The following is a 144,179-nucleotide window of genomic DNA, read 5'->3' on the forward strand; positions in this document are numbered from 1 at the left end:
ATTGATTAGGTCCAGACAGTGTAATAAGCCTTAAGCCCCCAAGGTGTGTAAAATTGGTCAAAGGCCTTGTATGATAATTTTATATGTACCTTTGATTTTTAGGGGTCTAAAATGTGTGGTATGTTCATTCTTGACCTTTGGTATGAAGGCAAGACCAAATTGTAGAAAGTTGACAAAAGTTGCAAAGTTGCATTATTGTCTTAAGCAACTTTTCTTGGAAGATTTTGAAATGTTGTTATCCCAATGGTTAGTTGGTTGATTGTATTCATTGGAGGTATTTGGAGGAGTTCCTTGGCATGATATAATCCTAGAGTAACAATGGCTACTAGTTAGAGATTATATTGAATGAATTTCTTATCTTCAAAGCAAACAGTTATTTTGATTTCCTACATTTTTCTTGAGTTTTATGTTCTTGCATATGTCATTGTGAATGGTGGGAATGAATTAAACATTTGATAAGTTTTAGAAGAGTTTCACTATCCATTTGGAATTTATTTGAGGTCTTTAAGCCTTCGGGTTTGGAAGAAACTGAATTTTCTATCCCACTAGCCTGACAAAATCCTGAAAACCAGGGTTTGGATGCAAATAGTGACACAAATCAACATCTCTCTATGGGATCAATTTGAAACCTGGGAGGATGTTGATTTTACATGTATACTATATTCTCCTAGTGGTTTTGGAGATATTAATTCTCATGTGTCTTTCCTAAGATGATGCCCTAGGCTTGACATCGCTCATGTGGCAAGCCTGTGTAGTAGGAAATGAGGGTGGAAACCTTGAACAATAGATTGAAGGATGGTCAAATTTGGCATTAGAAGGACCCTTGGAAAGTGTTATCCTTTCATTCCTTTGTGACTATTGAATCTCTTGAGAGCTTAAACCCCAATACCTGACGAGAAGAGGCTAAACAGGGTCAGTAGGGCTTGACCATCTGTACTCAAAACCCAGATGCAAAATTTTGGAATCTTCTAGAATGCTCAAAATTTTATTATAATATCCGGTTTCCCATCTATTCGAGCATCAATAGTGGTAGTGATATTTTTCTCAAAAATTTATTTAGGGGGTTGTTCAAGTATTTTGTGAGACAAATCAGTAAAATTCCAAATGGAGGGATAATTGCTTGTACTAGCCTTATTTCCTAGGTCCAAAAGAGGAAAAGATACAAAGGGCTAGTAAACACTCATCTAAGGGGTCAAGATCAGTGAAACTTCCATATAACACATGTAAACACTCACATAGGTTATATTCCACCTTTTGAGTAAAGATCTTATTGCTTGGGGTTTGGGGTTGTTAGGTGTCCTTGGTTGAAGGGTTGGAACCTTAGGGGAAGGAGACTCCTTGTCAGTTGTGAGTTGTCCTGACTGAAGATATCCTTGGGAAGGATATAGGGAAAGCTCTAGAAACCTTGAGAATGTTAAAGACATTGGTCCATTGGATGGTACCAACTGGAGACCCTTTTTGAGTAAAAACCAAGAAAGTGATATAACATCCCAAACCCTCTGCATCACATTTGTCCAACCTTCATCTAACCCTAGGGAGGAAGTTCAACCTAAATCACGAAGATTAAAAATTCTTAAAATAAATGATGGTTCATACTCTTTTCATATTAGAGATCCTATTTTTATTAATCTAGATGATGAAATGGATGATGATTTTGTAGCTCCTAGTGACAAACAAAGTGACTCATTATTGGAGTATGGGGCTTGTTTGAAACTTGTGGTAGCTCCATATACCATGCTCAAAGTAGCTCCTATTGCGTCTTGTCCACCTTCCCAAAATAATTTTCAACAAGATTGGGAGGCAGATGATTTTCTTGATTATCTTCATTCATGCCATAGATCTTCACTTGTATGTTTGCTTGTTTGTAATTTTCTTCCCCTGTGATGTATTTTTGTGTTATGTTAGGTTACTTTTAGATGATCCTTATTACTCTGTTTGTGAAAATTAATGAAAAGGTTGAATTTGTTGTGACATTCTTCTATTTGTACCTAAATTATATTATATGGTGTCCCTTGTGTTGTGTACTTTGGATGAAATTCCCCACCAGGTAACCCCAGAGAAATCACAACTAATAAACGTAATTGCATAGAATTTAAAAAAAAAAAAAGGAAACATAATACATCAACCATCTTTTAACTCAATGCAACACCAATAAAATTTATGACATAATATGAATCATAACAATGTTTAGTAGAAGACTTAATCACATCTTATAACAATCCTCTATGGGTTCCCTAACATCTCTACTAAGAAACACTTACTAACATGCATCAAACATAATTAAAGTTAATCACATGAGGATAACTTAATTCCATTATATTATTCCAAATCACATAAACATATTTAATAGGATACATTGACTTACTCAAATAAAAATCCTAATCATTAATCATTTAAGTCATCACATAAAGACCTATGCTAAGTTTATTTTAAAGCACCAAATGAAATATTCCTCTGGTAATCTTCATCAAGAATAAGAACATACATATAATCCACATGAGTACATTCACTTATAAGTTATCCATTAATAAAAATGCATCTATCATAATAGTTTTATTACAATCTTTCCACTTCGAGTATCCAATTACAAATATCCTTTCAATTACAAGTATAAATATACTATTACATATTCTTTTACATCACTTTTGGAAGATACATAATAAGTACATTACAATGGTAGAACAATATGCATCTAAATGTGAAAAAACTGGAATACAAGGTAAGATCAATCCAACTTCTCATCAACAAGAACTCCAATATACCAATGGATGGTAAACCCTACCACCCAACAATGTAGAACGTGGAGTCCACCTCTCGTGCTGGAGATAGACACAAGGCTCCAAACAATAATCAAGAAGGCTAGGGTTAAAAGAACAGAACATACACCACAACCAATATACACAAGACACCATTGCACAAGATAAGAAAGTAAAGATAACAACGAAATAAACACCAAATAACTTCAAATTTTTAGAGACTTCCACATATAAAGCTAGCACAATATTATACTAGGATACATGGAGGAGACAGTGTCATCACATAGCCTCAACATAGGTTTTCCTAGAAGCCTCTCTATACCTCGAACCCTATTTGATGACATCTGTGGAACTGTACAATCCTTTCATGAAGACAAGGTATTGTACAATCATGCCAGTTTCAAACATCTCTCCAGACAAATAGGCCTTCTCAATCTCATCCTCTATCTATACGAGCACACAATATCATGAGTTGTGCACAAAAAAATATCTTATTAGTGTGTAAACCCAACCCAAATGTTTATTAATGTTGTCACTTATTAATCTACTCTTCTACATGGGTTATCTTGGCAGCCACTTTGGGCCCTAGCCCCCATAGAGATCCACTCCCTCTTAATGCACCCCGGATAGCCTATCTTTTATGGATCAAAATAAGAATCATGCAATATATGATATACAAATAGGAACATCAAGAATCCATATCCATGAATAGATTGCGCAATCTGGAAATAGAACTTCCAAACAAAGACCAATCACAAGGTCAAGTTCTAAAATTGAATCATAACCTTAAAATCACCATTCCTTTTCACAAGCCAATTTAGAGAATTGAATATGAAAACCAATCTAGATAAATTAAGTTCAATCAGACACAAAAATCCAAAATTGACAGGATACATAGTCACCTATAGCATCTGGAACTGACTGGGAGTCCACATTGACCAAAATTGCAAACCAAATCAAAACCTAGAAGATCTATGTAATTTCTCATTGTACCTACATATTTGGGCTCAAAATATACATAATTGAAGCCCAAATCTACACAATTGATGTCTTGTAGTAGTGCAGTTGCTCGAAAATGCATAAAAATAAAGAAAAACATAAAATAAGGACTCCAATCTGAATTCTGACAAAACTTATTTGAACATGGCCTGATAAAATCCTAAAAACTTAGAAAAACTAGACATAGGGATTAATACAAGGTTTTTCAATCAACATAAAGAAAAAATGATCAATTGAAACAATCAATCCCCATACCTGATTTAAGCATAATATTGCAATCTCTTCAAAACATGAATAAATAATTGATTATAGATAATATAAATAATCAAAATAACATTCTTGAATCCCCCTTATAATCAATTTTAATCAAAACTACAAATAAAACTAGGAAATAGAAACCTACATGGAAACTTGTGAAGAAAGATAGGAGAAAAAGAAAGAATTTGTAGACCTAACTCTAAATGTGAATCCTCTTCAAATCAACACTTAAATTCTAGAAAACAAGGCCCAAGAAATCCAATCCAAGCTCCAAATAAACTCAAAAAATAATCCTTCAATCAACATAGAAAAATTGCAAACCCTTCTCCACAATTCACAATCCAAAATTCTCCTTCAAAATTCTCCACAATTTTCAATAAAAATTCTTCTATCCAAACTTTGTGAAAATAATCATGCATAATAAAACTCTCATAAAGAATTATAAATAAAATTCAATTAAAACCTTAATAAAGCTTCACAAAATCACACACAATAGAAAAGCAAAACCCTAATTAGAAAATCATAAAAATATCACCTATAAAACATTAAACCAATAATATTAAATTAATTTCTAAATTTCCCCATTAAACAATTAAACAATAATATTTAAATATTAAAACACCAATTAAAATTCCCCTAAAAATAATTAACTATCACAAAAAAAGAGTGCAAAGAGATTTTCAACTAAAAATATAATTATTCACCAAAAAAAAATTAAGATAGAACAATTAGTTCCACAATAAACATATAATTTCCACTATAAAATAATTCCCATAATAAAAAAATTAACTTGTACAATAATAAATCACTTAAGAAATAATATCCAATAATAGGAATATAATAGTTAAATCAAAAGCACAATTAAATCAACAATAAACAATAATTAATTATTAATTAATTAATATCAATATTAAGATAACATAAAATTCCACACAATCAAGTAAATCATAAAATAATACCAATACAAAAACAAGACTCGCCACTAACAACAAGGTGATCAGATATTGTCCATATGATAAATTTGACAGGATAAAAATAAAGACTAGATAATTGTCCCTAGGTTAGGACAATGGCAAGGGCTAGATACATTATAGGTCTTGTACTATCTCTTTACCACCATAGGGATTTAAAGGCACACTTAGACCTATGGGACTAGGTGGAGTCGATGCCTGGTACCTGCAACCTGCACAAAACATTTTCACACACACACACACACACACACACACAGATATATATGTATATATATATATATATGTATATGTATATATATATATATGTATATATATATATATATGTATATGTATATGTATATGTATATGTATATGTATATGTATATGTATACGTATATACGTATATGTATATGTATATATACATATGTATATATATGTATATACATACATACATACATACATACATATACATATACACAAACTCCCATCTAATGAAAATAAATCGTGATGTTGTATGGAGCTCATGAATGAGTAATATGAAACAATTACTTTCACCCTAATCCCTAAACAAACAATACAATAAAGATCTATTCTACACATAAAATCCATAGGCATAAATATAATCAATAATCAGCCATTAAATCCAAATAATAACATCTAATCATAGATTAACATCTCATAAAGCATCATAATAAATCACCAATATATAATCCAAGTCATAAATATACCATCACTAACATCAATATGTCCATCTAAAATAAAGTATAATAGTAATCATATCTTATTGGTGGATCTCTTCGAAGTATATTTGCAAAGATGGGCGGGAACGAGCGAGCTTCTAGGAATAGACGATCTAGGGTTTATGTGGGTGAAGACTTAGGTGAAGAGGATAAGGACAATGATGCAGATGGGCTAGGAGGGGGTCTTTTCATCCTATGCTTGCTATTTTTCCCTGTGTGCTAGTTTTTCTTTTGGTTGCAATTTTCAGAAGATATGGGCTAACTACAGTGGGGAAGGAGGTGATATTTTCCTCGAGTTTTACCCTAATCTCCTTGGCAAGGGTTGGGGACTGCAATCTTTTTTTGGGTGCTGGAGGCAGGGCTATGTCTGGTTATAGGAAGGTGCGATGGTGTTGGTGGGTGCTCTTGGCTTTAGGAGTGAGAAAAATGCTTTGCAACTTTGGAGATGGAAGCCACAATATTTTGGGGTTGGGGTTTTTTGTTTCTATGGTTGGTATGCTATGGGTTTTTCTCTTCTCAGGTTTTGTGGGGCTTCCACTCTTTTGGATGGTCTGCTGCATCTATTCATTGGTTTTTAGTGTGGACCCTCTGTTCTCTCTTGGTTTATTCCTTGGTGAGGGTTTTTTATGCTCTTGTCCATTCTCATGGATATCTGTATGAAATATTTTTCTCTCCTATGGAAGTGGAGTAGTGGCATGGATTCTGGGTTGTGTTTGAGCTGTCAGGGAAGTTGGGATGCACTCTTTCTTGTCTTATTGAGGTGGAGAGTAGGTTTGGTAGAGTTTCTCGGCTACTGTTGTTCATGTTATTGGTTGAGGAAATAGGTCAAAACCCTCATGGTTTTCTTCACAGATAGTTCTAGGTTTATAGTTTTTTCCCTATTTTCCAGAATGGTTTGTTGGTTGTGGGAGCCTGTAAAAACCCTCTTGGCCAGATTGTGCTTTCAATACAAGAATTTATTTACTGGGTCTTAGTAGGTTGTGGGAACCTTGTAAAGCCCACTGTCATATTGACTTGTGTTCCTTCTTGTCCTATTGAGGTGGACCTTTCTCCTATTGAGGTGGAGAGTAGGTGTGGAGGAGCATGCTGGTTGTTGCAGTTCGTGCTACTAGTTGAGGGAGCTTATCTGATCCCTCATGGTGGTTTTTGCAGATGGTTCTGGGTTCGTAATCTTATCACTGCGTCCCATAGTGGTTTTCTGGTTGTGGGAGCCTGTAAAAACCCTCTTGGCTAGATTGTGGATACAATTAGTGTTACTATTTTTAGGGCCTTAGAAGGTTGTGGGAGCCTTGTAAAATCCACTTTCAAGGTTGAGGGAGCCTAGAAAAACCCTATGTTTTTAGTTCTTTTATGGAATGACTGGTTTCTAGCAGTTTTTAAGGGCCCAGTCTATCCATTGTTTTTTTTTGGTTAGGTATTGATTGTGTGGTCTTTTGTGGCCAAGAGCTTCTGTTACAAGTTATGGGATCCTTGGAAAATCCTTCTTGTTGGTTGAGGGTGCCTGTTAAAACCCTTGCTCCTTCTATTTTGTGACTTAGTGTATGTTGACTTAGACCATATGTTTGTGTCAGCCTGTGTTGTAATGTCTAATGTGTAAGGTTTGGCTGGTGTTCGGCTGCATGTGGATGTTCTAGGTTGTTGATTTTCATTTGTGCAATCTTTGGGTTTGGGCTTTGGATGACCATAAGTCCAAAAGGATTCAGGTCCTTTTAAAACCTATTGTTCGCTATTGAGTAGTCTAGCTCATTTCTTGTTGGCAACTTTATGGTTGTATGGGTTTTGAGGTCCCATCAAAACTTGTTTTATCCTAATAAAAAACAATAATCATATCTTGAAACACATAAACATCATAAAATAATCCAATAACATTGGTCACATGAATCTATCCACACACACACACACCAATGAAATAAATCACACATAGTGAGTCAAATATAGTCTAACAAGTCAAAGTAATAAGTATCTAAAGAAAAGAATGGAGGGGTACTACATGGGGATGACGAAAAGTGTTGAGATTTCTTTTGGTATCTTCCATGTTGACTCAAAAGACACATGTTCCCTTCTTCCATTGTGTTTATAGTTCCACTACCTTTGGGGGATGAGGTCAATTCCATACATATATTCATGATGTACATTATTTATCATAAGAGTATAATGACCCTAGAGTTAGTGGATCCCTTGTGTGATTTCTTTTATGACCATTATTCTTTGATTTTTCCTTTCTTGGGGACATCTCATTGTGGTAACATGCTTGTCTTTTGGATGCATGCTACCTTAAATAAATTGCTCCCGATAATGTGTACACAATCGCTTTAATGTGGGGGAATACACTCCACTCAATGTTACAATTTATGCACCCTATAACATGTTTTATACTTAAGTTACTTTGCAAACTGATCTTTTTGCTTTGTAATTTGGTATTTTTCTTTTTCATGACTCACCAGTAAGAAAATATTACTAGGCTAGAAGTCATGTTCTCTCTCTCTTTCCTCTTTCTTATGATGTTCCTTTTATCTTGATATTAGAGTCATAAAAACCTAAAGCCCTTGAGGGCTTAGTGTGTCTTGTCTCTTTCATATTTTGATGAAATTTTTCAACACAAACCTTTTTACTTTACCGTGAGTAAGATTAGTCTCATACTACTGCTAAAGTGGGGGCTAAATGTAGCATCTTAAATTGTACTCATGTACAATTTTGTCCTCAATTTGGTGTTTTGGTTTCCAAGGCTTGACTAAAGTCCTGATTCTACTCACATAACCTATCAAACATGCTTTTCCACCATCTTCATAGACCCCCCAAACTCAGAGCCCTAATTTATAGGACAACGGCATTGGCAAACCTAGTCATAAATGGTCCTCTTAAAAAGGGCCCAATTTGGGGCCTCATAATGGTCACATAATTTAAGCAAGGACCTAGATCCTAGGTCAACATGTGTCATAAATTAAATCTATTTTTTGACAAGCAAGTATAAAAGGAGGTCTATCCCTCTCATTTTAAACCTAACCTCATTTAAGATCTCAATTACACTTTAGAAAATTCAAGTGAGCAAGAAATCAATATTTCATCAAGTATTGGAGTAGAAGTGAAGTCAAGCTTTAGACATTGAATGCAATCAGTCTTTCATTAGGTATTGGAGTAGAAGTTTCAACCGTTTTCAGTCTTTTCCTCAAAAGGAAAGTATTTTGGCAATTTTTTGGGGAATGAATGTAATTTAAAATAATTTGATGATTTGGAAAATGATTGATGGAAATGATGAGATGAAAAGGAAATTTGGAGAATGTGTGAATTTTAGAAATGTGAGTTAAAAATGAAATATTTTTTTGAAATGATCTATGGAGAATGTTTAGAAAATGGAATATGGAAGATGTAAACCATTGAATCTCTAATAGGTGATTGTAGGTTGTGGAATGTATGATGGATGAATGTGTTGACCATGATTGTGTTGATAGGATAAAGCTCATCTTTGAAAGAAATCTTTGGATGTGAGTGGTTCTAGTTCAAAATCATTAGGAAAACCGTGGCTAAAATTGTGATATCGATGGATGAAGGTGCGGTGTTTTAGCAATAAATTTTGGTTTTTGTGCAAGAAACATATTTTCTTTTGGATTTTCTTTTCACTTTTCTTCTTTTTGGTTTTTTGATAAATTGACTTCTTGGCATATTTGAGAGATTTCCAAAAACGAAGCATTGATGGCTTTTGTAAGAATTTTTCTTTATTTTTTGGGGGGATGTAAGTTGTTTCAAATGGTGGATGATTTATTTGACAAGAAGACGCAACAAGCAGACAAGAAAATAGAAACACTTCTTTTCTCTTGATAACTGTTGATGTTTGTTTAGGATCTTTTCAAATCCTCTTTGTTTTCACAGGTTTTCCACAAGCAAATGATGAATCAGATAGATTCCACTATTGTTAAAAAGGTCATTCACAATATCAATAGCCCATACTTGATACTCCATTAGCTCAAACAACCCTATCACACCCTAAGGTGCACCCATTTTTTGCCTTTGTCTAGAATTTCAACCAAATGGAATTGCTCCTTAATTGGATCATTTTCTTGGGAGATATATGGTGAGTGTCTTGGGGGTGGATTATTCCCCACCCTTGCCCTATGATATTACAAATGTCCAGCTAACTGACTTGGTGAGGTTTTTACTTCTAAAGTTCATAATTAGGTTTTCATTCGGTCTTCAGTGATAAACTCCCTCGGGAGGCTTGCCAACCTTTAGAACTAAGGCTTTACATATCTCAAGGATATTGGGGGAAGGGTAATCACTGAACAAAATTGTTGGAGGGGATTTTCATCAGCCTCCACATTTGACTATAGTGGTTTGGAATACTTGGCTAAAATTCCTTCCCCACTTAGGTCATTCCCTTCACATTGGCCTTATAGGCACCTTGGGAGGGAAGGCCTGCTAAAGGATTTTTTGGGATGTTTTTTGTGTTTTTGAATGTTTTATGAATGTTTTTGGTATTATTTCAGGACATTTTCAGAATGAGTAAGTTGTTGAATTACTAGTATTGAGAATCTACTCCCAACATTAGGCTAAGAATGTTGCACCCAGTTAGGTGTTTATGTGAAAGCATGATGCAAGACACGTGAGGTAATAACTCTTATTTCATATCAATAACAAACCATGGGAGATATGATGTATGCGTAGACGTAATGAATGTAATCGCAACAAGTCTGAGAGACAGTGGAGCTACAACCTTTATGAATGATGCCTATTTGCCAAGTTTTCACCATTGTACTTATCCAAGGCACCACCAGAGTGGTTTTCACCATTTGGATGAATTATTTTTTTTCTTTACTATTTTCTTGGCTTTTTCATTTTTTTATATTTTGTTCAAGACTTTTTCTGAATGTTTTTAGTATTTTCGGATATTTGATGAGTCTTATGCTCTATATAGCTTACGTATGAAACATTTTGGGATGCATGTTGTTGATGGGATCTGCTAGTGGTTCTCCTTCTAAAGTTGCTAACTAATATTCCCTAGACCCGAAGACTGCAGGAATGACATATGGACCCAACCAATTGGATTAAATTTTCCCCAGTGTTCTCTATTTGGTTGATTGCAAGGATTCTCTCTGAGAACAAGATCTCCTACCTCAAATGTGCAAGGTTTGACCCTATGATTGTAACTTCTACTCATGTGCCGCTGATATGCTTTTAGGTGATTGTAGGCATCTTGTCGCTTCTCATCAAGCAATTCCAAGTCTTGAAGATGGGAGACTCGGTACTCTTCATCTGTAATCAAATTGCACAAGGAAACCCATAGGGATGGTAATTCAACCTCAATAGGCAAGATAGCTTCTGCTCCATATACAAGTGAGTATGGGGTTGTGCCTGTAGGGGTTCAAATGCTAGTTTGATATGCTCATAGTGATAGATTCAAATGAATGTGCCAATCACGACCGACATCATTGACTGTCTTCTTGAGGATCCTCAATATGTTTTTGTTTGAGGCTTCTACTTGACCATTTCCTTGTGGGTAATAGGAGGTGGAGAAGTGGTTTTGGATATGAAACTTCTCATAGAGCTCACAAACATCCTAATTTTTGAAAGGAAACCCATTATTTTTTATGATGGAAATGGGTACACCATACCGATAAATGATGTAATTGAGAATGAATGAGGTGATTTGATTGCCAGTGACTTGGGTGAGTATAATAGCTTTGATCCACTCGGTGAAGTATTATGTGGTGGTAATGATGAAGTTGTGACCATTGGATGATGATGGATGTATTTTACACACAAGGTCTAGTCCCCACTGACAAAAGGGTCATAGTGTTGTGATGGGTTGCAATTCTTGCACTTGTGCATGTATCAGATCTCCGTGAACTTAGAACTTCTATCACTTTCTGACAAAGTAGTAGGAATCTTTTTCCATAGAGGGCCAACAGTATCCTTCCCACATGATCTTTTTAGCTAATGAATGGCCATTGGAGTGAGCCCCACAGATACCTTCATGTACTTCTTATAAAGTTGTGGTCACCTCACCTTGCTCTAAACATTGAAGGAGAGTACTATCAAGACCTCATCGATATAGGCTTTCAATAATGATGGTGTATCAAGTGGATTAGCATATGAAGGTTTTACATTGGTTGTTTGATTGGATTGGTGGAAGGATTTGATCGCTAAGGTAAGTGTAAAACTCACCATACCATGGGGAATCAAGACTAATGAGTTGACTATTGGCATTCTACACTCAGATGAGAATAGTTGATGTTGTCATTGATGGCAACCAACTGGTAATATGGTTCACAACATACACCAGCAACTAACATCATCTATTGGCACCAATAGGCACAACAAGATTATTCTCACCAGCACCCAGTCTACACCGACAGAAGATCTTACCGACACTCCAATCGACATGGAAATTATATTGTTTTGTATTGTAATCATATTGTATAGATGACATGATGTATTGTAAAGACTCATATATGTATGAGATCTTATAGGTCATTTTTAAAGTGACATAGGTAAGTAAAAAGTGTGATAGGTATGAATAGGTAATCAATGCAAGTGAATTATGAGAGCGAATATCTGTATATGCATTTTGATATAATAATTTTGATGAGAGAATAAGAGTAGAGTAGAGAGAAGAAAGGTTTGTGGTAGAGGTATTTGATCTAGCTTAAAGCGGTACTAAATCAAGCATTGTAGATGCTATTTTGAGCAGTACATTGTCATTGGATTTAATCATCCAATTTTGTAGTTAGTGTGACTCCTTGTTGTGATTGAGCAGTGAGCTCTAGGCTATTGGCCTTCTTGCATGTATAGGCCCCTATTGTATCAGTAATATTTATTCATATTGTCCAGTGAGTAAATATTGTGGGTCACAAATCCCACCGAGGTTTTTCCCCTACCGGGTTTCCTCGCCAAAATATCTTGTGTTATAGTGTGCATTGATGTTGTCTCTCTTATTTCTCTTTATTGATTTATTTATTTTTTACTGGTACATTAATTTGGGTTGTAAAGTTGCAAACAAGTTTAAATATTTCATAAACTGGTAAGACACTGATTCACCCCCCCCCTCTCAGTGTCTTTGGGACTAATCAAGTATCTAACAATTGGTATTAGAGCCTAGTCCTCTATATGCAAAAGCCTAACATATTGAGTAAGATTTTGAAATCGGTATCAATGGAAATCTTGAGACAACAATTGGAAGGAGCTCTTGAAGATTTTGATGTAGAGAAATTGAAGGATATCAAACTGGAAGATGAACTCAGAACTGCTCGGGAATTTGTCAAAACACTTCAAGATAACCTGGTTCTAGAAACGAATAAGAGAAAAGAATTACATGTGTAATTGCAAAATCAAGATGATGAAGAAAAAGAAACTCTTAGAGATATTGTAGATAAATTGAGACAAGAGAATAGTAAAATGAAGAATGAGATGCAAGATTTAACGATGAGACTATGCAAAGATATTGGAGATAGAAAGAGGAATGAGGAAGATTTGGCTAAAAGACTAAATGAAAGATCAGATGACTCTCAAAGGCTTAGTTATGAAAATGATATGCTCAAAACTGATTTGATTTACATGCAACATGGCAAAGATGAAATTTTGAGACAAGTTAGCACTTTAGAAAGTGGGCTGATCACTGTAAATGAATACAAAGACAAATTCAAGAAAAGTTCAGATAATCTTTGATGATATGTTGAAAAGTCAGAAACCTGATGGAGAAACAATTGGACTTGGAGAAAGCTCAAGGATTGCAAACAATCATGATCACATAAACCGGTAAGGCAACCTAATGCTTATAAATTTAATGGGAAATGTTTTAATTGCAATAAATTTGGTCATAAAGCAAATTAGTGCAGATTTAGGAATAATCAGGATACAAACTTTCCCACTGGTCAATGTTCCAAATGTAATAAAAATGGTCATAACTTATACAATTGCATAATGAATGTTAAATGCTATATTTGTGGTAGATTTAGACATTTATCTAATCAATCCAAAACTCAAACCGGTCAAGGTTATGGAAAGGCTATTTAGAGAAGCAATGTAACTTGTTATGCATGTAACAAGATTGGGAATATTACAAAGTTTTGTACAAGCAACAATTCACTAGTGAATAATAAAGGATCTAACAACAAACGCAAAGAGAAGGTGACTGAAATCAAGCAAGAATTTTCAAAACAATGGATTAGGAAGAGAGATCAGAAAGGTGATGAATCTGTCACTGCATAGACAAAACAGGGTAATCCTGCACCAACAATAGATTCTTCATCCAACTAAGGAATGATCCTTAGGGGTGAGGAAATAAAATGAAAACCATGCATTTACCCTCAGTTGATGGTAAGAAGTTATATTTCTTCTTTATTGACAGATATGTGGAGTTTTTCACTTCACCAATGAGCATTTATTATGGTTGTAAGTCAAAAATTTTGTTATAAAGGCATTGTAACCTTTCATTTCAACTCACCAAGCATCCAAGCATTCAAAGAGAGCAAAATTGAGCAAATGAATTCTAAAGGTGAAGCAACAAAGATATTTTTTACGGTATCCAAGGATTTCATAGTTAAGAGGTATTTATCTTTCACAATGGCATCTTCATCTTCTGTTCCTGAATTCATCGCAAGCCCTACTATTATGGAAAACATTAAGCAACCTAGACCAGTTTTCAAGATTATTCCCAACATAGAAAAATAAGATGATTCTATTGGTGCATTTTCCAAAATCCTGAAGGGAGTCGTGTTCACTGAAGACCCTAGGGCATACATACACCGCAACATAGAAAGTTTAGGATCTGAAGATTTGATGAACATGTACATGAATAAAATTACTAACAAGGATGGGATAGTGAACCAGAACATAAGGTAGTTGAGGATTTAGGTTTCATAGACATCCTCCATATGCCATAATTCTTAGATGAAGCCATCTACTATGTCCTTAGCAAAGTTCATAAATAATTTATGTGGTTGGACTCAATATTCAAGATAACCATGGAAGCTATTTAAGCTATTATTGGTTTACCCTCCACTAGTTCTAGACCTGACAAGAAGAAGAAAATCCCTAACAAGGAAGTTATGAGCTTAACCAGAGATACATATGACAACCGGTCACTTAGGGTTAATGACATAAACGATAAAAATGTAAAATTTTCTAGCATGATAATTGGATATAAAGCTGGTCACACAAATAGATTGAATTTTGTATCTAGTTCATGCATTCATAGTGCACATGAGATGATTGTAAACAATGCAAAGATTGATATTTGTGAATGGTTGAAGGATGAATTACTAGAAAATTTGGATAAGCTAAAAGGCGGCGAGAAAGGAACATTCAAATTTGGAAATCTATTGGTATGTTTAATGCTTTACTTTTCTAAGGAGATCCCTAATATAGGTCATAAGGATTTTTCCTATGATATTTCTATTGGAAAATAGATAAAGGAGGCAATCACTGGTATGGGAGATAACAGTGATGAGTTGGGCAAATATTACTTCAAAAATTTCCAAACCAGAATGAGACAGAGAGAAAGGATTTCCCAAAGCATCGTAGACAAATATGATAAACAAATATGCTTTGTAATAAAGAGAGATGGAATCTGGATGGAAGCAGTCAGAACCAGAATGATTTGGATTACTGAAATGGGATATGAGGTGGAATCTCACATCTTGGAATCATATGCAAAATAATCCTAGATGCTCCACCAGAACCATGAGAGAAAATATTTGGTAGTGCTGAAACAATTGAAAGTGATGTAGTCATGATGAAGGAAAGAAAGAAAATAGAAAAAATCATGAAAGATTCTTCTAAAATAGTAAAATAAGTTACAGAAGGTTTGATGAGTCTTGGTGGTATTGCCACTAAAGTAAAAATTCAGTCAAAGCAGACACTAGTAGCTCATGTTTCCCCGGTTGTTACTTCTTCTGAGACAAAAAGTGATAAAGCAACTGAATTTAAAAGAGTTGAAAGGGAGAAAAGGAAACATTCACTGACACCTACCCCATCTCTAAAGAAGTCAAGGACACAAAGAAAGAGGCAACATGTTGTAAGAGAGCCTAGTGGTCCGAAAAAGAAGGAAACTCCTAAGAAGAAATCAAAACCTAAGGCACCAGACACTCTGACACCAGAGGAACTGATAAATGAAATCACACAAGAAGGTAATCTTAGCAATGTAAATAAACTCTATCATTCTTTCAAGGATGCAGATAAAAATATTATAGAGGAAAGAATTATATTACATCTTGATATCTACAAGAAAGTTTTCATTGAGGTTGTAGATGATCTGCCCAATGATTTGTATTTAAGGTTAGAGGATAAAAGGATGTCAATTATGGAATTAGATAAGAAATTAAAAGTTGAAACATTGTTGGCGGTTCACCCTGTCAATTCCTGACAAGATATTGATGAATTAATTGCAGAAGTCAACCGATCAGTTTTTGTAAGTGGTCACCGATAGGTTAGCCTTATGGCAAGCCGAGTTAAGGACATTGCAGATGAAACAACAAACAAGTGGGATATATTCTTTGTTGAAAGAGAAAAAAAAGAAGAAAAGGATAGATAGAAAATGGATAAGTCTTTTACAAAGGTATATCAAAAGAATAAAGGTAAAGGTAAAATTTGTAGTGTACCTAATATAACGGTCAAGGATAACCTTCCTCCACCAGCACAGGACACCCCACCAATAACTACAGAGGCACTGGTACAAAGTGACAGTCAACCGGAAGAGAAGGAAGAGGAAATAACAAGAGATGACACCAATCCAGAATTTGAAGTTCTTTTTAACATGAATGTGGACACACAAGACTTCAATATTGTCATGGAAAAAGAGACTATAGAGGTAAAACAAACTGATGCTGCAAATATTGAGATCTCTGAGTCACCGGTCAACACTGTTGACTCTCATAACATTGAGATACCAACACAAGTTGAGAAACCTGATACCATCCAAGATGCGACTCAGTCTAACATTGAGAAACCAACAGAAGCACAAGCAAAAGCAGAGGTAAAAACACAAACTGAACCTACAAATGATGACACTCAGCAAAAGGTAGAGAAACCGATAGAGAAAGAACCTGAACAGAGCATAGTTGAACTGACAATTAGCAAGACAAAGAATAAGGATGACAGTAAGATTGAAAGAAAAATTAAAACACAAAGTGAACAAAAGGAAGAAAAAATGGATAAACAAGAGGTCAATGATGAAAATAAGGAAGAAGTGGTTAAGGCAATTGGACAAGTATCCGAAGAAAAGAAAGTTATTGCTGAGCCTAGCACTTACACCATGAATTTCAGGCCTACAAATGTGACTGATGTACTTTTGGATTAATGAGAAGACTATTAAGGAAAGGGTGAATAAGGAGAAAAATGAATTCTTTAATAAAACTGTAGTCACATAAATCTGTCCAGTTTAATTAAATGAATATTTGCTATTTATTTGATTAAAAATCCACTAGCCATTAGTTAATTAAATTAATATTTAATTAATTCATCTTCAAACATTCTCCTATTAATTAAATAAATTATTTTAATTTATTTTAATTAATTCATTATACCAAATTCACAATCAATTAATTGAATAAATTCTATTTATTTAATTAAATCCCCCTTTTCCTCTTTCAAATAAATTAAATAAAACATTTATTTAAATCATTTATACCCCCACTTGAATTTTCCTACAAATGCAACTTGCACACATTTATTGAAATAAATTAATTTTACTTTAAATAAAATCCTATTTTCTCTCACCCACCATCTCCCACTTGCCCTTCCTAAATTCTTCTAGAACCTATCTAATCCTAATCAATTAACCTAAAAAATCCCCTAATTATTGTCACATTCCTAAGCAACTTGAAGTAACTTCTCAAAGACTTCAAAGTCTTTGAAAACCATTTAATGCTTTGTGTGTTCAACAATCTAACCTCTAAAGTCTTCCAAAACCACTAATGGCTCTTACATGACCATTAATGGCTCTTACATAACCATTTATGGTTAATTCAACTTGCGCTCATGTGTCTCTTCAAGCATTTATTGTTTTGACCATGGTTGTCTCTTTTGCCTTTGCACAAGAGTTTATCCATTGGATAAAAGCTTTATTCTTTGAATAAAGAATTTATTCACTCAACCCAACCTTGACCTTGACTCCCAAGTTAACTCTCAGGTCATGTCAAACATTTAATACTTATTCCCTCTCCTCTCAACTTATCTCACATTGTCACTTGTCATCTTCAGATTGGGTTGAAAGCCCTCACATGGATTGAATATCATTCAATCCTGACCCTTGTTGAGATTACTCAATCTCAACCATCCATTGCTCCATTTTACCTATAAATAGAGCTCACATTCCCCATTTTCAAATCCTCAAGCATTCAACATTCATAGTCATAATCCTGAAAACTTGTATGCATCTAAGTTATAGAGAATTTTAGAGAGCATTTAACATAAACCACTAATATCTTGTTATTTTGGCCTAAAATAAATCATTTTAGCATCATAGCATCTAATATTAGCTTTTATTCACATTTGCATAGTATTTTAGAGTAAACATTTCAATCTTGAACCTCCATAAGCATCCATAGTGCAAAAAGCTACTGAGAGCTACACTAGTTTGGAACTTGGAGAGGAGAGGAACAAAGAAGAAAGAGCTAAGAGCATGTTAGGAGGCATTTGGAGATGTCTCATTATATTTACTTTCCTAGTTAAATATTCTTTCATGTTTTTGGTGTCTCTTTTGATATGCCTGCTTAGATTAGTTTTTGGTTGATTAACATTAACGGTTTCTTGGTTTTTTGTGTGTTATCCCACCACAGGTTCTAGTCTAACCTTCCCCTATTTTGCAGTGCATCAAAAACTATTAAGGATTGTACTGAGAACATTGATTCCTTATTACCGATACTTAATTCCACCATTCTGGAATATAACAAACTATGTAAGGAAGCATGCAAGCTTCACAACTTGACAGAAAATATTGAGGAAGAGATAAAGAAAACACAAAAAGAGATTGATGATATAGTAGACAATATGATAAGTTCTTCAGAACTTACTTTAGTTTTTGATCAAGAAATGACAATTTTTGAGAAAAAGATTGAGAAACTAGAAAAAGAAAAAGAAAGGATAAGAATGAAGGCATGTGAGCTGAAAAAAAACTTGGTCCTAGATTGGACAACTTTATAACTCGGTGGACTAAGTTGTCTAAAGAAACAATTCAAGGAGAAAGATCACTGGAGCAACAGATGCATTATTTGACCAGTATAATCCACCAAACTGAAATCATTATCTCTGACAACACCAAATTCATGCAGAGTCTTAATCTGATTTTGGTGGATATCAATCAAATTGTACATAACTAGATACAGTCTATGAGGTAGAATTTTGAATTTTTTGATTCTTTTTGACATCCTTTGTCATTGATATCAAAGGGGGAGTAGCAGTATGGAGAAAAATAGATGAGATCATTTTCTCAGGGGGAGCACTCCTATTTTTGGATCAGTTTTCGACTTCATTTTTGGATATCAGTTTTTGGATTTTTCTCATGAGTGTTGCCATCAATGCAAAGGGGGAGATTGTTGGCATTCTACACTCAGATGAGAATATTTGATGTTGTCATTGATGGCAACCAATTGGTAATATGGTTCACAACATACACCAACAACTAGCATAATCTACCGGTACCGACAGGCACAATAAGATTATTCTCACCGACACCCAGTCTACACCAACAAAAGATCTTACCAGCACCCCAACCAACATGGAAATTATATTGTTTTATATTGTGATCATATTTTATAGCCGACATGATGTATTGTAAAGACTCATATATGTATGAGATCTTATAGGTCATTTTGTAAGTGACATAGGTATGTAAAAAGTGTGACAAGTATGCATAGGTAATCAATGCAAGTGGATTATGAGAGTGAATATATGTATATGCATTTTGATGTAATAATTTTGATGAGCGAATAAGAGCAGAGAAAAGAGAAGAAAGGTTTGTGGGAGACGTATTTGACAGAGCTTAAACCGATATGAAATCAAGAATTGTAGATGCTAATTTGAGCAGTACATTGTCATTGGATTTAATCATCCAATTTTGTAGTCAATGTGACTCCTTGTTGTGATTGAGGAGTGAACTCTAGGCTGTTGGCCTTCCTGCATGTGCAGGCCCCTATTGTATCAGTAATATTTATTCATATTGGCCAGTGAGTAAATATTGTGGGTCACAAATCCCACCGAGTTTTTTCCCCTACCGGGTTTCCTCGCCAAAATATCTTGTTTTATAGTGTGCATTGATGTTGTCTCTCTTATTTCTCTTTATTGCTTGATTGCTTGTTTAATATTACATTAATTTGGGTTGTAAATTTGCAAACAAGTTTAAATATTTCATAAACTGGTATGACACTTCTTCACCCCCCCCCTCTCAGTGTCTTTGGGACCGATCAAGTATCTAACATTGACAAATCGTCTTGGATTTCAGGATATCATAAGCAGGGATCCAAATTTGTTCAAGTAAGAACTCATAGCGTCTTGAGCTATGTGGAAGATTGATGGGAGAAGCTATGGTAGCCATTACATCGACAACTCTGTTATGATCTCGAGGAATCTACTCAAAAGTGATAGCTGGAAATAATTCTTTGAAGCTATCAACCATTTTCTTGTAAGGCATGAGCTTATAATCCTTAGTTTGGTATTCATCATTGACCTATTAGATTACCAATTGTGAATCACCAAAGACCTGTAGCTCCTTTAAGTTCCACTACATGACCATGCCTAGTCTTGTGATCAAGGCTTTAGATTCTGCTATGTTATTTGTGCATGGGAATGTGAGCCGATATGATTTTGGAATGCTATCACCTTGAGGTGTGATAAAAGTAATGCCGGCTCCAGAACCATGTCTAGTGTATGAGCCATCAAAATATAACACCCATTGCCATGATGGTAGTACTATCAATATTTCTTCATTTGGGAAATTTGAGATGAGCAGATGGTCTCCTATGAGTGGTACTTCGACCAACTGATCTGCAATGACTTTCCCTTTGATTGCTTTGTAGTCGACATACTCTATGTCAAATTCACTGAGGAGCATAGCCCAGTTTGCCAAACAACCTGATAGTGTTGCTTTACTGAGTAGGTACTTGAGTGGATCTATCTTGGCAATGAGTTGTATCTTATGTGTTAGCATGTAGTGCCTGATGGTATGATGAAAGAATAAGTATCCACTAGAATACTTAGAGGGAGGGGGGGGTGAATCAGTATACTAAAAAACTGATACAAAGTTCCCAAACTCAAATTCAGTCACTCAAAGTAAACATATCACAGTCAAGATCAATATTCATAAGAATACTTGACATTAATCGGTTTGACTGTTATAACAACTTAATAGTAAACAACTCCAATCTTGTAAACATCAACAATGCTTAACCATATCTCAACATATTCATCTCTCAATGCTTCTAGTTATCATGCCTTATCAGAAGTTAATCAAATCAACAAATAAGATCATAACCACAAAAATATTCACCACTTGACACAAATGTTTATATGTCAAAAACCCAAATAGGTAAAAACCACAATGAGATGAGACTCACAAGGATAGCTATCTGAAATCTTCTAAACTTTGCCCTGTTAGGAGCCAAGCCTATTAAAGCTTTACAATAAGTCCTATTAAGAACTAGTTCTAGTTAGGAATCACCCGGTTAAGGGATTTACAAATATTCCTTGATGAAAAAGAACAATACCCTATTAGGAGTAACCTTGCTGGAGGATTTAAGAAACCAAGCTAATGGACCACCTTGTTAGAGGATTTAATAAGTAACGAAGCTTCTTAGAGCTTACCCAGTTAAGGGATTTCACTTCTGTTGTAATTGTTAGAAAACAATAGGTTTTCTTGATTTGTCTAAATAGCACTACATTTGCTTGACTAGATCATTTTAAGCTTCAATCTTCCTTTACTCAAAGTGCAGATCCATTCACCGGTTAGGCAACTACACACTCAATAGGTTCTCACCAATCTTGCCAACAAATTTTACAAACAACTTCATCGATCTTAAATACAAATCAATTAGGTTGGTAACACAACAAAAACCTAATTCTCATCATTGATATTACAAACAAGTCGGTACAATCTTGACTGTTAGAAATCATAACAATCTCTTCACATTCTTCAAGAAAATTCCAACAACTCTATGATCACCACTTCATTGGACTTTGTAACTTATCATGCACTATGCATTAGATGCAATCCACTTTTCTCCTTCCCTAGACATCAAACAAACGCACCAAAACAATCTGAACTTATCCTCATACAATGATCACATGTGTCTCCATCATTACCGTTCATCAGATAACAAACCAATAAACTTGATCCGTTAGGGTTTAACAACTGATAGGGTTTACCAATTATATTGCATAGAAAGGTTTAACCCTTTACACCAGTTTACCGGTTCAACTCACAAACTTAACATACCAGTTTACAACATCTTCCATAAAGCTCTTCTTACTGATTACTAGCCAATATCAAAAACAACAATATCAACAATAACATGAATACCATTACCGGTTCAATTGACATCAATGACAACATATCATTAATGCAATTATATGCAAAATGCCAACAAACTAAAAATGCCAGCAATCTCCCCCTTTGGCATTTATGGCAATACAAATATCAACGCTTCTGGTTGCTGCTGAGATTGGTGAATAGGAATCTTGGTTTACATTACCAAGTATTCACCTTGCTCTGTCTGTCTTCAGCCTGCCGCTGGTTCACCTAATCAGACACATAATTCTTCTCCTCAATCACATAATTCTTCTCTCCCTTTGACAACAATGACAAAGTGAAAGTAAAAACATGTAATTTTGCTCCCATTGTGCATCAACAACATACTGCAACTTGATGCTCCCGCTATGGAATATATCCACTTCTTCATCAATCCATGTAAGATTCTACAATTAATTCGGGGACAGATGCAATCAAATTCATGCTCAATTAACTTCATGAAGAGGAACAACCCCCAATTAACTTCTAAGATACTCAAAAGTGGTCTTAGGCAGAGGTTTGATAAAGATATCCGCAAGCTGCTCCTTGGTAGAAACTTTCTCCAAGATAACATATTTACTTTGAACTTTTTCCCTCAAGAAGTGATACTTCAATTCAATGTGCTTAGTCCTTGCGTGCAAAATAGGATTTTTAGAAATGTTTATTGCACTTGTATTACCACACAAAATCTTTATTGGTTTTGAGATTTTCATCTTAAAACCTTCCAAAATGTGTAGCTTGTGTGCAATTCATATAAGCTAATACATACTCATCTTTATTGCTTTACTAAGTAGGTACTTGAGTGGATCTATCTTGGAAATGAGTTGTATCTTATGTGTTAGCATGTAGTGCTTCAGTTTGGTTGTTGCTAAAATGATGGCTAGACAAGCTCATTCAATAGGGGTATAATTGAGTCCATACCCCACCAGTTTTTTGGATATGTAGTATACTGCACATTCTTTGCCTTCTGCATTATATTATGCAAGTAGGATGCCTAAGGTCGTAGTTGTAGCTGATATGTATAACAATAATGGCCTATCTGGAGATGATGGTGTCAGTAATGATGGCATCATTAGGTAGTCCTTTAGCTGTTGGAATGCTTGTTGACAATTATATTCCCATTTGAAATGGACATTTTTGCGAAGCAAATGTGTGAAGGGATGACATTTGTCAACCAATTGTGCAATGAACCATCGAATTTATTGTAGCCTTCCTTGTAATGTTCTTAATTGACTGATGTTCCTAGGAGGTGGCATTTCCATAGTTGCTTTGACCTTTGTGAGATCCACCTCAATTCCTTTATTTAAAACAATGTATCTTAGGAGCTTCCTGGAGGTTACTCCAAAGACACACTTCTTTAGATCAAGGCATAGATTATATTGCTCCATTCTATTTTAGATTTTGTCGAGTACAATGAGGTGACCCTCTCTTTTTAATGATTTGGATAGTAAATCATCCACATAGTCTTCCATTAGTATATGCATCATGTCATGGAAGATAGTAGTCATTTCCCTTTCATATGTGGCACTGGCATTCTTGAGACTGAATGACATTAAATTCCAATAGTAGGTACCCCATGGGCATGTAAAACTTATTTTGTGTTGATCCTCTAGAGCAATATTTATCTAGTTGTATCCTAAAAATCCATCCATGAGTGATAGCATTGCATGTCCTGTTGTGAGGTCCATGATCATATCAATGTTTGGAAGAGGGAAGTTGTCCTTAGGACATGCTTTGTTGAGATCTATAAAATCTATATAGATACGGATTTCCCCAATTGGTTTTGTCACTGTTACAAGGTTGGAGATCCATTTTGCATAGTCAATGGGTCTTATGAAACCCACATCTAATAGCTTTTTGAGTTCAGCTTTGACTAATAGTGCGATATGAAGATTCATCTTTCTGAGCTTTTGTTTTACTGGTAGTGTTAAGTGATGCATTACTAGTTCTGAATCAAGGCCTGACATGTCTACATATGACCATGCAAAATTCATTTGTTTCTTGTGAAAGAACTCTATAAAATCAGGATCTTCTGCTAGAGTCAGTGATTCTTGCTAAATGTAGTATGTGCGGATTTTATGGTGCCCCCAGATTGACTTCCTCTATTTCTTCTATGAGAATAGAAGATATCTCCTAATTAATTCTAAAGGGGATAATGTCAAACCTTCCATCCTCAGGCACCTCAGAGAGGTTTACACCATTGGATACATCCTTTTTTTTTACTTTTTTTGTTTCCATAAGTGCCATAGTGTGGTTTTCACTTGAGGATCCTAATTTGATTGTAATATTTTTGTGACTAAAAGGTTTGACATTCTCTCCAAAGCAAGTCGTGCTATTAAGTTCAATGGCATACCCAGCTTTGTGATCCCCGCTTGGTATATCATCCTGTAATTAAGGAAAGTCTATGATTACATCATCATTTTAGAAGGTGTCAAAGTGTGGGGGATCTTTCTAGTCCCAATCAATGAGATCAAGGTGAATAATTGGCATTGTTTTATTGATCAGGTTAAGTTCATAGGATGCATTGATAGGGTAAGTGTCATGCCCAAACTTTTGAGCAAAAACACAAGCAACAATTTTTTTTTTTGAATTCTTAATTATATGCATCCTATGCTTAATTAGTTGTGACAACTTAACAAGTTGTTCTAACGAAACCTTAATTGGTATCAAAATGGGTTTCTAAAGAGAGTGATGAAATAAAATTTAGCTAGAAGCCTTAGGTTTCGATATAACTCCTAGATGATAGAATTAAATTATTACTTACGTAACAATTACGATAACTCCTATTACCAAACGGAACAAATTAATTTTATAAGGACAATAATAAATTCACTCAAATGTCCCTTTTATTTCAGTTGCGTTTTATAATATTTAATTAGATCAACTTCTACTAAATAGACATAATAAAATTACTTGATTCAATATCAATTATTTATCTAATAACAAGTTTCCTCCATCATCGTTATTACATCCTTCCTTTATAACTTAATTAAATCTTGCATCTATTAATTAATTATTAATATGAATTAACTTAATAGTATTAATTAATTGAGAAAATAAAATTGGAGTGTCAAACGTTAATATGTTAATCAATTTATTTAATATAAGGTTTCACCTGGGTTAAATAAGTTCGCAAGACCAAGTTCATTGACTTATTTTAGGAATATATATAATTCCACTACAATATCCCCTTTCAAATAAACTTTTAATAACCTATATTAAATTCTTCCATTTAATTATAAATACCATTAAATTTTTTTTAAAAGTATCTACACCACTTAAATCAAGTTGTAATATGTTAATCCTCCAAACATTAATATAAATATTTAATATTCAAGATATACCTTACCTCTAGGCTTAAAGTTAAATCATTAAACTTAATAAAAATTTCCATCAATAAACCTTTTTAATAAATTTACTCAAAAGGAGTAAATTATTTCTCTAAAATAAATAATCCCAAATTTAATAAATATTGACATTCAAAATACTTTTAAACTTAATTTAAATCAACATACTATTTAAACTGTTTCCTTAATAACTTCTTCTATAAAATCTACCCTTAAAATGAGAATAATATGATTATAAATAATCATATTCCTAAAACAAAAGCCAACCCCAAGTTAAAAATATAATTTAACAAATGGGGATAACTCAATTCAAATTTTGAGAAGCTATCTTTCCCCCCCCCTTATTATTTATTTTATTATTATTCTCTTTTATAACCCTAACTAGGGTTTTTTTTATTCCTTTGCTTTTTAAAACTATAAACTCAACCTTTATTTCATTTCTATCTATTTGCCTCTACCCTAACCCGAAAATAGGGTTAGGGTTTATTTTTCTTGCATGTGTGTGTGTACGCAGGGTCTATGGAGGTGGAGGAGGTGGCCATGGCGGAGAGCGAGGCGAGACAACCATGGCGGGGCGAAGGGGCCAAAAGGCACCACTGTGGATACCATAGTGGCGGCCTCATGCCGCTCACTATGGTTATCCACAATGGCGACCTCGACATGACCCACTGTGGATACCCACAGTGGTGGCGCCGACACCGCCCACTGTGGATGTCCACAGTGGCGGACGCGACTCCGCCCACTGTGGTGGGCACAACGCCGCCCACTTGGCTATCCAAAGTGGCGGAAGCTGCCCGCTATGGAAGTCCACAGTGGCCGCAAAATCCTTGTTGCTCGTTATTTATTTATTTATTTATTTTAACATTTTTAAATATATATATATATCTCAAAGGGATATTTAGGGTTAGATTTTTTTTTTATATATACTTTTTAAAACATGCAGGAATTAATAAAATATAGACATCATTTTCTTTCTTAAGTATGATTTATTTTAATATGTATACATTAGATTTTATCCTTGTTTTATTCTTAATATAAAGCATTTAAACTAACTATTTTCTTTTCAATAGTTTCAAAGTATAAGTCATGTAAATAGGTTAAAAAATATCGTGATATTAAATGACTGCTAGAAATGATAAAATAAAACATAGCTTTCTCTTTCATGTTTAAGCCTATCTTTTCTAAACGCAGAAGGCAAATTAACACATGTTGGAATCTATGTATTTCTTTTCATTTTTAATGTTACATAGTTAACTATAGGAAAATATTAATTCATCTACTTTTATTTTCTGCATTTTTTTTTGAATAAATGATAGCAGTAAATAAAATTACAGCGGCATTAAAATAGTCTAGAAAACACTTTAAAACATGACCATTACGTACAATGCAAAACTGTTATACTTCTAATGTCTATTTAACCATATTTGCATTTGTAATAATTAAATAAGAGTAAGGGAATTATTTTCTTTCCACTAATATTCATGCTATAGTATTCATTCATTTCCATCATATTCAATATGCATAAAGGGGAGAGAAAAGACTTTTATTTTCAAAAAACATAAATACAACATATATTATTTCGAGAACTATAGAAAGCTTAATCCATAAATATATATTTCATTTTGCAATAACAATCAAAATAGTGCATTTCTTTTCTTTTTAAAACAAACATGAAATAGAGAATACTTTCATTTTCAACATAGTAGTTTTTACAAAAGGGTGAAAACCCCACTTAGCCTCTCATTTCTATTAAATGAGGACTCAAATAAATAAATACATTTTCATTTGCAACTCAAATAAATAATATTGTAGCATCTCCTAGCTTTCCTTTTTCTTCTTCTCCAAGCAAACCTACATTACAAAATCTTAAGGTTGTGACCATGGAGGGCTCACCTCCTAACCTAGGCTTACTAGAAGCCACCCCAGAGCTTGGAGAACCAAGACATAGATGGGTTACAATCAAGCAATACACATATAAGCATGGAAAACACATGACAAACATATTCCCATCCCAAGGACTAATATCATCACATAATGTGATTTTTACAAGCGTGGAAGTGGACTAAGTACCTTGAGGAGAAACTGCAACATAGTAGATCATAAGCCATCTCATGGCAACCAAGAACACATCACAAGTCCAACTTGACCCCACATCCTTATAACCCCCAAGGCAAACATGCCATAATATCTCCCCTTATGACCCCCAAATGCATAAACAAAACTATGCAGCAAGGGTCACATAAACAAACCCTTGAGATCACTCTCTTAAAGAGAGCCTCTCACTCTAAGGCTGTCAAACAAACTTCCACCCCCAAGACCACTCTATCCTCCCAAGGGTAAGATGGCCTTGTATACTCCCAAAACAAAAGTAAATGCATAGCCAAAAAAATAAGTGAAATATCACATACATATCTTCACAAATAAAACACAAGGGAAGAAAAAAACTACATCCGAGCAATCTTTCAAAACAAAGTTTCAACATAGAAAGTAAGAGATTGAACCAACCTTGAATCTACCAAGGGTTTACAAGGGATAGTTTGGAGAAGAGCAGCCCAAATCCACACTTCTTTCCTTCAACACTTAGCCAAAAATTCTCCCCTAAACTTGTTTCAAAACTGCAAGATCTAGTCTCCAAAGATGGAGAGTGGGTGATTGGCTTCCTAAGTCTCAATCCCTTGCTTAAGAAGGCTTCACTCACTCTTTCCAACCTCTTGGATAGAGTGAGAGCTCTCACTGGTTGGTCTTCCCAAAGCCTTACACACTCCCTAACCAAGGCACCTCAAAAAGGGAAATGGAATGGGGAAAATGATTGACACATACGAAGAAGGTTATCTAACCAAGGAAGAATCCTCCAAGTTAGATTTTCGCTTATCTTGGGAAAACTAATTTTTGAAGGGTCAAATCAGTCACATGGGAGTGGTTACATGCTTAAAAATACCCCTAACCCATAGGTATACCCTATGGACCTTTGGAAAAACCCCTAAACTAACCCTAGGAGTCCATTTGACCCCTTAGAAACCCAATTGAAGTTAACCTACGGGTCAAAATTGAGTTGACCACCCCAAAGACTCTTTACCCAAGGCAAATTTGGGACCACACTCAGATATTTGAAAAAGGCTTGGGTTGAAACAATTTCCCTCCAAGAGACATGTCAAATCAAAACACTATTTAGCACATGTGTCAAGTGACACAATAAAATACATTACTTAATTTACACATGGAAATTGTCTCTTGTTGGTTTTAAACAATTTAATAAATACAATTTAACACACATGCAAACATTTACATTTACAAATACAATACGGTACATACGGGGTGTTGTCTCTCCAAATAGACAACCCCTAGTTTTATGAACGTACAAAGGTCTAGGCTTGATTCTCCATAATGTTTCCATGGTCACATGGATAATTTTCCTGTGCATCTCAATTACACATTAGTAATTCCCAAATAGCCTCATATAATATTAAACACATAAATAAGAATACAAATCAATCACTTTGCATACAATTGATATCGTACAAATCAATTTACCATAAAACAATGCAATCCATATAAAGCAATTATCATAATCCTCATAAATTCCAACCATTCATAAGGCATGCATCATAATTTCTAACATTGTAATAAAGCCCTGGAAATTCAGATATAGTTGACATACGTCAGATCAATATTATCAAATCAATGGATTATATAGGATTTCAAATCTATAACACATCAAAATGTACACCACAAGGAGAAAAGATTATGTAACTTGATTCAATTACTTTTCTCACCAATCTATCCATCTAACATAACCCATCCTATTGAATTATAGAATTTATAAATAAGGTCAACCATGGTCAACTAAGTTAACCAGAGCTTGATCGGGGAGGGCTCTACATCCTCCTCCCCTAGAATTCGACTTACTCCTAGAAGTCGCATGAGTAGAATACGTAATAGGGACATAACATTTCCCACAATTTCAATAAGTTACTCTAAGTCTTATCTTGTTGACTAGAAAAATGCAATACCAAAACCAACTTATTATTGTAATTAGCTTACTATCTTCATAAGGTTAAATTCTTAGTATGTTTATTACACTTCCCTTCAATCTCAGGTAGGTGTTTACAAAATTTTATCTTTCAACAATTTACATTAATGCACCATCCAAATCATATCAATAACACTCAACTCCCTTATTCAAAGTTACACATATTAAATTTTCTAGGAGTCATACTTTGTTTAGGATTCATTTTAAAATATGTTTATACCACTGCAATTCTTGTCCATGCATGTTACTTAAAAAATTTGACATCACACTTAAACCAAAATGAATCTACTCATTCTACATTAAGGCGCCTCATTAGGGTGTTAATAAAATATTTGTTAAACCATCCTAGGTGCATGATTTCTTCCCACATCCAAAGGCAACAAGGGATAATCAAGTTTAAGTTCTTCAAATCCACCCCTATATAGGGTAGTTTTCTACCACTAGGGCTTACAATGTTTATATTTCTAGACACCAAGGTTTAAGTTACATAGGGTACATTATTCGCAAACCTCAAACATTAAGGTATATAACCATCCCGTTTGAAAGGGAGTGATGAAAAATAATAATACTAAATTTAGATATCATCCACGCAAACATCTCCATACACATGCCAAACTCACAAGTCTACAATTATCATCACTTTCACAATTCATTAGGTCTAGATCACATTTTTTTTTTGTTATAAATTTTCTCGCTTAGATTACTCGCAAATAATTTTATTTAGGAGGATATTCCTTCCTTTATCTTAATTTGATATAACATCCTTTGTTAATTCTTTGTGCCTAATTTCACTCCTTGCAGTATTCTCCCTTGACACACTATCAGTGGTTCAATGAACATGATAGACATTACACAAATCACATCACTAGGGATAGCTATATCAACCGTCAAAATGGCCACTTGACACTTTAGAAGAAAAATAAAAGTTACTTTTTCCAAGTCCAATAAAAAGAGGAAAAAAATGCTGGCAATTGAAAGATATTAAAACTAGCAACATGGCAAGTGCCATAGCTCCAATAAAGAAACATAAATTTAGTGGTCCTTCATTATATATATATATATATATATATAAAGTACTAGACCCTAGGTGACAATATACTATTCAAAGAAAGTTGAAAACAATGATGAATCAAAACTCAAACAAGATGACCATACTAGTCATACTATAGGGAGTAACCGCAACATATCACCCAAGATCACACTTCCTGAGTGTGTTAGGAAGTGATTATTAGACTCATAAGGTTCTTAGATTATCTATATTCCTTTATTATTTACAAAATAAAATCTTATACACAAGAGATCCAATCGTTTTATAGATCATGTTTAATATTAACCTTCATGTGAGTTCTATTACAAGCAACACTTTCCGTACAATCCGCTATCCATTTAGGGTTATTAGCATCCACAATTAAAATCTAATAGGTGATTGCACTAACTCTACCATTCTCTGTCCATTCTTCTTGGGCTTCCATTAATTATCTTAATATGCTAAACCTTGGTTCAATATTACGTGGTAACTCATGCATCGACACTTTCATGTCTTACTTACACACACAGTTGATAATTCAGTACAAAATTGTCACTCGTATACTTAGAACCACTTAGGGTTTGTAAAATGTAATCATATAATTTTACTAGGGACATCAATGATTTTCTTAGCACTTTATGCTAGCTCCTTGTATTCTCACCTCTAACATTCACTTGTCCTCATTAAGTAGGAGCATGTTGCCAAAATTACTAACACTTATGGTTAAGAACCATTGGGGGTGGAATAATTGACAAGTAAAATCAATAGGCTTGACAACTAATTCCTACCCTCACACTTCATGACATATTTCAAACAACATAGAGAGTTGACTTATTCTCTCCTACATCACTTATGCAACTTATGAAATCAAGGGGGTGTGCACTCGAGAAGTGACCAACACCCACCCTTTTAATTAAGATTTGGTAAAAAGAAGTTATCTCTTTCCATATTAATTATTTATATTTACTTACTAGCCAATTCTGACATATCACAACTTACGATTTCCTTCAATCCACATAAACCACCTTATCATCATAATATCAAGTTACCCAATTACGGCATAACATAAAGGTGTCCAATAATTACCAACGTCTTAAGATTCTTATAATTTCCAAGTTCTCCCTTAGCTAACCACATAATTCGACTCCTTATCATTGTTCTCGCAAAATATTTTATACTACCAATTAATTTTCATTAAAACTTTGGTATTATAATACTGCTATACTATCTTTCCATAAGCTCTTTCCAACTGCATGTTGCTTCATCCATACTTAATGTTTCACATACTTTCACACTTGAGTGCCATAATCTACAAACCTACTTCGGTTGCACCAAGCAGTTAAATTGTGTTCCAAACTGTCTTGTACCTGGCAACTAGCCATGATTGGGTTGCACTTTTTCCCTTAGGTTCTGAACGGATATAAGTTAACCATTCGTAGATTATAGGACCATGATTCTTCTACACTCCTTGTAATTCAATAGGGATTTTTCATGATTCCCAAATTCTCTCTACTTGTTTCACCATTTACTTAGTCCTTTCAAGACTATCTTCCCATAAGGGAACTAGTAGTGGGTTTATTGTGCTTGTTTCCCCAATTATATAACTACGGAAGAACTTAGGGTTTATTGCAATTACATGTTTTAACCCAAGAAGTTCATGTCTCCTTTTGTTCTTATTTTAATCCATCTATAGTTTTACTAGGGTTCACTTATCAAGGAGATTTCCATTCATCATTTTAGTCCATATCTTTCGGGTTATCCAACACTAGCTTTTCTGCATTGCTACGAGAATTGTCTAACAAATATCCTTAATAAGCAACCTAGCATGACCACACACTTAAGGTACCTATTTATTAGGATAGGTTAATTCTTCTTTCTGAGATTCACAAGAGTACTTCTTATCTTTTCTTCATTGGTGCCTCAAATGGCGGTCCTGGTTCTCGAACCACCAAAATTTTCATATAGCTTAAAAGGTTAACTCAGACTGTCTCTATCTTAATTATCTTGTTTATAGTGCCTTCATCTCATGTTTAACTCTCTTTCTTGACTTGCCACGTCTAGAACATACCTCGATGGATGGTATTCTCTTAGTTACCATCAGAGGTATTTTATTGAAGAATTAACTCCTCATACTTGATTTGCTTAGGGCAATTATTGTGTTTAGGTTCCAATTGAATGGGAACCTCATAAGCACTAAGGATCTAATTTCCGTTATTAAACACCAAAAATATTCTTAATTTATATATATAATTCAAAAATTTTGTAGCCTTTGGGGTCTTATTGTGCCATAAACATTATGACTAATAAGTTTCAAATTTCAGGGCTTTTAGTGACCCTTGGAACCCCTAGAATTGATATACGTTGATATGTTGGTTTAAAAGAACTTTCACTTATGTTTCACTTTGTTATTTCACAAGTTTCCACCTAGGTGTTATACTTCAAAGCCATAGTTTGGTTCAACTAAGTTATGAATGTAGCCCATGTTCACCAGTGTATGAACCTAGGGCTCTGATACCAAAATGTCGTGCCCAAATTTTTGGGCAAAAACACAAACAACAATTTTTTTTTTGAACACTTAATTATATGCATCCTATGCTTAATTAGTTGTGACAACTTAACAAGTTGTTCTAATGAAACCTTAATTGGTATTAAAATGGGTTTCTAAATAGAGCGACGAAATAAAATTTAGCTAGAAGCCTTAGGTTTTGATATAACTCCTAGATGATAGAATTAGATTATTACTTACGTAACTATTACGATAACTCCTATTACCAAGAGGAACAAATTAATTTTATAAGGACAATAATAAATTCACTCAAATGTCCCTTTTATTTTAGTTGCATTTTATAATATTTAATTAGATCAACTTCTACTAAATAGACATAATATAATTACTTGATTCAATATCAATTATTTATCTAATAACAAGTTTCCTCCATCATCGTTAGTACATCCTTCCTTTATAACTTAATTAAATCTTGATTCTATTAATTAATTATTAATACGAATTAGCGTAATAGTATTAATTAATTGGGCAAATAAAATTGGAGTGCCAAACGTTAATATGTTAATCAATTTATTTAATATAAGGTTTCACCTGGGTTAAATAAGTTCGCAAGACCAAGTTCATTGACTTATTTTAGGAATATATATAATTTCACTACAATATCCCCTTTCAAATAAACTTTTAATAACCTATATTAAATTCTTCTATTTAATTATAAATACCATTAAAATTTCTACAAAAGTATCTATACCACTTAAATCAAGTTGTAATATGTTAATCCTCCAAACATTAATATAAATATTTAATATTCAAGATATACCTTACCTCTAGGTTTAAAGTTAAATCATTAAACTTAATAAAAATTTCCATCAATAAACCTTTTTAATAAATTTACTCAAAAGGAGTAAATTATTTCTCTAAAATAAATAATCCCCAAATTTAATAAATATTGACATTCAAAATACTTTTAAACTTAATTTAAATCAATGTTGGCATATGCACACTCCAATGAGACATTGTAGGTGATTGAAGGTTTTGTCATTGATGGCAACCTTACAATCCTATGACACCAACAAGGCATTCCACTAGCACTAGCAAGATCAAACTCTACACCGGCACTCAGATCATCGGCACTGGCAGTGAAAGGTAGCATACTAGCACAAAGGCCGACATGATTTTTGTTGTAATATATTTTGTTTATTATTTTTAAAATCATTGTAAGCCGACTTGGCAAGTTATAAAATGACTCTTATATAAGAGAGATCATTGTAGAACATTTGTAAGTAAGTAAGAGGAATGTAATTAGGCGAAATAAGGTAGACCTATTATCTAAATTATAGGTTAAGGGTTTATGTAAGAAGTAGAGCAAAAATCGGTACTGGATCTGGCATTATAGATGCTATTTGGAAGCAATACAAGACACTGGATTTATATAATCCATTTTGTAAGCTAGTGAGAGTTCCTATTTTGTATTTGAGCAGTGAGCTCTAGGCAGTTGACCTTCCTACATGTGCAGGCCCCTCTTGTAGCAGTAATATTCTCTTATTGGCCAGTAAGTGAATATTGTGGGTCACAAATCCCACCAAGGTTTTTCCCACACCGGGTTTCCTCGTTAAATCCTTGTGTTATGGTGTGTTTTTCATGTGGTTGTTTTATCTCTGTTTATTGCGTTACTTGCTTACCGGTACACAGTATTAATATTCTCTACATGTTTTAAGTTAAGAAAATCTATTAACCGGTTAGATACTTTTAAACATAATTTAAATCAACATACTATTTAAACTGTTTCCTTAATAAATTATTCAATAAAATCTACCCTTAAAATGAGAATAATATGACTATAAATAATCATATTCCTAAAACAAAAGCCAACCCCAAGTTAAAAATATAATTTAACAAATGGGGATAACTCAATTCAAATTTTGAGAAGCTATCTTTCCCCTCCCTTATTATTTATTTTATTATTATTCTCTTTTATAACCCTAACTAGGGTTTGTTTTATTCCTTTGCTTTTTAAAACTATAAACTCAGCCTTTATTTCCTTTCTATCTATTTGCCTCTACCCTAACTCGAAAATAAGGTTAGGGTTTATTTTTCTTGCATGTGTGTGTGTATACAAGGTCTATGGAGGTGGAGGAGGTGGCCATGACAGAGAGCGAGGTGAGACAACCATGGTGAGGTGAAGGGGCCACAAGGAACCATTATGGATACCACAGTGGTGGCCCTGTGCCGCTCACTATGGTTATCCATAGTGGTGACCCCAATGCCGCCCACTATGGATACCCACAGTGGTGGCACCGACGCCGCCCACTAGGGATGTCCACAGTGGCGGATGCAGCTCCGCCCACTGTGAATACCCACAGTGGTGGGCACGACACTGCCCACTGTGGCTATCCATAGTGGTGGAAGCCGCCCACTATGGAAGTCCACAATGGCCACGATAACCTTGCTGCTCGTTATTTATTTATTTATTTTTTTTATAGAGATGTTTGTTGATGTGAAAAGGTTTGTCGACAACTATTACAGGGGTTGTATCTGATGGGGTGTAGTTGATGTTACTTGGGTGTTTGAAGTGGCAAAGAGTTTTATCTCGAGAGTTATAGTTTGGTGGGCAACATAACTCCTTTGTTTACTTGCTATAAATTGAGGAGTGTTTTCGTAACTTGAAAATTTGGACCCGGTAGGTTGATTTGCAATAGATATTGTCGTGCCTCTAGAAGGGGTGATATTAGAAGTGGTCCACTTCTATTTTCTTGGAATCCTGAGCTTAGAGGATCTGCTTGAACTAGGGTTGAATCCAAGTCTAGTTGTATCCCATGGTTGTAACAATGGTTGCAATGGCTCTTGTACACCTTTCTTGTGGGATCCCAATGCACTATGACCATCATAGCCCATCTTTTGCATTAGGGTAAAACCTTTACCATACCTCTCTGTAGGGATCTTGACCTTTTTCTAGATATATTGGAAGAGTATTTGTAGATCCATCCTACCAAATATTTATCAATAGTTTCTTGTTCATGTGATCTGCTTGGGATGAATCTATCAAGTGTAGTGGTGTTGGTTGCAATAAGTGGCTTGAGTGACTATTGTAGTTTTCCATGAGTTCGAGGTGAGAGGGGTAGCTGGCCAACACAAAAAGTTGACTAATATTATACTCTCTTAGGTCCTAATCATTCACTTTCATTTTCAGATTTTCTTATTTGGGTGTAGGGATTGATGTACTAGTAAGAGAAGTTGGGTGGATGTATAATGCTAATGCGGTGGCTTCTCTATTGCTAGGCACTGTGATATCTGGTCGATGCTATATATTGTGACAATAAGCAAATGGGTTAGCATCACCCAAGATAATAATTTCTATGTCATGATATGGGAATTTTATGCATTGATGGTAGGTGGATGGTACTACTATTGGCATATGTGCAGAGTTGGATGACATGATGATAATGTATGTTGTCATTGATGTCAATATGCTAAAGTATGAACCGGTATATTGAAGTAAGTGATCTAGCAAGTGAACCAGTATGATGGTACAAGTGGAGCGGTATGATGAAGTGTGAACCAGTATGATGGAACGAACCGGTATATGCAAAAAGTGAACCGGTATGTTGGAATGTGAATCAGTATATGCAAAGTTTTTATCGGGGTTTCATTTGATATGACTATCGGTTGTTAGTCTTAGCTTTAGGGTTTCCAATTGATGCATTTCAAGTCTGTGTGATTCAACTGACTACATTCTGTGACAAGTTAGCATTGAAATGAAGATTAGATTGTGTTTCCATGCCAAATTTGTGCACATGAAGAATCTCCTTGAGGATCTTGCATGAAGAAGATTGATTCTATCTACCTCAGGAATGTGCAAAATCTCAGTAGATGGTGGAGAGCACGTGATGGGTTATCAGCTTGCAGAAGTGGTGAAGAATGAATGATGGAGAACGTCTTGAGATTTGTTCAAGATTGTTTTACCCTATGCAATGTGATTGAACAGTCAGGATTGGACTAACTGTATTGATAACCTAGATGCTTAGGGTTTTAGGTTTTGGCTACCGACCTAATTGTTGTCTATAAGGTTGATGATGATTTGCATTCTGAAGTTGTTGGCAAATTTTATGTGTGTATCCAAGTGAAGAGATACTTGATTCTTGCCAGACCAGTGCAGTGAGTAGAGATCTGCAGAGTGTGATTGTAGATGTAAAGGAACTAAAGTGGATCTTCCTTCGCATTGAGTGTGTTAGGATTCCCATAGATACTGAGAGGGGGGGGGGTGAATCAATGTCTAATGAGTTAAATGATTTTCATAACTTAAAACATGTAAAGCATATCAATACTATATACTGGTTAACAGAAAATAATGCAATAAATAGAGATAACAATAACCACATGAGAAACACACCATAACACAGTAGTTTAATGAGGAAACCCAGTGTGGGAAAAACCTCAGTGGGATTTGTGACCCACAATATTCACTTACTGGCCAATAAGAGAATATTACTACTATAATAGGGGCCTGCACATGCAGGAAGGCCAAGTGCCTAGAGCTCACTGCTCAATTACAAAATTGAAAGTCTCACTAACTTACAAAATGGATTATATAAATCCAATGTCTTGTACTGCTTCAAAATAGCATCTACTATGCTAGATCTAGTACCGTTTTATAGCTCTACTTTATACATAAACCCTTAACCTATAATTTGCAGAATAGGTCTACCTTATTTCTCCTAATAATCTCCTTCCATCTTCTCTCCTTTTTTCTACAATGTTCTACAATGAACTCTTATATATATATGAGTCATTTTACAACTTGCCAAGTTGGCTTACAATGATTTTACAATAATTAACAAAATATATTATAAACAAAATTCCTGTCGGCTTCTGTGCCGGTATGCTTCCTTTCACTACTGGTGCTAGTGGTCTATGTGCCGGTGTAGAGTCTGACTTTGCTGGTGCTGGTAAATTGTCTTGCCGGTGTCATAGGATTGCAAGATTTCCATCAATGACAAAACCTTCAATCACCTACAATATCTCATTGGAGTGTGCATTTGCCAACAATCTCCCCCTTTGGCATTGATGGCAACACTCATGAGAAAAATCCAAAAACTGTCATCCAAAGGAATCTGCCAGAATTGTCTTACCAAAAATGTGGACCAAAAGAGTATGTGCTCCCCCTGAGTTGATGAGTCATTTACTGATTATTTTTCTCTTCCACTACTCCCCCTTTGGCATCAATGACAAAAGTTGTCAAAGTGTCAATTGAGTGTGGTTTCCAGTTTCACCCTAGTAACTGGTTGGTTACAATCTGAAATAGATCTACCAAAACCAGATTCAGGCTTTCAATGAACTTTTTGATGTCTTTTATTGTGGCCTTTGTCCTCTGAATTGTACCGGTGAGGTGTTGCATTTGCTCTGCCGGTGTTTTCTGTCCTTGAATCAAAGCATTAGATATTTCTTTTCTTAAGGAGGTGAGGTAGTCCAATTTTGGACTAAGTCTCCATTTTATATCTTTAGCCTTTCCTTTTATTCTCTCCTTCTCTCTTTCCAACTTTAGTAGTTCTTCCTCAAAACCTGTTATTTTCTGCTCAAAAACTGATTATGAACCAGATGAATCAATGAAATTCTCAGCTAGTTGATTTATTTCTTCTTGTATCTTGCTGATCTTCCAGTCTATATCAACTGTCAAAAAGTTAGTTTTACATGTATCCCTATACAAAGTTTTAACTTCCTTCAATGTTCTGCACAGTTCCGGTAAAAGTGTGTCAAATTGCCTTGTACACTTCTTTATTTCCTCCTCAAAGAATTTGTGTTTTTCCTTCTCTAATCTCTCCTTGAATGCTTCCTCTTTTATTTGTTCAACTATCATAGTGTTGTCAGTGATATATTTAGACAAAGTGTCAAGTTGACTCAAAGAATCTTTATTATCTACATTACATTTAGGTGCTATCATTTCCAAAATTGGAATGGTATCATCTATTGCCTTGTATGCTTGTGAGCTACAATCTGTTATCTTCTTTATGGAATCCAAAAGAACTTCTCTTACATTAGTTGATTTGAATTCTACATTTGATGAACCAACAATCTATATTCCACTAGTGGGAGTAATTTCCTTGCTTGTGGTGACCTTTGGTAGGTCAGTTTGTGTTTCCATTTCTTTAAGAAAAGGTTTGGATTGCTCAGTTGATGCCGATGGCACTGTCTCTGTATGAACCTGTTGTTGAGAGGGAGCCTGTTGCTTAATGTTGTCATCTGTCGGTTTACCTTTTGTACTATATGTTACCATTGGCTCATTAGCCATATCTATTTTCCCAGTTGTATCCTTATCTACCAAAATATTGACTTTTTGTGTGTCAATGTCAACTATATATAGCATCTCAGAATTGGGATTTGTGTCCTCTTGTGGTATGTCCATAGTCTCACTAGCTGGTTGATTGTCAGTGGTAACTATCAGTGGAGTATCCAGAGGCAGTGGGGATAAGTTATCTGTTATTTTTATGCTAAGTGGTCCACCAACCTTGCCTTTTCCCTTATCCTTATCCTTCTGATATACTTTGATGGGTTAAGGGTTTCTATATTCTTCCTGCTTTTCCTTCTCTACAAGGAATATGTCCCATGCATTAGCAGTTTCCTCTGCTACCTCATTCACTCTACCAACCATAAGTGCTACATGCTGGTGTACAATTGAAAATACTAATCGGTTAGCCTCAAAGATCAGATCATCTATCTCTTTTGGTGAGTTGACAGGATAAACAACAAGTAGTTTTTCAACTTTTATTTTCTATCAAGCTCTTTAATAGCTTGCCTTCTAGCTTCAAGTCTTTTAAATAGTTTTGTCAGTAATTCATCTACAACTTGCATTAAAAATTTCTTGTAAATGTCCAAGTGTAGAATTACACTGTTTTCAACTTTTTCTTTCTCATCAGTTGATAATGAATCATACAATTTATTGATGTTCTTCAGCTTTCCATCCTCTGTTATTTCAACTAGAAGTTTGTCAATTGGAGCAATGGTTTGTTGAGTCTTCTTCTTGGGTGTTAACTTCTTCTTTGGAGTTACTTTTCTAGCCGGGGGCCTTACTGCTTGTTTTTTCTATCTGGTTCTTCTAGGAGAAGGTGTAGATAGCGGTGAAGGTTCCTTTTTTCTCACAACTCTTTAAAATGCAGCTAGCATATCACTTTCTGAAGAAGCTGCAACTGGTGAAAGGTGAGTTTCTCGCTGTAGTGCTTCTAACTCATCTTTAGTAATACCAGTTTGTTTAAATACATCTTCTTTGATAGATATAGCTTGTCTAGATCCTCTTCTAACTATTGCTTCCACCTTCTTTACCCTTTTCTTTGATAGGATTTTATTCTCAATAGTCTCAGCACTGCCAAATACCTCTTCGTTAGGTTCCTTGGATTCTTCCAGGAGGGCTTTTGCATATGTTTCAATTATGTGGTCATCACTTTCATAACTCATTTCAGTAACCCAAATGGTTCTTGGGATAATTGCCTCCATCCAAATCTCATCCTTCTTAATAACAAAGCATATTTCATCCTTATACTTATTTACAATTGTTTGTGATAATCTGACTCTAGTATTCATTCGGGCCTTGAATGCCTAAAATTACTCATTTATATTCTTTTCTCTATTTTCACCCATGTTATTTAGTAAATCAGGCAATTGTTTGCCTACCGGTATATCAAAACCAAGATTTTTGTTACCGATACCGAGCACTTGTTTTGTTATGTGTAGCATTAAACAGACAAGTAGGTTTCCAAATCTAAATGTCCCCTTTTTGTCTTTCTTTATCTTTCCAAGATTGTCAATAAGTTCATCTTTCAACCATTCACACACATCTATTTTTGCATTATCTTTAATCATATCATAGGCACTCTTTATGCATAGGCTAGAGACTGAATTTAACCTATTTGCATGTGTGGTTTTGTAGCCTAAAATCATGCTAATGAATCTGATATTGATGTCGGTTACATCATTTACTCTTAAGTATCTCTTATCAGATGTTGCACCTGTTAAAGTATCTCTTATCAGATGTTGCACCTGTTAGGTTAATCACTAGGTCATTTGAAACCTTCTTTGTTTTGTCAGGCCTATTATAGGTGGAAGGTAACCCTGTCACAACTTTTACTACCTCTTTTGTAATTTTGTGAACTGAGACCAATCAGAAGAATTCACTATGGACCCTGCTTAAAACTATCCTTATAACATCCTTAGGAAAATCCAGAATACTGAGAATTTCAGTGAAACCTAGGGTTTCCACTATCTTGTGCTCAGGTTTAACATTACTGGTTTCATCACAAATTATAGTCTTATACATGCTCTTGATTTCCTCATCACCTAATTCTTATATGTGACAATGAATGTACATTCTAGGGTCTTCAGCAAAAACTACTCCTTTGGGGATTTGAGAAAATGCACCAACATTATCATCTTTCTTGGCAATCTCGTGAACTAACTGGAATATAGGTCTAGGGCGTTTGATCACTTTGACTACAGTAGGGTTTGCTATGAATTTAGGAATAGATGAAGAAGCCATGGATATAAATACCTTTATCTACCTTAAGGATGATTGCTTGATGAATTTATTCTCTTCTTTTCTTGGAATACCTTCACTCAGGAATTTTCAAGCTCTTCAAATGTTTTAATGCTTGGTGAAATGAAATTGGAGCCAAAACACTGATTTATAATGTTGTTTCTGTCAACCACCACATTTAATGCTTGTCGGTTAAGTAATCACTTAACTTATCTTCCGGTATAGAAGTAATTTCAACTTCTTACCATCAACCGAGGGAATAATAGCATGTTTCATATTTGATTGCCAAACCCTCAAAGAATTTTCTTCAGTTAGATGAAGAGTCCCCTACCGGTGGAGTGTTACTCTGTTATGTCGATGGAGGAGTATTCCTATCGACATTTAGTTTTGATTTCCTAATCCATTGTTTTGAGAATTCCTGCTTAACTTCTTCAACCTTTTCTTTACCTTTCAAACTAAGACCTTTGTTATTTACCGGTGAGGAATTGCTTCTACAAAATTTAGCAATATGTCCAATCTTGTTACAGGCATAACAAGTCACATTATTTTTCTGAATAGCTTTCCCATATCCTATGTCAGTTTGTGTTCTACATTGATTAGATAGATGTCCAAATCTTCCACAAACACAACATCTTACATTCATTTTACAATTTTCTGCATTATGACCAACTTTGTTGCATTTTGAACATTGATTGGTGGGTTTATTGGTATTCTGATAATTTCTAGATCTACATTGATTTTCTATATGACCATACTTGTTACAGTTAAAGAATTTGCCATTAAATTTATAAGCAATAGGTTGTCTTACCGTTTTGCCATGATCCTGTGTGTTTGTAGTACCGAAGCTTTCACCACCTTCAAAGCCAAGGCCATTAGTGTCACCATTTGGTTTCCGATTCTTTAGCAAGTCACCAAGTTCTTCTAAGCTTTTCTTGAATTTTTCTTTATGTTGATTTGCAGCAGCTAGTTCTCCTTCCAAGATATTTTTTTGTCTCATAAGTTCATTTGAGTCATTCTGTGCATGCATTAGATCTGTCTTCAACATATCATTTTCATAACTAAGTCTTGTATTTTCATTTTTAGCATCACTTAGTCTTCTAGTCAAATCTTCTTCATTCTTCTTTCTATCTTCAATTTCTTTACAAAATCTCATAGTCATATCCTGCATCTCATTCTTTGTTGTCATGTTTTCTTGTTTCAACTTATTCATTAGATCACTAAGAGTTTCCTTTTCATCATTCTCATTTTGCATCTTTTCAAAAAGTTCTCTTCTCTTGTTTTTTGCAATGGTAAGATTTTCTTGAAGTGCTTGAATAATATCCTATGCAGCCTTTAGGTCATCTTCAAGTTTGATATTTTTCAACTTTTCTGCATCATAGTCTGAGAGAGCTGCTTCTAACTGCTTCATCAAGTTTTCCATCTCTACCAGTGTCAAGATCTTCCTCAAGCTATTAGGCTTCTAAAAATAGAGGACCAAGCTCTGATACCAATTGTTAGGATTCCTACAGATATTGAGAGGCGGGGGTGAATTGTTAAATGATTTTCTTAACTTAAAACATGTAAAACATATCAATAATGTATACGGGTAAACATAAAGTAATGCAATAAACAGATATAACAGCAACCACATGAGAAACACACCATAACATAGTAGTTTAATGAGGAAACCCAATGTGGGAAAAACCTCAGTGGGATTTGTGACCCACAATATTCACTTACTGGCCAATAAGAGAATATTACTGCTACAATAGGGGCCTGAACATGTAGGAAGGCCAAGTGCCTAGAGATCACTACTTAATTACAAAATGGGGAGTCTCACTGACTTACAAAATGGATTATATAAATCCAATGTCTTGTACTGCTTCAAAATATCATCTACTATGCTAGATCCAGTACCAGTTTATAGCTCTGCTTTATACATAAACCCTTAACCTATAATTCGCATAATAGGTCTGCCTTATTTTTCCTAATAATCTCCTTCCATCTTCTCTCCTTTTTTCTACAATGTTCTACAATGAACTCTTATATATATGAGTCATTTTACAACTTGCCAAGTCAGCTTACAATGGTTTTACAATAATTGACAAAATATATTATAAACAAAATTCCTGTCGGCTTTTGTGCCGGTATGCTTCCTTTCACTACCAGTGCCGGTGGTCTATGTGCCGATGTAGAGTCTGACTTTGCTGGTGTTGGTAAATTGTCTTGCCGATGTCATAGGATTGCAAGGTTGCCATCAATGACAAAACCTTCAATCACCTACAATATCTCATTAGGGTGTGCATTTTCCAATAGAGTGTTGTTATCAAATTAGTGTATTACCTGTTGACTTCTAATCATTTTAGCAGTTGGAAAATCCCTTTATCGGGTAGCTTTAATAGGATTTTTGTAAATCCTTTAGCAGGGTCACTCAAAATCATTGAGTTCTTTAAATCCTCTGACAAGGTAACCTTTAATAGGGTTTTAACCTCTAACATGGTATTTAGCCATCCCTTAACCGAGTGATACCTAGCAGGATCAGTTCCTAGCAGAACCTATTGTAAAGTCTTTAACTGGACTAGGCTCCTAACATAGCTGACTTTGGAAGAGTTCAAGAACAACTTGTGGGTATTCATCCCCACCATGGTTTTTCCCAGTTGGTTTTCTACGTGAAAAATCAGTGTGCTATGTGTGATGCTTTTTCATGTGATGTTTTAGTGTTTTCTGTCAAGCGGTAATGCATACTGATCCAATGGTCATTATATTTTTTATGTATTACTTGTTTAAGCATATGGGTGAAGTGGAAATGAGATATTAGGATTTGTGAAGATCTAAATGTTACCGGTTTGTGTCTTTCATAGTTTCACTATGTTTTACCAGTAGTGCCCTGATTTAGATCAGTGATGTTGTTTACCAGTTAGTGTAGTCTTTGCAATTTAAGTTGTTAAAGAAGTTTTTGTCTATATTGATTTAGCCCCCCTCTCAGTATTTGTTGAGTATTTACGACTCATCATTACTCATCAACTACTTGCATGGCATGGATCCATGGTCTACCTAGTAGGAGATTGTATGGAAGAGGTAACTCTAGGACTTGGCAAACCACATCTTTTTACCATAGGTCCCACCCGTACTGGTAAAGTGGCGCACTCTTTTGAGGAATTCTCTGCATCATCATAGGCTTTAATAATTATCTTCTTTCTGGCATCTACTTCTTATCCTGAATATCCCAATGTTGTGATCATTTGTAGGGTGTAAATGTTAAGGCCTGCTCCATTGGAAATCAATACTTGCTTGATTCTATGTTGGTGTATGAATCCCTCAATGTGTAGAGGGGAATTGTGCGGTTGTTGACATGATACATCATCATTTTTAGTTAAAGTGAGACAAGGGGATGATTTGAGATTTCCAACCATGGCTTGAAATTGATCTGTATTTAGGTTGGGTAGAACTAACACTATTTGGAGAGCTTGGTCTAAGATGGTTTTATATGAGGGTGATAAGCACAAAATCTCTAGTATGGAGATAAAAGTTGGCGTCTTATCTAATTGGTCCACAAGGTCATGATGTTTGGGAAAATATGCCACTCTTGATGGTGCCCCTTGTATGGTAATCTTACTACGATGAGTAACAACGTTGCATGCATGATCTTTACCTTTGATTGTGATGGTTGCAACTTGTTCATTGGAATTATAAAGGTTATTTATAGTTTAAGTATATGGTGCACGGGTATAATTTTTCGTGTTATCTTGGTTCTTACCTTGATGGGAGGGACCTCCTTTATCATATGATGGGAGTGGATTCTTGAACATGGTATGATCAGTATTAGAAATTTTTGCATTGTGACCATCCACTTCTATGTCACCTTGATCAATGAGGTCTTGAATGATATCATTTAACCGATGGTAGCTGTTTGTTTTGTGCCCCTATCCCTTATGAAATTTAAAATACTCATTATCTCTCCACCATGAAGGTTTGACCTATGGTTCATAGTTTGATGTTTTACGTAATGTGATAAGATCAGAAGAGATGAGCTGGCATAAAATCTTTTGAAGAGAATCTCCCAAGGGTGTCTAGGTGCAATTGGGTTTATAGGTCAGGTACCTATTTTTAGGTTCTTCTTGTTGTGTATTTGAAGGTTGATTTCTTGGATTGTTTTTAGAATTACCTTGATTGGTAGTGGGGTTATTGTGATTATCAACAACCCTTGCAATTTTGACTATGGGTTTGGCGATTTTGATAGTTCGTGCATCCACAACACCATCGTTAATAAAGTTTTTGTTCTTTGCCCAAAAAATTGGTTTGTCACTATTGTAGGCTGGTCTTGGACCTTCCTTGTTGTTGTTGTTGTTGTATATTTTGACAAGTCCCTTTTTGATAAGGGCTTTCTTGATTTTAAGTCATTGATATATTACATCTTTGAAATTGTCTGAACATTTTATGTCTACGTAGAATTCCATTTCCTCATTTAATTTTGAAATAAAAATTTCAACTAATTGCTCTTCAAGAATGGGAAAGGAATGTCTATTAGAAATGTGTCTCCATCTTTGTAAGAATATTGAGAATAACTCACCAATATTTTGTTTTGTATTGCATAGATCAGCTATGAAGATATCTTGTTCTATGTTATGCGCATGATGAGGGATAAATTTTTGTACCAGGTCCTCAAAGGTCCTAATCCCACTAGGTAGGCGTGAGAACCATTACATGACTGAGCCTTCCAAAATTTGGGGAAAGAGGTGCATTAAACATGTTTCCTCATATGCAACCTCTAAGAAGGAAAAGAAAAATTCTCACACATGATCTCTAGGGTCTTCCTTGCCTTTATATTTATCAAACTCTAGAGTTTTGAAGGTGCATGGGAAAGGAGACATGTATATGTTTCTATCAAATGGATAGGATGTATATCCTTGAGAGCATATTTCTTTTGTGACCTTCCTGAGTGCACTTGTTGGGCAAGGTCTTGCATATGTTGTCTCAACATATCCATTTTTATAAAATGAGGGGGGATGTTGCCGTGTTGATAGCTATCATCATAGTTATGTGTATTCCTTTCTCCCCTATCACCTTGACTTTTTTCTTTTTGATGGATATGTTGGGCTTGTTCTAGGATATCCCTAAGTTGTGATACATCAAAGTTTGTAGGAAGCTTTGCTCCTTCTTGAGCTAATTTTAGAAAATGGGCATCAACACTTCCCTTGAGGAATTCTTCACAAAGTTTGTTAAATATGGGGTTGCTAAGTAAATATTCTATTTGTGCTTGTGTATGGGTACCTATGTCTCCTCTTTCGGAAAAGGGGTTAACAATCTCTTCTTCTTCTTCCCACATTTTATTTTGAGCTTGTCTATGACTCTGAGATCTAGTCCTAGTGATGCAGCCATAACCGGTAAAAACCCTTAAAGGGTCAACCGACTTATGTAGTAAGAGAGACGCAATGAGAGAAACAAGAAAACATAACAAGTTCTCCAAAGAGGATCATATTTAAGCCTTATAACTTCCGGCAATCATTCGACAATCATCATATTATCATCAAAGAACATCTGGTAATTAACTAGTTACATACAGGCTTCAAGCCAGATACAATCCAACTAGGACTCTAAGAATCAACCAGATCATAATATGTGAATCTCAATCCTTATTCTAATTTCTACTTCCTTTTCCCCTACAATGATTACATAATATCATATTTATACCCACCGGAACATATCCGGGTCGGCCTCATAAGATTACATTCACCAATGCAGGAAAATGATACGTGTAATTAGGTTGGCGCTAAGAATTAAATAAATCTTTCTGGAAAATAACAACAAAGTGATGTGATTCAATAGGAAGGTTGGCCACATGCCAAAGAAAATTAGACAAGACCTAAGATGGATCCACACACCAAGAATTACATTGGTAATGAAGTAAAACCAACCGGCAAGCACAAGAACTATCCCAAAACCCAGAAATAGTCAACCGAAAGTGATAATTGACCGGAAAAGAACCCAAATGAACTAGAAATCTAGAATCAAGCACATGAAACAGTCTGGAAACCAAAAATAAGAACTGCCATGAAGAACAAGGAACTACCAGTACCAACCGATAAGAACATAGAAAACTACACAAAGAACTAAACAAGAATAAAACTGAAAGGAAATTTTTTTGGTTGATGCAAGATTGCTCATCAACCAGGGATGCTCCTACATCACCTAGCCATGTTTGAAGTATGCATTTGTGGGTGAAATTTTTTGTGTTTGGTGATCTTTGATAGTTCCAAGATTTGATGATGATGAAGATGTTTTGAAATTTATATGTATGAGTGATCTCTTTTTACCAAGGGTTGGATATCAACAAAGTTCTCTTTGAGATTGCTTTCTTGGGTTTTAACTAATTGTAAGATAAGGCGTAGTAAGGCTTTGAAAGCAAAATCTACCTAGTTTTGAGAGGATGCACTAAAAATCTAGTTTTAACCTATCTAGATGCTTAGTAATGCCTCTTAGGATGATTGATCTTAGATGTAGAGACACACTAGAAAGTATGTTTTGTTTGTGATTTAGCAATATCCTAAAAGAACTAAGGAGAAAACCTTGGCATGTTGAGAGTGGAATGGATTTGTGATGTGTTTGGAATGAATGTGTGAATTTGGAAGAATATGAAAAGTATTTATGGTCAATGAATGATTTATGAAAGATATGTGAATTTGGAATGTGATTTGGAATAGGTTTATGGAAGATAAATGATTTTATCAAAGTTATGTGAATTTGGAATGTGATTTTGAAATGAGATTTGGAATGATAATTTAGAATGATATGTGAATTTTGAAATGTGAATGGGAATGATATGTGAATTTGGAAATGATTTGGAATATGTACGACTTTTGGGGGATGTTTTGACTTTGATTTATGAAATATGTGATTGTGAAGTGTGAATATGGAAGTTATGTAAATTTGAAGTATGATTTTTGGGATGAATGTAATTTGAAAGAATTTTATGATTTGGAAAATAATTGATGGAAATGATGAGATGAAAAGGAAATTTGGAGAATGTGTGAATTTTTGAAATGCAAGTTGAAAATGAAATATGTTTTCGAAATGATCTATCAAGAATGCTAGGATAATGGAATATGGAAGATGTAAACCATTGAATATCTAATAGGTAATTTCAAGTTGTAGAATGTATGATGGATGAATGCGTTGACCATGATTGTGTTGATATGATAAAGCTCATCTTTGAAAGAAAGCTTGGGATGTGAGTGGTTCTAGTTCAAAATCGTCGGTGAAACCGTCGCTAAAATTGTGATATCAATGGATGAAGGTGTGATGTTTTAGTAATAAATTTTGGTTTTTTTAAACAAGAAAATTATTCTCTTTTGGATTTTCTTTTCACTTTGTTTCTTTTTGGTTTTTCGATAAATTGACTTCTTGGCGTATTTGAGAGATTTCCAAACATGAAGCATTAATGGATTTTTCAAGAATTTTCCTTTCTTTTTTTTTTGGGGGGGGGGGATGTAACTTGTTTCAAATGGTGGATGATTTATTTGACAAGAAGACATGGCAAGCACATAGAAATACTTGTTTTCTCTTGATAATAGTTGATGTTTGTTTAGGATGTTTTCAAATCCGCTCAAGGATATTTTCAAATCCTTTGTTGTTTTCATAGGTTTTCAACAAGCAAAAGACAAATTAGATAGACTCCACTATTGTCAAAAAGGTCATTCCCAATATTAATAGCCCACACTTGATACTCCGTTAGCTCAAACAAACCTGTCACACCCTAAGGTGCACCCATTTTTTTGCCTTTGTCTAGAATTTCAACCAAATGGAATTGCTCCTCAATTGGATCATTTTCTTGGGAGATATATGGTGAGTGTCTTTGGGGTGTATTATTCCCCACCCTTGAACTATGATATTACAAATGTCCAGCTAACTGACTCGGTGAGGTTTTTACTTCTAAAGTTCATAATTAGGTTTTCATTTGGTCTTCAGTGATAAACTCCCTCAGGAGGCTTCCCAACCTTTAGAACTAGGGCTTTACATATCTCATGGATATTGGGGGGAGGCTAATCGCTGAGCAAAATTGTTGGAGGGGATTTTCATCAACCTCCACATTTGACTATAGTGGTTTGGAATACTTGGCTAAAATTCTTTCCCCACTTAGGTCGGTCCCCTCACACTAGCCTTATAGGCACCTCGGGAGGGCAGGCCCGCTAAAGGATTTATTTTAATGCTAAATTGAAATAAAGCTTTGAAAATGGTGTGTTTGGATTTTTCATCACCCAATTAAGGGGAGCACATCTACCTAACACCTTTGAAACACGGAATACATGCTTTCCTTTTATCCAATACCGCAATTGTTTTCTAAAAGCTACCTTGGATATATTGCTCCAAAAGACATGTGGTTCTTTTTAACCCAGGATAGCAATATGTATGTGATAGCAAAATATTTTGAACAAATAAAATCCTGGTCAACCAAATTAAATTTTCCAAAATGAACAACAACGATCTTGAATTCGAAAGCTTTGAAATAGTAAAGTGAAGGTTCTTTTAAAGCTTCCAAAAAAAATGTGAGGTTCGTTTTAATGAGCACCAAAGGAAAGTGATGTTCAATTTTAACCCTTTTGCAAAAATTGGAAAGTTTTGTGTTGTTCTTTTTAGAGCCCAAAGAAATGTGATCCTAACTTGCATAAAAGGAAAGATTTGAGTTTGTTGTTCTTTCTACCTATGCAAGCAAGAAAAATTGAGTCTTGTTTTAAGCACCAAAAGAAATTATGAGGTTCATTTGAAATACCCAAAAGAAATCATCAAGTTTATTTTAAGCCTTTGCAAGAAAAGGAAAGATGAGTTCTTTTTAAAATCATTTTGTTAAAAAAAAAAAATTAAATCAAAATTTACTCTAACTCCTTAGAACTTGCAACAAACTGCTAGCCCTGCAAAAACCTCTCAACAAGTTAGTTGATTTGGTAATTTGATTTTTTTAAATTAATGTTAAATTTATTTAAATAGGAAGAAGGATGATGAATTAAATAGATTAGATTTATTTAATAATTTGGATTATAGTTTAATAATTAAATAATTGATTAAATTTGTTTAACTAAAATAGAAGAATAGGCTAAGGTGAATTAATTAAATGACAATTTAATTAATAGAGGAATATTTAATCATTAAAGAAATATTTAATATTCATTTAATTAATAGACAAATTTATGTGTCTACAGGTTCCTTAAGAGGTCTGCCTTCCATATCTACTATCTGGTAAGCACCTGATCCATAGGCATCAATAATGATGTATGGTCCAGTCCAATTCAGGCTAAACTTTCTTTTTTCACCTGGTAAAGCATTCATGTTATGTTGATTCTCATAGAGTACCAAATCACCCACAAAGAAAGAACATTGAATGACCTTATCATTATAGCTTCCTTGTAGAGTTTTTTGATAGGCTTGAATATGCTTGAGAGAATGTATACAATGTTCATCAAGCAACTCAAGTTATGGAAGATGTTTTTTTCTATAAGAATTATCATCAATTATTTCATTAAGAGAAATTCATAGTGAAGAAATTTCTAACTCAAATGGCCTAATTGCATCAGCACCATAAACAAGATTGTAAGGAGTTATATCGGTAGCTATATGAACAATTGTTCGATTGGCCCATAGAGAATAGGTTAACCGAGTATGCTAATCCTTAGCATGCTTATTTATAGTCGTATAGAGGATTTTTTCAATAATTCAATTAGAAGTCTCAACTTTACCATTTGATTGAGGGTAATACGTAGTAGAAAATCGGTGTTGGATATGGTATTTCTCAAGGAAATTCTTCATATCTTTGTTCTTGAATTAAGTACCATTGTTATAAATCAAAGTGCAAGGTTAACCAAAATTAAAAATTATGTTATCTAGAATGAATTGGAAGATCACATCAACGGTAGTGGAGCAAAGAGGATTAACCTCTACTCACTTCATAAATTAATCTTTGAAAATGATAATAAAAGTATATCCTTGTGAGGAAGGAGGGGAAATTTTACCGATAAGATCTAATCCCCATAATGAAAAGGGCCATGAAGCAACTTGGGACCTAAGTTTATGAGCAGGAGCATGGATCAATTTGTTATGTTGCTGACACTAATGAGAATTTTTGACAAAGGAAAATGAATCTTTTTCCATAGCTTGTGAATAGTATCCCATTTGAAGTAACCATTGCACTAAAGATTTTCCACCAAAATGATTGCTACAAGAACCTGAATGTGCTTCCTTAAGAGAAATGGGGATCTCAGTCTTGTTGAGATAACAAAAAAGAAGACCATAATAACCCCTTATATAAAACAAATTTGAAAGAATGATGTATTGCATGGCGAGCTTATGAATGTGAGCTCTAGTGTTCTTTCTCATAAAATCCGAAAAGATACCATTAGTCAAGTATTGGAAGATATGGGAATACCATTCATTAAGATCTAAGGCATAACAACAAGACACATCATTAGGACTATCAGTAATAGCAAGTGAAGAAATATTGTGAATTATGAATTGATAATCCACAGAAGGATCTTTAAGGGATATAAGGGAAGTTGCACTTGCCATAGCATCTGCATGTCAATTGTCCCTTTGAGGGATAGGATATCTGGTATACGAAGAAAAATTCTTTAACAATAATAAGGCCAAGTTATGGTATTGTGAAAGTTTATTTTGTTTATCTTGATAAGTTCCAATAACTTATCTTATAATCAATTATGAATCACCATAATACACAAATCATGAATTTTAAAAGATAAAGCCACTTTTAAACCAACTATAAGGGCTTCATACTTAGCAATATTTTTAGTATATAGGAAAAGAGACTATAAGATAAAGAGATTGGTTTTCTTGAGGGTGGTGTCAAAATAACACCTATTCCTGAACCAGTTCAACACTTAGATCCTGTAAAGCGGAAAAATCACGATCGAACCCTTGTTGTTCTCCCCTCTTCCAACTCCGAGGAGAGAGAAGGGAGGTTCGCTAGGATTCGATGGTTTTTCACTTAGGGGAGAGACTTTACATTCAAAAGAGGGGTTGAAACTCATAAGATCCAATCCCACGCAATGCAAGATTGGATGCTAAATGAATTTCAAGGGTTAGGAAAGCAAGGCTACCCTCTTTTGTAAAGAATGTTGTTAAGGAAATTAAGCTAAGCATGCATAGAAAGTCATAAAGATTCACTTATAAACTGAGTTCAGGTTATAAGATGAAGCTACGGACCTGGAATTAGCAGTAAAATGTCGATACGGTGCTGTCCTGCAAATTTGAGCAAAAGTTGTCGGGACGATGGTGCCCGGCGCCACGGTCCTCCGAAAAATCCGTGAAACGAAGGGGGATTTGTTCGTCTCTGCACAAGGATTCCAGATCTTCAATTTCAGCCGCGTACCTGCAACCTACACACAGAAAAGCGAAGACGATTGGGGGGTTAGGGATTGGGGGTTTGCCTTTAGGTCAAACCCCGATTTTGGAATTAACCAAGAAATGAGCAAGAGCTGTAAATGTAAATGATTGTAAAACAAGTACTAATACCTTGTTCTAAGGATGTTGGTATCCTTATGTGTGAAGGTTTAGATGTTGTATGTTGTATGTTGTAGTAATATGTTGTATGTGATCTCTTCTTCAATGGTTGAATCCTTGTCTTGAATGCAACACTTAGCCTTGAATGGAGACTTGAAATGATCAATTGCTTGAAAGAATGCTTGAATGCTTGAATGCTTGAGTATAATTTCCACACTTTGTACACATATCCTCTTCATATATCCCAAATGAGAGAGAAAAATGTAGTTTATATACTTGTCATTTAGGGCTGATAGACTGATTTTCCCGACCTTAGGCCGACCAGGGAAAGTAAATTTCCAAATTGCAAACAAAAAGACCCGAGCCCCTTAGGAGACCGGGCCCAAAATAGGACCCAGGGACCAGGGCGCTGGGCGCCCTGGTCCTGAGGGACTAGGGCGCTAGGCGCTCTGGTCCCACCTCCCAGGACAGCAGGGTGCAAGGAGGTTCAGGCCAGGGTGCTTGAAAAATGCAGTTTTCAATGTCGTGAGCAAGTTTCAGGGTCTCCATTCAGGTTGCGTGTTGCGTCACCATCGTGAAGACCGAAATGCAGTCAAAATTGCAAGTGTCGCAATTTTAGGATGCTACAGATCCATCAACGTATAATTCCCAATTGTTGTCAATATCTAGGGGAAGAATAAAGTAATAAAGAAATGAATCCTAATTAGGTAAATTAAGAGGAAAAGGAGCATTAGCCAAATGGTCAGTTTAAGATTGTCCTTTACTTTCTTTTTGAGAAACAAACTAAGGTCAAATTTAGTTAATGACGTAACCCATTTTGCTGAGCATTTGGAAAGATCAATTTTAGAGAAGAGATGTTTTAAAGGGTCAGATTTTATGATGACACGTGTCTTAGAGTTCAAAAGATAATGTCTTAGCTTCTAAGTTGCAAAAACAAGAGTAATACATTGCCTTTCTATCATAGTATATCGGACCTCATAATCAATTAAAGTGCATCTTAAATAATAAACTAGACATTCTTTACCATCACTATTACGGTATGCCAATAAATTTGTAATAGCATGAGAAGAAGCAGTAGTATAAAGAAGGATAGTTTGATTAGGAATAGAAAGTTGTAAAATAGGAGGATTGGCCAAATAAAGTTTCAAATCTTCAAACACTTTTTGACAAATCCATATTCCATTGAAAAGTAGTATCTTTCTTAAGCAATTGAATAAAAGGGAAAGTTCAATCCACAAGATATGAAACAAACCTACAAATAGCCTAAAATTTTCCTTATAGACTTCATAATTGAGAGATATTTTGATGAGGTCAAATGCTCACAATGACATCTATTTTCTTTGTATCCACCTCAATTACACAATGCAAAACTGTGAATCCTAATAGCTTTCCACTATCCACATCAAAAACACATTTTTGGGGATTCAAGCACATATTGTATTTACAATTCCTTTCAAAAAATTGGCAAGCAATCCTAACATGATTGTGGTGAGAGACAAACTTAGCTAAGATATCATAAATATAATATTCAAATGTTTTATGCATATAATCATGAAATATAAGGGTTATAGCACATCTATAGGTGGCACCAGTGTTTTTCAACCCAAAAGGAATCACAAGCCAAAAAAATGTACCCCAAGGAGTTGTGAAGGTAGTTTTATATTGATCTTGAGGATTAACAAAGATTTGATTGTATCCAAAAAAAATCCATAAAAGATAACAAAGCATGACCAATAGTATAATAAACTATCATATCAATGTTTGGAAGTGGAAAACCATCCTTCAAAGAAGCCTTATTGAGATCTTGAAAGTCAATGAACATTCAAATCTTATTATTTGGTTTAGCAACGACAACAATAGTCAAAATCAAAGGAGAGTAATCAATAGAGTGAATAAAACCAACTTATAGAAGTTTTTCTATTTCAGCTTTAATAAGCAAACGTATCTTGGTGTTCATTTTTCTAATCTTCTACTTTACAAGTTTAATATCAGGAATATATACATTGTTATGAGCCACAATCTTAGGATCAATGCCAAACATATTTGAAGAAATCCAAGAAAATATGTTAGGGAATTCATGTAATAGAGAAGAATATTCATCTTGTTCATCATCACTTAAACACTTCCAGTTCTTTATGATTTTCTCCTCATTGTTAGGATCCATTTTAACATCAATAATATCACTCACACAAAGATTACTTTGTTGTGGAACATCCATTGGTTGAGAAAATTCATGAATCATTTATTTATTATCAGTTCCTAAGTTAGTGTCTTTCCTAGACTAAGCCTCATCATTGAAACAATAAGGAAATCCATGATTATTATGATAACCAGGAAGATTATCATAGACTCCTAAAAAATTAGGCAAGAAATCATCAGTAAAAAAGATATTAAGGGATGGTGGATGAGAGTTAGAATTAATTGATTGAGGATGTATTAAAGAAAGAGAATTAGAGTAAAATATGACATTCTCAGTGAGGGATGGTCTCTTAGATGCTTTGGTGGGTTTAGAGGATTATATCCAAGTCCAAAATATGCCTCACAAATATGATTCTCTAAAGGAACTTTTCTCCTTTGTACATTTGCGCCACAACCATTATCATTATATCCACTTTTACCTAAGATGTGGAAACTAAGACCATAAAGAGAATCCATTTCAATAAGGGATGACAAGGCCTCATATGTCTTGATGTTATAAGTAGATGGAGTAGAAGAAGTGTTTGATTTTGAAGCAACCATAAATTTTTTACCAAGTTGATTAGACAAAGAAGAATGATTTTTAGGTTCCACCATATCATCATCCTTTTCAATCTTAGGCTCGATTGGGGGGATGTTATATTCTTCTATCTAAGAAGGTGTAAAAGATAAAGAGATCTAATGATCATCTAAGATTACCTCTTCAAATGAAGAAGTATCTTAGGAGGAGATGGTGCTTCATCCTAAGTGGTAGAAGAAATAGGAGTATGTGAGGAAGATTTGGAATTAGATGAAGTTTGCAAACAATCTTGTAAATTGGTATTAGCATGAAAATTATACATCTTATTTTTATAAATGAATTTAACTTGATGATGACGAGTAGAAGGGACATCTTGCATACTATGAATCCAAGGTCATCCTAACAAAAGATTGCAAGTAAGAATATCATGCATGACTTGAATAGGTTTTGTTTAAATAAAAACTCCTACCTTAATAGGCAAGGTTAAAGTACCTAAAGATTCTCTAGAAACATTATCAAAACCATAAATATAAATAAATATAGGTTGAATAATAGAATTATCCACATTAATCTTATGTAATAAATCAATGCTACAAATATTAAGGCCAGATCTATTGTCCACTAGGGTTGAACTTATAGCATTACCATTAATAAGAACAACAATCATAAGAGGATCATATTGATTTTGAATCTCCTTAGAAGGTAACTCATCTTTTGAGAACACAATTTGAGATTTAGGCATTTTCATAGAGTCAATTAAAGAAACCATATTATTAGGTGTCACTACAGGTGATACATCTAAGTTCTATAAAGTGTCTTATAACATTCCATGATGTGTGGATGAAGTTTGAATCAAATTACAAAGGGATATCTTGGTAGGAGTATATTTAAGTTGTTTGTTAAGAACATATTCCTTACCAAGATGTTGTGATAAATGGTGTTGGTGGAAGTATCAGTTGAGAACAAGGAAGAGAAGGAGGAATAACGAGAGGTTGCCTATTATTCCTTGTATTATAAGTGTAGGCAACCAAATAATAACTCTCTTGGGTAATCTTTTTGGCATACTCACAAGGACTTTTAGTGGGCTAACCTCCTTTCGTAGTGATAGATGGCTTGTTAGGAGTGCAAAAAGAATCATTACTATAACCACCTTTAACTAGAAAGAGAAGCTTGTTGAGAGGTTGATAATTTTGAGGAGAACTATCAACTTGAACAATAAAAAGAGGCTTATTAGGTGTTTGGAAATTATAATCATGACAATTCACATTTATCATGTTAATTAATCTCTTAGACATTGATGTTGTAGGTTTGTAGGTGAACCCACAATAGTGGGTTACACTTTTTTGGATGAGTAAATTGCACTCATTTGTCCAAAACATAATTTTTACCACTTTTGATCAAATCTCATGTTCAATCGGACCAAAACACCTTTCGATCAAATGTATTATATTAAGTACGTTTGATCGAATATAATTTTATTATTAAAAGGGGTTTGATCGAAACCCCTTTTTAGAGGTTTTTTTTTTTCTAAAGAACATGGTCACTTAAAATATGTAATGTAGCTTAATTAGTTATACTTTAAATTAACCTAAATTTACCCAAATATAAAATAGGCAATTAAGTTTATGGGAACACCTTTTTATATTGTTTTCTTGCAACACAAAATTAGAGAACATATATGAAGTTATACTTATAAATTGAAACATATGCTAATGAATTAGATTGAGTGATAAATTTTTAATGTATTAATTAGCGTTAGTATTATATTTGTTAGATAAAATCAGATTGTAGGTTAGTTTCCATTCTTTATTATCTAATTTCTTAGTACACTAGGTTAGGCTGGTAGGATAAGGTGTCCAAGAGACCCTCTGCCCTAAGACCAAGAGAAGATGCTACTTCCCTTTTGGCTCCATGTGGGAGGTGTTAAGCATCCATCATGGAGTGGCATTCCCAGTGAGGCATCCTATTGTTGTTCCCCCTTATCTCAATCACCTACTCTCTGAAGTCCAAGAGAAGATGGTACATCTTCCTTGGCTCCATGTTGCAGAGGTTAGGCATCCATTATGTAGTGGCGTACTTGAGAGAGGGTCCCTCATATGTAATGAACCATTTATGTTATCCAATTATATTCATTATTTGATTTTATTATGATAATTATCGTTGTCACAAATCCCATTACATTATATTGTCATTAATTCTTCATGTTAGTATTAATTTGTATTAATCATTATCTACCATTATTCCATGACAATATGAGAACAAAATGTGCAAATGGAATTTGGCTGCCTCATTCATCCTTGGGCTCATTGAGAGAGATGTAAATATATAGTGTTAAAATAGTGATATTATATGAAATAGTATTTAAATTGCTTCTTCATTTTTTATGTTATTATTGCCATCAATTTAATTAACATTATATTCAGTAGTTCAGATTCAGCGATACACAAATATGATTATGATATGAAAGATGTTGTTTTATCATACTATAATATTAGATTAGAAAGTACCAAATATGTACCTGTCACTGCTTACTCCTATTTCCTATCCCTACTGGAAACCTTGATAATATCCTCTATTGTTATTGCTTAGTCATTCCAATCATTATTGGTTGTTTGTTTAAGGATCCTATCACTAATTTAACTAATCATTCTTTGACCTAATTGTTCTTCCTTAAGGTAGAGATACCCTTAATTGTAATCATTATTAGTTTCTCATAATAAAATATGAATATATTCAAATTCCACTAACCAAAATACTAAGGGGGGAAATAGTACAGTATGAACATTATAAGGTTTCGTATTAAACATACATATTAGACACATTCCTATGCATACCACCAAGATGTTACTGCTTGTAACTTAATAACAGTTTCGATCTAACTAATTGATGGTAATTTTACTGGATGCTTTGATTCATTTCCTTTATATCTCTCAATGTGAGGGAGAGGTCACACCTCCTCATCATATATTTCCCGTGGCAAGGGATACACTCTTTCACCATTAGCACTCTTTGAAAGAGTGCAACTCTTCATTATTTCTGCCCTTTGAAAGGGACACACCTTTTCACAAAAAGATCTGCACTTCTTTTGTAAGTCATTTTTGCACTTCTGATTCCCCAAATTATCCCCTCTCAAATGAGGCTCTCTTCTCCCTTTTATACCTAATATTTGGGAGAGTCACAACTTATCATTTCATATTTTAAGGAAGTTTTGGTAGAAATGAAATCATCAAGAACATCATCTAGCATAGCATATTCATCACTACTAAATGGTTGAGTATTGGATTGGATTGGAGATAAATCATCATAAAGCGGGTTCTCATATATCACCATGTTACTAGATTTAGAGGATGGTTTGATAGGGATGACTTTATGAGAAGATTCATCCAACATATCTACAACATCACTATGAAATGGCATAGTAACTATGTTGATGAGTCTTTGAGAAAATATTTGTTTAGAAGGTTTAGGATAAAGGGATTCATCAAGAGCCTCATCAATTTTTTTATATGGAGCCTAATAAGACTCAGAGGTTAAATTTTACCTACTTCTATCAGTGCGGTTTCCCCTCATATTTTTTATGGGGGTTTGGGGGCAGCACCCCTTGCAGGGTCCAGGGGTAGTGGTATTGAGTTGCAAGGGATTTTTGTTTGTAATTAGTTTGATTTACTAGATAATGATATTGGATTCTGTTTTTGGTGGACGTAGCCCGATTTTGGTTGAACCACGTTAAAATTGTCTCCTCTTTGTTACTATTTTTGTGTTTTTCATTCCTTAGTTTAATCTTTATTTGCATATAATCGATATTTTCTGCATGCAATTCCTAACAATCAATTATTATTTACTAAAATAATAATCAACATTAGAAAAAGGATAATCATATGTATGAAAATCTTGCAAATAAATATGTAAAATTGTTGAAATCTCACTTTTTAAATGAAAAGTGCATATAAATCTAAACACAGACAATGCATACAACAATATTTTTGAATTATTTAGGGTTTTGAAATGAAATAAACACGCAATGATAAGATCCAAATGGAAAATACAATGCAAAAGAGTTAGGTTCACCAAAATGTTTTGGATGAAAATGGAATCAGGTATAATTAGGACCAAAAACCACTTTCACACAAACATTGGAATACAAAAGTACCTAGATGAGTGATCATCCTTAAATAACTCTTGTGAAAGAGAGTCAAGGAATACTTCTAGGGTTTCTATTCCTTTGTTGCCATGGAAATGGATATGCAAAGTATAGGAGAATGTAAAAATATGATGAAAGTACATAGAAAAGTGAATGTTAAGGTATTGTAATAGACTAACAGCTAAAATATTGAGACAAGTATATATTTTAAGGAGGACTTGAGAGTGCACCTCTAATAGAAATATGGATCATAATTGATAGGATTAGGGCATTGGATGCTCTAGCTTGTTGACCTATGTACTAGAAATCTAAATTCTGATGTAGACTGAGCTAAAACCCTAAAATCTAAGACTAAACTGGGAGGATTAGGTTATTGCACACCTTGGTCCCTAAAAACTAAGCTAAACTTTTGATAGTAAAGCTACACCTATTTCCCGAGATTCTTCAGAATCTTCCCACTCTACCCGATATTTGTAATTGCACCTGTAGACAAAAAATGGTATGATTGTGGCTATATAGGGGTTTTCCTTAGTCAACCCCTTTTTTTCATGATTTCAACCTCCACAAATAGCTAGTATTGTAATTGAAAATGTGTGTGTGCTCTTGAATCTTATGTGTATATAATATTTCTATGAGATAAATGTAAACTTGAGTTCTAGCCATGTGTATTAGAGGAAACCCTAAATTACTGTAGTGAAAATGCTTTAAACCACAATTAGGATGCAATTCTAAAGAAATGATGTAAGTATGAAAACTAATGTGTTGTAGATCTGAATCTCAATATAGAGGTATAGGAGCAACATGAAATCATACCAAATTCGTAGGAAGAGGTGCAAACCAATAAATGGTAGGTGATTCCCTTATAATCCTTCAATGTCTCTTGAAACTTCCATGGTGGATGAAGACTTGATAATATATGAATTTGTAGGTCTAAAAATTCACCTAAAAGTATTACTTTCACTCCACAAGGATCTTAGGGAAAAAGTGTTGGACTAGGTGGTATACTACCTAGCCTTGACAATATTTTTCTAACTTTCAAGGAATGAAAGATAATGGGGTTCTAATGCTAAATCCAACTTGATGGCTCAAACCATAATGTGTAGATATGTGGTATATTCTTTGAAGATTTAAATTAGGGTAGGATCAAAATTAAATTAAGATTAAATAAAAAGGAGTACACCTAGGATCAAGGGCCCAATTTTATGATATGTGGATTCATAAGGGAGGACTTAGGTTTAATTAAATTATTAATTAAATGACTAAAGAAGTCCTATAGTGTCTTTGGACATATAGTGTCACGGTTAAAACACTTCATTGGTGAAGCGACCACCAAGGTTCAAATCCTTGTTGGGCCATTGTGCTTGCAGGCCTTAAGTCTTCATTGGGCCATTGTTCTCGCGAGTTTGAACAAGTGAAGTGTGGGGATGAGGTCCCCCAGTTGTGGCCTCACTAGTTCTTAGCTATGGGTCAAGAGAATTTCACATGGAGCCAGAGGGCGTGCCATGCCAGCGTCACCAGTCATGTTAAAAATTTTACCAGGCATTATTTAAAAAAAAAAAAAAGTCCTATAGTGAAATATGTAATGGGACACACTAAGGTGAGTTCTAACTAAACATGGAATTGGACAACCTAATTAAAGGTGTACAATTTACAATGCTATATCTCCATAATGCTTGCAGGATAAAATATTGCCTTGAATCTCTAAAAATTCTTGATGATGAATACTTAAACATGTGAGTGCATGATATGGATTCTTAGATATAAAATAAATTTATAAGATTTCTTTAAATAGGGTTTCATAGGCAAATTACCAATTACGTCAATCTCTAATGATCAAGTGTAGCCACGGGGACCAAATTCCATGGGGAAGAGGGAGTTCTTATCCATATTCAAATTGGGTCCTCTTTAAGGGGGACCATGGTGTTTTATGGCACCCTAGTATAGGACCAAGGATTGCCTTGGTGCTCAAAAAAATAGGACCAAAAAATGGGAAATCAGGAATAGGCAACTCCAAGATGGGGCCCACTCAAAGGTGTCAATAGGTTATATCAAGGTTGTTGTAAAAGCAACTAAAACGGACCTAAGAGGAATGAAAATAAGACATGATAAAGTAGGAGCACAAACATTAGGTGTAAATTATACCAGTTACAATTTACAATGGTACATTTAGCCCCCACTTTAACAAGAGTATGAGCCTACACAAATACTCATGGTAAAATAGAAATATGAGAGAGAGGAGCAACTAGGAGCAAGATCAAAAAGAGATATTGCATCACTAATTTTGAGGAATCAAGCCCCAAAATTTAGGATCTTAACTCACACAATCACATGCAAGGACAGACAAAACAAGAGAAATACAAAAATCCAAACAAAGACAAAAGACACAACACAAGTGGTTAGTAGTAAAAAAAGGCTCCAAGTCAACTAGTTGAAGAGACCTCAATTGTCAAAATGTCTCAGATACTAATATCATTTTCAGAATGCTATCACAAAAATACAAGTGGTCACTAGAAAAGAGAGAGTATGCATCAAGTGGTGAACCATGATCCACAAATCAAAAAGGTATGAGCTCATTAGAAAGAGAAAAGAGAGAACATGGATGCCACAAGATAGAAAGTTGCATTATGCTAGGTTATCCATGAGAACAAAAGAAAATGAGGCTATGGAATCAATACACTAGCAAGTTGTGTTATGATAGGTGACTCATGAGAACTTAAATACTCACGTGACAACAAGTTGTGTTATGTTGTGTGATTCATGTAAAGAAGGAGAGTCAAAATAGTCTAGCAAGCTATGTTACTAGTTCCACTCACTTGAAAAATGAAGAGTTCAATGATCTGGCAAGTTATGTTATGCTAGTCAACTCACCCTATTGCATATGTCATCATCTGGTTTCAGTAGTTAAGAATATCATCTAAGAGTTAGGTATGCTTTGAAGCATGTGCCCCAACAACCTATATAAGACCTACAATTAAAAAATGATGCGTCTAGTTTTGAGAATGAAAACATCTCATATAAGAGTTAGGTCTGGCTTCAAGAATGTACACCCCATATAAGACAAATTATGCATATAATGAAGATGAAGCATGAAGATGCAATAAATCCTATAAATGATAGATAAGATGAAGATTAAGAATGAGGATGTAATAATCCCTAATTAATAATCGATAGTTGAAATGTAACTAGGAGACCATATTTATGCCCCCCCTTAAGATGTCAACATAGTCCAATGTTTATGTCTTAATGTAGATATAATCAAGGATACCCACCTTCAACACAAAGGAGATATCCATTGAGCAATAATACATGCATTCTAAGATAGGAAGGAAGATTCCTAAATAGGTTTTTTTTCATTAAGAAAGGAAGATATAATTGTAAAAGAGAAATCTTATAACTAATGTAAAGGGATCCTTTTGAGGGATGTATGATTGACAAAGGAGGAAGATATCCTTAATAAAGATGACATCTTGAAAAGACAAGGGGACAAAGAATACACACCTTCTCCAATGTTTAGGAAAAAGTGTATTCCTAGTGAAGGGTTGCACACTTTCACTAAGGAGAGATTATTCATAAAAGATAAACCATTTCAAGGAAGAATAAGTCCTAAACAAGGAACACACATGTACTTGCATGAAGGATAATTTTATGCAAGAAATGACATCAAATTATGAAAATATGCAACTCAACAAATGAAATGTAAATAATAATGATTGAAAGGCTATTATTTCCCCCCAAGCATGGAGACAAGAGTAAAAATTCTATTATGTTGCTACCTAAGCATGATTGCACTTGAAATTGTACCACCATGAATGACAATGAGCCCCCTAAGAAATAAGCTAGCAATGCCACAGAGTGAGGAGAAACATAAAAGGAACTTAAATGTTATGTAGAAGGAATAAGATGAGATTCCAATTTATTATTATGAAATATTCAATAATGATACCAATTGCAATAAGTTGCTGAAATTTATCTGCTAAATCATGACATTGATTAGTGAAATGACAATTGATTTGATGATACTTGCAAAAATAAGCATTGTGTTTATGTTTCTTATGATTATTTCTTTGATTTTTTAGAGGGAGAGTAATCAAGTTGGCTTTAAGAATATCATACAAAATACTCCCATATTGTGATGAGAAGTTGTAAGAAGACATAGATGTAGTAGACAATGGGGGAGGGGATTCCAACAAAAGAGGACTTTGGAAACCTAGACCTTCTTTGGAAAAGTGTGATGTAGATTTCATTTGATCATCAAAAATTTGTTGTACACATCCTAATTCATGTCCACTGTATCCGTGTGTATAATTAGATATATGTGTAGACACCTAAAATTGTCAAGTCTAATTAAATAAATATTTATTTATTTAATTAATTCATTTATCCTCTTCTAACCTTATTTCTCATTTAAATAAATACACTTATTTATTTAAATTATCCTTTTCCTCAATTAAATAAATATCTTATTTATTTAATTGGTCCCACTTCTTCTATTAATTAAATAAATCTTTATTTATTTAATTAATTCATTAGCCTTTTCTACCCATGACACATGTCATTCATCTCTTAATTCATACACTACCTACCCCTTTCGTTATTTTATTATTTCTTTTACCTACCCTCTAATCATAGCCGACCTCCTTTTACACCTCTCAATCTTATCTCTCCATTTCATATAGTGTCTTCTATATAAGGAGATGCTTCCTTCATTATCATACCCTAACTACCTAACTACTTGATCAATTTGACTACTTAGCATATGCGATCCTACTTACAACCACATTCCATTCTTTGTTGAGCTCTTGTGCACATAAAATCTGAGAGCAATTATATCAAGCAAGATCAATGGAGATAGGAAGAATGGAGATCCAAACCCTATTGGACATGTGATGGTATAATCTTTGTGATTTCATTTGATTTGCATTGTCTTAGGTAATCTTCATATGTTATGGTGGATCTTTGTTGTTGTTAGGCTAGGGTTTTGTGATTTAATTCATTTAGCCTTTCATTATCATTATTATTGTTATCCATTTTCACCGTATACATTTTGGCATGCCTGGTGGGACACTTGTCCCTTTTTTGCATTTAACATCCTTGTTGCAGATTTTGTGTTTTGAAGTTGCAGATATGACATTTTTGACAGCATTTTGATATTTTCGCGTCTACGTACTTTCGGATCACGTTTTTTATTTTCTGGCATGTCTGTGACATCTGGAATCGCGTCTATATCCTTGATAGTATTTTATTTTGCAAATTCTGGAAACTGCATCTGTGTTCCTCAGTCATGTCTGCGGTGTTTTTAGATGCTTCTATGTCTAGAAGTCGCGTTTGGGTTCTGGAGCCGTGTCTATGTCTCATAGAAGCACATCTACGTCAGAGAGTCGCGTCTGTGTCGAAGGTAACCGCGTCTGTGTGCATTGGTTTCATTTTTTTTTAATTTTTTTTGAGTTTATTGATTTAGTTTTGGGTCTTGCATTTAAGGTTTTAGATCCGGTTTATTTTGAGCTAACATTTTTAGATCTAGCTAACAAAATTGGTGCAGCTTGTCTAGAAAGCAAAATCATTTTGTTGAAGGCCCCTATTTTCACAAAGTTTTTTGGATTTAAAATTTACCTAACTTGTGTGCTTGCAGGAAGGGGTGATTATTTGAAACAATCCAAACTACTAACAACTCTTTGGTGTAGGTCCTTGGCAAAGGTTTTTTGGATTTTTATTGTGTGCTTTATTTTCATAGACTAGCAAACACTTCAATTGGTGCACTAAAATTGAATCATTGTCTTTTGTGTCTTGAGCAATAGGCTCTTTTTGTTTAATCTTTAGAGGGCCTATCTTCCCGTGTGGTCATTAGGACTACTAGTGAGAAGAGAATGACCCAAGTGGTAGCAAAAGAAAAGCCATCTTCTTCCAAATCACTATAAATAACTGTATTCATGGTGAAAACTATGAATAACGTGTGTTGATTAGTTCATACTGACACTATGTCTCCCCATAAACCCATTTGATCAAATTTATTTGATCATTTGTAGGGCGTAACCCCTATTGACTGGGAGCCTTCTGTATTTATAGAGCTGAAAGTGTCGCATGTATGGCCACATGAGCGGATGCCCTTACTAGCACCTTTTTGTTTTAGAAGCCCAAATCCTTCTAGTTGTTGAGGCAGGAGGTCGGACCTCTAGTAGCGACCCACACACATACGGTTCTTAGTAGAGATACAAAGTTCACCACAGGGAGTTTTCATGGGGACTGATGCTTGGCTGACCTGAGAAGTGAGTGTCGAGGGTGGAACCAGTGAGGTCAAGCATCTAAGTATTTGCTCTAAATAGCATAGCCTCCGGGGTAAAACCCCATGTGGGATCAACAACTATTGTCTTGGCCAGCCATAAGAATTGTGCTTGACTTATTTTAAACATTCAAAACATTCAAGACCAAACAGCAAAACATTGTGTCTTTTGTGTCTTCAAGTGTATGCAAAACAATTTTACATCAAACAACACACTTTTCTTGGAGTCATTTTGAGTCTAGACACTTGCAAACATTAGGTCTTCATCAACACTGTGTCTTCTTGTCATGAAAAATAGTCAAACAGTCAAATTTGGTCACAACAAAAATGACTTCACAGATTGGAAAAAATTGCACAAATTTTGCAAAAACGTGTCTGTGTCTGATATAATAGCGTCTGTGTTTTATAACCACATTTGTGAAGGGCAGAAACATGTATGTGTTTCTAGAATCAACAGTGCATTTTACAAAAATCTCAGAAACGCGTCTGTGTTAAACAGAACCACGTCTATGTCAGGAAATCGCGTCTATGCAGTATACAGGCACGTCTGTGTTCAGAATTGAAAAAAAAAACTTTTACAGTCCAGCAAACAAACACAGCGAGTTTCGGAATTCTTGAGCTTCCTAGGTCATTTCTCCAAGGTTCATTTAGCATTCAACCTATCTTTGAGTCTCACAAAGTCCATCATTTCTTTACACCTCACATTACATTCACATTTGTCTAAACTTGAGTCAAAAGGTCACTTGCTTGTCCTCATCATACTTTGTCAACACACTACATACAACAACACTTTGCTAAGTGGTCCCTCATCAAGGTCTATCACCTTTGGGTCTCATTTGGTCTTACTTAGAGTCAAAAGGTCAACTTACCTCATCAAGAGAAACTATCCTCTCTTTGGAAGTCACACCTACTCTACTACATACATACTTGGTCTTACACTTTGGACATTGCAAGTACACCTTAGATTCATTTACATTCCATCCATTTCTTGGTCTTCCATTCTTTTTCCATTTTCATCTAGTCTAACACATCTCGGTCAATACCTAGTTCATGGTTGAAACTCGTCTTCAAAAATCTAAGAGAGAAACTAAAGAGGCTCAAGAGTCCGCAAACATGAGTGTCTACGAGTATGACAATGATGTCTTTTTCAATACTAATCATAACACATTACGTGACATGGATGCCTATAGAAACATTCCAAATGTTGAGAACATGGACACTACAAACAACAATGATACACACAATGACAATATGGACAACTTTTCCGTACATTTAGCAGATGTAGAAGAATCCATTATGGACCCCCGCTTCAATCGATTGATTGAGGAAATAATGAGGAGAGATAGATAATACTTCTTACAAATGATGGCACAAAGTGGAGCCAAGATACCTCATGATTTTGACATGTCTCAAATAATGGAAAATCGACCTTTGCAACAAACTCACGCCAACATGGATCAAAGGAGACCTAATAGTGGAGGCAATAGAGGACCACATATGGTACCTGAATCACCATCATCTTTGTTTCAAAAACTAGAGGTCCCACATACACAGGGTCAAGCATATGATACTCACCTTTGCAGACCATTATGGAAGTCTTATGCAGAAAGATATGCTCAATCACATACCAATGCTAAGGATCAACCACCAAAGAAATTGGATATTCAAAGGCATGCTCAAAATTTGGACACAAGGAAACCCCGTGTCAAATTTGGGGGTAACACATTAGAACATGACATACCTATAGAGTAAGGTATACATGCACAAAATAGATAAGGCGTTCCTCAACATGAATCTATACCAAGTGATCCATATATGCAGCATCATTATAGACCTCCTCCATATGAACATGTGTATGATCAATATCATCCATATATGCAACATGCTTCTCCTCCAATTGGTGCCTCAAGCATGGGGTATGGTCCAAGAAGTTGATCTACACCTAAGAGCAATTTGGAATAACAAATCAGGGACTTACAAAAGAAAATGGAGGACATAAATACACCAAAGCCAACATACACAATGAGAGACATATGTCCTTATCCATTTGACAAGAGCATTCCAATGCCTCCTTTTCCTACACACTTTGTGACACCTAAATTTGATAAGTATAGAGGAAAAGGGGATCCTAAGGCACACATAAGACAGTTTTTCACAACTTGCATTGGGGTAGCAGTAGAAGAGACATATTTGATGAGATTATTCCCACAAAGAAGAGGTGATCAAGCTATGGAATGGTTCTCCCAACTCCCACCTAGTACTAAGTCATGGGGTGACTTAGCAAAGGCATTTATCCAACATTTCTCCTACAACATAGAGACAGACATATCAATCACTACTTTGTGCAACACCAAGCAAAAAGAGGGAGAATCTTTTTCATCATTTTTACAAAGATGGAGAAATCTAGCCAGCAAATGCTCTTATGAAATTCCACAAAAACAAATGGTAGAGATGTTCACCCAAAATGTTAACAAAGACATTGGATATGATCTAAGGAAATATTTTTTGTCCACCTTCAAGGACGTCATTGAAAAAGGCTTAGCGATAGAAAAGGTCCTAACTGAACAAGGAGTCATTAAGATATTCAAGGAAAGGAAAAGCCAAGATTTTGGAATAAAAACAAGAACACAGTCAATGATGGTTTTGTTGATGCCAACACAGTGTGACCCAAATTCATTTTTTCAGGATCAAGTTCTACAAACAATCAAGTGAATACTCAAACAACTTCTAGATCACGAAGGAAGTACACTCCATTGGGAGAACCACTTGAGTTAGTTTTCAAGAAGCTAGTGGCAAACAAGGTAATCACTATTCCAGATTTTCCTCCATATGAACCAAAGGTTAAACCAAATTGGTGGAATGATGATGAGTATTGTGAATTTCATAAGAGCAAGGGTCATAAGATAGGAAATTGTCATCGACTGAAGAACATCATACAAGATCTCATTGATAGAGGTGACATTGAGATTGAGGGACACTCATCCAATCAAGAACATGAGATGTTTAAGGAACCATTCCCAAAAAATGACAAGGGAAAAGCTAAAGCCACAAATGACCAAACCAACTATACCAGAGCAACCTATAACTATGATTCAACTATCAATCACATTTCAATGGACAATTATGTCTCTACCATTATCATCAAGGACAAAAACCCTGAGAATTATACCCGGAGACCCAAGATTGTCCTAAAAGGTGTTGGATCTTCTTCCGAACCTACCTCTGAATGTCATGTTACAACCCATCAAGGTAAATTCACTTTGCAAGGTGCTCTAGCCAAAAACACCCCTTCTTCATAAACCAAGCCTGAGTATGACCTTGTAGAACAATTAGGGAAAACACCCACGCTCATCTCCATTCTTGAGCTCCTACACATATCCCCCACACATAAGGCTATCTTGACAAAATCTTGAGAGACACTGTCACTCCTACTAATTTGAACATGGACCAGTTTCAAGCCATGGTGGGATACCTTTCTATTCTACATTCCCTTACATTCATAGAAGTTGACGACACCTCCATAAGTCAGCCACATAATGCACCGCTACACATTGAAGCCTTCATACACAAACATCGAATAAAACGAGTCCTAATAGATGGAGGAGCTGGTCTAAACATTTGTACATTGAGCACAATTAAACAATTGGGATATTCTGACAAAGCTATGAATTCTACAAACAAAATCACCATCAAGGCATATGATGATGAAGAGCGTTCATCCAAGGGCACAGTCACCTTACCTCTCAGAGTTGGGCCAGTTATGAAGGATGTGGTTTGTCAAGTCATAGACCTAGATCTCACTTACAACATATTGATAGGGCATCCTTGGATTCATGAAATGAGGGCAGTCCCATCTACATATCACCAATACATTAAGTTTCCTCACAATGGAATGGAGGTAACAGTTAACGGTGATCCTAATCCATTCATATACTACAATAACCTGAGATAAAAAACTGAGACCATCATTCCCAGTAATCGTGAAGCTGTTCCTTCTTCAACATACATTGATCCTGAGTCATTAAAACCTTCGACATCAAAACAAGGTGAGCTTAAAGGCAAATTTCAGGACAAGGGCATGGGGGAATACACTTTAAATCAGACCATGTACTTACAACAAGTCATGTGTTCACCAAAAGAATATGGAAGACCACATCCTAACAAGCAAGTATCCATCATTGTACTCAAATGGGACCCTACTACCTTTCAAAGAAGGGGTGAACTGGAAGAGGAAGACTTATACAAAATGCTTTACAAAGACATTGAAGATGATACACAAGATCACATCAATCTACCATGTGAGAAATATGGAAAAGGTTTCAAGATCCTACAAAAATTTGGGTATGATGGAAAAAGCCCTCTTGGGTTACAAAAGGAAGGCATCATTGAACCTTTACAACCTGAATTGACTTTCAAAAAGGAACGCTCGAAGGGATTTGGTTTCCTGACTTCCAAGGTCCATACTCAAAGGACAGAAGAAGCCCTACAAATCAAGGCTGCCAAAATTCAACAAGAGGATCGCTATTCCACAGATTCTAATGAATGGGAATGGGGTTCAAACAAATCTTCCAGTGACTACGAGCTCACCGAGACATTTAGAGAGCCAGATGAACCCACAGAAGAAGAGGAATTTTATAAAAGATTCAAAGTTGGTCAAGAAACAACCCATGAGGATTCCACACAGTCCTTGTCTCAAGGTCCCAGGTTGAAATCACATAGGATGAGAACACCTGTTCCAAAATGTGCTACTAGTGATGATAATTTGGATTCGTTCGCGATCGAGACTGATGAGGAGAGTGCCATCGATGAACTCGATAATTACCTTGACATACTTGAATATAACTACATCTTCACTCTTAGCCCCGCTAACTTTGAAGACATTAAAGGCCTTCCCCTTGTTCACCACCAACTCATTGACTAGGATCATGAAGGACCTGCACAGTTTGACACATTCCAAAATGATGAAGCTTTTATTGACTATCTTGGCATATGAGATGATCTTCCCCCCTAAGGACCATAAAGCGGGATACACTATAGAACTCAATAGCGTGGCATATTTTGGTGAGGGCGTCGGACCTTCTAGTCGCAAAAATGTGAAAATAAGAACAAACCAAGGGTCTTATGGCAAAAACCACACTGTGGTGCTGTGTGACCCCAAAAAAGTAAAAAGAAAGGACGTATCTGAGGGCGAAAACCTCTCTGAGGCACCCGAAGATGGAAGGCTTGACATTCTCCCAGCATCATATGAGGAAAAGTCATCCATGTTGGTAGAGGAGACTATCAAAACAAGCATTGGTACAGAAGAAGTTCCACACAACATATTCCTGGCTCAATCGTTGATGGAGTCAGAAAGGTCAAAATTCATAAGTTTCTTCAAATAATGACAAATCAACTTTGCATGGTCATACACTGATATTCCTGGATTAGATCTAGATTTAGTAATGCATCATTTGACAGTTAAACCTGGGGCAAAACCAGTGAAACAAAAATTAAGAAAGATGCATCCACAAGTCGCATTATTGGTCAAAGTAGAGATTGAGAAATTACTGGATGTCAGATTCATACGCCCAATTGATTATCCTGAATAGATCTCCAACTTAGTGCCTATCAGTAAACTAGATCACAACATTAGAATATGTACAGATTTCAGAGACATCAACAAATCTTGTCCTAAGGATGACTTCCCATTACCAAATATTGACTTGATTGTCGATCTCACAACAGGTCATGAAATGTTATCATTGATGGATGGATTCTCTAGTTATAATCAAATAAAGATCGCATCTGAGGATCAAAATAAAACATCATTCACTTGTCCTTGGGGAACCTTCTGCTGGAATGTCATGTCCTTCGGGCTAAAAAATGCAGGTGCTACATATCAAAGAGCCATGACTACTATCTTTCATGATCTCATGCATGTAACTATGGAAGATTATGTTGACGATCTCTTGGGCAAATCAATAGATAGAAATACACATTTGGACATACTTTCAGTCGTCTTTGATTGGTTGGAAAAATACAAAGTAAGATTAAACCCCAAGAAATGTGTCTTTGGAGTAACCTTCGAGAAGCTCCTAGGATTCATTGTATCCAAAAGAGGAATCAAAGTTGATCCAGCAAAAGTCAAGGCCATCCTAGAGATGCAACCACCAAGAAATATCAGTCAACTTTGGTCTTTACAAGGGAGACTCCAGTCCATATGAAGATTCATAGCGCAACTTGCAGATAAGTGTAATCCTTTTCAGCACCTGCTACATAAAAATATCAAATTCAAACGGGATGATAACTGTCAACAGGCTTTCTAGACACTCAAGGATTATCTTTTGAAGCCGCCAATTCTGATGCCACCAGTTCCAGATCAGTCTCTGTTACTATACATATCAGCTACTCCAATAGAACTGGGGGCACTCTTAGCACAACAAATTGCTGAGGGCAAGGAAAAAACAATATACTATATCAGTCGCACATTGGTGGGATATGAGCTAAACTACACACCAATTGAGCGTGCATGTCTCGCTGTGGTCTTTGCTTCGCAGAAATTATGACATTACATGCTCACTCATAAGACTAAGTTGGTTGCAAGAATCGATCCATTGAAATACCTTCTCAATAAAGCAACACTTATTGGGTGACTAGCCAAATGGGTAATGATCCTGAGTGAATTCGACATCGAGTATGTGGACAGAAAATAAATAAAAGGACAAGCCATCACAGATCAATTAACAGATGCCCCCATAATAGATGATGTTCCTCTAAGTTCAGAATTTCCAGATGAATCCATTTTAACAATGTTACATGTAAAGCCATGGCAATTGTACTTCGACAGCTCATACACATAGCATGGGGCAGGAGCTGGCATCCTCTTTATAACTCCTCAAGGGGATTCTATACCAAAATCATACCACTTATCATTTCCTTGCACTAACAATATAGCGGAATATGAGGCATTAACAACTGGATTACGGATTACAGTACAGTGGAAGATCCAAGAACTTCGTGTTTTTGGGGATTCTCAACTTGTAATCCATCAAGCAACTGATGATTACCAAACAAAAGATGAAAAATTTATGCCTTACAAACAAATGGTGGATGACCTGAAACAACACTTCACAAAGATAGACTTTGAGTAGATACCAAGAGAGCAAAATCGAGCTGCAGATGCCATGGCTAAAATTGCTTCACTGATCGATCTACCTCCAAATGAGACCTGCTATGAGTTCTTGGTGGATAGCCTTTTGGTTCCTTCATATGAAATCTTTCCTACTGAGATGATATGTGTTGTCGGTCCCGAGTCCCAGTTATATGGTTCCATTTTCACATACCTTCGTGACAATACCATACCTCTTGATCTATCAAATAACCAACATTGCACTTTCATTCACCAATCCTCTCGATATGTCATTTTAGCTGATATCCTATACCGGCGAGGTCTAGATGGCACTCTTCTTAGATGTTTAGAAAACAACGAAGCTTAGATTGTGTTACATGAAGTACATAAAGGGATATGTGGTCCACATGCTAGTGGTCCTACCTTAGCCAAGGAACTCATCAGGACTGGATATTACTAGCCCAATATGGAAAAGGACTCATATCAGTTTGTCAAGAAATGTAAGAAATGTCAAATTCATGGAGACCTCATACATGCGCTAGTGCAAGAACTTCAACCAATTGCGTCTCCTTGGCCCTTTTGTCAGTGGGGACTTGATCTCATAGGCAAGATTCACCCTCCTTCTTCCAATGGTCATAAATTCATTATCACTGCCACAGAATATTTCACAAAATGGATTGAAGCTGTGCCTCTCACATAAGTCACTGGAAAATAGATTGCTACGTTCATCCTCAACTATATCATTTGCCGATACGGTATTCCTGTTTCCATTATCACTGATAACGAGCGTCCCTTCAAAAATCAGGATGTTCGTGAACTCTATGACCGCTTCCATATTTCCCATCATTTTTCCATGCCATATTACCCCCAAGGTAACGGTCAAGCTGAGGCGTCTAATAAAACAATCCTTAAGATCCTAAAAAAGATAGTCCACGACGTTGGCCATAATTGGCATACCCAACTTAATCCTGCACTTTGGGCATACTGCACAAGTGTCCGCACACCTATAGGAGCTACACCCTACTCACTTGTCTACAACATTGAAGCCATCTTGCCTATTGAGGTCAAGCTACCCTCTTTGTGAGTCTCTTTGCAAAACATTATCAGTGATGAAGACTATAGGGTCTCTCGCTTACAAGAACTTGAACTACTGGATGAATGAAGACAAATTGCTTTTAATCATCTCAAGGCTTACCAGCAACGAATGAGTCTCAGCTACAATCACAAGGTCAAGCCTCGCACATTTGAGGTAGGTGATTTAGTTCTCAGAGAAAACCCCAAAAATCAGCGAGACAGAGAGAAGAAGGGCAAGTTCGAACTAAATTGGCTTGGTCCTTACATCATTACAACAACATATGGATCTGGTGCATATCAGCTCTCAACTACAGAAGGTGAACCTTTGGAGGATCCTATCAACAGCATGCACCTTCGCAGGTTTTACACATAGCTCTTCAGAGTATCCTAATTCAAAAATACAAAAAAATTCAAAAAATCCAAAAAATTCAAAAATACAAAAAAATTATAAAACAAAAAAAAATCACTACTTGGTGAAAACCTGGCAAACAAGCGCCTTGTGACACAAAAAAACATTGAAAAATCGAAAAAAGTAAAGAGAAATAATTTCCTCCAAAGGTGAAAACCACTTCAGTGGCACCCTGGGCAAGTACCATGGTGAAAAGTGGGTCACCAACGCCATGCGTAGAGACATTGCTCCTCCCTCCTTTAGGATTCACTTTCATCCTTTCACTTTACACACACTCGCAACCTATTCGTTCATAATAAACTTACACATTCCCATCATGGCTTGTTATTGATCTACCCAAGATTGGTTCGCCATTCATGATAAACCTCTATTTTCACTCCCTTTCCATCCATAATAGATCAACTCCTATCTATGGCTAAGGCAAATCCTATGTCTAGTGATGGGTGTGGAACTGAGAACATCACATGTTTCGAGGAGTACAATTTCTTCTAGCTTCCTTCAGTCTATCTGTGAACAATCCGCAATAAAGCAACATTTGCATCATAGATCCACAATAAAGTTTCATCTTCTCCACAATAAAGTATCAATTTCATGGATCCAGTCTGTTTCAGATGAGACACATCAGCAACAATGGGCTTCAACAAATCAAATCTTTCAACAGACTCAGACAACATATGGTTCAGTGCTATCTATCCTTTCTGTGAAAGTAAACATTGTGACCACAATCAAATAAGACTTATACAAGTGATAAGAGACACTAAATTTGAGGACTACAGTGGATGTTGGTGTTGAGTCTTGGTTTTCTTTTGATTTTATCTTTTGGTGACATGTCTTTTAGCTTTTCCAGGATGTCTCTGACTAGAGATTCTATCTCCATGATGTCTTTGACTAGAAAGGCAAGGATGGGGTATCGTCACCTATTTGTATTTGCTGTCTGTGGACTATCTCTTAGTAATGCTATGACTTGTCCAAGGATATGAGGACACTGTGAGTCTAGTATGAACTGGGGCATTCCTTGTTTGCAACTATCTTATTTCCATGCAAACGGGTACAATGACTTTTTGGGTCGAAAATATGCCTCGATTGTCATAACCTACTTGCCATAATAAAGCTCAATGATGATAACGCACAAGAAGCTCTTTTCACTTTGATATCTTCTATCTTTCATCCCCCTTTCTTGATTGACTTCTATCGTCCTTCTCGAGTCTGCGTAGCCTACTATCGCATGACTGAGTATAATGACACACCAAAAACATTTGCATTTCATGTAGTTACACCTGCATTACCACATATAAACATTTCATACATACATATAGATATCACAACTGCATCACATCCTGCACACAACACCTGTTAGCACAATTTACACTAGCATTATCATATTCATTTGCATTACATACATTCACATTTACATTTGCATACACATATAAAACATAAAAGAACAAAAAAAATATATTGCATTTCATCATGTACATATTTGCATCCATATCATAAGCATCACATAGAAACATCATAGAAACACATAGAAGCGTCACATAGGTACACATGCATATAGTTTCCGCAAAGAAGAATCATCTCATATATATAAATCAAAAGTGTCATGATACAATGATGTCAAAATCATACGGCTACAATCACCCGCAGGTATCTACATCATCATACAAAAATGATATAATACTGATACATAGGGAGCCCTCTATGGTTATGATGAACTCCCTCCCTCAGAGCCACTTGGCCTCGATGGAATTTGAGCCCCAAAGGACCCACCTAGGATCATCCCTCCTGTCCCCTTTATCTGGTGGTGGTGGAGGACCCATAACCCCGCCACTAGATGCTTGTCTCCTCCAGCTCCCTCCCATAGCTGTTGCTGTCCACGATGGTCTATGGAAGCTCCTTGCCCATTGATCAGTTGGCATCGCACCATAATAGAGATCCCACCAGTAGCCTATCTCCTCCCTTTCCCGCAGGACGTAGGCATATCCAGCCCCTGTGTCCTCTGTCGCCTGCCTCCCAGCCCTCAGTGTTGTCTCAGCCTCTATGTAGCGTTGAATGGCTTGGTCCTACTCCTGCTTAGTATCTCTAAGCCACCTCCTGAGTCTATCCCTCTCCCTCTCTAGGTCCTAGATCTCATCTGCCTATCCCAGGCAGATCTCCCTCAGCTCAATCAGCTCATCCTCCTCTGCCTCAACCCCCTGTGGCTCCCCCTGTACGGGTGCTTGCCCCTATGCCTGTGCCTATACTGGTGGTGGTACCTATACCTGTACCTATCCTTGTACTTGTCCCTGCACCCATCCCTATACCTGTCCCTATCCCTGCACCTGTTTGGGACCCTGTGTTGCTAGCACCTGTAGCGGTAATCCACCGCGAACCCTCACCACCCGAGCCTACCTGTCCTCTCCACCCTCCCTCCGTAGTGCCACCCTCCTCTCTCCAGCTACCCCCCTCCTCCTCCATCGGCCTCTACCCCCATCATTTCCATCATCATCACCATCCCCATCACCATCTCCATCTAGTAGCTCTCCTGGATCCGTCAGGCATGGGAATGGATGCTCGGCCCAGTATGCGGTATACTCGGAATCCATGCTGGCATCCTCGATCTCTGGCCATATGTCCCAGGGTAGGGGCATCATCTCTACTAGTTGTGTAACAACCTAATCATATGATAGTAATGGCCCAAACTGCGCCTAATCCCTAACAGTCCATGCATACATGCCTGAACCCCGTGGCATCTGTTGGATCCTGCTGAATTGCCTGCCCACCCTGTCCACTAGCTGCCTCTCTAGTACATAGGGCATCTGCCTAATCAGATAGCTACTCCGGAAGGTATAGGGTAGCTCTACCGCATCATCCTCCCACTGCTCACATCCCAGGTATGGCCTCCATATAACCATATCAATGTCATCAATAACCCATCGCCAGTGCTCTAACCTGCCAATCCATGGCTGTGAGGTGATCATGTCGTACAAATGCATGAAACTGCATCTGTGACCTCTGCCCCTGAAATGTATCAGTCTCATCACCAGTAGATGCTCATAGGCCCACACCTGTAACAATGTGACTCCGCAGCCCAATCCCACTGACCCATGGTACACAAACTGATGCAGCTTGTAATATAGGTGTGCCAGCACGCACGAACCCCAAGCATATCTGGTGTGTTGTGTCACCAGTGTCTCCAATGCACCTCCCTAGCCCATAGCCAACCCTCGTGTCACTCTATCCGGACACAAGAACCCACTGATCGCTCCTCCTATCACCACTAGTAGTGCCAATCCTATCTGTGTCATGGTATCCCATGCCACATGCCTTGCCCTCATCTCCAGTCCTGGGTCCTGGAACACTCATCTTAGGGCCTCCCCGTCTCCATCTCGATCATAGGGAATCAGCTCCCCATCGATCGGTATCCTCAAAATCCTGTATACATCCTCGAGGGTGACTATCATCTCCCCCATCGGTAAATGAAAGGTGCAAGTCTCAGAGTGCCACCTCTTCACCAGTGCAGTCAGTAGTCCCATGTTTTCCCGAAACTCAGGCACATACAGAATATGTCTCAGACCCATAGCCTCAATAGCCACTCGGTCCTCAAAGGTCAGCTCTGGTCACAATCTCTGCATCGATGGGAATCTCTCCCGTGACTCCAACATAGGCAAATACTCCTGCAGTCAAGCAAATCAATCATATCAGTCATAGTGGCATTCCCTGTTCATCACAAAATACTACTTTTTATCTAAGTGCATATGATACTCTATCCTAGTGACACTCCCTATTCATCACAAAGTGTTGCTTCTATCCTAGTGGTACTCCCTATTCATCACAAAGTACTGCGTGTTTTGGCACTCACTGTTCATCACAAAGTGCTACTCACATTTGCACTCCCTGTTCATCACAAAGTGCTGCTCATATTTTAGTACTCCCTGTTCATCACAAAGTACTATATCTTGGTACTCACTGTTCATCACAAAGTGCCTTGATCTATCCTATCCTAGGGCCTCTACTTGAGTGAATCCTCTTGAGTAGTTTCGTAATTGGCAACGTATGTTCTATCACAGAATTGTCAATCCTAGCCCTATTTGGAATCCTAGTCTTCCTTAGAGGACCTGCTTGAGTGTATCCTCTCAGTAGCTTATCCAATTGACAGCGTATGCTCATCACAGAACTGTCAATTTGACCTAGAAGACACAAATTCACATTTTTGGACATACACGTGCTTTCCAAACATAAACGCACTTACAGACTGCATAAACGTGCCTATTTCACATAGACGCGCCTAAAGCACACAGACGTGCCTATGCTCTACATAGATGCACCTAGGCAACACAAACGTGTCTGCCTAGCACAGACACAGCCGCATTTTGCACATACATGTTTCCTAGCACAGACGCGTCTGGCACAAACATAGACGTGCCTAGCGAGCACAGACACGCCTGACACCAATGCAGATGCAGCTGGACATTTTTGACATTTTTTGGACCCTAACCTAGAGTACATTTATTACCCTATCTAGCATGCATTAATGACAATAATAAATGCAACAAAGTACAAGGAGGTTTTGTGGTACTCACTGGCTCTCCTGCCTCTGCTGGCCTCTGGAATCGACGAACGCAATCGAATCTATGAACAAAAGCCATCGCTACTGACTGCTGCTGCTCTATTTTCGCTCTGCACTCTGCTCTCGTGGATGTGTGGATGACAATGAGGATGTATTTTCCCTCATGGTCTATCTTATAGACTACCCTAGCCCTAGCCCTCATCTCCCGAGTTAGTCTTCATTATCCCGTGACTCTGTCACTTTATCCGATTAGTCCATTCTATCCCTTTCTTTCTTATCGAGAGATTGTCTACGATCTTTCCAGACATTTTCATCCAATCTCTCGAGGGGGCATATCATTCCCATCTTGGGGCAACTCTGTATCAGTTCATCTTATCTTCTTTGAAACAACACGACAAGCCGCATTGTCTCAAAGAGGGGCAAAATGTAGACACCTAAAATTGTCAAGTCTAATTAAATAAATATTTTATTTATTTAATTATCTAAGCTTAATTCTTCTATTAATTAAATAAATATTTATTTATTTAATTAATTCATTTATCCTCTTCTAACCTTATTTCTCATTTAAATAAATACACTTATTTATTTAAATTATCCTTTTCCTCAATTAAATAAATATCTTATTTATTTAATTGATCCCACTTCTTCTATTAATTAAATAAATCTTTATTTATTTAATTAATTCATTAGCCTTTTCTACCCATGACACATGTCATTCATCTCTTAATTCATACACTACCTACCCCTTTCATTATTTTATTATTTCTTTTACCTACCTTCTAATCATAGCCGACCTCCTTTTACACCTCTCAATCTTATCCCTCCATTTCATATAGTGTCTTCTATATAAGGAGATGCTTCCTTCATTATCAAACCCTAACTACCTAACTACTTGATCATTTTGACTACTTGGCATATGCGATCCTACTTACAACCACATTCCGTTCTTTGTTGAGCTCTTGTGCACATAAAATCTGAGAGCAATTATATCAAGCAAGATCAATGGAGATAGGAAGAATGGAGATCCAAACCCTATTGGACATGTGATGGTATAATCTTTGTGATTTCATTTGATTTGCATTGTCTTAGGTAATCTTCATATGTTATGGTGGATCTTTGTTGTTGTTAGGCTAGGGTTTTGTGGTTGAATTCATTTAGCCTTTCAATATTGTTATTATTGATATCCATTTTCACCGTATACAATATGTATTGAAATCTCTAGAGGAGAGGGTTCATTCTTAGTGTAAAAGTCTAAAGAGACCCCATCATCATCAAGACATGTATTGGAAGGAAAGGTGAGAATTTTGATTTAGATAGAGTTTGGATAAATGAAACACAAGGCTCCTTCAAGGATTCATTCTTAGATTGAGGGATCTTATACCCATTTATGCAAGAGAATCCCATGTATATGAGAAATCTCACATCAACACAAAATATTTTCTTAGTTTTGTTCTTGTTTAGTTCCGGTAGCAGTTTTTTGTGTTTTCATTTAGTGTGTTCCAGTAGATGGTTCTTTTTTATTGCACATCAGGTTTTTTCAATTTCCAGGCTTGTTCTTGTGCATAATCCTAGATTGTCGGTTCATTTGGACTCTTTTCTGGAGTTTTATTCCTTTCAGAGTTTCTGTTTCTTGGTTCTGGAGCAGTTTTGAGCTTAATAGCTAGTTGGTAATTTCCTCTCATATAAAGCGATTTCTTGGCTTGTGGATCTATTTGGTACCTTTCTCGATGTTCTTGAGTCCTTGGCTAACCTTTCTTTCGATCCACACTTCTTGGTTGTTCTTTTCTAGAGGACTTTCCCTTTCATTCTTAGGGTAGACCTATTTGCATGTTTCATTTTCCTTTCTTGGTAAATGTAATCAATTGTGGTCAATCTAGATGTGTTCCAGAGGGTATATATATTATTATTTGTGATCCTTAGGAAGGCAATTTTTTGAAGGTTATGACGATCTAGTCTCTGGAAATTGTAATCTAGATGCCTCTTGGAGGTCCAGATGCATTGTAATATGGCATATAGTCTGAAATAGGGCATGTTAGCTTGCATGTAACTGGATGATTATTAGATGTTCTATGATGATAATATGATGATGTGGATGTCTAATTTTGCATTTTATCTATGTTTTGTTGTTGCTTGCTTTGTGTAACTCTTGCTGCATGATCTAGTCAGTTCTCTTTGAGGAGCCACTAGACCATGGTTGCACCAAGTGGTATTAGAGCTATTTTCAAACCTTGAGGCATTCCTTTGGGTGGACAGATCACTGAGTTGAGGTAGACTATGAGTGTGTTCAATAGATCACTAGGTGTGAGGTGATCAAAATCGATAGTCAGATTGCTAAGATGAGGCAGTTTCATCAGAGAAGAGGAGGAGATGTCACCTAGAAGGATGAACCCCTGAAGGGTAGAGCACATGATGGAGGATTTCAAGAATGAGATGAGGAGCGAGATCCAAAATGGATTGGCTGGTTTGCAAAGGAATCCAAAGTCTAAGGATGAGTGTGAAGAGGCTAGGGAGGATCTTGAGGCCAAAGAAGTTGAAGGACTGGAAGATGAAAGAGAAGAAATATTTCTGAGGGTGGTGGCACAAATGAGTAAAGTTCATCAAGTAGAGGTTTAAAAAAATTTCGGGACCCTGAATCTGGAAGATTTGATTGATTGGATAGGAGAGTTGGAGGACTACTTTGAGTTTGAGGATATTAAGGACCTCCAAAGAGTCCAGTTGGCATAGACTTAGTTGAAAGGGCATACTGCTTTATGGTGGAAGGAGTTGCAGACAGATAAAGTTGACCTGGTGGAGGCAGATGGTAGTGAGACTGAAGGCTAAGTTTATTTTGAGAGACTATGAGTTGGAGCCATTCAAGTAGTTGTAGAACCTGAAGTAGAGAAACATGAGTGTGAAGGAGTATACCAAGGAATTCTACAAGGTAATGATCAAATCTAGACATAGAGATATGGATAGAGAGAAGATGGCTAGGTACATAAATGGACTTTCATTTAATATTAAGGATGAAATGATTCTGGTGAAGATTTCTATAGTTGAAGAGGCTTACCAATATGCCATGAAGGCTGAGGAGAAAGTGAAAAGAAGACAACAAAATAACCCTAAATGAAAGGAGAGATACAAAGGACATATGAGTGGCAGTATAGAGAAGTAGAATGTTGAAGAAGAATCAAAACCTAAATGGAATAAACAACTGGATTAGAAGAGTCAGAGAAAAAGGAGTAGCAGAGCATTTTGGGAAAATGTTTTAAGTGTGGAGAAACTAGACATAGGTCTTTTGAGTGCAAGCAAGGGATGGAAAGGAATTGCATGGAAAATGAGGATTAGGAATTTAGAGTTATCAATGAGAATGTGTTGGAACCAGAGCAGGGAGAATCCCTTATGTTCAAAAGAGTCTTGATGGAGCAGAGCAGTGAAGATACCATATCTACTCAGAGGAAGAATCTTTTCTCGATTGTGTGGAAATTTGGTCGTAAGTGTTGTAAATTTATTATGGATAGTGGAAGTATTGATAATTTGGTATTTGAGGAGATAGTGGAGAAGCTTGGATTGAAGAGGCTTAAGCACCCTTGTCCCTATAAGGTAAGTTGGTTGCAAGATGATCAGAAGTTAGAAGTAAAAGAGTAGTGTTTGGTTGATTTCAATATTAGACCCTTTAAAGATGATGTCTTATGTGATGTTTTATCTATGAGTGCTTGTCATGTTTTGTTGGGAAGACCTTCATAGTTTGACAGAGGAGCTATCTATGACTATGGAAGAAACCTAATTACTATTGAGAAGGATGGACAAAATTTCACATTGGCTTCTTTGAAGGAGAAAGAGAAGGAAGTGAGGAATTTGAATCTTGAGAGAAGTTGCAATGTTGGGAAACCGGTTGCAGAGGTTACACCAGATGGTGGCACAGATTTTTAGAAGGGTTTGATAAATGAGCCTGATAGTAAGAAAGAACCAGATGGCAGTAAGATCATCATGGAAAAACCGATGAAGTCTTGTGGAAGAAATAAATTAGAATTGTACCTGAAAGAAAGCATTGGTCAAATGCGGTGTGTAGGTCTAAAGTGAGGAAAAAGAAATAAAGAGACTTAGGGGTTAGAAAGTCCCATTGAGGTTCTGGAAGAGGTAAGGAAGAGTTTTGCAGACAAGGAAGATGTTGTTGGCATGAGATATTGTTTGTCTAGGGAATGAGCAAAGTGTATTGCATCTAATGCAAAGCGCGTGATGAGTTACTAAGCTTGGTGAAGTGGTAATCAAGGAGCGGTTGAGGTTTTCTTGATTGATGTGTAGAGATTTCTATGAATCCAACGGTCATGCTTGTACCAACTTGTTTGTAATCTCAATGAGAGGATTAGATTTTTTTGGTGTTACGAACCTAATTGATTTGTATTTAAGGTCGATGAAGTTGTTTTGTTTAGTGTTGGCAAGAGTTGGCAGAAATCAGTTGAGTGTGTGGTTGTTGAACTGGAGAATAAGTCTGTAGTTTGAGTGAAGGTAGATAGAAGCTTAAATGGATCTGATCAAGCAATTGTAGTTCTATTCAGACAAATCAAGAAACTCCAGTTGTTTTCTAACAATTACAACATAATTGAAATCCCCTAATCAGGTAAGCTCTAACAAGATTGGTTACTTATTAAATCCTCTAACAAGGTGGTCCATTAGATTGGATTTTCAAATCCTCTATTGAGGTTACTCCTTACAGGGTATTTGCTTCTAACAAGGCATTTGTAGTCAATCCCTTAACTGGGTGATTCCTAACAGGATCAGTTCTTAACAAGACTTTTGTAAAATCTTTAATAGTCTTGGCTCCTAACATGGAGAGCTTCAGAAGAGTTCATATATTATCTTCTGAGTCTGATCTCACCGTGGTTTTTATCTATGTGGGTTTTACAGATATAAATACTTGTGTCATGTGGTGAATATTTTTGTGGTTATGATCTTATGGTTGATTTGATTAACTATTTAATGATTTCTAATAAGGCACGATAACCGAAAAAAATTGAGAAATGAAGCATTGGCATATGATAAAGGATTTGGATGTTTACAAGTTAAATGTTGTTTACTGTTAAGTTGCTATAACAATCTACCGGTATTCTTATGAGTATTGATCTCAATAGTGGTATTTCATTGATAAGTTTACTTTATATGTTTGATTTTGAGTTTGGGAAGTTTGTATCAATTTTTCTATTTACTGATTCACCCCCCCTCTCAGTAATCTACCGAATACTTATTCTTTCATCATACCATCAATTGGTATCAGAGCGTCTCAGGTCCTCTAAGGTCTAAGCCTAACAACTTGAGGAAAATATCTGCTAGATCATGGTGAAGAAGGAAGGTCTAAAGTGCAACAGAGAAAACTATAGGATATGGAGCAATAGAATGAAGATTTACATCAAGAGTCTGGGAAGTCAGTATTGGGGTCATATAGATACTAAGTATATTGCACCTACTAGAATTTTGACTTATGATCAAAAGAAAGAACAACAAGAAAATCATCAAGCATTGGAGGCTATTATCAGTTCCCTATTTGATGTTGAATATGTAGATGTCCATGGTCTTGAAACTGCATATGAAGTATGGAAAAAACTTAAAGAGATTTATAGAGGTGATGAACATGTTAAGATTTCTAAATAAGAGAGTCTAAGAGGAAAGTTTGATGACATGAGGATGTATGAAGGTGAGAATATCCAACAGTATGGTTAAAGGATAAAAGAGATAGTCGATGAAATGAAGAGTGTGGGAGGGAAAGTGGAAGATGCCACAATAATTAGTAAGGTACTGAGAACCCTACTACTAGTCTATGGTATTCGAGTTGCAGCTATTCAGGAGCTGAAGTCTATTGACAAAACTAAGGTAACTCTTGACTCTATCATTGGAAAGCTTACTTCTTTTGAATTAAACGATTATGATGGTAGTGTACAGAAATCTGAGTCTACATTTAGAGCTTTTATTTCTAACCCATCTTTGAGAAAAAGTAGAGATACTAGTCATGGTTATGAATCTAGATCTAGCAGAGATACTGATGATGAAGATAGTTTAGTGGAGCTTGAAGCATTATTGGCAAAGCGGTTTCCTAGAGGAACTGGTAAATATAGAGGTAAATTATCTTAAAAATTTTTTGCTTGCAACAAGATAGGTCACATAGCGGCTAATTGTCCTAATGGTGAAAATGAACACAAGAGAGATAAATTCAAGAAGTATAAGGGTAACGACAAAAGAGATTGTAATATTGCTATTGATAGTGGTATCATTGATGAAGAATCTAATGGTGATGCTAGTGAAGATATTGTGTTTGTGGCTATTAAGGAAGAGATATTAGATCATAAGGCATTAGTATCCAGGATGGATAACTCTGATGGTTGGATCATTGATAGTGGTTGTTCACATTATATGACTAGTGATCAGAGTAAATTTATTTCCTTGAAATAATTTGATGGCAGTGTTGTTAGATTTGGCAATGACTCACCCTACATGGTTAAATGTAAAGGAGTTATTTCTCTTAATGGGAAGAGCAGTGCAGATGATGTCTTTTGGGTTGAAGGACTAAAGCACAATCTTTTGAGTGGCAGAACTCAATGACAAAGGATACCCATTGGAGTTTAAAAATGATATGTGCAAAATCTTTGACAATAAAGGTGAGTTGATTGCAATCAGGAAACAAACTAAAGGTAACCTATTTCATCTTAATTCCAAAGTTAGCAACTATTTTATTGCTAAAATAGATGATAGTTGGCTTTGGAATAGGAGATTTTTCATATAAACTTTGATAACATTGTTAAAGTGAGTAAGTCCAAGACAGTGAGAGGTTTTCCTCTATTAGACAAATCGGTTAATGATCTTTGCAAAGAATGTCAGTTAGGAAAGATGACTTCTTCAACTTTCAAAAGCAAATCCTTTTCAGCAGAGAAATTGTTAGATTTGGTTCATACAAATCTATGTAGACCAATATAAGAACAAAAAGCATTCAAAGTGACAGATATTTTATGATTCTCACTGATGATTTCTCAAGGATAATGTGGGTCACATTCTTGAAGGATAAGACCGAATCTTTTGGTAAGTTCAAGGCATTTGGGGCCTTAGCTGAGAAAGAGAGTGGTAAGAAGATAAATTGTCTAAGGACGAATCAAGGTGGTGAATTTACTTTTGAGGAATTCACTAGGTATTGTGAAGAGAATGGTATCAAACGGTAGTTTTCTGCAACAAGGAAACCACAATAGAATGGTATCCTAGAAAGGAACAACTGGTCAGTTGTTGAAGCTGCGAGGACAATGTTGATACAAAGAGGTGTAGCAAAAACCGTTTGGAGAGAAGTTGCTAGCACAATTGTCTACACAATGAACCGGGTTCTGGTAAAGAGAGGTAAGGAAAACACTCCTTATGAATATTGGTATGGAAGATCACTTGATGTTAGCTATTTTAAGATATTTGGAAGAAAATTTTTTATTAAGAGAGGTGATTACATTAAAAAAATTGAGTCTAAGAGTGATGAAGGCATATTTATTGGCTATTCCACCAAGAGTAAGGCCTAGAAATGTTTTAACAACTGGATATAGAGAATTGTTGAGAGTGTTGATGTTCTAGTGTGTTGAGACCTATAAAGTTTTGAGATTTTGAGTGTTTTTGCTTTTCCATGAAAACATTTTTAAAAAATTGAACCTTTGTTGCACATTATTGTAATTCGCTTTGAACTTGAATCATTGAACCTTTGTTGCACATTATTGTAATTCGCTTTGAACTTGAATCATTGAACCTTTTCAGTTCAAGGTGTTAGCACATATTTTTACAAAATATTTTATGCTACGTAGTGGGCTTTTTCTTTTATTATATGAGCATTTCTTACTGGTTTGCATGTGCAGGAACCTTATTAGCACAAGTAAAGTTCTCTGAGGATCAACTATTTAAGGAATGTCAAGGTATCACTTGGGCACACTGACGGCATGCACTAAGTATAGATTGCACAAGGAATCCAATATGAAGTATTTGTCATAAGATGAGTCATCATGGTGTGATCAAGGATTGTCTTCTAGTATGTTTTAGACCCTGTGGGAGAAGTTGGGATCATCATTTTATAGGATGGATGGCTCATTTGTGCTAAATTGAAAAATTTAACTTATCGACATAAGTAGTTTCAATGAAACCACATTGGCAAGCCAAAGGAGGATTATCAGCATCACTTATACTGATGACACAGAGCATGGACTCATTGGAGCGCTTAAAACAATATACTCAACACAGTGCACACTCTTGGAAAGTGTAGCTTGTTCCGACGAGGTAGTAGGCAGTTGTTTTCTATCGGCTTATCGACCAAGTGTAGAAATTGCTATACCGATAACCTATGAAACCATCGGTATAACTTATAATAGTATGGAAAAGCTTATCATATAGTATCGGGAGATCGGAAGTAAGGAGAAATTTTTATCTCGATACCTGATGACATGGAGAATCGGAAGGTGGAGTTATCAGTATTATCTATACTGATAAAACAAACGTAGAAGCATTTAACACAAAAGGGCATCGGGAACTCATCGGGACTTCAGGAGGAATATAAAAAGGCTATTCTGACCCCTGATGAAGATAGAAGAACTTGCGGGGCATTGGCATGAGTTATACTGATAGAGAAAGTATCTAATGAGGTTTCATCAGGACATCAGAAGAAGAACTTTTATGTTATGCCGAAACCCAATAGGACCGTTTAAGCAAATGGTAAGTGCGAGGAGTTCCTCGGGATAAGTTATGTCGATAACACGGTGGTCTTAGTCAGATGGTGGATTGGAATATTGAGATCATTGGGGCATCAGAGGGACATGAAAAAAACTATGCCGACACCCGATGAATTAAATTAAAGGAAACCAAAGGTGAATGCATCGGGAAGAGTTGTGCCGATGGAGCGTTAAACAAAAGGAAAAGTCGAGACTGAAGTGATGCCCATTGGGATACAATGAACCATCAAGATAAAGAAAAAATTGATATCCCAAGACCCAATAAGTGGGTCAGGATAGTTTGTACTGATCAAAGAGCAAAAAGTGGTAAAGTCATAACAATCGGTGCCAAACATTTGAATCATTGGGAGGAGTCTTCCCAATTAGTCATTGGATGTATTGATGAAGAAGAACTGACAAAATGGTTTCCATTAAATGCATCAATTGATTAGATTTGTTGCCGCACGAAGCAAATGCATCAGGATTTGCAATAAACAATTGCAAGATTGGACTCCTTGGGACATATAACTAGTATTGCAGAGAAGCATTTCTCATGAAGTTATTGAGAAAGATATCAAGTGGTTATTGAGAAAATTTATGAGTTACTGAGCATAGAGTGAAGGAATTTGCAGAGATGGAGGGGTCAAGCTTAAAAGGGAAGAGAAAGGTCACTGAAATATCCAGTACCATGGCAAAGAAATGAAAGGGTGAGGTCAATGAGGTCCAAAGAAAGCTAAATCAACACATGATAGACCAAATGGGATCTCCAAGAGCTAGGTCACACAGAGCTAAGATAAATTTGCCTATCCGCAACCAGTTGGAAGATAGGTATAGAGAGTTTGGAGATGTATTCACCACAGTGTGAGGGCATGAGTTGTTCCTTTTCCACTACTTCCGTAGGGATGAGCCCATGCCAATTTCGAACCAATGGAAAAATGGTCTATCTAAACTTGTAGTACCCAATGTGTTTGTGAATATTGATTTGTTGAAGCTTTTAGTAAGACATTATGATGCAAACAAGCGATGCTTTATGTTTCCTGATGGGACTGCTCTAGTGCACTTTGCAAAGGCTACAATTTAGGAAGTTTTTGCAGTAGATTTGGAGACGGATGTACCTTTGTCTTTTGTAGATTTGGAAGATGAGTACAATAAGATGGACACTACATACCAGGGCTAGAACCTCGTTGTCCACAAAGAAGAGAAGGGGAGACTAACAGAGGAAGATGGTCCTCCTTATGACATGACTATTTTTAAGAAGTATTTGCAATATACACATATGGCATGTGGTTAGTTGGGAGGAGTTGAAGCTCTTGATGTGGCAAAAGTAGGACCAATGTTTCTAGCAGCAGAGGTTCAGAGGCATGAGCCTAGGGTTTTTGACTTTTCTTCATACCTATTAGACAGATTGCATGAAGGTTTCTTGAACCTGAAGGATAATCCAGACAAATATTTCAAGCACTATTCATTGTTGATGCATATTGTTTTATTTTATGGGAAACTTAGAGGGTTGTGGCCAGAAGAATTCAATGTAAATATAGTTGGGAAGGTTGGAAAGGAGCAGCCAGTGCAATTATGGGTTTCCCTTTAGGATTATAGATTTGTTAATTCCCATTACCTCAAATTTGAGGAATTCTTTGTCAAACCAATTTTCTTGTTTTTTGGTGAGCCTCGACAAGGATCATTTTCTGAGGAGGTCAAGAAGTTTCTTAGGCCTCACGAGCACCAAAATCAAAAGGTCAGTCACAACTGGGGTGATTGGTACTCATGCCAAAATTTCACTTTTATTTGATGCTATGGATTTGAGGGTTATCCACATGTGCTACCAAAGCCTGCACTAGGCAGGATTGCCTTCTTGGAAATTGTAAGGTAGTTTAGTGTGTCTAATGCCAAACATTTCATAGGAGCACACAAGCAAGTTTTCCTCCTTGGCACACTTCACTTTCAGGATTTTAAAATTGTATCAACCAAGGCATATGAGGCCATTGAAAGAAAGTTGGTGGATGAATATAAGTTGTTTTAGCATACATCTAGAGCACACTATGATCCTGAAGGTGACATCCATTCAAGCAGGAAAAGATAAGAGTTGGGAGACTACTTCCACTAGGAAGATGAATTTGAAGATATGTTCAAAAATAAGGAGGTGGAAGAGTTTGCAAAAGTTATGGGGACCTTGGAAAAGAATCTAGAGGAAAGAAAGAAGAAACTAGAAAGGATGGAGGGAGAACCAACCCAAAGTGATTCAGGGGAAAATGAAGTAGTCTCCAGGCTCTGTGCATCTGAGAAGGATAAGAATCAGAAGTAGAGAATAGATTTATTGTTGCCCTTAATGCAAAAATAGATGAAATAATGGAAGAGCATGTTTCTTTTGTATCTGATGATCAATTCGTTAAGTCTAAGGAATTCAAATCATTCTTGTACCACTTAAAGGGTAAGAAATTAAGGAAAGTAGTGCCAAACGTTACTCCTAAGAATGAAGCAAAAATGATGAAGAGGTTGAAGAAAGACATTGACATAGAAGTTGAGGCAATGACCCTGCAAAAGGGCAGGCAATTGCTAGTAGAGGCAGGAATAATTGTGTTTCCAGGATAGAACCTAAGTGCTTCATTCATTTTTTATTCTTTTTTACATTCAGATAATAAGGATATGAAATTGAATATCCAAGGAGTGTAAGATATTTTTATTGGATCAAGATATGATCAAAAGGAGGAAGAAATGTTATTGTGGGCCTTATATCCTCCTCCTAACAAAAGACCAAAAATTATTGATGTAGATAAAGATTTTGGTCATATGATGACCTTGAAAGTTGGAGAAATAAATCTTATGGTCATAGCTGACATGGGTATTAATATTTTAAAATTCAGTAAGGCCCAAATGAAACATGAGATAGTAGAGAAGAATAAATATAAGGCTTTATATGAAGAGACCCTTAAGAGGAGTGGAAACCCAGTTCCCCAAATTACAGATTTGGGAGGTCAATGGAAGAAAAAATTTGAAAAGCTATCTTATGAACACAATAAGTTGAAAAAGGATATGAAAAGCATTAGGGCCGATACCACTTGTGTGTTGCTAAGTAAGAGATGTGAAAATATGGAGAAAGCATTGGACGAATTCTTGGGTAAATATTAGAGGAACATGGACAATATGGTTTCTCACACCAAAATTTGAGATAGACTCGACATGTTGTTATATGATGCATCAACCAAAGAGAAAGTAAAGAAGAAGGTGCAGGGTCTTCTTGTTACACATGCAGAAATTAAAAAAGAATTGAAGTCTAAATTTGATGAATGCCAGCAAATTGTTCAGCATGGGGTTCCCAGTCTGGTAGATGATGCAGGGGTGATCAAAGACAAAACCGTATGGATCTCTGAGTGCAAGTCTATGCTTAGTGTAGCCCAAGCCATTGCCAAAGTAGATGTTCTTGACATGAACGACACGACCAATCAGTTGGAGAATTTTTATGTGATTGAGAATGCGGCCAAGGATGCGATCTTCAATACTACAACATACAAGGATCCGGGTTACTTGCGACATATTCAAAAATGTGGATGATGGCTATATCAAAAGTCTTAGTGTTGTGTTTTAGTTTGTGTAATGCAATTTATATCTTAGTTAGGCTTTTAATTACCATTTAGTTAGTTGTTAAGATAATGAAAGGGCATGTCCTTTCATTTGTGTCTTTCAGCATATGTATTTGTATTAAGTCATTTTGTATCAAACAGGGACAAAGTTTTTCGAGGGAAAATGATCATACTACTATAGGGACTAAAAGTCATATGTATTAAGAAATTTTATAGAAAGAAGAAATGTCATTTTTGTGCAAGAAAATTGTAATGAAGTATCTCCAAGTGTAGCTTTTATGTAGTATCATTTCTCAGAGATTAATATACAAGATTTACTGTTTCTACTTCAAATGCATTGTCTAATTTCTGTGTTGATGAAACATTCTTTGTCCTCTTGATAAATCTGTTTAAGGATTTGCTGTAATGTGAATCACATGTTGTTGCATTAAATGTGAGATTGGGTTCTTATTGTTTATCACACGTACTGAACCATTATAGTGATTATTAACATTGTCTCCTGAGTTGATAAAGTTGTTTGTGCACAAAGTATCATATATATCTAATATAGAGGCATTGGTCTATTATTCATTCTTTGAGATTCTGATATGATATGCATAAGGTCCTTGAGAGAAAAGCATTCTTCTGAAACCTTTTGAATTATTCTATTTCATATTTTTTGAATGTCCTGAAAGCATTTATTTCTAAAATACAACAATCTTTATACACAATTATCTTTACATTCAGTTTTCAATTTCAAAAGAATTCAAATAAAAGCACTCAGCAGTAGCAGGAAATTATTACCATTCTTGCAAAGAGTTGTCTTACCAAAGTTTAAATCCACTTTAAATAACTCTTTTTTGCTTGAGAGGGAGAGGTATACCCACCTAGGTTCAGTGGTGCCTTAAGTGTAGAGGGATTTGGTCTTTGACCATCCCTATTTGTTGGCCAAGGTTAGTTGGATTAGTTAAGGGCTTGGCAAATCCTTAAGTTTTCCAATCTGTGGTTTTGCGCACCAACAGATTGGTGACTCTACTGGGGAGTTGTGATAAGAAACACTTAAAATTTTTGGCGGGTTTCATTTCTGACTCTGCTGGAGGAAAGAGCCTAGAAGATTAGTAAAAGATATTATTCCTCTTAGGAGGTGGCAACTCTACATGTAATGCATGAGTAATGATTGGTATGTTGAGAAAATAAGAGAAACTCCTAGAAATTTGTCATTAAGATTTATGCAGGGGAGGAGATCTCTGCACAAAGGACAAAAAGATCTTGTTCAGTTGAGTCCCAAGAAAAGGAACAAAGGAAAAAAATCAAACATGGTATTTGAAGGAAATAAGAGATTTCCTAGTAAGGAGGAAGATTCTTTGTCTGCTGGCAAATCTAAGAGTAGAGAGGAAAATTCTTTTCATAAAATAAGTTCAAAGGATAATAGACATAGCCATGATGAGATCATAAATACTGAGGAATAGGAAGAAAAAATGTGGGATGATCTTATTCTTAAAATGGCAGAATGTGAGTGCCGATGATGCCAAGATGGTGAGGGCACTTACAAGGCAACCAAATTGGGTGCTACACAAATTAGCAATAGAGAAATAATATTTCAAGCCCCAAGACAGACAAGGTAGGAGAAGAGAGAGGTGAAACAAGTAGACAAGTAGTTCCAAGATATAGTCCTCCTCATATGAGAAGAAATGACTAGCCTTTTGTAACCCATGACAACCCATTGGTAAGTGAAAATAGAAGATGGAGGGATGTGCATAGGGATCAAAATGAAGAAAGGTCAGAGAATGGAAGAAGGAATGGAGATGGGGAAATTTATGGGAACCAGATTAACACAAATAGGGCCAACCATGTAGGAAATAATGGGTGTGGCGTCAACCAGAGTAATGGACAAAATAAAGGTAACAATGACAATTATGGAAGTGGAAATGGTGGAGGTAGGAACAATGGTAACAATAATGGCAATAATAATGGGGGTGGAAATAATGGTATTAATGGAAACTATGGCAACAATAGTGGGATTATGAACAATCAAAGCAACCATCATGTTGGTAGACAACCATTAATCATTGAGAGGTACAAACAATTGAATTTCACTGGCATTGTTGGTTATCCAGATCAAATCACTAATGATTTGAGATAATCAATCCCAAAATTTTTAGGAAATGGAGTTGATTTAGCAGAGCAGCATGCTATTAATATAAATAATATCATTGAAGAGTTTGAGATTCCTCATGAAGATGTGTTCATGAAGTTGTTGATTCAATCTTTGATAGAGGATGCAAGGCAATGGTATAGAAGCCTTCCTGATAGATGTATTTGTAGCTGGCAAGAATTTGTGACGCTATTCTTGGAAGAATTTGGAGATCACAATGATCCTTCATTTGCATCCCATGAACTAACAAGCATAAAAAAGAATCACAATGAATCAATGAATGAATTTAATAAGGTATTAAATAGAATACCCAAAGATGTTAGACCAGTTGATTCATTTTTTATTAACTTTTATTTAAGTGCTTTTGACACCAAAACTCATTATGAGATTCTATCTCATAGACCTAACACTTTACAACAAGCATTAAAAACAACTATTACTATTGAAAATAATAGGAAGGTGGCTGCAAAAGTTGCTAAGAGAGATGATCCAAAGTTGTACAACTCCAGGGTCCCCAGGAAAGATGATCTTACCCAAATCATGGACATGCTCAAGGACTTAAAAGGTAACCAAAGTCATAATGAAAGGCCACCATACATGAACAGTAAGCAAATAAGTTACAATAGGCTAAGGTTGCATGACATGCCATATAATACAAATTGGAAAGATGAAAAACCAGTAAAACCAGATACCAATAAAGAGACTCCTGACCCATTAAAGAAAACTACAAACTTTGTAGATGAATATCTGTGGTGTGATGTATGTAATCTGCCTCATGCTGCAGAACAGTACATGATTGCCCAGGGCTTGATAGAAGAAGAAGATAAAAATGAAGATTATGAACCAACTATTAATGTCTTCTCATCTAATCCATATTGGGGAAGAAATGAGGATTTATCTAAAGAAGAGGAATATTCTGATGTGCATCAAAGAAGAGAAATTTGCAATATGGTAAGGTTTTTTTTTCTGATGATGACAAAGATACCCCTACTTTGAGAAAATTGTTTCAAGAAGAAGTAGCGCCTTCTTTGAGAAACCTGACTGAAGAAGAAAAGAAAGCTTTCACTACCACAATCGTAGAACAAGTGAAAAGTAATTATCAGTTGAGGAATAGGAATGTTAACATCGAGTAGGGCAAGCCAACGAGTATCTTTGCCAAAGTCACAAAATATGATGGGACAAAAAATAACGTAGCTAAGGGTAAGGATGCTGATACCAAAAAAGGGACAGAGCCGGAAAAGAATAAGCCAATTGAAATGCCAAAGCTTGTCAAGCTAGTGGAGAAAAAAAAAATTAGTAAGCCTTCTTCAAACTGTGCAACTTTTATGTCTCAAGCGTTGTCTCTGGTAAAATTTCTATGCCCTTGCTTGAAGTAATGAAATGTTGCTAAGTTAAAAGAGGATCCTCCAGTAATTTACTTAGGCACATCTATCACAAAAAATCTCACACAAGTCGATCCATTCTATTTGACATTGTTAATTAACAATAAAATGGTCAAGAATTGTATGATAGATTCAAGGGCAATGGTGAAAATCATACCTAAAGATGTCATGAGGGAGCTTGGGATACATGTAGACACACCTTATGGTAAGTGTTATGCCATGTACAATAGGTCTGTACCGGTGGTGGGTATTATGAAATATGTAGACTTCAAGTTTCCAGCTTGCCCGGATAGCACATATAAGACAGACATCATAGTGGTACAAGTTCCTACAAACCATAGAATGTTGTTATCCAAGCAATGGTCAAATCTGGTGGGTGGTCACGTTCAACTTGATCTATCTTATGCTACTATTCCACTCAAAGGGACATCAGTGAGGATAAACAGAGAGCCAAGATCCTCGTATCTCATAGAAGAAATTGATCTCGATGAAGCAACCTACTTTTTCCATTCAGATATGGACAACTTCCAGGTAAGTATTTCTAAACCTTTAGAGATCAATAAAGTTACACAAACAGTTAAACAAAATGAAAACTTAATTTGGAAATTATACTTTAACGGTGGCTGCAGTAAGGAAGGGAATTGAGTAGGAGTTGTACTTATTGCACCTAATAAAAAAAAATTAAATACTCTTTCTTGTTGGCTTTTGAATGTACTAATAACATTGCCGAATATGAGGCCCTCTTGTTAGGTCTTAAACTAGAAAATAAGCATGGTATCAAGTTACTAATGGTTAATGGTGATTCAAAATTAGCAATTTCACAAGTTAGGGGCAAATTTGCTGCAAAAAATGAAAAATTAAGAAGCTATAGGAACGAAATCTGGGATCACATTGAATTATTCGATGCTTTCTCCATCAATTGGACTGAGAGATCCAACAATATTTTCGCAGACTTCATGGCGAACTTGGCTATCAAGCACAAGAACATCCCTTTGGATGACATTACCCAAGTGGAGATTAAAACTAGACCGTCAGTGCTTGATAATGTAAAAAGCTGGCAAGTTTTTGATGATGACAGGGATTTACTAAATTTTTTATTTTGTGGAGATCAATATGACCACTAGCGGATTGATTGGAATGGACTTGTGGAGGAAAAAGATGACAAAGCAACTGTACTTGGGCAAGAAGTATTGCAATTGAAAAGTAATAAAATCCCAAAAGGATTAATAGAACTTGAAAGAATGTTTCATGATAAAGATGTAATGAATTTCATCTCTAATTTAGGAGGATGTGAAGAGGTCAAAAAGATAAACTTGGGAAGTGAAAGCAACCCAAGAGAAGTATATCTTGGAAAGAAGCTCACACCAAAAATCAAAACTAAATTGATTAATCTGTTGAGGACGTATAGGCATGCTTTTTCTTGGTCATATGATGACCTTAAAGCTTACAGGGAAGATTTGTTCCAGCATGAGGTACCTTTGAAGCTTAATTCAAAACCTTTCAAACAAAATCAAAGACCTATAAATCCTACATTGGCTCCAAAGATGAAGGAGGAGTTAATGAAAATGAGAAATGCATGGATTATTGAGCCTATAAGGCACTCAACATGGGTATCAAACTTAGTACCAATAAGAAAGAAAAATGGTGATATTAGGTTATGTGTGGATTTCAGAAATCTAAATGTTTCATCTTTAAAAGATAATTATGCCTTGCCTAATATGGAAGCTTTGTTGCAGAAGGTCACAGGGAATGAGTTGTTATCTATGATGGATGGCTTCTCGGGTTACAATCAAGTCAAAGTTAGGGAAGCAGAGAAGTTCAAAACTGCTTTCACTACACCTTGGGGTACTTATGTTTATGCTAGGATGCCTTTTGGACTAACAAATGCAAGAGCTACATTCTAGAGAGCTATGGACATGGCTTTTGAGGGCATGATTGATTGTATCTTAGCAGTGTATCAGGATGATATGATTGCTTGTTCTAAAAAGGCAAAAAATCATTGTAATGATCTAGAATTTTTTTTATTAGAGCACTAGAATATGGCATATCTTTGAATCCTAAAAAATGTCACTTCAGGGTTACTGAAAGAAAATTATTAGGTCAGATTATCTCAAAAGATGGAGTTAGAATTGATCCAGAAATGATTTCTGCTATTGATAAAATCCAAATTCCAAAAACTGTTAAAGCGATCCAATCTTTCTTTGGTCAAATTAACTTTGTGAGAAGGTTTGTTTCAAATTTCTCTGAAATCATAAAGCCTATTGCTAAAATGTTAAAAAAGGGTGCTGAAATAAAATGGACTAATGAAGCTCTTGAAGCTTTTATAAATATCAAAAGAGCCATCAAGGAAGCCCCTATTTTAAAATCACCTGACTTCTCAAAACCTTTTCAAGTATTTTTAATTGCCTCATTCCATACTATTGTTGTTGTCATGTTACAAAAGAATGATGAGGGTCATGAACAACCAGTGGCATTTTTTAGTAAAACATTACAAGCATCAAAATTGAATTATGATTTAAATGAAAAAAGGCTTATGCTCTTGTGAAAGCTATGAAATCCTTTAAACCTTACTTAGTTGGTGCCACCATTATTGCCTATGTACCAAATGTTGTTGTTAAAGACATTTTCAGACAAACAAAAACTACTGGGAGAAGATGCAGATGGATAAACCAAATCCAAGAGTTCAATATTGATTTACAAACCACAAGATTGGTAAGAGGTCAAGGTTTAGCGAAGTTGATGGTGAAGCAACACAAGTAAACCAGGTAGAGCTAAAAGATGTACAAATTAGCATTGAAAGAGGCCCTTGATATACAAATATTGTTCACTTCTTGAAATAAATGAAATGTCTGAATAATTTAAATGATACTCAAAAAATAACTTTAAAGCTTCAAACATCTAGGTATGTATTACGTAATGGGGATCTATAATGGAAAAATAGAGATGGTATTCTTCTATTGTGTCTAGATCAGTGTCAAGCATCTATTGTTTTAAAAGATTTACATGAAGGTGTATGTGGAGGTCACTTCTCAGCTAAAACCACTACTCACAAAATTCTTAATACTGGTTATTACTGGCCTCAAGTTTTCAAGGATTGTCATAATTATGTCAGAAAATGTGAGGCTTGTAAAAACTTTTCAGGGAAACTCAAATATAATGGATCCATTCTTCTCAGGCCCATTCATACAGAAGAACCATTTCAAATATGGGGTATTGATTTCATAGGAGAGATAGCAAACAAATCTAGTGGTGGGCATAAATGGATTTTGGTTGCTACTGACTATTTTACTAAATGGGTTGAGGCTATTCCTACAAGATAGGCTACAAGCAAAGTGGTGACAAAGTTTCTCTTAGAAAATATTCTCACCAGATTTGGAGTACCTCAGAAGATTGTAGTAGACAATGGGATGTGTTTCAGATCCAAGGAGTTCTCCAATTTCTGTGAAAATTATGGTATCACTCTGTCTTACTTATCACCTTACCATCCACAAGAAAATGGACAAGCAGAATCAAGCAACAAGAACTTGCTGAAGATTATCAAGAGGATGTTGGGTGATAATAAAAAGGCTTGGGACTCAAAATTGGTCTTATTAGTATGGGTTGATAGAGTGACAACCAAGAAGTCCATAGGATTTGCCCCATATGAGCTTGCATATGGCAAAGAAGCAAGATTTCCCGTAAATAATTTTCTTCCAGTTTATAAATTTGTTACTAAAGAGTGTTTGGAACAAGTAAACTTCATGGGGGACATATTGATGGCTTTAGCTAAGCTGAATGAATGTAGAAGAGAAGCTCAGGAAAGAAACTTACAGAGACAACAAATGGTATAAGCTTTACATGATAGAAAAGCATGTGATAGATCATTTAAAGATGGGGAATGGGTGTTAAAATGGAATGCCAAAGATTGGGATAAAGGGAAGCATGGAAAGTTTGATGCACTTTGGCTAGGACCTTTTACCATTTCAGAAAAAGGTGGAGAAAACTCCTATTACTTGCAAGATACTAATGGTCAAACGCAAGAATTTCTAGTTCATGCTCAATACCTTAAGCATTTTTTCTCTTGATGAGCAGGGAGTATTTTTGTATCATAATATTTTAAATTTCTTTTGTTTTCTGTTTTCATGTTGTTCTGCTTTCCAAAGATAACTAGGATCTTGCTATGTCCTTAAAGAAAACAGACATCCCCAGAAAGAGCCACTGTTAGCACATATTTTTACAAAATATTTTATGCTACATAGAGGCCTTTTTCTTTTATCATATGAGCATTTATTACTGGTTTGCATGTGCAGGAACCTTTTTAGCACAAGTGAAGTTCTCTGAGGATCAGTTGTTTCAGGAATGTCAAGGTATCACTTGGGCACACTGAGGGCATGCACTGAGTATAGACTGCACAAGGAATCCATTATGAAGTATTTGTCAATAGAGGAGTCATCATGGTGTGATCAAGGATTGTCTTCTAGTATGTTTCAAACCCTGTGGGAAAAGTTGGGATCATATATTTGTAGGATGGATGGCTCATTTGTGCTAAATTGCAAAATTTCACTTATCAACATAAGTAGTTTCGATGAAATTGCATTGGCAAGCCAAAGGAGGATTATCAACATCACTTATACCAATGAAACAGAGCGTGGACTCATTGGAGCACTTAAAAAAAAATACTCAACATGGTGCACACTCTTGGAAATGTCATTCCATCAAGATAGCTTGTTCCAACGAAGTAGTAGGCGGTTGTTTTCTATTGGCTTGTATCGGCTTATCAGCCAAGTGTAGAAATTTCTATACTGACAACCTATGAAACCATCAGTATAACTTATAATGGTATGGAAAAGCTTATCATATAGTATCGGGATATCGGAAGTAAGGAGAAAGTTTTATCCCGATACCCAATGACATGGAGAATCGGAAGGCGGAGTTATCGGTATTACCTATATCGATAAAACAAACGTGCTAGCATAAAACACAAAAGGGCATCGGGAACTCATCGAGACTTCGGGAGGAATAGAAAAAGGCTATTCTGACCCCTGATGAAGATAGAAGCACTTGCAGGGGCATTGGCATGAGTTATACCGATAGAGAAAGCATCTAATGAGGATTCATCAGGACATCAAAAAAATAAATTTTATGTTATGCTAAAACCCGATAGAACCGTTTAGGCAAATGGTAAGTGCGAGGAGTTCCTTAGGATAAGTTATACAGATAATGCGGTGGTCTTAGTCAAAACATGGATTGGAATATTGAGATCATCGGGGCATCAGAGGGACATGAAAAAACTATACCGACACTCGCTGAGTTAAATAAAAGGAAACCAAAGGCAAATGCATCAGGAAGAGTTGTGCCCGTGGAGTGTTGAAACAAAAGGCAAAGTCCAGACTGAAGTGATGCCCATCGAGATGAAACAAACCATTGGGATAAAGAAAAAATTGATATCCCGAGACCTGATAAGTGGGTCAGGATAGTTTGTACCAATCAAAAAGCAAAAAGTGGTAAAGTCATAACAACTGATGCCAAACATTTGAATCGTCACAAGGAGTCTTACCAATTAGCCATTAGACATCTTGATGAAGAAGAACTAACAAAATGGTTTCCATTAAATGCATCAATTGAGTAGATTAGTTGCTGCATGAAAGAAATCCATCAAGATTTGCAATAATCAATTGCAAGATTGGACTCCTTGGGACATATAACTGGTATTGCAGAGCAACATTTCTCATGAAGTTATTGCAGAAAGATATCAAGTGCTTATTGAGAAAATTTCTAAGTTACTGAGCAGAGAGTGAAGGAATTTGCAGAGATGGAGGGGTCAATCTCAAAAGGGAAGTGAAAGGTTGCCGAAATATCTAGTACCACGGCAAAGAAATCAAAGGGTGAGGTCAATGAGGTCTGAAGAAAGCTAAATCAACACATGATAGACCAAATGGGATCTCTAGGAGCTAGGTCACGCAGAGCTAAGGTAAATTTGCCTATCCATGACCAGTTGGAAGATAAATATAGAGAGATTGGAGATGTATTCACCACACTGCGAGGGCATGAGTTGTTCCTTTTCCACTACTTCCGTAGGGATGAGCCCATGCCAATTTCAAACCCATGGAAAATAGGTCTAGGTAAACTTGTAGTACCCAATGTGTGTGAATATTGATTTGGTGAAGCTTTTAGTAAGACATTATGATGCAAACAAGTGATGCATTATGTTTCCTAATGGGACTTCTCTAGTGCGCTTTGCAAAGGCTACAATTTAGGAAGTTTTTGCAGTAGATTTGGAGGCGGATGTGCCTTTGTCATTTGTAGATTTGGAAGAGGAGTATAGAAAGATGGACACTACATACTAGGGCTAGAACCTCACTATCCACAAAGTAGACAAGGGGAGAATAACAAAGGAAGATGGTCCTCCTTATGACATGACTATTTTCAAGAAGTATTTGCAATATACATATATGGCATGTGATTAGGTGGGAGGAGTTGAAGCTCCTGATGTGGCAAACATAGGACCATTGGTTCTACCAGTAGAAGTTCAGAGGCATGAGCCTAGGTTTTTTGACTTCGCTTCATACCTGGTAGACAGATTGCATGAAGGTTTCTTGAACTTGAAGGATAATCCAGACAAATATTTCAAGAACTATTCATTATTGATGCATATTGTTTTATTTTATGGGAAACTTAGAGGGTTGTGGCCAGAAGAATTGAATGTAAATACAATTGGGAAGGATGGAAAGGAGCAACTAGTGCAATTATGGGTTTCCCTTTGGGACTACAGATTTGTGAATTCCCATTACTTCAAATTTGAGGAATTCTTTGTTAGACCAATTTTCTTGCTTTTTGGTGAGCCTTGGCAAGGATCATTTTCTGAGGAGGTCAAGAAGTTTCTTAGGCCTCATGAGCACCAAAATCCAAAGGTCAATCACAACTCGGGTGATTGGTACTCGTGCCAAAATTTCACTTTTGTTCAATGCTATGGATTTGAGGGTTATCCATATGTGCTACCAAAGCTTGCACCAAGATAGGATTGCCTTCTTGGAGATTGTAAGACAGTTAAGTTTGTCTAATGCCAAACATTTCAAAGGAGCACACAAGCAAGTTTTCCTCCCTGGCACACTTCACTTTCAGGATTTTAAAATTGTATCAACTAGGCTATAAGAGGCCATTGATAGGAAGTTGGTGGATGAAAACAACTTGTTTCAGCATGCATCTAGAACACACTATGATCCTGAAGGTTACATCCATTCAAGCAAGAAAAGACAGGAGTTGGGAAACTACTTCCATAGAGAAGGTGAACTTGAAGATATGTGCAAAAATAAGGATGTGGAAGAGCTTGCAGAAGTTATGGGGACCTTGGAAAAGAAGCTACAGGAAAGAAATCAGAGACTAGAAAGGATGGAGGGAGAACCAGCCCGAAGTGATTCAAAGGAAAATGAAGTAGTCTCCAAGCTCCGTGCACCTGAAAAGGAGAAGGACTCAGAAGCAGAGAATAGACTTATTGTTACCCTGAATACAGAAACAGATTAAAGAATGGCAGAGGATATTTATTTAGTATCTGATGATCAATTCATTAAGTCTAAGGAATTCAAATCATTCTTGTACCACTTCAAGGGTAAGAAATTAAGGGAAACAATGCCAAACGTTTCCCCTGAGAATGAAGCAGAAATGATGAAGAGGTTGAAGAAAGACATTGACACAGAAGTTGAGGCTATGACCCCACAAAAGGGTAGGCAATTACTAGTAGAGGCAGGAATAATTGTGTTTCCAGGATGGGACCTGAGTGCTTCATTCATTTTTGATTCTTTGTTACATTCAGATAATAAGGATATGAAATTGAATATCCAAGGAGTGCATGATATTTTTATTGGATCAAGATATGATCCAAAGGAGGAAGAAATTTTATTGTGGGCCTTATATCTTGTTAACAAAAGGCCAAAAATCATTAATGTAGATAAAGCTTTTGGTCATATGATGACCTTGAAAGTTGGAGAAATAGATCCTATGCTCACAGATGACATGGTTATTAATATTTCAAATTTCAATAAGTACCAAATGAAACATGAGATAATAGAGAAGAATAAATATAAGGCTTTATATGAAGAGACCCTTAATAGGAGTGGACACCCAATTCACCAAATTATAGATTTAGGAGGTCAATGGAAGAAAAAAATTGAAAGGATATCTTATGAACACAATAAGTTGAAAAAAGAGATGAAAAGCATTAGGGCCGATACCGTTTGTGTGTTGCTAAGTAAGAGATGTGACAATATGGAGAAAGCATTGGATGAATTCTAGGGTGAATATTAGAGGAACATGGACACTATGGTTTCTCACATCAGAATTCGGGATAGACTCAACATGTTGTTACAAGATGCATCGACCAAAGAGAAAGTAAAGAAGAAGGTGCAGGGTCTTCTTGTTACACATGAAGAAATTACAAAAGGATTGAAGTTTGAATTTGATGAATGCCAACATATTGTCCAGCATGGGTTTCCCATTCTGGTAGATGATGCAGGGGTGATCAAAGACAAAACTGTATGGATCTTTGAGTGCAAGTCTATGCTTAGTGCAACCCAAGCCATCGCCAGAGTAGATGTCCTTGATATGAACGATAAAATCGATCAGTTGGAGAATTTTTATATTATTGAGAATGTGGCCAAGGATGTGATCTTCAATGCTACAACATACAAGGATTTGGGTTACTTGCAACATATTAAAAAATGTGGATGATGGCTGGATCGAAAGTCTTATTGTTGTCTTTTAGTTTGTGTAATGTAATTGATATCTTAGTTAGGATTTTAATTACTATTCAGTTAGTTGTTAAGATAATGAAAGGGTGTGTCCTTTCATTCATGTCTTTCAGCATATGTATTTGTACTAAGTCATTTTGTATCAAACAGGGTGTTATCACTGTTTTAAAAATGGGTTTTTCTTTTCCCATAATTGGCTAAGTTTTTGGAATTTTGAGTTAGACACACTATCAACTACTTCAGGTCTGTGTTGGTTCTTAAGGGTTTAGGGTTTTAATTTTTAAATCATTCAATGTTTATCAAAAAACCCTCTAGTTTCTATTCCTTCGTTACTTTATCCACTTAAGTAATGGGTCTTGAGGTCGTAGGAAGTGTCCCCCCTTGTCATTTGCCTAGGCGGTTGTTGAATTAATCATAAAATTTTACGCCTTATGTCTTTTCTTCCTAATGTTGTTGGGCCCAGTAAGTTGTGTGCATTTCTTAGGTGGATCTATGGTTTTCACTATTTCGTTAGGTGAAGTTGTATGTGGTTTAAGACTCATGAAATGGCAAAAGGGAAATGCGTTTTAAATGGCGCATTTGGCCCAGTTGAAAACGGCATCATCTCATCCAAGATCCAACGACTGACATTATTTTGCAGCCTGAACTTGCAAGTGAAATACCTTTCATGAAATGGCAAAAGCATCTGGTGGGGCCCTACAACAAAGACTTTCTAAGTGACTAAAAGGTGATCAAGTCCAATCTGATCCGACGGTTCACCTTGTTTCGCAGGATTAAGATGCTCGACAGTTAGCTTTCGTGAAGTAGCGAAATGACATGGCACTCCAAGTAGATGGTCGAGCTGGTTGAGAGGGTGAGTAAGATGATGGCACGTGGCAGAGGCCATAATAGTCAGCAAGGTGGGTCTAAGGGTTAAAAGGTGGGTCCCAGAGGTGAGTCATGCCGCGGGATAAGAAGTGACCTGGCAGATACAGGTGGCAAGGATAAGGTGGAACCCAGTGTTTTCTCTCAACAAATGAAAGATTGACATGTGAGTTTGAAAGTGATTAGATGCTAAGTGGATGGAATTGAGTCAGAGGGCCCATGTCTGCTGAATTCAGTAAGTTGTTAAGCATCGAGCAAGTCCGATCTGATCTGATGGCCTGCGTGAGTTCGCAATGGTAAAGTGCTCATGTTTTATGCCCTGCGAAATGGCGAAAAGGTTTTTTCGGCCCCAAAGAAAGATAAAGCATGAGGTTAAAAGAGGATCAACTCTATTTTGATCCAAGGGCTCAGTTATTTCGTAGTTGTGAACCAACCGAAGGATATGCTTCACGAAATAGAGAAAGGAAAATGGGTTCGTCCAGGTGTAATGCTAGATGGTGACGTGTCGATTGACACGTGGTTTCAGAAGAAGTTGAGGGCCCGCCAAGGTGTAACCGGTGGTATAAGGGAGAGACACGTGGCTAACATTGAACTAGGCTTGAACGGTTTTCTAAAGCTAATGGTTGAGTGTCACGTGGTAGTCAGTAACTAATGAAAAGGTGGCGTAAGTAAAGCAAGCATAAAGGCCTCCCTTAAAGGATGGTCATCTCCGATTTGATCCAACGCTTTGCATTATTTCGTGGCCCAAAGTTGAAAGCTATTTAAGCTTCGTGAAATAGCGAAAGACTGCTAGCAGTCAAAAGTTGTGGTTAATGAAGAAGTCGACGGTTTCAGTAAGAGTTAAATGCCAAGCAGTTAGAGTTCCATCTAACGTCTAGAGCGGCTTCGCAAAGGAGAAGTGCTCGAAGGATAAAGCCCGCGAAATGGCAAAAAGGAGGTAGGGCCCAGCGCAAAGGCAAGCCTGTTAAGTTAGTGTAAAGGCCGATTTAGTTTCTTTTGATCAGATGGTTGGCATGATTTCATTTAACAAAATTGCCCGAAGGTTATGCTTTACAAAATAGTGAAAAAGCGAAATGAAAGAATGTGCAGGAATGTTGTGACCCGTTGGAGTGAAAAATTTGAATTCTCTCAGGAATTCAATTCTGAAGGGATGGCCAAAGCATGTGGTATCAATGTCGCAATTAAGAGCTTGGGTACCATATATGATCTCCTATCAATGGGATGAAGTATAATTCTAAAGAATTGTTGCAGAGGAGTAGATATAGAGCTATTTTCTTCAAATACAGAGCAAGTCAATTCAGTTGCAGAGCGAATTCCTTCGAGCTAAAAATAGATTTTCTTGTACTCTTGTGTGGCAATTTCTTTGTGGTGTGTTTTAATTAAGGTCTTGATTTGTCATAGAACCAGTTGGGGGTAGTATTTTAATTGCTTGCATATCTTAAAATGGCACCTAAGAGAGAATTTTCCGAGAAAGTTAATTATTAGGAGAGGGCCATTTGTGATGATTTTCTTGAGCAGTTGACATTGTCAACTAATCAGGCATCAAAAGTAAAAGAATTGGTGCCAAGAGCTCCTTGTTTGAAAATAGGAGAAGGGTTGTATGATAAGGGTAACTGGTTGAGAGATCCACAGGTTGGGTTGTCTGGGTTGGGGTTATTCAAAGTTGGATTTGGAATGAGAAATTCTCCAGCCCCATATAATAGCATCTGGGAGTTAGATGTAGGGAAGTTGGTAGTTTCAGGAGTATTCATGGATATGGATCTATTGACTCAAATTGCACATAATTATGATCTAGTCATAAGGAGCATTAGGGATATAAATGGGAAAGCCCTCATTGAAATCAATAATGAGGAATTCAGAAGTGCTTTTGGGCTTAATGAGTTTACCAATTTTTTGGAACCCATTAACTTCAAATCATTAGCTCAAGTATACAGTGCACAAAGGACCACCTTAGAAATGGGCCTCTTAAGGAATTTTTTGTGAAGATAGGTGGGTTGACAGTTGTAGGACCCAACACTGAAGAGCCCTTCTCATTGAATTTATTCACCCTTAGAGCTAAGGGAATGTATTGGGCACTTTGCCAGATTTTGGGAGAGGATGCTGAGGCAAATATGCCCAAACACTACTTGCTAATGATTGCTCAGATTTTGAATCCTTCTCTTGCAGTAACCTTTGATTATGCTTCTTTTATTACTGATGCTATTCATGGAGGATTGATAGGAATAAAGAGTGGGAAGGTGGATAGGCCTTTTGGATGGTATTCACTCCTCATGCATCTATTTTTGTTCAAAGGTGGTGATTATTTTGCAAGTGGAATAGACCTTATAAAAGAGAAGGATGGAGAAAAGATGCTAGTGCAACTATGGAGCACTGTGCTATCATGGGATAGAGATGATGTCAGTTTCTTAAAATTTGATAAATATTTTGCATCAAAGATTAGGACTCTCCTCTGCTCAGAAAACCCAAGAATCCCCAAGGTTCTTTTGGAATTTGTTAGACCAAAAGAATTTGCAGAAAGTATAAAGATTGTTCATAATTGGGGTGATATTTACTTATACCCTATATCCACAATTTTTAGAGTTTTTGGTCTCAGAGGCACTCCATTCTTATTGCCCTATCAAGTCCCTCTCAAAGTGGGAATTGCAGAAGTCCTCAGACAAATTGGTAGTGTACAAGAGGCAGAGCTGACAGGCAGGGGTAAAGGGACTATTTTCCCTATGGTTACCATAACCCATCAATTTGTAATAAGTAAGAGAGGTTTGAATTATTTTGAGGATTTCCTCAAACCTTATCATTTGTCAACTACAATATCCAAGTGTGCTGATCCAGAAGACTTCTTCAATGGCATGTTTAGAAAGAGAGAAGTGTGTAGAGGTAGACCCCATCAATTTCAGTTTCCTGAAGACCTCATTAGAAATGAGTTTGATCTAGATGAGCAAGAGCTGAGGAAGGAAAAATGGGTGGCTTATAAGAAAGCCTTAGATTTTGTACATCAGTTTGATGCCAGCTATGACCCATTGTCTAGCTTTTTCCCTTTTGAGGAGAAAATAAAGTTCCTAATTGTTTACTTTGAGGATGTAATGCAGACTCTAAAAGAAAAGAGGCAGGCTGTGATTAAAAGCAACCCTGAAAAGACAAGAATGGTTCTAAGTAGGTCTACCTCCACCAGAGCAATCCCTCCTAGTGACTATACATTGCAAAAGAAATCTAATTATAGAGTGCTGATGCCTACAACAGGGGAGCCCTCTACCTCCAAAGGAAAGAGGAAGATACAAGATGTCATTGACATCCAAGAGAACCCAAAGAAGTAGATCCATCCCAATCCCCTATTCACATAGGAGATGAACAGGTAGCAGCTGAGTAGCTGATATAGTTAGGTAGTCTAGGAGAAATGGATACCAGGACTAATAGAAAAGGGATCGCAAAAGAATTGTAAGAAAATGCTACAGAAATTTATCTAAGCTTTTCTAAGTTTAATAGAGAATATTCGAAAGTTTTTGTAATACTTTCTTGAGGATAATATCAATTTACAGACCATCGGTTTTGAGTAAAAACTTTGTGTCATCTTCAAATGTGTTTGCAATTGTTTATTGTTTCATTCTGAATAATCCAAGGTTATTTTGTTTGAGTAGGGTTGTAAGATAACTTTCAGTAGATATTTTTCTTAGCTTTTCTCTTCAGGAGGGGAATTAAATATGCTAGAATTATTTCTACCAGTAAATTCTCTATAGGATACTTTGAATCTTGATGAGCATAGTTTAATTTGGTATGCATAAATTCTTATGTATGTCAGGCATATATAGGGATCAACAGAAGTCGAGCCAATAGGATGTGTAAAGATATTTTGTTTGGGGAGTATTGTTTAAATTTAGATGACTCTGTGACCTTGGATATAGGCACTGGTATAGATCGAGGTTGTCTATAACATGTTTTGTAGGTCAAAATACTGAATATGATTATAATTTTCATTCCTTTGTTTCAGTTAGTTTCAAGGTGATTAGATCCATTGGTTTTCTGGACTGGTTTGCTATGGATTTATCTTTTGAAAGTGTGAATTTAGTTCACAAAGGTACACCCGCCTGGACTCTAAGTAGCTTCAAAGTGTAGAAGGTTAAATCAAACCTTGTCATATGTTGTCCTAAGAGTTTCCTTCCATTTAATATCTCTTCCGCACAGAGTTTAACCATTTTATTATAAGGATGTTGAAGTGAATCAGATTTTGAAGACAACACAGGGATAGAGTTTTTCAAGGGAAAATGATCATACTACTGTAGGGACTGAAAGTCATATGTATTAGGAAATTTTATAGAGAGAAGAAATGTCATTTTTGTGCAACAAAATTATAATGAAGTATCTCCAAGTGTAGCTTTTGTGTATTGTCATTTCTCAGAGATTAATATACAAGATTTATTGTTTCTACTTCAAATGCATTGCCTACTTTTTGTATTGATGAAACATTCTTTGTCCTCTTGATAAATTTGTTTAAGGATTTGTTGTAATGTGAATCACATGTTGTTGCATTAAATGAGAGATTGGGTTCTTATTGTTTATATGACACAACCTGAACCATTATAGTGATTATTAACATTGTCTCCTGAGTTGATAAAGTTGTTTGTCCACAAAGTATCATATATATTCTGAGATAGAGGCACTGGTATGTTATTCATTCTCTGAGATTATGATTTGATATGCATAAGGTCCTTGAGAGAAAAGAATTCTTCTGAAACCTTTTAAATTATTCTATTGCATATTTCTTGAATGTCCTGAAAGCATTTATTTCCAAAATACAACAATGTTTATACACAATTATATTTACATTTAGTTTTCAATTTCAAAAGAATTGAAATAAAAGCACTCAACAGTAGCACAAAATTATTGCCATTCTTGCAAAGAGTTGTCTTACCAAAGTTTAAATCCACTTTAAATAACTCTTTTTTTCTTGGGAGGGAGAGGTATACCCACCTAGGTTCAGTGGAGCCTTAAATGCAGAGGGATTTGGTCTTTGACCATCCCTATTCGTTGGCCAAGGCTAGTTGGATTAGTTAAGGGCTTGGAAAATCCTTAAGTTTTCCAATCTATGGTTTTGGGCACCAACACAAGGTTCAAGGTTCAACTGCTTCTCCTGCTTGTGTCATGGCTTTGTATTGTTCAAGGTTCAAAATGTCACTTTGCTTTTGATTAAAAGTATTTGCTCATCATTTTTCCACTTAAGCGGAAGGGTCTATGCGTCATCAAGAGGGGGCCCCTTTAAAAGTCTAGGCCTAAGCGGGTTGTGATAATTTTTAATTTTTGCCTAAGTGTTATGTCTTTTCTTATGTATCTGTCGAGCTTCATAATGATCGAGCAGGTTGCTGTTGATCTTGCAGTTGTCGCTATAACACAACCCAAAAGTGCTCGATGGTTATTCGTTGTGGCATGGGGACTAAGTGGTGGGACCTGTGAGAAAGGTGCAGAGCACAGTGAATCCAAGAAGATCAAAAGTCAGGTTTTTAGAATATCCCAATGACCCGATGGAAAGGGCTAAGAAAAACTATTTATCCCACATTGGCCATAGGGAGGAGCATTTTAGTATATAAAGGCAAAGCCCCATACATATTAAGTGTCGAAGCTTATAGGATTTTGGCAAGTAACAACTCAAAACAGATGGTGGACCCTCGTTGCACATCTCAAAACGCCCAAAATTTTGCAGTAAAAGGGAAAGTGAAACAACAAGCAGGTTGAATGAAGATCCATGACCATCGCTATACCACAAGATGAAAGTGCTTGATTGTTAACGGTCACGAGTTGGCGACTGATGAGATGGCAGGCCAAGTGGCACCGAGGTAAGCACTGAGCAAATTGTGAGGTGCTATGTAGTGACATGCAGCTGACAAGTGGTAGACACCATGGCATAGGATGTGGCCGCTCAGAGGGGCTAATGGTAGAGAAAATAAAAAAATATCAACAGTGATCAAGATGGATCCAAGGGTTGTTGCTATGTCACGACATAAAAATGCTCGCTAGATATTTCCTACGACTTGGCAACAAACCACTAGCAGTGAAGCTTGGCCGGCGCTTAATGCAAGTAGTTAAGGTAGGCGGTTCATTCCGGTAGTTAGTGGAGGTCATGCTAAGGTGTCAGAGTGGAGAGCCTAGAATGAATACCCTTGCAATAGGTGGCACCTAGTTCTAAACTCCAAAGCCAATCAAAGGATGCCACGTGACTAGACGGGTGGCATATCATCAACGTGTATATCGAGCAAACCATGGCTTCGATGGATCATTGAAGGGACTCACCTAAGGCATCAATTTCATTGAAATACGAGGTGTCAATGAAACTAAGATTTTGATAAGATGTTTAGGAAGTTCACCGAATGCTTAGTTCGATCAACAAAGGGCACACCAAAGAAATATCAACCAGTTCCATCAAAAAGTGAAGGCATTGATGAAAATATGGTTTTGATGAGACAAGAAAATGGATAGCCAAAGAGGAAGTTTGGTTGAAAGGCTAATGCCAAACAAAACAAAGGAGGTGGTGGGCCTGGTGGCAATGACTGGGTAGTCAAGGTGGGTCAGGTGGCAAACCAAAGGTTGACAAGTGGCAGGCCTTACTAGATAGGTGGAATCCAGAAAGATCTTAGAGAGAATCAAGAGGTGCCACGTGGTGACATCGTGGCATAGGCTAGAGTCATTCAAAGAAGTTTAAGGCCGAGTGGGTTAAGAAGGTCAACGACTGAGCGAGATGATCCAGCGGTTGTCACCATGTTGCGATGTGAAATTGATCACCAGATATCGTCTGTGACTTGGTGACAAACCACTAGTAGTGGATCCAGACAACGGTTAATGCCAGTGGTTAAGGTGAGTGGTTATGGTGGACTGCTAGTCATAGAGGTTAAGTTTTTAATAGATCAGAGACCAAGTGGTGGGGCCCATTTCTAAGTGGATTACTCAGGAAAGTTAAAAGTGCATTAGTTTCCCATGATCGGATGGCTATCGCTATAACGCAATAGAAATACATCTGAATGTTAAAGGCCATGACTTGTCGACTAAAGGAAAAGTGCCCAGAGAGAAGGCCTCCTGATCTGTTGGCACTAAAGAATTTTAAATATTTAGAAGAATCAATGGCAGAGATGTGTGAATCCGATCAGATATTGTTCGAAGTGAAAGGCTGGTGAGAGGTATTCAAGATGATGTACAATGAACATAATGGTGAGTGGTGGAGTGTTTTCTTAGATAAGACCTCACCAGTGTTCTAGCACAAGATGATACATTGTCATTATGTGGTTGCCGATTGTTGCAACCAATTTTGGGACATAGGAGCCTTCCCTTTTGACCATTTTCCAACTAAATGACCAGTGAATTGATGAAGCACACATCCTAGGATGAATGTTAGGTTTCTCCCTCAACTACAATGGCATAGATATGTAACTTTTGCATTAAATGACTGTTAGGGTAAGATTATTATTCTAGGTGGTCTAAAGCTTGTTGCATCCTAATTTTTATAAAAGGATACCAATTCTACCTAGAAAAGGGACACAAATTTTGTAGCTAAACTCTGGAAAAATTAATACAGGCCTTTGTCTTAGAAATTTCTAAGTCAAATATGAAGTACTTGTAACCTTCTGATAGAGGAATGAAATATACAGTCCAGAGAATTTAAACTCAGACTTGTATTGTATCTATGTCACTATGCTGGCATTCATTTCATTTAAGTAATCAAGGATTTCTCATTTGAATTATTTGTTAGTGCGTGGGGGAAAAAGTGACACTAAGCAAACATGCCCTAATCTCACTTTCAATCACACATTTGTGGAATACGAAAGAGCCTAGAGGTATCACACAATTGGCTACTTCTTTTTGTGGAAGAGAGAGCCATGGGCTACCTATTAGGATTTCTATTCCTTTGTTGCAAATGATAGATAAAATGATGGAAGTTCAATCCCTAACCCCAAAGTGCAAGTATGAACTAATAACAAGATTGCACAATTGAACTTGAATAATGGAAAGCTGTAAACACAAGGACAAAACAAGAATGTAAATACATACCCGATGTTAAAATATGAGTGAAAATGTTCGGGACGGGGGCGCGGGCGCCACTGTCCTGATTCTGCTCCTGAAACTACTGTTTTTTGCAACCTGAAAAGCTGTCAGAAAGTTGCTGAAAGTTGCTGTCTGACAGAAGGACCAGGGCACCCAGCACCCCTATCCCAGGGACCAGGGTGCCCAGCGCCCCTGTCCTGGTAGGACCAGGGTGCCCCACACCCCTGTCCTAGCTTTCTAGGCTGGAATTTGGTGTGAAGTTCTGTCTCGGTCTGCTTCTTCCGGATTTGCAACTTACGACATCGTCCGAATTCTGAAACCTGCACTTATATCTGAAAAGGTGTTGTGGGTGGCTATATAGGGTTTTGGCTTAGTCAAACCCCTGCTTTGGTGATTTCCACCTCCATGAATAGCCAAGTTGTATTGTAAAAGTAATGTGTGTGTAGACCTTGTGTGTGTGCAAGATCTAAAAATGCAAGTAAGCAAACTAGAGCAACCTAGAAAGTAAACCCTAATTGCTTGTAAATGATAATGTAAATGCTCCAAATCAAGATGCAAAGTGATCTAAAGCATGAATATAAATGATATAATGAGGCTTATGCAAAGACATGAAAACAACATGAAATCATACCCAACCCCAAGGGAGGGGTACAAGCCAATCTTCAATCGGTAATCCCCTATTGTTCTTCAATGCCTTCAAAGCCCTAAATGGATGAAAGAAATTGATAGATGCTTGATGGATGGATGTTGAATGTTGTTGAAGACTTCAAAGATCTGCTCTTTCGCTGCATAGAAGGTCCTTGAAACCAAAAATCTGGATCCTTTCAAATGAAGAAAGAGAGTTCTTATATATGAAACCCTAGGTCTTAATTTCATCTTTTGGCCGACCTAGAGATTGAATCTCCTACCAATTTCTTGGGGTTAAGCTTTATTTTATGATTGGATCGCGCTCCTAAAATTTTGGGAAAAATGTTCGGGACCATGTGCACGCCGGGCGCCATGGTCCCGACAACTTTTTACCAAATTTTTCAGGGCCGTTGGATATGATGATTTTAGAGCAAATCCCGAAGTTACAGCTGATTTTGAGATGTTTTGACCCCCGAAATCAAGCCCCCAAGTTCAAAATAGGACCTAATTAGGGTTTTTGATTAAATGATGTATTGGGAGAATAAAATGAAAGGGGTACACTTTAATGAAAAGGGCCCAACTTTATGATATGGGAGATGATAAAATAGAACCTTAGACCTAATTAATTTAATTAATTAAGTGCTAAAGGGGAAATGCAATGCAAAATGCAAAACGCGCCAAGGCGGGTGCTAAACTAGGTGTGAAATTGTACCACCCTAGCAAGTGCGTACAAATTATGACGCTACAGTTAGGCATCTAATGACATTGTTCTGAGTCTTTTTCTTAAGGAGAAAAATATAAAATACTTAGAACAAAGTCTTTGATATCAGTACTCTTGGTGTGGATTTGATGATGAAGTCTATTGCAGATTAGGACTCTATATATGTCAGGCATATTTAGAGTTAATAGATCAGGAATCTATGATTTGCATACTAGTTTCTCTTGTCAAGTTGCAGTCTATGTAGATGACTCTGCTGCTTGGATAAGGCATTGGTTTATCTATTTTTTTTTGTTGCAATTTCTGATCCTCTTTTAAAAAGAAAAAAACAACTTTCCATTTATGTTTTAGTTATACCAGTCAGAGAGGAATGTTTGCAGGAATTTGCATTGGTTTTTTGCAAACCACTTACTATTTTTGTGAGAAAATAGCCTTAAAAAGGGTTCACCTACCCAAGCTTTTATAAGCTTAAAGTGTAGGAGGTTTCCTATTTCTAGAACCTCATATTGTTGTCTTTATTTCAAACTTTTGTTGTTCTCTTCCATTGCAACACAGAGGTAGTAGTTTCCACTTTCAAGGAGAAGAAAAAGAGGTTTTCTAAATGGAGAACAATAGAGTGGATGAATTTTCTGAAGTCTCAAAAGGAACTAGTTCAGAGAAAATGGATGAAGATCCTTGCATTTTGTTTTTGGAACCATAAACTGTGAAATCTGAAACTGGTAAAGTAAATTCTAATGCACCAATCCAACCGGAATAGATAAATTCAGAAGAAGATGATGACAACAAAGAAGTTGAACTTGAAGATAATGATCATGTTATTCCTAGATATGTGAGACTGAATCACAATCCTGAGTAGATTATTGGAGATAAGGATTGATGCGATGGGGTTTGGGATAGACTAGCCTAGTCTATGCTCTTGGATCCTTTCCTTGGATCACCAGGTGTTCTAACCACACCCTAGGGTCTCTAGGACTTCCTCTTCTTGTGGAATCCCTTGACCTTTCCCAATCCACCCACCAACAAGTTGAAAAACTATTACTAAGGTCTCACCTACTCATGAGATTCAAGAACTCTTACTTAGGCTAATAAGGGTTTGGCTTGCTCCACACCTTCCTAGGTCTGAGCAAGGATAGGTCAAGTCTAATACATGTTTTTTCCACCCATTCATGTGCCCCCAAGAGGTTTCAAGCTTTCAACCCCTTACCAATTTCACTATTTTGTGTTTTACCTACAAAATAGGGCTACAAGGATTGTGAGCAATTAGGCCTCCTACCCGGTCCTTTAGGGATCCCTCTTACAAATTATGCACTTTCTTGTGAAACTTCCTAAAAGACTTGCTATTCATTTGGCAAGGACTCAAGGATTTTTTAGGTTTTAGGCCTCCAAGTGTCCATACACTGCCCTAGGTGGATTTTAAGGTTTTTAAGGGTTTTTAAGAGGGTTTTTAGGCCTGCCAAGGTCATAGTGTAGGTTTGGTGCTCTTGCCACCTTTTCTAGATTGGTGGAAGCTCCTCCTTCAAATTAATGGTGCTTCACTCACTCCTCTATAACTCCTCAAAAGGGTTCCTCCTCCTCTGACCTTCCTTTCTCTCCAAGACCTCTGCAATTTAACCCTTCCTAGCCGGGCACTATCCAGTCTCGCCTATGAGTGGGTCTTTAGATGGCCTCCTTGCATTTTCATTGGCCCTGCTTGCTGTGAAGTATAGTATAGGGTCTATACTCTCATTCCCCATGGTTTCATGGTGATTCCACAATGGGGAATGGAGTTATGAACCCATTGACACAAACCAGTCCAATACTGGACAAAGAGAAGGCAATTTACAAAATATTTACAAACACACCTCAATTACAAATCAAAACCTAATATAAATGCTCAAAATGAAATTGAATACACTATACAAGACACTCCACATAGTTTTTCATGAAAATCAATCCATTTACAATCTTCCTTTACTCCATTTGTGCCGACTAGCAACAAAATTGCAGTCACAGTCAAGTCACTTTGCTTGGGCCGTACAATACCTAACATCCAACCCATTATCTTAGGGTTTGTAACTACTTATACTACCCTTTCCTTGGTTTGTGTGCCCATATTAGGGTTTTCCACGCTTAAACTAAAGACTTTGGCCACTAGGTGGAAAAGTTGCTTGACAACTTTTAAAAGTTGTCATGCAACTTTTGAGCAACTTTCTCAATGTTTCTTTTCTTGACTCCTAGACCCATATTGGGCTAACCTAAGGACACCACCATGCTAATAAGGACCCCTAAACACCTCAAAGGCACACATTCCCTCTATTTTCTAGAAAAACTCATCTTTGACTCATGACCCTAGGACCTCAACTAGGACCCTAACTAGGACCAATGAGCACATGGCTCTTACTGTATATAAAATGGCTTCTTAAAGAAGCAGGAACACAATCAAAAACAAATGGTGGGAGTCTTTGAAGGGTTCTCCTACACCATACTCCCCCTCTACAACAAGCTAAGGAATTAGGGGAGTGAGTAGAGCTGGATCAATGCCAAGCTTCTTGAGCTTGCTCTCCTCCACCCAAGTAGCTTCAGACACAGGTTGATCTACCCACTTCACTAAGTCCTCCGTGTAGACTTGGTGTCTAGTAGACTTCTTCACCCTTGACTCCAAAATCTCCTTTGCTATAGGCTGCTTCACTTGGGGTAAGGCATTCACATCCAAGTCTTGTAGTACCTTGGCTTGGTTCTCAGTCTGCCCTTCTATCTCACCCTTGTACATGATCAGATCAGCAACATTGAAGACTGGTGAAATGGCTAATTCTGAAGGAAGTTCAACCTTATAAGCATTCTCACCATATTTTTCTATAATTATACAAGGCCCTACCCTCTTCATTTGCATTTTAGTAGGCTTACCACTTTGCATTCTAGCTTTGCTCAAATGGACCATCACAAAGTTACCCACCTTGAACTGAACCTCTCTCCTTTTCTCATCCATTTTGGCCTTCATTTTTTGAGTGGATTCAAGGATGGCTTTCTTGACTTGCTCTTGGACTTCCTTGATGGTTTGAGTGAAGTCCTCTGCTTGCCCACTCTTTATCTCCATGGAACCAAGTTCCCTAAGTTCACACACTCCTCTTGGATGTCTACCATAGACAACCTCAAAAGGACTTCTTCCAATGGTCCTATTTACACTATCATTATATGCATACTCTTCTTGAGGAATGATTAGATCCCATGTCTACCCATACTCCTTAGTTAAACAACTCAACAAGTTGCCTAACACCCTATTGATGACTTTAGTTTGACCATCAGTTTGTGGATGGTAGGTTGAGCTAAATGAGAGGTTAGTTCCAAGTCTCCTCCATAAAGTTTTCCAAAAATGGCCCATGAACTTGTTGTCCCTGTCTGAAACAATGCTTAAAGGGAGTCCATGAATCCTAACAATCTCCTTAAAGAAGAGATGTGCAACATAGCTAGCATCATGTGTAGTCCTACATGGAATGAAATGGGTCATCTTGGAAAATCTATCTACTACCACATAGATGTTGTCCATACCTGTCCTTATCTTGGGAAGTCCTACTACAAAGTCCATGCTTACACATTCCCAAGGCCTATTTGGGACTGGCAATGGTTGATAGAGATCAGCATTGTTTGATCCTCCTTTTGCCCTTTGACACACACCACATTGCTCCACATACCTTTTCACATCTCTTGGCAACTTTGGCCAATAGTAGTACCTCTATACTAGATCCAAGGTTTTGTTGACTCCAAAGTGTCCACTCAAACTACCATTGTGTTTTTCTTGGATGAGGTTTTCCCTCATGGATCCTCTAGGCACACACAACTGATTACCTTTGAACAAGAGACCATTTTGGAGAGTGTAATATGCATACTCACCATGGAAATGGCTCTCAAATTCCTTGCAAACCTTGTAAGATGATGAGAAGTCTTCATCTCCTTCATAGAGGTCCTTGAAACCTTCTATTCCTATGCTCTGCAACTGTAGTTCTTGAACTGTCAACAACTTCCTGCTTAAAGCATCTGCCACCTTGTTGAGTTACCCCTTCTTATGCTTGATGGTGAAGGTGAAGGATTGGAGGTATTCCATCCATTTCAAATGTCTATTACTAAGATTCTCTTGAGTGTTAATGTAACTCAAAGCTTTGTTGTTTGTGATCACCACAAATTCCTTTGGGCGTAGGTAATGCCTCCATTTTTTAAGAGACTGCACTAATGCATACAACTCTAGGTCATAGGCTGAGTACTTCATCTTTGCTTTATTGAGCTTCTCACTGAAAAATGCCACAGGTCTTTCCTCTTGACTCAATACACCCCCTATTGCAATTCCACTTGCATCACACTCCAATGTGAATAGCTTATCAAAAGTAGGTAGGAGTAGGATAGGTTTTGTGGCTACTTGTTGCTTCAATAATTGAAATTCTTTATCAGCCTACTCAATCCATCTAAACTTAGTTTTAAGGCCTCCTTTTATGGTGTCAAGGACTGGTGCACATATGCCACTAAAGTTCCTCACAAACTTCCTATAGAATTGGGCTAAACCATGGAAACTCCTAACTTTTGTCCCTGTTCTAGGTGCAAGCCAATTCAAAATTGCCTCCACTTTGCTTGGATCCATCTTCAAGGTTCCCTTCAACACCACAAATCCTAAGTAGACCAGCTCTTGCTTCAAGAAATCACACTTCTCTAGGTTGATGGATAACTTCTCCTCATGCAACCTCTCTAAGACTAACCTCAAATGCTCAAGGTGCTCCTCTTTGGTTCTGCTATAGATGAGAATGTCATCTAGGTACACCATCACAAACCTGCCTATGAAATCTTTTAACACCTCATTCATCAACCTCATGAAGGTTCTTGGGGCATTGGTGAGTCCAAATGGCATCACAAGCCATTCATACAACCCTTCTGTGGTCTTGAAAGTAGTCTTCAACTCATCTCCCTCCTTAATTCTAATCTGGTGATAACCACTTTTAAGGTCCAATTTAGTGAAATACATAGCACCTCCTAAACAAACCATCAAAACCTCTATTCTAGGAATAGGAAACCTATACCTTATGGTGATCCTATTGATTTCCCTTGAGTTAGTGAAAAGTCTCCACTTGCCTCCCTTCTTTGATGCTAGCACTATCGGGACTGCACATGGGCTGATGCTCTTCTTGATTAGTCCTTGTTCCAATAACTCCTGCACTTGCCTTGCTACCTCCTTGTTTTGGTTAGGTGTGAGCTTATATGCAGCTTTGTTAGGTAGGGATGCACTGGGAACAAAGTCTATTTGATGGCTTATAGACCTTCTTGGTGGGAGTGTTGCAGGTGCTCCATCACTCACTATGTCCTTATACTCTTGCAACATTTGCTTCACCTCCTTGGGTACCTCTGCCTGCAACTTGTCTTCTTCCTCCTTTGGCTTGACAAAGATGGAACACTTCACTATCTCATCCTCATGTAGCAAGTGTAAGAACTCTTTACCAGTAGCCAATAAGACACTAGGTGTTCTTGAAGTTCCCTCTTCATTCTCTCTCAAAGACTGAATCTTGAAGGTCTTGCTATCCTTCTTGAAGGAAATGGAGTTCTCCTCTCCATCATAGATCACCTTCCTATCAAATTGCTAGGGTCTACCTAGCAATAAGTGACAGGCATCCATGGGTAACACATCATAAAGGATCTTATCCTTGTATCCTCCAATAGAAAACTCCACCCAAGTCTGTTCATTGACTAGCACACTCTGCTCATGATTCAACCATGTCACCTTATATGGGTTAGTGTGGGGTATCCTTGTGATTTTCAACTTCTTGGTTGCCTCCTCTGATATTATGTTATCAGTTGAACCTGAATCAACTATCACCTTGCAAATTTTACCAAGGATCTTGCATCTCACCCTAAGCAATGCTCTCCTATGCTTAGGCTCATTCTTGACTGGCTATCTTATCAAGACCCTATTGAACATTAGATTTTCTCCAAACTCTAATTCAATATGGTCCACCTCAGGTGTCTTTCTTCTTGATGAGTCTTCATTTGCATAAGCAATCCTCTTTCCACTGTTTGACGAGGTAGGCTTGTCAGGGCATCTATAGGCCGGGTGTCCCAATTGACCACAATTGTAACATTTCATAGTTGCAAAGTAAGAGTTACCCTTGCCGGTACCTCTACCCCTACTTGGACCACCTTGTACACCTCTTCCTCTAGAATGGCCCCCTCTGAGATTGGTTTCACTACCATGTTTAGTCAACTTGGCTTCTCCTTAGTTCCTTTGCTCATTTGACTTGCTTTGGTAACCACCTTGGTGATTCATTTGTTCTCTACCTCTACCTCAACCCCTGTTATTGGAGCCTCCTTTCCTTTTGTTCCTCTCTTCTACCTTGGCAGCAAGCTGATGACATTTTTGAGCAGTAGTAGGAGTCCATAGGCTTATCTCCTCTTGAATGTTCCACTTTAGGCAGCTTAGATACCTAGCCACCTTAATAGATTCATCTTCTTGGACTTTGGATCTATGACAAAGCTTTTGAAATTCTCTAGTGTAGGAGGTCACATCAAGGTCTTTTTGCTTCAATCCATGTCTCTTCTTATGAATCTGGACTTCATAATCCTCTGGTAAGTAGTTCTCTTTGATCTTACTCACCATGGCCTTCCAATTGGCAATAGGTAGCTTTCCCATGCTAACTCTCTCTTCTTGCAAGTACTTCCACCATGTCAAAGCTGCTCCCCTTAATCTTGATTTGGCAACCTTAACCTTTTGAGCCTCTGTCACACCCTCAGACTCAAAGTGGTTCTCCATACCCTCAATCCATTCCATGGTAGTGTCTATGTCAATCCTTCCATTGAAATGTGGCAATCCTTCAAAAGATTTGGTGTTCAAAGCCTTAATAGCCTTTACAAATGGTTCTTCATTGAACAAGGGATCTGGTTTAGGTATAATGTCATCTATGTCTATAGTTTTCTTGCCTTTATCCTTGGTGTCTTCACCCCAAGGTCCTTGTGTCCTCTAATCCACCACTTCCTGTAGCTTATCTCTTATCTCGCTCATAGCTTCTTCAAGGAGTCTATTCTTCTCCTTTTGCTTTTCTACCTCCCTAGCCAACTCTGCATTAGTGACCATTGTGCTTTCCCCAACTAATTCACCAGAGTACAGAGACATACATGGTCCACCAAACCTTTAACCTAGCTCTGATACCAATCTGACGGGATCGGGTTTGGGATAGACTAGCCTAGTCTATGCTCTTGGATCCTTTCCTTGGATCACCAGGTGTTCTAACCACACCCTAGGGTCTCTAGGACTTCCTCTGCTTATGGAATCCCCTGACCTTGCCCAATCCACCCACCAACAAGTTGAAAAACTATTACTAAGGTCTCACCTACTCATGAGATTCAAGAACCCTTACTTAGGCTAATAAGGGTTTGGCTTGCTCCACACCTTCCTGGGTCTTAGCAAGGATAGGTCAGGTCTAATACATGGTTTTTCCACCCATTCATGTGCCCCCAAGTGGTTTCAAGCTTTCAACCCCTTACCAATTTCACTATTTTGTGTTTTACCTACAAAATAGGCTACAAGGATTGTGAGCAATTAGGCCTCCTACCCGGTCCTTTAGGGCTCAATCTTACAAATGATGCACTTGCTTGTGAAACTTCCTAAAATAACTACTATTCATTTGGCAGGGACTCAAGGATTTTTTATGTTTTAGGCCTCCAAGTGTCTGTACACTGCCCTAGGTGGATTTTAAGGTTTTTTAAGGGTTTTTAAGAGGGTTTTTAGGCCTGTCGGGGTCATAGTGTAGGTTTGGTGCTCTTTCCACCTTGTCTGGATTGGTAGAAGCTCCTCCTTCACACCAATGGTGCTTCACTCACTCCTCTACAACTCCTCCAAAGGGTGCCTCCTCCTCTGACCTTCCTTGCTCTCCAAGACCTCTGCAACTTAACCCTTCCTAGTCAGGCACTGTCCAATCTCGCCTAGGAGTGGGTCTTTAGATGGACTCATTGCATTTTCAAAACCTAATATAAATGCTAAAAATGAAAGTGAATACACCATACAAGACACTCCACATAGTTTTTTATGAAAATCAATCCATTTACAATCTTCCTTTACTCCATTTGTGCCGACTGGCAACAAAATTGCAGTCACAGTCAAGTCACTTTGCTTGGGCCATACAATATCTGACATCCAACCTATTATCTTAAGGTTTGTAACTACTTATACTACCCTTTCCTCAGTTTGTGTGCCCATATTAGGGTTGTCCATGCTTAAACTAAAGATTTTGGCCACTAGGTGGAAAAGTTGCTTGACAACTTTTAAAAGTTGTCATGCAACTTTTGAGCAACTTTCTCAATGTTGCTTTTCTTGACTCCTAGACCCATATTGGGCTAACCTAAGTACACCACCATGCTAATAAGGACCCCTAAACACCTCAAAGGCACACATACCCTCTATTTTCTAGAAAAACTCATCTTTGACTCATGACCCTAGGACCTCAACTAGGACCCTAACTAGGACCAATGAGCACATGGCTCTTATTGTATATACAATGGCTTCTTAAAGAAGCAGGAACACAATCAAAAACAAATGGTGGGAGCCTTTGAAGGGTGCTCCTACACCAAGGATGCTGGAGTGCAAACCAGAAGAAGAATCAGAGATAATTCTTGCATGATCTCCACCATTGAACCAAGAACTGCTAAGGAGGCATTTGGTGATGATCATTGGGTTAAAGCTATGGAGGAGGAATTGGATCAAATTAAGAAGAATAACACTTCGGCCCTAGTACCTCAACCGGTAAATAAGAATGTTATAGGTACTAAATGGGTGTACAGGAACAAGTTGAATGGAGATGGTATTGTTGTTCGCAACACGTCAAGATTAGTCTGCAAGGGTTATGCGCAAGAAGAAGGAGAAGATTATGGAGAAACTTTTGCATCAGTAGCAAGACTAGAAGATGTCAGAACTTTACTTGCATTTGCATCCCATAAAAATTTCAAGGTATATCAGATGGATGTCAAGTCTGCATTTTTGAATGGGATATTGGAAGAACACGTATACATAGAGAAGCTAGATGGTTATTCTTTGACTGATGAAAAAGACATGGTATGCAAATTGCATAAGGATTTATATGGATTAAAGAAGGTACCCAAAGAATGGTATGAAAGGCTTCATACACATCTAATGAAGATAGGCTTAGAACCAGTGATGATAGTAACATATATCTCAAGTCTGAAGGAGATAAAATACTGGTCAATGAATATTTTTTTGATGATATTATATTTGGAGGTAATGATGCCATGAGCAACATTTTTGCAGAGGAAATGAAAAATGAGTTTGAAATGTCTTTAGTAGGGGAAATAAAAAATTTCATAGGCTTTCAGATACATCAAATGAAGAATGGTATTTTCATTACATAGTCTAAGTATGTGAAAGAGGTTTTGAAGACATCTGGCATGAGTGACTGTAAACCAGTTGGGACACCAATGGTTATAGGTTGTAAGTTGTCCAAGGAAGATGAATCTAGGTCTTTTGATGAGAAGGAATACAAGTAAATGATTGGTAAATTGCACTATGTTGTCCACAATAGACCAGACATAGCCCATGTGGTTGGCATAGTTGCTAGATTCCAGAAGAATCCTAAGGAGACACACCTGATAGAAACCAAGAGAATCTTTAGATACCTGAAAGGTACTTTTGACTATGGATTATGGTATCCATATGGAGGAAACTTTGATTTGAAGGCATACACAGATGTTGATTGGGTAGGAAATGTTGATGACCGGAAAAGCACAATTGGTGGACAATTTTTTCTTGGAGGAAGGCGTGTTTCATGGAGTAGTAAAAAGAAGAGTTCTACTTCACAATCTACTACTGAAGATGAGTATGTTGCAGCTTATATGAATTGCACATAGGCTATTTGGATGAGGCACATTTTGGAAGGTTTTAAGATGAATATTTTAGAACCTATAGAGATTTTATGTGATAACACAAGTTCCATAAATATATACAAGAATCATGTTTTGCATGCATGGATCAAGGACATTGAATTGAAGTATCATTTCTTCAGGGAAAAAGTTCATAGCAAAGATGTTATCTTAGAGCATGTTTCTACCAAGGAGCAACTTGCAAATATTTTTACCAAACCTCTACCTAAGACTACTTTTGAGTATCTTAGATTTTAGTTAGGAGTTGTCCATCTTCATGAAGTTAGTTGAACATGATGTTGACTGCATAAGTCCCTGAATCACTTGCAAAATTTTACAAGGGTTGATGTAGAAGTGGATATATTCCATAGGGGGAGCATCAAGTTCCAGTATGTTGTTGATGCACAGTGAAAATTTGACATTACATGCTTTCATTTCAATTCGGCATTGCTATCAAAGGGGGTGAAGAATTATGTGATTATGGGAAGGAAAACCAGTGACAAACTGAAGACAGAGAGAGCATGTGAATACTTGGTAATGTAAACCAGGATTCCTATTCACAATCATAGTAGCAAAGCAATGGTGTTGATATTTTATATTGCCATCAATACCAAAGGGGGAGATTGTTGGCACTTGCATGAAGATTGCATTAATGATATGTTATGTTGTCATGGATGTCAATTGAACCGGTAACGATATTGCTGATATTGTTGTTATTGTTGATATTGTCTTATAACTAGTAGGAAGAGCTTTGTGAAGGATATTGTAAACTGGTATGTAATTTTGTGAGTTGAACCAGTAATCAGAGTAAAAGGTTAAACCCTTTCTATGTTATATAATCGGTAAAACCTATCAATTGTTTTTGTTAAACCCTAACTGATTAAGGTTATTGAATTTCTTATGTTGGTTTATGATGTGATGTTGAGGAGTAATGATAGTGACACATAAGGTCATTGTATGAAGACAAGTTCAAATTTTTTTGGCAGGATTGTGTGTCTAGGGAATGAGCAAAGTGTATTGCATCTAATGCAAAGCGCATGATGAGTTACTAAGCTCAATGAAGTGGTAATCAAGGAGCAGTTGAGGTTTTCTTGATTGATGTGTAGAGATTGCTATGAAATCCAACGGTCATGCTTGTACTGACTTGTTTGTAATCTCTATGAGAGGATTAGATTTTTGTTGTGTTACCAACCTAATTGATTTGTATTTAAGGTTGATGAAGTTGTTTTGTTTAGCATTAGCAAGAGTTGGCAGAAATTAGTTGAGTGTGTGGTTGCTAAACTAGAGAATGAGTCTACAGTTTGAGTAAAGGAAGATAGAAGCTTAAATGGATCCGATCAAGTAAGTGTAGTGCTATTGAGACAGATCAAGAAACTTGTTGTTTTCTAACAATTACAGCAAAATTGAAATCCCTTAACCAGGTAAGCTCTAACAAGCTTGGTTACTTATGAAATCCTCTAACAAGGTGGTCCATTAGAATGGATTTTTAAATCCTCTACTGAGGTTACTCCTTACAGGCTATTTACTTCTAACAAGGCATTTGTAGTCAATCCCTTAACCGGGTGATTTCTAACAAGATCAATTCTTAACAGGACTTTTGTAAAAGCTTTAACATGGTTGGCTCCTAATAGGGCGAAATTCAGAAGAGTACAGATATTATCTTGTGAGTCTCATCTTACTCTGGTTTTTACCTATTTGGGTTTTCCACATATAAATATTTGTCACGTGGTGAATGTTTTTGTGGTTATGATCTTATGGTTGATTCAATTAACTATTATACTATTTTTGATAAGGCATGATAACTGGAAGCATGGACATATGATAAAGGATTTGGATGTTTACAAGTTAAATGTTGTTTACTGATAAGTGGATGTAACAGTCAACCGGTATTCTTATGAGTATTGATCTTGACAGTGGTATTTCATTGATAAGTTTACTTTATATGTTTGATATTGATTTTTGGAAGTTCTATCATTTTTTCTATTTACTAATTCACCCCCCCCCCCCCCCCAGTAATCTACCAGATACTTATTCTCTCATCATACCATAAGATGTTTGGATCATAAATGAGCATGGGATATATATCCTGAATCCTTTTTGATGTTCATGAGTTGCCTCTCATAGAACATCTCTTTCTACCTAGGGTTTCTAATATAGGATCATCCACGGTCTATAAGAAATCTTGCATCAACCAAAAATATTTCCTTAGTTTTGTTCTTATTTAGTTCTGGTAGCAGTTTTTTGTGTTTTCCTTCAGTGTGTTCTAATAGATGGTTCTTTTTTATTGCAGATCATATTTTCAATTTCCAGGCTTGTTCTTTTGTATTATCCCAAATTGTCAGTTTATGTGGATTCTTTCTCAAAGAGTTATTCCTTCCAGAGTGTCCATTTCTTGGTTCCGGAGCAGTTATGAGATTAACAACTAGTTGGTGATTTCTTCTCATGCAGAGCGATTTCTTGGCTTGTGGATCTATTTGATGCCTTGCTCGATGTTCTTGAGTCCTTGGCCAACCTTCCTTTTAATCTAGAATTCTTGGTTGTTCTTTTTTGGAGGACTTTCCCTTTCATCCTTAGGGCCGACCTATTTGCACACTTCATTTTCCTTTCTTGGTAAATGTAATTGTTGGTATTTTGGATATGTTGATACGGTTTTCTCATTGATGTCAACACTTGTCATCGCTTGTCAACACTTATCAACACTTGGAGACTTTGGTTATGTTCACCGGCAAGTCAGAGACTTATGCAAAGTCATTGGTATTTGGTTCACCGGCAAATTATATTATTCACTGGCACTTGGAATGACTTGGAAACTACCTAGTTATGTCAAAGACATTATTTGATCACTTGGTTTTGGCGATATGATTAATTGTTTATTCGAGTTTGCATATTTTCTGTTACCGACAAATAGGTCCATGATAAGCACTGACAGACTTATCTATTCCAAATCAGCATGACATATTATGGAGATGATTTATTATTATTGTAAATGCATTGAGCCAACATCATGCATTGGATATTGATTTATTTGTAATTGATTTTATTATAATATCTTTTAGGGAGCCAACCTATTCAATTGGTCTTAGGTTATGGTATATATGTAAGATCTTATTTGTAAGATCGTAAGTAGATGGGATTGTGAATGCAAAAAGGATTGCAATAAGGTATATGCAAAAAGAAGCAGAGCTATAAACATGGACATCATTTGAAGGTTGAAGGAAGGATTTTGTGAAGGCAATCATAACTAAACTGGTACTAAATATAGCATATGAAGATGCTATTTTATGCAGTACATTATCATTAGATTTAACCATCCAATTGTAGTTAGTGTGACTCTCATTTTGTGATTGAGCAGTGAGCTCTAGGCAGCTGGCCTTTCTGCATGTGTAGAATCCATATTGTAAACACATACTATCTGTAGTAGTATCATTTGATTGTGGGTAAGGCTTCCCATCGTGGTTTTTCCCCTTACAGGTTTCCACATACAAATAATTGTGTTATGTGTTGTGGATGTTATTTTCTTTCTATTTCATGCATTAATCTTTACCGGTACTGCAATTAACTATTAAGACTGTCTACCGATATATAGTTTGGTTTACCGGTATTATGCATTAAGTTTTGGTTAAGTTGATTTTGGTTGAATATATTGGACAACTGATTCACCCCCCCTCTCAGTTGTCTCTAGGACCTAACAATTGGTATTAGAGCCTAGTTCTCTTTTTGCAGAAGTTTAATAGCTTGATGAGATCTAATGTCTTCTAACTATTTCAGGAAGGACAGTCTGAAACTTGATGGAACTAACTATGGAATATGGAAGATTAGGATGGAGACACACTTGAGTTGCATTGGAAAGGATATATGGGATGTTAAAAAGAATGGCTATACTACTCCTACTCAAGGTCAACCTAATCCACCAAACTTGGCTAAAGATGAGGAAAATGATTGCAAAGCAAGAGAAGCACTTTTGAGCGCATTATCAGATCAACAAGTCATGGGATTTTTAGATAGATCTACTGCTAAAGCTATTTGAGACAAATTGGAAACATTGAATGAAGGAGATTCCACAGTCAAAATCTCAAAACTTGAATGCTTCCGAGTTAGCTATGAAAGTCTGAAAATGGAAGAAGATGAAAGAATTTTTGCTTTTATGGAAAGAGTAAATGAAATTGTTTTAGGTATACAATGTTGTGGAGGAACCTTAAGTGAAAATGAGATTGTTTCTAAAGTTTTAAGAGCTTTGCCACCGGCATATAAAATGAAAGTTACTACTATAAATGAATTAAGAACAATGCCTAATGCATCAGTATCTAGAGACACTCTGGTTGGAAAACTTTCAACTTTTGAGCTTGAGGAATTTGGTCCTATTACTACTATCAAGACAGATCTAGCTTTTAAGGCATCATCATCAACTACAACATCATCATGATCACATGATAAATTTGATTGGAAAGCCTTCTATGCAAGAGAACTTGAAGAAAGCAGGAGAGAAAATGAAGAACTTGAAGAACTTGAAGCACTATTTGCAAGGAAAATGCCTAAAGGTCCAATTGGAAGTAAGTATGAAGGTAAAGCACCCTTTAAATGTTTTAACTGTAATAAGATTGGTCATATGGAATCTAGATGTCCTGATAGACCTGCAATATTAAGAGAAGAAGCTAAAAGAACATATAAGACTAACCCTGACTATCAAAAATACAAGTTTAAGAAGAATAGAGACAAATATTGTTATTATGTTGATGAAGGAGTTACTGATGATTCTGATGAGGATCCGATAAACAATGGATGGGATTTTGTTGCTATAACAGAAGATCAACTGGCACCTACTGTTCAACCGGTAGAGCAGGCCCTGGCAGCTAAAGTTGAAGATAAAGATGAATGGATTGTTCATTTAGGATGTTCACATCATATGACTGGAGATAAGAGTAAATTCTTAACCTTTCAGGATTACAATGGAGGTCTAGTAAGATTTGGACATGATAAAGCTTGTTTGATCAAAGGAAAAGGCACTATATCTTTTGATGGTAAGCACAATACCGATAATGTTTACTATGTTGAAGGTTTGAAGCATAATATTTTGAGTGTTGGTCAATTAGTTGAGAAAGGATTTCAGTTACAATTCAAGAACGGTAAATGCAAAATCTTAAACAGATCTAGTTTGGAAATTGCAACCGGTAATCAAACTAGAGGTAATATCTTTCATTTGAACAACAATGAGAAAGCATGTTTGATTGCACATATTGATGAAAGTTGATTATGGCATAACAGACTTTGTCATGTAAATTTTAATTGCATTGTGAAAATCAGTACTACTAAGGCAGTTAGAGATTTACCTAAGATTGTTAAACCTCACAATCCGGTATGTAAGGAATGTCAATTTGGAAAGAAAGTTAGAGCAACTTTCAAGAGTATTTTGGAGAAGTCTAACAATGTTATTGATTTAATTCATATTGATTTATGTGGTCCAGCAAGAACTAGAAGTATACAAGGAGATAGATATTTTATGCTAATCATTGATGACTATTCTAGAATGTGTTGGGTTACTTTTCTCAGAGAAAAATCTAAAGCATTTGGGAAAATCAAACTATTCAAGGTGATGGTAGAAAATAAAACTGACAATAAAATTAAATGTTTGAGATCAGATCAAGGAGGTGAATTCACATCTAAGGAATTTAATACATTTTGTGAAGTGAATGGGATTAGAAGATAATTATCAGCACCCGGACACCCCAGCAGAATGGAGTTGTGGAAAGGAAAAACAAAACTATCTTGGATGTAGCTAGAAGTATGATATCAAAACCAAATCTACCTCATATATACTGGAGAGAAGCAGTTGATACAACTATTTATACATTCAACAAAGTTCACATCAAAGGAGAAACCAATAAGACCCCACATGAACTATGGTTTGGTAATACTCCTACTCTTCAATAATTCAGAATATTTGGAAGTAAATGCTATATTAGAAGAGATGAGTATATTGGCAAATTTGATCCTATAAGTGATGAAGGAATATTTCTTGGTTATTCATCTAAGATAAAGGCATATAGATGTTTTAATAAGAGATTGCAGAAAATTATTGAGAGTGCAAATGTAAAGATTGATGAACAGTTTAGAGGAAATTCAAGGTACATAGACTCTGAACTGGCAATAGAGATAATCACACATGAACCTATTGTGAATACACCAGTACAAAATGGTGATCCAGTTACACCGGCATCATCTGAAGATTCAACAGTCATTGAAGAACAACAGCAAGTAAAAACACCTTAGTATGTAAGATTGAATCATTCTGAAGATCAGATAATTGGAAACAAATTTCAAGGAGTTATGACTAGAGGAAGATTGGAAAATGAGGAGGTATGTCTTATTTCTCAAATTGAACCTACATCAATTAATGAAGCATGTGAAGATAAATATTATATTAAAGCAATGGAAGATGAATTAGAAAAAATTGAAAGGAATAACACTTGGTCATTAGTTCCCTAGCCTAAAGACAAGAATGTAATTGGAACAAAATGGGTTTTTAGAAATAAACTTAATGAAGATGGCATGGTAATTAGAAACAAAGCAAGATTAGTGTGTAAAGGATATTCACAGAAAGAAGGAATTGATTATAATGAAACATTTGCACTGGTAGCTAGAATTGAGGCAGTAAGACTTTTATTGGCTTTTGCAGCACACAAGAACTATAAAGTATATCAAATGGATGTTAAATGTGCATTTCTAGATGGAGATCTTGAAGAAGAAGTTTACATTGAGAAACGTCGTGGATTTTCTTTGATAGATAACAAAGACATGGTTTGTAGGTTAAGGAAATCTTTATATGGATTGAAACAAGCTCCTAGAGCTTGGTATGCAAGATTGGACAAATATCTTTTGAAGCTTGGTTACACAAAAGGTAATGCTGACAACAATCTATACTACAAAGTGAATAATGATGACATCTTGGTTATTGAAGTTTTTGTTGATGAAATAATCTTTGGAGGAGAAGATGGTTTGTGTAAAGACTTTTCTAACAAAATGCAGCAAGAATTTTAAATGTCTATGATTGGAGAGATAAAAGTCTTTTTAGGATTACAAATTTCACAAACTGATAAAGGTATATTCCTATGTCAATCTAAGTACTTGAAGGAATTACTAAAGAAATTTGGCATGGAAAATTATAAATCGGTAAGCACACCTATGACTAAAAATGATAAATTATCTTTGAAGGATGAATCTACACCTATTAATCTGACTCGATGCAAATCTATGATAGGAGGTTTACTGTATTTGACACAAACAAGACCTGATATTATGAATGCAGTATGTATTGTTTCAAGATTTTAGAGTAATCCTAAAGAAAATTATGAATAGGAAGTGAGAAGGGTTTTTCGGTATCTACAAGGCACTACAAATCTTGGTTTATGGTATCCTAGAGATGACATATGTGCATACATGGATGCTAATTGGGTAGGAGATGTGGATGACATAAAAAGAAGCACCAATGGAGCATTTTTTCTTGGCAACAGACTAATTTCATGGTTGAGCAAGAAACAGAGTTGTACAAGTCTGTCAACAATAGAATTAGAATTGCAAGGAACCAATAACTATTTACTGTGACAATACATCAGGAATTGATATATCAAAGAACCCGGTACTTCACTCTAAAAATAAACATGTATCTATCAAACTGAACTTTCTAAAGGAGAATGTTGAAGCAAAAGAAGTGAAATTGGTTTATGTGAATACTAAAGAGTAGATTGTAGATATTTTTACAAAACCCTTACTTAAAGAAACATTTGACTATCTCAGAGAGCAACTTGGAGTCCTACCCCCACCGGTAGAGACTTAGACAGTTGATGTATGTCATCAATTGGCAGAATTAACAGAGAAATATTTTATTCCAGCTTTGATGAGGAGAGCTACTTCTCAACGGGAGTAGTTGGTATATTGAATGAGTTGGTATTTTGTGATAAGTTCTTTGAGCTAATTGTCTTTGGTTTTGTATTGCTTTGGCATTTGATGTCAAAGGGGGAGAGATTGATATGCAAAAATACATTATCTTTTTTCTTTTGGGAGAGACTATTCCTAGGGGGAGAGATATTATGTATTTTTGATTTTTGGTTAATGATCCTTTTGGGAGATTGTTGGTTTTTGGTTTTTGGTTTTTCTGTTTTGGCACTTTGATGGTTTTTCCATCTTGTGTTGCCATCAATGCCAAAGGGAGAGATTGTTGGTATTTTGGATATGTTGATATTGTTTTTCATTGATGTCAACACTTGCCATCGCTTGTCAACACTTATCAGCACTTGGAGACTTTGGTTATGTTCATCGGCAAGTTAGAGACTTATGCAAAGTCATTGTTATTTGGTTCACCTGCAGATTATATTATTCACCGACACTTGGAATGACTTGGAAACTACTTGGTTATGTCGAAGACATTATTTGATCACTTGGTTTTGGTGATTTGGTTAATTATTTATTTGAGTTTGCATATTTGTTGTTACCGACAAATAGGTCCAGGATAAGCACCGACAGACTTATCTATTCCAGATCACCACAACATGTTATGGATATGATTTATTATTATTGTAAATGCATTGAGCTAACATCAGGCATCAGATATTGATTTATTTGTAATTGATTTTATTGTAATATCTTTAAGTGAGACGACCTATTCAATTGGTCTTAGGTTATGGTATATATGTAAGATCTTATTTGTAAGATTGTAAGTAGATGGGATTGTGAATGCGAAAAGGATTGCAATAAGGTATATGCAAAAATAAGCAGAGCTATAAACGTAGACATCATTTGAAGGTTGAAGGAAGGATTTTGTGAAGGCAATCAGAAGTAAGCTGGTACTAAATCCAGCATATGAAGATGCTATTTTATGTAGTACATTATCATTGGATTTAACCATCCAATTGTAGTCAGTGTGACTCTCATTTTGTGATTGAGCAGTGAGCTCTAGGCAGCTGGCCTTTCTACATGTGTAGAATCCATATTGTAAACACATACTATCTGTAATAGTATCATTTGATTGTGGGTAAGGCTTCCCACCATTGTTTTTCCTCTTATAGGGCTTCCATGTACAAATAATTGTGTTATGTGTTGTGGATGTTATTGTCTTTCTGTTTCATGCATTAATCTTTACCGATACTACAATTAACTGTTAAGACTGTCTACCGGCATACAGTTTGGTTTACCGGTATATGCATTAAGTTTTGGTTAAGTTAATTTTGGTTGAATTTATTGGACAACTGATTCACCCCCCCCCCCCCCCCCCCTCTCAATTGTCTCTAGGACCTAATAGTAATCAATTGTGGCCGACCTAGATGTGTTCCAGAGGGTATATATATTATTATTTATGATCCTTAGGAAGGCATTTTTCTGAAGGTTATGAGGATATAGTCTTTGAAAATTATAATATAGATGCCTCTTGGAGGTCCGGATGGATTATAATTTGCATATACTCCGAAATAGGGCATGTTATCCTACATGTAACCAAATGATTACTGGATGTTCTATGATGATAATATAATGATGCAGATGTTTGATTTTACATTTTATCTATGTTTTGCTATTTCTTTTGTTATGTTACTCTTGTTGCATGATCTGGTCAGTTCTCTTTGAGGACCCACTAGACTATGGTTGCACCACCCATTGAAGGAAGGTGGAAAGTCTAATGTACCCCAATTCATTACTAAGGAAGCATCATTGATAGGAAATGGTGTTGTTGAAGGAATCATAGTATTAAAAGAGGAAATGAATCCCACTTCATCATGAATGAGATTATAAGGATTAGGATCATCCTTAATTATGTGAATTTCATTATTATATATGAATTTTATTGTGTGATGATGAGTAGAAGGGTCTTCTTTCATAATGTGGATCCATGGTCTACCTAGAAGAAGTTTATAATAAAGATGGTTGGAAATGACATGAATAGGAGTAGGTAAAGTCATAGGTCCTATTTTGATAGGTAATATGACCATACCAAGTGACTCTCTAGGAACATTATCAAAGACATGAACATGAAGAGGATCGGGTTGAATTGAAGAATAATCCCAATTTATCTTATCTAATAAGTCAACACAAAAAATGTTAAGTGCTAACCTGGTTGCATCTCTTCAAAATGTTGTGATGGATAAGGCTAGTTTGAAATCAGATTATGAAGGGTGTATTATGGACTTGGAAACAAAAATGGAGAATATCAATGCTAACATAGTTAAGCTGGTCAAGTGTAGCCATAATGTGATTTTAGGGTCTGTGAGTAGTATGAGAATTTTGGTTGACAAGTTTTAAAGGCTACAACAAGGTAATCCTTAATTTATCAATCTAGAGGACAAAGAAAATTATATCAGATTATGAAGGGTGTATTATGGACTTGGAAACAAAAATGGAGAATATCAATGCTAACATGGTTAAGCTGGTCAAGTGTAGCCATAATGTGATTTTAGGGTCTGTGAGTAGTATGATAATTTTGGTTGACAAGTTTTAAAGGCTGCAACAAGGTAATCCTTAATTTATCAATCTAGAGGACAAAGAAAATTATGCTAGTGTTGAAGAGGGAAAAGGGCCATATACTCGTACTAGATGCCATCTCAAAAAGGTTGTTGATGAGTTATTGAAGGACTTGCAAGATATTAAGAAGCTTGCTCAAGAGGCTTCCAAGCATGAGGCTGAGGCTGTTGATATTTCTTATGTTTTTTCTTCTCTTGTCCTGGTCCCTTCTTATTGTCTGGTCTCCTTCCTCTGTCTTTTGTTTAGCTACTTTTTTTGTGCTATTTTGTTGATGGTAGCTTTTTGTATATAGGGTTTAGGTCCCTTCAAAACCTGTTTGACCCTTTAATAAAAAAAAGTTAATTGTTGATCCATTATAAATTATGTTAGCTATAGAATCTAAAAAATGGTCAATACCTGTGTTCTTCAATTTTAACCTAATCACGTGTATAGTCTTCATTATCCACGTGATCTTGTCCCGCTTCTTGCTTCCTATTTTCTATCTCTTTGGCATCACTTTCTTCAAATTCCTATTTTATGATATCATTTTGACCTCTTCTCTCACCCCATGACATCACATTCATCCCTTTTTCCTGTTGATCTGCTTTGACCCTATTTACCCGCTTTTACTCAGTTTTATGTAATTTGACCTAATTTTCCCATTTTTACTCAATTCTTCCCATTTTCTATTTGAACCTTCCTAGTTATTTCTAATCTCACCCATTTTGACCAAAATTGACTTAATTTGACATTAATTAAGGTCTTTGGACATTGGTTTGACTAATTTTCCCTTTTAGGTTTAATTAATTATTTAATGAATTAAGCCCCCTTTTACTAATTATTCTCCCTAATCTTTTAATATTTCATCATTTAACCATTTGCTTTTAATATTAATTAAATAATTATATTATTTAATTGATTTTGATATCACACTTTTATTAAATGATTTTAATTATTTAATTAAATGTTCAATTTCTATTTTCCATAATCAAGTAATTTATTTAAATTACTTAATTAGCCAATTATGATGAGGTTAATTGAGTAAATATATATATTTATTTAATTATTTATCCTAATTATCCTCTTAATTTTTGTAAATGGCAACAATACCTTAGATATTTTATGGGATTTTTCCTAATATCTTTGATTTTTGAAAATCCATCTTTTTGGAAATATCTCATTATATCTTAATTTTAAATTTGAAAATGAGATATGCATCCTTGAAAATTTTCTTTTTGCTTTTTCTCCACTTTTTCGTCATTACCTTCATCCTTCTTTGAATGGCAACTCTGCCATGCACTCAATCAAGTCTGTCCATCTAATAAAAAATATTTTTGATCTTCTCCATCCATCAAGTCTTCAATTTTCTATAAATTGAGACTTCTCTTTGAATCAATTCAACTGACTTTCAAGCATTATCATTCTATCGAATTGTCTAATTTCATGTATTGTCATTCTGTCCAATTAGAAATCTAACTTTTGATCATTTTAGCCTTCCAATAATTAGAATTATCATTCTATCAAAATCCATTCAACCTTACAATCACGTTCCTACTAAATCTCACCTACCCTATCCTTGCTTTTACTTTGTATTTGCATCTACACAATGAGAGAAATGTATCAAAATTGGAGATGAAAGGAAGAACAACAAAGTAAAATTGAAGGAGCTTGCATGAATGGTTTACATTTAATTTAGGCTTCATTTTAGTTATTTCATTGGTTAGATTAGGATGGATTAGAATGTTTGATTAAGTATTTAATGATTAACTTAGTTTATCTTTCATGCTTTGGTTTGATTGTTTTGACCATCCCAATTTTCCCGATCTACATCTAGTGAAATCGATGTGATCTTCATGTTTCATTTGATATATTTGTGATTTTTAGTCATTTGTAGGTATTATGGAAGCAATTTTTCATCAAAAATAAATTTTCGCACCTTTTGAGCTCCTGGAGGTCAAACTTGCACACTTGGTGCCCAGAACTGCATAGTTGATGTTACCCATCATTTTTACTAAGTTAGAATAATCCCTTGGAGTTACTAAGCTTCTCTATACTCTAATCGCACTTCACATTCCTTAGTTTTTAAAATGCTCAATTGAATGATCAACCTTATTTTAGATGTCAAGTATCATTATGTCTAAAGGGTCCCAACCCTTCCTTTATCAGCACATCATCGTTCAATGGAAGTGTGACTAAATAGTCTTCATTTTCATCAAGCCTTTTTCTACCCGGTCTCTGATCCTCGATAGTATTGCGTCAATGGGTCACTTATGAGTCTCATATTGGCTGATCGCACCTTCACTATTTTTCAGCACATGCATTCTATTGTTCCATGTTTCCTAAAGAGCATGATAGTCTGATGCTACGACGATAACAATCTCATGATCAACAATTTGTTTGGTGACATCATCATAGTACTAGTTTATAATGTGTGATAGATGAAACATTAATTAAATATTTCATTTCAACTATCGAAGGAGAATGATAACTACCAAAATGATAGAATTAATTTATCCAACTACCCATATGTATGACACCTTTGTTCTGGCCATTTGTATTTGAAACTTCTAGTGAATTTGAAGGACTGCTCAAGCGGAGGCACAAAAAATAGGTTCAAAATGAAAGGCTTTCCTTGTCCCAAATTTATTGATCTTTTTAGTTTTCCTTGTTCCCATTGAAAATATAAAGGGAGTTTGCTAATCTGGCATTCATGAACACCTATCTTACTATAATATTCTTCTATTTTATCCCAATTTAATTTTTCATCATTTTCTAGAAACCATAGCCTTTCTCCCTTTAATCTCCATGGCATCCAAAACCTCTCAACCAATTGAGAGAAAGCTAGACCAAATTAAGAATACAAAAATAGGGCTATTTGTAATGCATGATGTCTATAGGAGGTTGCATAGCATAGAAAGGTCCCCCATTATGCAAAAATTTATAGAATATGCCTTGTCTCAAGATAGGGTCTATCCTTCCACTATTGCATGTCTAGAATTGGGCTTCACTTGTGTGCAACATTATCATTCTAACTCCCACGAAATTTGGAGTATAAATCAAGCTTTGATAGCTAAAATTGATACCGACAATATTTCTCTTGTACTAGATATTAACAAAAGAGAAGGTGAAGTTAATTTGTCTCTATAGTCTGGATGGGAGTTCTCTCAAACCAAATGAATTGGTTTCTTGATACTATTGCTCAGGGCTAGTTGAAAACCCCTCGACTAGGTAGGTCTAAATTGCCCTCCTAGATGAAAACAAAATTGTTTAGAGATGATATTGTGGATATTATTGTTCTATTGTTTCGTGTGGTTGGTAGACCTAGGGTAAAATATTTGAAGAGAACACAATATTTTAACCAACAGTTGGCACATAGAATTGTGCATTTGGCACATAAAAATACACAGTTGGTTCATTAAACTACATAGTTGGTCCTTAGAACTGTGCAGTTGGTCCTTAGAATTGCACGGTTGGTTCAAGAAACTACATAGTTGGCCATGCTTGTCTATTTTCATCATTGACCTTATCACATGCAAGGTTTTGTTTAATATGATTGATCACATGTAGGAATTTCAGTAAAATTTAGGGTTTTGATTTGTAGATTTGAAAGACCTAATGTGTCCATGTAGGTTAATTAAGTTCAATTTTAGATACAATATTCATTTATATCTAATTAGGAGGATAATTGAACTTTAACTTTCAAGTTGCAATCTTCATATAGTCCTAATTAGGAGGCTAATTGAACTTTCAATTTCAAGTTACAATCTTCATCTAGTCCTGATTAGGAGACTTATTGAACTTTCAATTTCAAGTTACATTCTTCATATAGTCCTAATTAGAAGCTAATCAACTTTCAATTTCAGTTTACAATCTATATTTAAATCTAATTAGGAGGCTAACTGAGTTTCAATTCAAGATCATAATCTTCATTTAGATCTAATTAGGAGGATAATTTAGTTTCTATTCAAGATCACAATCTTTATCTAGTTCTAACTAGGAGGTCAATTAAACCATTTTCTTTTAGTTCTAATCCCATATAGCTTAAATAAAAGGGTTTCATTTTTTAAAATGAATCAAAATGGTTCTACCTAGTGAGGATGATCCCTTTGTGATTTACCCCTACCTAGGCTTTCAATACAAACAAGAAGACATTATCATTGAGTTAAATACCCTTGCTTAGAACATAAAAACAAGCTTCAGAGAGTACATGTGTAATAAATTTATCTTATACAGAGAGAAAGAACGAGCATAACGTATCAAAGAAGCCCTATGCAAAGAATGAGAACAAGAATGAGAACAACAAAGACAATGAGAACAAGAACAACAAAAACCTTTTCAATCAACTCCTGCACCTCCTCAATAAGATTTCACACTTGTTTTTCAATAATTTCACCTATTTTATGCTTAATTTATTGTTTTACATCACCAATTTGTGAAATTGAATTGGATTTCTCTCTAATTTGCACAAGTTATTAAGAGTTGCATAGTTGGTCTATGAAATGTTGAACCTAAGGCAGGATTGGAGAGCATGTTCTGATTGTTAATTGCTTAAATGTTAGTTGGTCTATCAAAACATGCTCTCCAATGCAAATAACCAAAATCTGGATCTCCACACACTATGGTGAGACCCATAGCACATCAAACAAACTTCCACAAATCATATCCATACCTAAGGATAGTTATAACATAGAATTTCACAACCAACAACAATTAATGCCACCATATCTAATAAAGATAACAATAATAATCCACATCATCAATACTTTTTAGACCTGAACACTAACTGATAGAACAATTGCAATAACAACACAACAAAATAACTCTGCACTAGAGGGATTCCAAACCAAACTAGGCAACAAGTTTGACATTAATGACAACCACAACAACACATCAACACATACTTCCAACAATCTCCCCCTTTATTATTGATGGAAACACTTGATAACACCTACACTTGACTAGAAACTCATCTTGCAGCCAAAACTTGAAAAAGAACAATACTGCTCAATCTCTCTCTGAAAAAATTCTCTGAAAACATCACATTTATCTCTCTCAAACTACTCAATCTCTATCACTCCTCAAAAGATCAAAAATAGGATCAGAAGCTTCTTTATCTATCCCCCTTTTCCATCAAGGGCAATGGTCATAGGAACACTACAACCACTATTGTTCCCCCTGAGAGTAGCAACAACATCAATCTAGGAAAAAATATAAAATAGGCATGAAGGATCCCCCTGGAAAGATGCATCCCTATAATGCACTTGTCTAGAAGGTGGGGCAATGACCCCAAGCTTCTCCCGAAGAAACTCAAATGTATCCTTCACCAATACCTTACTGAAAATATCTACAACCTGCTTCTTTGTTGAAATATATTCCAACTTAACTTCCCTCTTAGTAACTTTCTCCCTTAAGTAATAATATCTAAATGAAATATGCTTGTTCTTGAATGCATAACAAGATTCTTTAAAAAATTTATTGCACTTATATTATCACACAAAATAGGAATTGCTTCATCATATGTTACCTTGAAATCCTTAAGAGTTTATCTCATCTGCATCACCGGAGTAAAACAAGATGCCATTGCAATATACTCTTCTTGAATAGTAGATAAGGAAACTAAATCTTATTTCTTACTAAAGTAGGAGATCAATTTGTCCCCTAAAAAGAATACACCACCACTAGTAATCTTCCAACCATCAACACTTCCAGTCCAATCTACATAAGTATAAGCTTTTAATATAAAATATCCACCATTTTTGTACCAAAGTCCATAGTTCCTTTTCACAAATTGCTCATGTGTCACCTTCGGATTCACATGAAATATAGCTACCAAAAAAACATCTTGCATGATATCTGGTCTGGATGAAGTCAAATACAACAATCCATCAATCATCGATCTATACTTCTTTTGTTCAACTTCCAGAGACTCATCATCTTTTCTTAACTTGCATCCAATGGTTAAAGGGGTTGTAACCAGTTTGCAATCATCAAAACCAAATTTCTTCAACATTTCCTTCACATGCTTTCTTTGAGAGAAAAATTCCATTTTCTAATTGAATAACTTGCAACCCAAAAAAGAAAGACAACTCACCAATCATTGACATCTCAAATTAATTCTGGATCTCCTTAGAAAACTCTTTACATAAACTATCATCTCCTCCAAGTATAGTTTCTATTTTCATGTCTAAAATCATCATCAAATAAAGCTAATTACGGTAAAAGGAAATTGCAAATCCTTAACTAATTAACAATTCTAAACATAAATCAATGAAATTATTACAAATAAATGATTAATCAAATGAAAAACCCCCTTTTATCAATATCACTTTCATTTTTATTCTCTTCCTTGAGTGATGTCGACTCTCAAATATTGCACTGCTAACTTGCAAATGGCACAAAGATTCAAAGTTTGTGATTGTTGAAAATGGAGATTTGACGCTGAATTTATAAATTTTTGGAGAAGATTGGTTGAGAGGTGGAACTCGAGTGAGCTCATATGTTGATTAATAGTTGAAATAAATTGATTGGAAGGTAGAACTCAATTGATTGAATTGATGACTAAATAGATTGAATAGTTAATTGAGTTTGATGAATACTAAGAGGGGGGGTGAATTAGTATGCCAAAAATCTTTGCACTTAAACACTTTGCAAGACTAACAGTAAACCGGTAAAATAGTTTAACAAACAAACCGGTTAACAAACATGCAGACCAAATAGCTAATAATGCATTCACCCACAGAAGTACAAACACCATAACACAATAGATTTTGACGTGGAAACCCAAATGGGAAAAACCATTGAGAGATGAAACTCACAAGTAACTATCTGCAGAATAGGAACTAGACCGGTTAAGGTCAGACCAGTTAAGGTCTCACAATGTTCTTTACCAAAATAGATCCTGTTACAAATCTCAATCTCTGTTAGGAGATAAGTCCGATTAAAGACTACCTTGCTAGAGGATTTCAGATCCATAGATGTGAACCACCTTGTTAGAGGATTTACAAAAGGATTTTGGGCCTACCCGATTAAGGGCTATGGACTTGTCAAAGATGTGAGTAATCAACAAGAGTTTGATCTATCTAATAGAACAGACTGCTCGGTTAGATCCTTGATAGCTCATTCTTAATGCACTTTTTCATTACTTCAGTCTTCTACACATTCATATTCTTTCCAACTCCTCAACCACCTTAAACCCTAGCAACAATATAAACGTTTGCTGCGACCTCATCAACAACATAAAACCCTAAACATGATGTCCTTATAAAGGAACATGATTTCATGTTGGTCCAATAGGATTACATTACAATTTCCTAGGTTCAATGAACCTAGACCAACTTGGTAACATGACATAAAAAGCACCGTTAATGTGTCAGCACCATCAAACAATCGGTGGATGGTAACTCATCACAAAATGCCAGTTGGTAACTCATCACAGAGTATTACCAGTTCATACAAAATGCTGGTTGCCAGTTTGACAAAAATGAAGACTAGTAAAAATGTGTTATGTCGCTTTGGTCCTTCGTACCACTTGGATTCCACGAACTGCTTGGGGTCAACATGCCGCTTCAGATCGGGAAACACATTCTTCAAAACAACAATAGTCTAAAGACTATAATTCAACATACTGGTTGGAACAAATACCGGTTGTGCTCTAACTCATACATATAAAGGGGATATCAATGCAAGTGTGTGTCCATCAATGACAATCACAACATAAACATCAAAAATGCCAACAATCTCCCCATTTGGCATTGATGGAAACACTTAGGAAAATAAAATTTTGACATCTAAGTGTTTTACAACTAAATCATGCCATTAGCAAAATTGCTCCCCCTAAGCATATACACTATCCCTTGTCAATACAATGTATAACAATTTTGCATAAAGAGCATAAACATTGAGATATTCAGAGCATATAATCAAAATTTTGATTACCAAGTACTTCTCCAAATAGAACTCTTCTCCCCCTTTTCCAACAATGACAAAGTACAGATGAACAACCCTATTTTCATTTGATATTAAAAATAATAAAATTTTATGACAACAAGGAATGATACTAGTCAAAAATAGATTTAAAGTCCTGCAAGAATTGTTTCATCAACGAAGACCAGGACTCAAGTAGGGAGGTGGCTACTTCTTGCTCTGTCTGCATCTGGGAGACCTATTCTTCCATGGCATCAATTGTGCTCATCTCCTGTGTAACAGTTAAGGCATCCAGGTTTAGATAGAACTTCTGAAGAATTTGCAACCATGGGAGTAGAACCAGTTGTAGCTCCTAGAAATCTCTAGACTGAGTGTTGATCTCTTGCTCCATCTTGCTGATTGGATGTGAAACCGATGAGCAGTTTGCCCATAAGTTGTGAAGGAATCATAAGGCATCTTGAATGTGCTCAAGTAGGACTGCAAGTCCTTTTCAAGTTTTTGCTTTTGAGCTAGCACATCATCATAGAATAGATGGGGTTGGCAGATCTTGCTGAGTAGAAGATTCCCCTCATCTAGAGCGTCCCTTATATCCTTTTGTTCTTTCTTCAGTTCAGCTCAGAGCTCATTTAATTTCTTCACCAGAGCTATATTAAGAGCTTTTTGATGCTCCTTCTTGACATTGGCCTCTGCTGCCTGTTCAAGGCTATGCACCTAATCATTCACTACTGTGCATAGGAGCTTGAGTTTAGCAAGTGATGAATCAGTGTTGGGAAGGTTTGTGTCAGGTATCAAACAGGTAAGCATATCCATAGCCGCTTGAATTACATCCTGCTCCTTCTTCCGTTGAATGATTTCAAGGCGCTCTTGAGCTACCTTGATGCTTTGCATTAGCTCCGTTTCACTTGCAGACTGGAGATCGATAGGACTAGTGAGATCATCTGATTTAGCTTGACTCTCGGTTGCCTTTGGAGTCTCCATCTGGGTGCTCTTCTCCGCTTCTCCTGTCTTGTCCTCTTCCACTTTCTTCTTCTTCACTTCTCTCCTCTTCTCTGCTTCCTTATCCTCCTCAACATTTTTCTTTTCTGCTTCCTTCTTCTTCTCCTATTCCTTATCTTCCTCTTCCTTCTTCTACCTTTCTGCTTCCTTCTTCTTCTTTTCTTCTTGTTGCTTCTTTTTCTCTTCTTCATCCTTCGTCTTCTTCTCTTCTTCATCTCTTTTCCGCTTCTCTTCTTCATCCTTTTTCTTCTTTTCCTCTTCATCTTTCTTCTTCTTCTCCTCTTCATCTTTCTTCTTCTTCTTCTCTTCTTCATCCTTTTTCTTCTACTCTTCCTCTTCCTTTGCTGCTTCCTGTCTATCCTAGGCTTGCTTATCAACCTGTTTACCCTGTTGCTCCTACCCTGTTGCCTTAGATGGTGTTTCTTGAGTACCATCCTCATCATCCAGAGCATCAACATCAATGGTGTCGATCAGTTCAACAACTGGATTTCCTTCATCATCAAATACTTCATCTGGTTTAGATATAACCGGTTCTTCTTCATCTTGTCGGTTGGCTAGATGTGCTTTATGACTCTGGACAACAGTTCTCATATACAAATGAGTGTCTTTTTCGACATCATCAACTCTACCTTCTAACAGCCAGAGTCCTCTTCTTCTAGTGAAGAAGAGTCCTTTATTTTGGTCAATAACATCAAACAATTCAAAATTTGACAGGTCGGGAAAGTACTGTGCAAAAACTTTCTACCTGATTTCCTATTCCTTTTCTATGGCAATGCACCATCTATT

At 36.2% G+C, this 144,179-nt stretch overlaps 1 protein-coding gene across 1 annotated transcript; it reads left to right on the forward strand.

The window, feature by feature from the left end:
* The first annotated feature begins 16,450 nt into the window (after positions 1–16,450).
* Positions 16,451–102,665, forward strand: LOC131032421 (uncharacterized). The gene is made up of 6 exons (XM_059211573.1): positions 16,451–16,891; positions 91,363–91,588; positions 93,485–93,616; positions 93,791–93,920; positions 94,143–94,734; positions 102,342–102,665. The coding sequence occupies exons 1-6, from the start codon at positions 16,451–16,453 to the stop codon at positions 102,663–102,665; spliced, it is 1,845 nt and encodes a 614-aa protein (XP_059067556.1).
* The last annotated feature ends 41,514 nt before the right edge of the window (positions 102,666–144,179 follow it).

This window comes from Cryptomeria japonica, chromosome 9 (assembly GCF_030272615.1).
Source record: "Cryptomeria japonica chromosome 9, Sugi_1.0, whole genome shotgun sequence".
Taxonomy (NCBI): domain Eukaryota; kingdom Viridiplantae; phylum Streptophyta; class Pinopsida; order Cupressales; family Cupressaceae; genus Cryptomeria; species Cryptomeria japonica.

What these genes read in the sequence shown, in the direction of transcription:
- LOC131032421 (XM_059211573.1), top strand. Translation starts at nt 16,451, where the DNA reads ATGAATGTGGACACACAAGACTTCAATATTGTCATGGAAAAAGAGACT. An exon ending in ATAAGGAAGAAGTGGTTAAG is followed by an intron (nt 16,892 to 91,362) that starts GCAATTGGACAA and finishes GATGAATGCCAG; the next exon opens with CAAATTGTTCAGCATGGGGT. An exon ending in TAATGGGGGTGGAAATAATG is followed by an intron (nt 93,617 to 93,790) that starts GTATTAATGGAA and finishes CAAAATTTTTAG; the next exon opens with GAAATGGAGTTGATTTAGCA.